This window comes from Acomys russatus, chromosome X, assembly GCF_903995435.1.
Source record: "Acomys russatus chromosome X, mAcoRus1.1, whole genome shotgun sequence".
NCBI classification, from domain to species: Eukaryota; Metazoa; Chordata; class Mammalia; order Rodentia; family Muridae; genus Acomys; species Acomys russatus.
Genome location: NC_067169.1, coordinates 32964001 through 33108179, shown reverse-complemented (window position 1 = coordinate 33108179; position 144179 = coordinate 32964001). Strand labels below are relative to the sequence as shown.

General features: G+C 41.1%; 2 protein-coding genes across 3 annotated transcripts; one reads left to right on the top strand and one right to left on the bottom strand.

Annotated features, from left to right (window-relative positions):
• Positions 1 to 40566: 40566 nt before the first annotated feature.
• On the bottom strand, positions 40567 to 41176 carry LOC127185792 (COP9 signalosome complex subunit 9-like). The gene has a single exon (XM_051142352.1). It carries the CDS (start codon positions 41145 to 41147, stop codon positions 40974 to 40976), a length of 174 nt encoding a protein of 57 aa, XP_050998309.1. The 5' UTR covers positions 41148 to 41176; the 3' UTR covers positions 40567 to 40973.
• Positions 41177 to 53394: 12218 nt separating this feature from the next.
• On the top strand, positions 53395 to 120752 carry Rai2 (retinoic acid induced 2). Of its 2 annotated transcripts, none has more exons than XM_051142334.1 (2): positions 53395 to 53614; positions 118773 to 120752. In XM_051142334.1, exon 2 carries the CDS (start codon positions 118797 to 118799, stop codon positions 120384 to 120386), a length of 1590 nt encoding a protein of 529 aa, XP_050998291.1. In that variant the 5' UTR covers positions 53395 to 53614; positions 118773 to 118796; the 3' UTR covers positions 120387 to 120752. The 2 variants fall into 2 exon arrangements, with proteins under 2 accessions (XP_050998291.1, XP_050998290.1); XM_051142333.1 differs by lacking the exon at positions 53395 to 53614 and adding an exon at positions 53825 to 54206.
• Positions 120753 to 144179: the final 23427 nt, after the last annotated feature.

Genomic DNA, 144179 nt, shown 5'->3' with positions numbered 1-144179 from the left:
GAAATGCTTGACCAATTGGGAACAGAAGTTTTCTGTGAAGCTGTCCTGGGAGCTGTCTTTTTCTGATGGAGAATAGCAACTGAAGCTCTTGGTGCTAGAACATGAAGGATGTAGGATGTCAGTGTTCAGCATGCTGAGAGGAATGAATCCTGTCAGGTCTGATCCAGCTTCAAAGTCCGGTTCTTTGTTCTGCAAACATACCATTTCTCACATACATCAGTGACCCCCAAAATTGTCCCAAGGAACTCTTACAGCTGATAAACAACTTCAACAAAGTGGAAGGATACAAAATCACCTCGAAAAAGTCTGTAGCCCTCTTGCATACTAATGACAAATGGGCTGAGAAAGAAATTAGGGGAGCCACAGCCTTCACAATAGCCACAAATAATATAAAGTATATTGGTGTAACTAACAAGGTGAGTGAAAAATTTATGAAAAAAACTTCAAGTATCTGCAGAAGGAAATTGAAGAAAATATCAGAAAATGGAAAGATCTCCCATGCTCATGGATTGAGAGAATCAACATAATAAAAGTAGCCATCATACCAAAAGCAATCTATAGTTTCAATCCCTATCAAAATACCTACACAATATTTTACAGAACTAGAAAAATCAATTCTCAACCTCATGTGGAAAAACTAAAAACACAGGATAGCTAAAACAATCCTGTACAATAAAAGATCTTCGGGAGTAAACTCCATTCCAGATCTCAAGCTGTACTATAAAGCAACAGTAATAAAAATGGCATGGTACTGGCATAGAAATAGGCCAGTTGACCAATGGAATTGAATTGAAGACCCAGAAATAAAATCACACACCTATGGTCATTTGATTTTTGACAAAGAAGCCAAAACCACACAATGGAAAAAAGACAGCATCTTTAACAAATAGTGCTGGTCTAACTGGATGTCTACTTGTAAAAAAAATGCAAATAGATCCATATTTATCACCCTGTACAAAACTAAAGTCCAAGTGGATTAAAGACCTCAACATAAAACCAGGTACACTAAATCTGTTAGAAGAAAAAGTGGCAAAGGACAAGCTTTATTCTTACTCTAAATATTCATTTAAGTACTTAATTCAGTGTTTGCTATCTTATAAGCATTGTAAAGGCCCTTCATTCCCCGCAGGCCCCAAAAACATGCCTCCTAGAAGACTTGGCACCAAGTGAATTTTGTGTCAGCATCTCTTCTTGGTGTGCTTTTCAAAAGTTTAAAGACAAACTAATCCGTCTGCAAGCTTACATGTAAGTGAACCAGATAACCTCTGCATTTGCGCCTATCCTACACCAACAGTATTCATATGAGTTAAATGCTTCTGCTCCTTGTGTCATTTTGTCAATAGAATTATTTCTTTATTTATTTTTTATCTAGGGTCTAGATGTATTAATTCTATCAGGACATCTTTTCTTTCTGGTCCTTCCATGATATGATGCTATTAAACAAGTGAAGGGTGGTAAGGGAAGGGGAAGAGGAGGGAGAGGGAAAAAAGAAGGAGGAGGGAAGGATAGAGAGGGGGGAATGTGCAGAAAAGGGGCATTCTAAACTAATTTAAAATGAAGTTTTAAAACTGGGACAGACAAAGATATGATCAAGTAACAAGCTAAACTTTTCCTAGTACTAAGAAAGAAGATTCCTTATCATTATAAGGTCAAATCCACACTAATAAGTATGGTGGTTTTTTCCCTTCTATTTTGGTTTGCTTTGTTTTGCCACATGGAAATGTAGTGTGAAGGAGCTGTGACACACTGCAGATGGCTGAGGCTCCAGACAAACTTCAACCCAATAGATTTTTGCCTTGGGGTTCCCTAAAAGCGAAACCTGTTGCTGATATGCAGCAAGTTTGCCACCCATCTCCTTTCTTAAGAGAAAGGTGATGGTGTAATCTCCCAGAGAAAACTCCTAGAGAAGAAAACATGTGTCTAGTCTTAAAATACATTATCTGCAGACATGATTAGAAGATAGCTCTTAAAGTATCCAAAAAGCTGTGTGTCTTATAACTAATAGTAACACTCTTTTGGCACTAATTTGAATTTTGAGGATATGTTTAAAGTAGAAAATAGTGATTGAAAAATATGGAACTGAGATTATTGTCTCTAGATAAACATTTTGCAGAAATGATAACTTGAGAATGCTTTGAATCTGGTACAGCTGGACATTCTCAGTTATGTGATTTTGTCGTCTACACAGAGTCTACATTCTCTTTGATACAAATTACAAGGACGAAGGAAAAATAAATTAAGCATTTTAAGTGAAGACACCTTGATTTGTCCCTTTAATCTTTGCTAAGGATGAAGTGTTTTTCAGGGTGAAACATGTGGAAACTGTTTCAAGTTGTGTTCTCAACCTCAGGAAGAGGTGACAACGTCAATGGCAATAGCCACTGAGAACTCCCCTGCTGATAAAGTCACCAGGAAGTTCAAGTCAGCCTGTCTAAGAGTAAACAGGAAGGAATAGAGCCCAGTACTGATGACAGCAGGATCTGCTGTGGATTCAGAGGAGAGGCAGATGACAATAGCAAATATTGTAAACGCTGTCATTCTAGGAGCCAGGTGTAAAAGAGTATAGAAACTAGGACAGTGACTGGCAGTACATGGATCGTTGAGTTAAGTAAGCTCACCATTTTAATTCCAGTACTCTGGAGGCAGAGGCAGAAGCAGAAGAGAAATTCCTGTGGTATGAACTAGTAAGACCAGTCTCATGCTCTTGTGTCCTGTGCAGAAGCTCAGGACCTTATGTTCAGAAGGACCCTGTTCTTGACTTAATGGTTTATTGTCACCATCTTGAAATTCTTCTAACTTTATCTTTGTCCACGAAGTCCAATGAAACACAGAAATTCATGCTGAGAGCATAAAGCCTCTTTTACCTCCTCCCTGGAACTGGTCCTTGACCAAGCATTTATCACATATTTTGGGGTCTCAGTCTTCCTGATCTCTAGGATGAGGATTAGGTTGTTAGGGATAAGGAGGAGAAGAGTTAATTTTTATTGCTGCCTTCCATCTTCAGGAGAGTCTGGATACAGCAGTACTTGAGTTCAAACTCACATTTTTACTATCTCAGCACTCGGTATGGTGATGGCCATCTTGCCTCAAGTTTGCATTGCTACAGTTTAATGAAGGCAGCCTGTTGATGCGGGCAATCTTGACCACCCCTAATCTAGGTACCTAATATGCCCTGGTGCAACTTTTCTTTTGTTTTTGTTGTTGTTGTTTGTTTTTTTGCGGTTTTTTTTATTTTGGTTTTTTGAGACAGGGTTTCTTTGTGTAGCCTTGACTGTCCTGGACTCGCTTTGTAGACTAGGGTGGCCTCAAACTCACAGTGATCTGCCTGCCTCTGCTTCCTGAGTGCTGAGATTAAAGGCACGCGACACCACTGCCTAGCACCTTGGTGCAACATTTAAAGATTTCAAAGGTTTCCTTATTTCCCAAAGGAATTCAGGCTTGAATTTCTCAGAGCTCTACCTCCCATCCTCCCTCTGTATTGCTGTAGTAGGGGCAATATGGTGTTTGTTGAGAGGGGCTTACAGCCATTAGGCTCAAGTTCCTGTGGTAAAATGTATGCTAATAATTTAAACCTTTCTTTTTTCTTTAAAAAAAAAGTACTATGTCAAAGCCCTATGACAGGGGAAAGAGAGGGAGACAGAGAGACAGGGAGGCACAGAAAGAGGATATAGCTTTATAATTTAGTACCTTTCCCCTGCTTTCTAAACAGAGTCTTGGGTTTTCATTTTATACAGACAACCCCACACCATTAAAACTTCAAATGTAATGAATATATACAATGTTGAAGGCAGTGCACTCAACAGTTTCACACGACTCTCCTGGAAATTATGCCCTATAGACATTATTCTTGGAGCTGAGGAAGTGTACCATAGGTTGATGTTCTTGGTGGGAACAGAGAATGTGTGATATGGCTTATGTGCTTTCCCTTCTGCCTACTGGGATGTTGGCAAATGTTAAGCTTTCTTGGTTAAAAAAAAATGAAAGAAAGAAAGAAAGAGAGGAAGGAAGGAAGGAAGGAAGGAAGGAAGGAAGGAAGGAAGGAAGGAAGGAAGAAAAAAAGAAAAAGTAATAGTCTGGGGGCTAGAGAGATAGCTCAGCAGTTAAGAGCACTGGACCTGGGTTTGATTTCCAGAACCCACATGGCAGCTCACTACCTGCTGTAACTACAGTTCAGGGGGCTCTAACTCTCTCTTCTGGATTCTTTGTGTATGACATGCATGTAGTATACAGACAGGAATGCATGCAAAATACCCATACACATAAAAAATTGTTTAAAGAAAATAAATTAATAGTATAGTTTATAACTTTTGCCATTTTTCATGGGGTAATTATTTCCATCATGGCTGATAAGAAATTTGGAAAAGGGGTACACAGCCATATAACTTCATGGAGTATGGAGTGTTTCCACCATACTCTAAGAGATATTGAAAAAGTCAGAAGCATAAATAATATAAGACACAATATAATTGATTAATTAAGGATAGATTTTGAGACCAACAACTTTATTATAAATGTATGTGATTGTATATTCCTTTGCTTTAATTTTTGTTTAACTTTAATTTTTATTAAGTTTACTTATTTATTTACTTTCCATCCTGACTACAGCTTCCTTCCTCCTCTCATCCTTGTTCCACCCTCCCATCCTCTTCTTCTTTTCCATCTCCCCTTCTTCTCAGAAAAGGGTATCCCTCAACCCCCTCCCCATATCATATAAACCCATCTCAGCACTTCAACTCTCATCAGGACTGAGCACATCCTCTTCCACTGAGGCCAGGCAAGGCAGACCCAGTAGGGGGAAGTGATCCAATAGCAGGCATCAGAGTCCATGTCAGAAAGAGCCTCCATTCCACTTTCTAGGAGACCCTATAAAGACCAAGGTACCCGTCAGTTACATATGTGTAGGGGGCCTAAGTCCAGACCATGCATGCTCTTTGGTTGATGCTTCAGTTTGTGTAAGCCACTGTGGGCCTAGGTAAGTTGACTATGTTGGTCTTCTTGTGGAGCTCTTGCCCCCTCTGGGTCCTTTCATCTTTCCCCTCACATGTCCACAAGGTTCCCTGATTTCTGTCCCATGTTTAGCTGCAAGTCTCAGCACCTGTTTCAATCTGCTGTTGGCTGGAGCCTCTCAGAGGACAGTTATGTTAGGGTTCTGTCCAGAAGCATAGACAGTATCATTAATGGTGTCAGGGACTGGCTCTGTACTGTGTGGTAGGACTAAGGTTGGGCCAGTCAGTGGTAGTACATTCCCTCAATCGCTGCTCTATCTTTATCCCTGAACTTCTTGTAGGAAGGGCAAATTTTGGGTTGACGGATTTGTGGGTGGGTTGGTATTCAGTAGTTGGCGTATGCAGGGGGCAGGGCATATAGCTCATTGGCCAGTGGCCTGGTGTTGGCAGCAGGCTGGTACATAGCAGTCTCACGAATCTGCCCCAGGTAGCCCTCTCCAGCTATGGGGACCAGTAATTGGGTGTGCAGGGGATGGGGATGGTTTAATTTTTATTTACTTTTATTATAATTTATTTAGTTTACATCTCGATTGCATATTTAGTAACCAGTTTTCACAATTCCTGAAAATTTAACAACTGGCTTTTGTGAACTTGTACAAGCTACTATAAGTGGTGTGAGTTGATATTAGGTCACTTGTGCTGCTAGAACCTAGTATAAACCAGCTATATAGCACACTACTGCCTCTGAGGAGCCAGAATGGGAAGGGATAAAGTTTGTTTATGGGTGGTCCTGGGGGATGGGCACCCTGAAGAGGTAGGATGTGGGGAGCCTGGATTCACAGCTTTAGCCAATGCTTTTCTCATACATTCACATTGCATCCATTTTTCTTTCTAGTTAGTGTGATCAGCATATCTAGAGAGTTCTTTCCCCCTTTTCTGGGTTTTTGCCTAGCTATACTCCTAATCCAAAAGAAAACAATTCTACTCTTCCCACAGCCTTCAGGGCCTCCCAGGCCCACTTCCATTTAGCCACTGAAGCCTGACTCTGTCAATAAGAAAGGCTTTTGGTGTGTGGCGGGGGTGGGCAGGTCGGGGGATTGGTTTTCCATCTTGGTCACATGTGCCTTAGTTTCTTTTCCTGTTGCTATGATAAAGTATTTTGGCCAAAGCTACTTAAGGGAGGAAATGGATTACTCTGGTTCATAGTTCGAGTTATTGTCCCTTATGGTGGGGAAGTTAAGGCATCAGGAGATTAAAGCATCTACTCAATCTCATTGCATCCACAATCAGAAAGCAGAGAGGAATGAATGCTCAGCAGTGCTCACCTCACTTTTTCCATTTTATGCAGTCTAGGATCTCCTGCCCAAGGAATGGTCCTGTCCACAGTGGTCAGGTCTTCCCACTGCCACTAATACAATCAAGGCAGTCCTTTCTACAGGTTTGCCCAGATGCTTACCTCCCAGGTAATACCAAATTCTGTTGAGTTGACAGCCTCAACCACCAATACACCCAAGAGCAAAGTTAGAATCCCAGAATGAAAGGAACCATAGAAAGTTACTAGTTCCCTTCTTGCTGTACTCATTTGAAAATGCAGTGTTTGAAAATGTCAGGGGCTGCCCCTAGTCTACTGAATATCCATGGACATGGAACACACTGGGCAAGATGTGCCTATTTTCCTCATGCTGACAATACAACTTTTGCAAGGCTGTTCTGTGCCAGGCACTATGCCAGAAGCTAGAGACTCAACAATGATAAGCCTGTTTAAGCAGCCTAAGGTAAGAGTGGGAATCAAGGGTTCACATTTGGACTTAATAAATTTCAGAGGCTGGAATCAAACAAATCAAAGTTTGAATATTGGTTGCTACTTGGCAGTTGCAAGACAAGTAACTTAATCTTTCTAAGATTTAGTTTCATTTTTTTATCTTTTCTCATGTGGATATGGTCATTTTCTTGTGGTGTCATTGTCCAAGGAGAGGGGTATTGTAACAGTTAGGGTTTTTATTGCTGTGAATATACTCCATGACCATGGCAACTTTTTAAAAATTTTTTTATTAATTTATTCTTGTTACATCTCAATAGTTATCCCATCCCTTGTATCTTCCCATTCTTCCCTCCCTCCCATTTTCCCCTTATTCCCCTCCTCTATGACTGTTCCTGAGGGGGATTTCCTCCCCCTGTATATGCTCATAGGGTATCAAGTCTTGGTAACCTGCTATCCTTCCTCTGAGTGCCACCAGGTCTCCCCCTTCAGGGGACATGGTCAAATATGAGACAACAGAGTACGTTTCAAAGTCATACCCCATTCTTCACTCAATTGTGGAGAATGTTCTGCCCATTGGCTAGATCTGGGTAGGGGTTTAAAGTTTACCGCATGGCAATTTTTATAAAGGAAAACATTTAATTGAGGCTGGCTTACAGCTCAGAGGTTTATTCCATTATTGTCATGGTGGAAAGCATGGTGGCATGCAGGCAAAGCATGGTGCTGGAGAGGTAGCTGAGAGTTCTACATCCAGATCTGAGACACTGGACATGGACTGAGCACCTGTAACCTCAAGGCACACCCCGAATGGTACACTCCTCCAACAAAGCCATACCTACTAATAGTATCACTCCCTCTATGGGTCCATGGGAGCCATTTTCACTCAAACCACCATAGGTACTCATAGAAACAGCTGGCTATTGCTTTGGTTTTCCTGGTATTTAGGCCACTTTTCAGAGTTGAGTATAGGATGAAGGCTCTACAATGTATTTGTCCTATAAGGGCTTACAGTGGTCAAGCCTCATTTTGTCTGAGTCTGGGATCCATCATCTTTCTTGTAACCTGAAATGTTATCAGATACCCTGCTCATAATAATCTAATGCACAGTGGATCTTGGGAACCTCCAGCCACATGCTTTTTCCATAATAACAGGCAGCCAATCTTAAGACAGTATGACATTTTACCTAGAACCTTTAATGTAGCCATAAGAGCTATATTACAGAGCTTCCCCTGTTCAACTGGGGAAACTGTGGCCCAGTGTTGAGCATGAACATAATGGGTACTCCAGGAAGATGAACAAAACCAGCATTTACTTGTTGCCAAAAGTGTAGGCAGGGCTGCCTGAGGGTCAGCAATTTGGAAAAACATGTCCAGTCTCATAAAAGCAAGATGCCTTACCTATATGTCATCTGTGGCCTTGTGGTTATAACCCAACATTTGCATGGATTTCTGGTGTCCTGGATTCTCTAGAAGTACCCTTCAGCTACTGTATGGAGAGATTTGTTCACCCTACCAATATCCCTGGAGGACTGGCCCAGGATTCTCTCTCCATGGTAGACTGGCTCAAGAACCAAGCGTTCTTTGTTTAGTCAGAGCTAGGGACCTGTTGTTCTACTGGTCAATTTCATGGATGTGTAACTTTTGTTCACAGATACCTTGTTCTTGGTTTGGACCATCCTTGGCAACAACTATACCAACAGCTCAACATAGTATAGCCAGAAATAAATCACTGAAACCTCTCTGACTGGGGATGCTAATGGCCTCCAACTTGCCAAATCCTATGGTTAGGTGTCAGTCCTCATACTATTTGACCCATGAACAGTAGAGACATAGATTTATCATTGTCTTTCTCTGGAGATTTATGAGATTCCATCCTCTCCTGGTTTACCCTTTTTACTTACTTACTTCTCACTGTCCATGGTGGTTAATCTTGGTTGCCAATTTTATTGGAACTGGAATCAACTAAGAGACATGGCTCTGGGAGATTCTGTGAGACTATCCTTTGGAATGGCTCTGGGAGATTCTGTGAGATTATCCTTTGGAATGAATGATTAACTTAATGGAGAAGACTTTCAAAAGGAATTGGTAGTACCTTCTGGTGAAATTTCAGATATAAAGAGGTCTGAGGGAAAAGCAGGGCTGGTTTTACCTGCCTGCCCTTGCTCCTCAGTAATGACTGCAGCTATCTTGTTGATACCACTGTTGCAGCTATCCTAGCTGGCATCAGAACCCAGCTCCTCAGCTGCCCAATGTGGACTGTATGTAGGCTACCACCTCTCCAGGAATAGTCCAGGTCTTCAGTACTACATTGAGGATACTAAGGCATGCAGCCCAGTAGCTCGATTCTCAGTTCCTCTTGTATGCAGATAGCTGTTGCTGACCAAGCTCCTATTAAGTCAACCAATAAGTCCCCTTTTATAATATGTACTCATTCTATCAGTTCTATTCCTCCAAGGAACTGGGAATAATACATTATCCTTGTTAGTAAGTTTCATTTTCCCAATGTCAAAGTTTTAAGATATCACTAGGCTTGTTTTTCTTATTTCTCTTTCTCTCTCACTACATGGGTGATTTAGGCCCTTGGCATTGTATAGTGATGCCTCCCTAGTGAGCAAGTCTAGTTCCTTTCTACATTTGTATATATCCACCCGCCTACTGGAAATATTCCCTTGGTGGCTCAGTACATATCTCACACACTTCCTTCCTATGGCAATACCCCCTCAAGTCAAAAACCTAGGAGGCACTGTTGGCTCTTTCCATGATGCTACACATCCTATCCATCAGAAGAACACACAGTTTGCACTTAAAATGTCTTACATGACTAATTCTTTACTACTGTCATTGCTCGCTCCATTTAAGACAGCACTCACTGAGGTTCTCTGAACATTCCAGGAATATCTCCTGCCTCAGGGCTTTTGTTTTTGCCTTTTCCTCTGCATAGAATAGCCTGCCCAGATATTCAATATGACCTTATCCATCTTGTCTTTCAGGCCCTCTGTTCAGACATCACTGAATCAGAGTCTTTTATTGACAATTTCTCATCATTTTCTCTTTATCTTATAGTTCATTTCACCACTTAATATATAATAATTTTATTTGTTTGTTTGTCCTTACCATAATGTAAATTTCATTGCCTTTATAGTGTGTAGATCAATCCTTGATTCCAAGTAATGGACCAATAAATACTCTTCTGTTTGCAAATTAAATCTTTGTTTTCAAAAGGGAGTCTTGCTATAAATACTAGCTTGGCCTGTAACTCATTATTGTACCTCAGGCTATCTTCAAACTGTGGAGATTGTCCTGCCTCGGTCTTCCAAGTACTGAGACTGTAGGTGTGTGTCACCATGCCTATTTGAAAACCTCATTGGCACCATACCCTGGATATATGTGCCCTCTCCCAGGCTGTAAGGAATGTTGGGAGGCTACATTTTCACTTTTACCTTAAGGAGGTAATTCTTTCTACCTAGGCATAATTTTTAAAGGTTGCTGAATAGGTGCTGCTTAAAATTTCTTTATATTTGTGAGGAAATCGACATTCTGATCCTTCTCAAGGCTGCCTAATCTTTTATAGCTAACTAAATCTGTGGCATCTAAACAAAAGGTCTCTTACACATACCCAATTCCCAAAAACTTTAATCAAGTATCTCAATAATTCAGGCTCTTTATGTTCTTTTAACAATCAATTCAAGTCACATCTCAGGAACTTCCAGAATTTTAATGATCACAACAAACATACACAGGCTTGGAAACAAACACAGCTTGCTTTTTCTAGAGAAATAACTCAGCTTGTGATAACAGAACTATTCTGGTATCTTCTGACAATTGTGTTTTCTGGATGCCAGTATTGCTTAGATTAAATAACATTGGCTAATTAGGTGTATCAAGTAAGTAAGTGGATGTAGTGTAAGCAAAAGTCTTCATGTTTTAGCTTTTACTACTACCACATGTATTGTCTGGTTCTCTTTTGACAAAGGACACACCAGACTCTGTGTCTTCCCTTACTCTACACTCATGGGAAATCTGGCGTTTCCCTTTTAGAAATCCTTGCTGACACATCTGTATACGCCCTCCTATAAGAAAATTTTGCCTTTTCAGTCCAGTTTTGAAATAATCTAATTGCAAACAAGAACCACATTTGGAGTGAAGGAATTTTAAAATTTATCATCCAACCAGGACATTTTTGACAGTAAAGGGGACATTGCTCAAACTCAGTATAGGACAAGTGTAAAAATCTGGCTTTCTTCAGAAGCAAACCAGGACATCTGATAATCCATATACATAAAAATACTAATGCTAAGGAAAGTTTCTCCGGAGATCACAGAGGCGCTTGAAGGGGTGTGTCAACATGATAAATTGTGCTTGGTGTACGTCATATAGAAGAATGAAGTAATTTTAAGAAAAGTATTCTGGCTGTGGTGCAATAGCATTCTGACAAACTGCCTGGGATTGCCACATGAGGATAACATCATTTTATCTGGTAAGATGCTGTCTTGCTGTCTTCTTTCTGGAAAAATAATATATGGTTCTAGTTCCAAAGCATTGAATTCTGGTATGCACTTGGACTGATGGATACCACTTTAGTCATGCTTGAAAATGCCATAGCCTAAAATTACATTGTATATTGTGAAAATCCAAGATTGATGCATTGTACCTGGAGCAATGATTTGAATCTTCCCAGCCCAGGTGCAGATTACGCAAGTGAGGAAAAAAAAATTTTTTTTTGGCCTATGGGAGCCATTTTCTTTTCTTTTTTAAAAAATATATTTTATTAATTTATTCATATTACATCTCAATTGTTATCCCATCCCTAGTATCCTCCCATTCTTCCCTCCCTCCCATTTTCCCCTTACTCCCCTTCCCTGTGACTGTGACTGAGGGGGACCTCCTCCCCCTGTATATGCTCATAGGGTATCAAGTCTCTTTTTGGTAGCCTGCTATCCTTCCTCTGAGTTCCACCAGGTCTCCCCATCCAGAGGACGTGGTCATATATGGGGCACCAGAGTTTGTGTAAGTCAGTCCCCACTCTCCACTCAACTCAAGACCCAGCTATTCCACTCCTTGGAATATACCCAGAAGAGGTCCAGCACACAACAAAAACATTTGTTCAATCATGTTCATAGCAGCCTTATTCATAATAGCCAGAACGTGGAAACAGCCTAAGTGTCCCTTAGTAGAAGAATGGACTAAGAAACTGTGGTACATTTACACTATGGAATACTACTCAGCTATTAAAAACAAGGAATTCCCAAAATTTGTGAACAAATGGATTGAACTAGAAATGATCATAATGAGTGAGTTCACTCAGAAGCAGAGTCAAATGGTATATACTCACTTATATCTGGACACTAGCCCAAGGGGCATGTCCCATGAAAGTCTTCACCTACCAGGAAAGTGGGATAGATGTGAGGACATCCTATTGGGACTCTAGGTGAGAGAAGCACGGGAGAATGGGGAAATAGAAGGATCCAGAGAGTCCTAGAAACCTACAAGAACATTATGATGGACGGATCTGGGCCCAGGGGTCTTGCTCAAACTATGGCACCAGCCAAGGACAACCCCTACCCAGATCTAGCCAATGGAGGAAACTTTCAGGTGATTTTTTTTCTTTAGACATCCATGCCATCTGAAAGATTCTCATCCAAAACCTGCCTATCCAAGTCAACATTGAGTTCCTGATCCATAGAACTGGAAGAGACAATAAATGGTTGTTATAGTTTGAAGCCACTGAGTGTGTGGCTAGTTTTCTGTGCATTAATGAATAACTAGAAAACAGGTACCTAGGTGCTATCTGACCCCAGAGCCCAACAATCAGTAGATCTTCTCAGCTGGAGATCTAAAACATAAATAAGTACTGAAGATAATAACTTGAGGGTGGACCTGCAGATACATGCTGAATGTAAAACAAGAGGCCAGCATACCCAATTGAAAGGTTACAGAGAGATGTATCATTGGAAAATTATGTCTTGGTGGCTGTGTCCTTATCTCCCTAACCATGGTTTCTCAGTAGCTCTGCTTCTTTCTTCTCATTTCTTTTTTTCTTTTCTTTTTTTTTTTTTTTTCTCCTCATTTCTTAAGAATCTAAATTTTGGAGTCATAGGGCTTAGAGCTTGGCTACTCCATTTCTATATTGGTTGACTACACAATTACTTTTCTCAAAACTGTATATCTCCACTTGAATGTCTACTGGGACTCTCAGACTCAACATGTCCTAAAGCCAACTTTTGACTTTTTCTGAATATGTTTCTTTTGCAGTCTTTTCTTCAAGTCAGAATTTAAAACAACCACAAAGAAACAAAGCAAACAAAAAAGAAGATGGAGCAGAACAAATTTTAGAGTCATATCTGATGCCTCATTTTACTTCGAATGCTGGACTTGCTAGCAATTTCTTTGGGGTTAACTTTCAGAACACACTCAAATCATCTTCTTATCGTTCCCACTATTTCTTTACTACTCTAAGTCACCACTGGCTCCCATTTGGTAGGTAATAGTGATAAAGGAACAGAGTGATACAGATAGAAGGTAACAATTATTAGGGCAAAACTGGGTTTTTTTATTAAATTGAACTTTTAAATAACATTATAGATTCACATATAGCTAAGAAATAATACATAGACATGCCTTGAATCTGGTTTTCCTTGATAGTAGTAATGTAAAGCCAGAGTATAGTATCACAAAAAATATTCCCACTGAGATGGTTATGAAACAGACCGTTTCATCAGTAAGATCCGTCCAACTGTTCCTTATAATGGTGCCTACCTCTCTTCCATCCCTTCCCAATATCCCTAACCAGTGGCACCTGCACGCTGCTCTCTAAGTTGCAAAATTGTGTCATTTCAAAAATGTCATATAAATGAGATCATATAACTTTTAATCTTGGATGACTGGGTTTATTTTTCTATCATGATAATTCCATGGATATTTGTCTGAACTGTGTGTGTGTGTGTGTGTTTCATTGTTGAATACCACCATATCCTGTATAGCCATTCCCCTGGGTTTGTACATTTGGTTGTTTTCAATTTTCGATCATTTTGAATAAAATGACTACGGACATCCATATACCTTTTGGGTGGGGGGACATAAGTCTCCCTTTTTCTGAGATGAGTGCCCAGGGTACAGTTGCTGAATTGAATGATAGTTGCATGCTTCAGTTAAAAACTATTGTTAAATATTTTCCAGAGTAGCTACACCATTTTACATTCCCATCAGTAGTGTATGAGTGATCTGGTTCTGTGCATCCTTGTCAGCAGCATTTCCTAGTGTTTGGTGAAGTCACTATTATTTTTTTCTTTCTTTGGTTTAGCCATTCTGGTAAGTACTATAGTATTTCATTGTGGTTTGAATTTACATTTTTAAAATGGTTCATGATGCTAAATTTCTTTGCATGTGATTACTTCTCACCTAAATATTCTCTTTGGTGAAATATCTGTTCATGTTGTTTGTCCATTTTATAATTGGATTGATTGGGCTCGTAATATAAAATTTTTGGAGTCCTTTCTATTACTGAGATTCTAACCCTTTGTAGGACACGCAGTTTGCAAATGTTTTCTCCCATGCTATAATTTGCCTTAGGTTCCTCTTAGACCGTTTTCACGGAGCTTTTAGTTTAGTAGAAGCCCGTATATTCAAGTGTTTGAGTGCTTGGTTCCCAATCAGCGTACTCTTTAGGAAGGATTATGAAGTGAGGCTTTTGGGAGGAGGTAGGTCACTGACGGTGGGCTTTGAGGTTTTGAAGTCCCATGTTAGGCCCGGTCTCCCCCTCGCTGCTTTCATCCTGTGGGTCTGGATATAGCTCTTAGCTACTTACCGCTCCAGTGCCATGCTCCTCACCGTCCTGAAGCAGCTGGTTTCTTGATACACACAGAATGGTTTCTTGAGTACACAGTTATTTACAGTAACAATTCTGTGGCAGTAGTTAGAGATTTGGAGCACGATTCTGCAGATGTGGTGTGTCGTGTCTGCTTTGAATCAGCATTCTTCTTCTTCTTCTTCTTCTTCTTCTTCTTCTTCTTCTTCTTCTTCTTCTTCTTCTTCATCTTCTTCTTCTCCTCCTCCTCCTCCTCCTCATCCTTCTCCTCGTCCTTCTTCTCCTTCTTCTTCTTCTTTTTCTTTTTTGATCAACATTCTATAGATATTTCTCCCACAGCCAGGATCCATGGACCAGAAATCAAGGAATGGAAAAGGAACTAGTTCTACTCACCATCACCCCTAGTGACCTGCTAGGGAAATTTCTGCTGTTTCTTCCACAGATGTCAAGTTCTGCTGGCCTAGAAGTTTTGGTTCCATACTGGAGAGCACTCTTACAGCAAACATTCCATTGAATCAGAAGCTCAGTCTTCTTCCTGGATACTTTGGGTATCTAACAGGCTGAGAAAGGAAAAACAGTGCTAGGAGAGGTGATTGATCCAGACTACTAAGGAGAAATTGAACTGTTTCTCCACAATGGAGGTAAGAACGAGTATATCAGAGGAAGGACAGCAGGCTACCAAGAAGAGACTTGATACTCTATAAGCATGTACAGGGGGAGGAGGTCCCCCTCAGTCACAGACATAGGGGAGGGGAGTAGGGAGAAAATGGGAGGGAGGGAGGAATGGGAGGATACATGGGATGGGATAACAATTGAGATGTAATATGAATAAATTAATAAAATATGTTAAAAAGGAACACTTATATCTGGAGTGTAAGAGATTCTTTGCAGTGGTTCTCAACCTTTCTAATACTGCAACCCTTTAATCCAGTTCCTCATATTGTGGTGACATATAACCACAAAATTATATTTATTGCTACTTCATAACTGTACTTTTCTAGTTGTGAACCATAACGTAAATATCTGTGTTTTCCAATGGTCTTATGAGACATGTGTGAAAAGGTTTATAGACCCCTGGAGGGGTAGAGGCTCATGGTTTGAGTGCTACCATGTACTGTGATTAAAGTCAATGGGAAACTACAGCAAGCTAATCCAAGCAGAATGACAACGGGCACAGACTCATTAGGAATGAAGGTATGGGTTACTCCTCCAGGATAAGACCCAAGACCTCTTGAGGTGCCTGCAGAGGGTGAAGGAAATACAGAACAGGTAGGAGAAGATACCAAGGATATGTGAGCAGTTGCAGAGACAAGGATTATGATTGACTTAAGCCTCTCTCTCTCTCTCTCTCTCTCCCTCCCTCCCTCCCTCTCTCTCTCCCTCAAGATTATTTGTGTTTTCTTTCCTTTCTGACTTTTATGATGTAATGTAGAATCAATTGAGATAATATCAGTGGTTATCATAGGTACGTCAGAGTGTCCCTCATAGCATATGTACTAAAAGAGTGTCCCTCAAGGGACATTGTCACTTATTGTGAAATGTATAACGCATTTGTGGTTGTATGTGGGAGGGTTATGCCATATTAGGCATAATTATGAGTTGGTTATTATTTTCATTTGGAAATTAAACATGATACAAGGAGACATATTTGTGGGTTGAGTTGACAAGGGGTGGATTTGCGAAGTCTAATCTTGGTTGTTAACTTGACTGCATTTAGGAATAACTCACTGAAACCCAAGTGGTTGGGCACACCAATGAGGGATTTTTCTTTTTGTTTATTGGATTCTATGATGTGGGAGAACCACTCTCAATCTGTATCATTTGCAGCCAGAAAAAAAAATCACCCTAAATATGAGCTATAGCTTCAGGTACCAGCCCACATAAAAGGATGTGGCCAAAGGAAGCTTGTGATTTCTGCCTGTTTGCTCCACACTCGCTAGTAAGTTCATCTATGCTGAGCCAAGTAGTTAGGACCTACTTCTAATGTGATATAAAAACCCACAGCTCTCTAGGACCTCCCTGGGACTCCAGCACACGATTATGACTACTGAGACATCCAATCTTGTGGACTGACCAACTACGGGATTCTAAGACTTTCTTTCAGGACATAGACAAACTTGAACTACTCCAATGACAGCCTAATAAATCCTCATCTATGTTTTTATCTATGTATCTATCTATTTATGTTATATATTAGTTCTCTTTTTCAGTCATTTTCCTAAGTGAATCCTAACTAATGCAAGGCCTAATTCATCAGTTTTACTTTTATAGATGGTGTCTTTGGTGTGAAGTCTAAGATGCTCCTACCTAAGTAAATTCTATACACTTTATACTATGTTTATGTTTTTTCTTAAATGTGCCATACTGTTACATTTTGCACTGTTCCCTATTTAGAGTCAATTTCTATGGAATATATAAGGTTTAAATCAAAGTTCTTTTTTTTTTCTTTCTTTCTTCTTAATGTCCAATTGAATGAATGTCACTTGTTGAAAGGGACTCTCTTTCCATTTTGGCTGTTTTGGCATGTGTTGGAAATCCATTGGGCACTTACATGTGAGTTTCTTTCTGGGTTCTATGTGTCATCTCCCTAATAAAACATACTGCTAAAAACATCTGTCGCTATTCAGTAAGCATTAACATTAGGATATTCCTTTGCAATGCTTAATCTTCATATCAACTTGGCGGGATGTAGAGTCACCTAGGAAACAAATCTCTGAGTGTGTCTGTGAGGGAGCTTCTGAACTAAATTAATTAATTAAAATAGGAAGAATCAGTCTAAATGAACATGACACCATTCCATGGGCTAGGGCTTAGATGGAATGCAAAGGAGAGAACCAGCTGAGCACTGGTGCTCATTACTCTCTGTTCCCTAGGTGGAAGCAATGTGACCAACTGACTTACACTCTTGCTGCCATTATCTTGCCACCGTAATGGGTTGTATTCCCCTGAATTGTAAGGCAAAACACATTCTTCCATCATTAAATTGCTTCTTGCCAGGTGCTTGATCATAGCAATGATGATAGAAATGTTTACATCATACTATTTTTTACCTTCTTTCCTCAAGTGTTTTAGCTAGCATAGAATAATCCTTGTGTGTATCTCCAAAGGTGTTCTTATTGAGCTTTTATTAGGAATGTTATTAAATGTGCTTTTCCATTTGTTAAGAACAAATCATTTCTTCTGTGTTGGGTATTGCAACCCAAGGGTATGAAGTAGGTATTTATGTATATCTTGTTAAGGAACTGATATTTTGTATTTTTCAGCATACAAATCTTACATATTTAGTTGTTTTAAATGATACTGTTTTTTAATTTTTGATATTCATTGCTAGTGAATAGAAGTAGGAATGACTTTTGTCTGTTTATAGTGGCTCTTTTCTAGATTTATGCATTCATTTCAAGTGTTTTGGAGATTCCTTGCGATTGGCCCCTTATATAATTATGTCATTTGCTAATAGAGACAGTGCAGGCCACAGTGAGCTTGTGAAGGCCAGAGGACTGGGTTCTCCACCCCCATCCCTCTCTCCTCTATGGTTCCTGATTATCAACCCAGGTCATCAGGTTCAACAGCAAGTACCTTTACCTTTGGAACCACGTTGATGACCTTAGAGATGTTTTGATTTTTTAAACACTTGGTAAGATTCATTAACTAAATGCTTTAGTTATGGAAAGACTTTTGGGAGATGTTTTATATGTGCATATATAATAACAACAACAATAACAACAACAACAACAACAACAACAACAACAACAACAATAATAATAATAATAATAATAATAATAATAATAATAATAATAATGAGAGATCATGAATTTGAGAGGGAGGAGGAGAAGACACAGGAGGAGTTGGAGGCATAGAAAGAGGAGTGGAAATGATATAAATACAGTTCCCAGGTATGAAATTATCAAACAGTAAGCAAAAATAAATAAATACAATTATAAATTCAATGTTTAGGGGCTATAAAACTATTAAAAGTAATCAAGTTCTTACTGAATAAGTCATTATAGCTTGCACTTTTTGAAGACATCTCATCTAAGTTGTTGCATTTATGCATGGAGAGTTTCACAGTGTGGCTTTGCTATTCTTTTGGTTTCCAAGAGTCTAGTGCTTAATACAGGCAGTGTGTCTTTATACTCTTATATTCATTACTGTAGTGCTTTGTCAATTTTTTATAGTAAAACAAACTTTTGTTTCATCAATTGATTTCCCTATTGTTTTTCAATTGTAAGTAAGTTGCTTAGTTTTATTATTTCCTGCCTTTTGCTTGCTGTGGCTTTCTTTTTCTAAGTTCTTGAAGTGGATAGTTATGTAACATCTCTTTTTGACGTAAATTTTCAGTGTAATATATTTCTCTCTCAACATTAGCTGGATCTCACACATTTTGATATATTCTCATTTAAATTCAATTCAATGTCTTCAATATTTCTTCTTCAAGTTTCTTTGACGTGTTTCACTTAGAAGTATGTGAAAAGAGTCCCATGGTATCTTACAAACATTGACTTCCAGATTTATTCCAATTGTAATGTAGAATATACTGAATATTATTTTAATTCTTTTAAGTAAGTTTAGGTTTGTTTTATGGCCAGAATATTGCCTATTTTGGCACATGGCTCTTACAGAGAACACATATTCTTGTACTGTTGAATAGTGCACTGTATAATTTTCTATTGGGTCTTGTTTGTTCATTGTTGGTATTGAGTTCTCATATATTGCTTAATTTTTTGTCTAGATAGTCTATCAATTGTTAAGAAAGGAACACTGTAGTTTTCAAAGAATTGTAGATTTGTCCATTTTCTCTTTAATACTCATATATATGTATATGTATACATATTCTGCCAAATGATGTATACACATTTAAGAATCATATGTCATCTTGATGAGTTGACCCTTCATTTTGGGAGACGATTTTCTTCAAAGTGGAATCTACCTTATATAATATCAATTTACCGCCTTAAGCTTTATTTTAGTAATAGCTACTGTTTGCATGATATATTTTTACTAACAACCTACCTATATCATTGTATGTGAAGGTAGGTTCTTGTAAATACCACATAATAATGTCATGATTTTAATTCAATAACCAACTCTGCCTCTTGATTTGTATACTTAAACCAGTGATAATAAATGTAGTTATTGATATGTTGTGGAATAAATGTACTATTTGATAATTTTGTTTTCTATCTTTACTCTATTTGGAATACTCTTGCTATCTAATAATAAGTGTGGGTTATTTGAACATTTTATACACAAATTAAGATTTATTTATGGTGTTTTGGCATATATATCCTTTCATAGCTTTTTAATAATTTCTTTAGTTATTACATTATAGATATATCATCAGAGTTTTTGTGACTTCTAGCTTCTTGTTTATAGATATAATTATGTCAAATGTTTTCTTTGTACAAATTTAAAAACACATCAGGCAGTGTATAATTTTTCTTCAAAGACAATTCAAAAGATTAATGAAAAGTAAAATGTACTTACTTTCTTTTTACTCTGTTATGCTTTCTTCTTTCATTGTTTCCTTTCTGTTGAAAGAACTTCCTTTAGGGTGTGGGATGGGAAAGCAGGGTAGAGGAGAGAGTATGGGGAGAGATACCTAATAGTAAAGGCTTTTGAATAGGCCATAAAAGCTCTACTATTGTAGAAGCTTCATAATATATATGAATATAAGAAATTAATTCCTCTATGGAGTTACCATATGACAGGGTAACAGGTTGGCTGCAGTGCTCAGCTCCAATCCACAGCCCCTTCCACCAAGGTTTAGGGGTCATTGTAAAAGAGGATGTGAAAAGATGGTAAGACTCAAAGGTAGTGAATACCTACAGAGAAACAGTATTTGCTAGATGTGACAGGGTCATCACACACATGAACTCATAGTGGCTGCCATTATATGCACAAGATGTGCACAAGATGGAACCAGCCAAATCCCAGAATGGATAGGGCAAAGGCTTACCCCTACCTGACACTCTATTAGCAGTTGTTGGCTGTTGGAAGAGAGAAAATATATTTTCTTCAGGGATGTGAGCTCTGAAAGGCTACCTATGCTTCATTAGATGGCTCTACACCCATTTACTACATATTAGCAGCACTAAGTGGACTCAGTGAGTTTAAGAAAGAGCAGTTGGAGGACTAGGAAAGGACTTGGATAGGACAGAATAGAGAGTGAATTTGATCAAAGCACATTAAATGCATGTATGACATCAATCAAGAAGAAAGCATTCCTTTAACTATTCTTTCAGATAGATATGCACTTTTTCAGCTCAATCACTTACCCCTTCCTTCCAAGATTTTCATGATCCAGATTCTCAATATGTTTTTAAAAATATAATTCTGATGAGTTTTATAGTTTATATATTTCTCTTTTCCACGCTGCTTAACTTTTTATTGTTCTTTTTTCAAGAACACTGGATATAGCCTCTTTTTTCCTAAATTTTGTTTTTGTACTCACTCATTAAGTGTATTATTTTAGTTATTGTATTTTTATATCTATAATTTCCATTTGTGTCTTCCTTCTCTTTGCACTTTTTAATTTTGCTTCAATTATATTTGCAATTGCCCAATGAGGCGTTTTTATGAGAGCTGTTTTTAATCCTAACAACTCTGCCATCTCAGTGTCAATTTTATTTGAAACTTCTGTTTCAGTTGGCTCCTTCAGATATTGCTCTGGAAGGAAAGTAGAATGGTCACTGTTCTTGCCAGTTAAGCATAGAAGTCCAGGTTTCCTAAGACTGTCTATGCTGTCATCTGGGGGGTTCCACCTGTCCTGGTTGAGCCCAGTTTCCTGAAAGGAAAGTCTTACTGCCGTTTGGTGGTGGTAAAGTCTCCTTTGACACCACAAGCATGGATAAAGAAAGTGCCTCATCACTACCAGGCAGGGGTGAAAAGTTGTTGGCATCCAGCAGAGATAATGTTTTGACCTCCTTTTCAGCCTCTTCTGACACTACTCTGATAAGAAGCTTAGAGGCCTCATTATAACTATGCATTGTAAGTCTAGTCTCCTCACTTGGCCATTTCTGGTGAGTTCATTTTGAGGGTGAGGGAGCAGGGAGGCCATGGTTCTTTTTTGGTGTTTAGAAGGAACCAAGTAGTTATTTTTGAAAGGCTCTGTCCTAGTGTATTGGTTGCAGGTAATGGTTTTGTCTACTCTTATTTTGTCTGTTCCTGTTTATGTTACCAAATTACTAGCTGTTTCATGCCCAAGTCTGGGATCTATGAGGCCCAGAGAAAACCCATGAAACTCACTACCATGTTGTTCTCCAGGTCCCAAAGTCTCTGGTTGATCTCCCCTCTTCTCACCATCTTTCAGAATATAATTTTTATTTTACAAAAAAATGTTTAGAGTGTCTTAGGTTTCTCTAGCAATGGAAATAGAGGAAAATGCATGTACTCTATATTGAAGAAAGTTTGTTTATATATCATACACATATACATGTATATACATATGCATGCACACACACACACACACACACACACATGCTTGGAAGATGCATAGCAACTGCTATAGAGAAAACCAAACTTAAGGTGACAGTAGATATAGGAGGCCTGGGAGTACACGGTGTTGTTTGGGGGGCTGCGTGGGACTTCTAAAGATACTGTTTGAGGATTTGACAGGACAGGAAGAGCAAGAAAGATGAAAAGCAGAACCAAAGAATTCTTAGTTTATAACATGGAAGGGAATATGTGATGGATGGGCCTATGTATGAAAGAGGACACAAGCTATTGAGTGCTTTAGAAGTCATAGAGGGCCGGGCGTGGTGGCACACACCTTTAATCCCAGCACTCGGGAGGCAGAGGCAGGTGGATCACTGTGAGCTCAAGGCCAGCCTGGTCTACAAAGCAAGTCCAGGAGAGCCAGGGCTACACAGAGAAACCCCGTCTCAAAACAAATAAAAAAATACATCATAGAGGAATTTGGGTGCCATATGAAGGCCCGATGACAATATAACCCTAGATCCATAGTGGCTGTGAAACTTCTGCTATCATAGGAGATAGTGAAAATGCCATCTGTACCTTTTGGGTTCCATCACCCCAGATGCATACAGAGCCCTAATATAAATATCCTCAAATAAGAAAGATTTATTTTCCAAGTCATCCGGGAAGAGCTCTGGTTCGCTCATTCACTGACTCCACCTGTTATTTTGTTATTCTAATAACATTTCAAAAAGGCAAGAATAATTTTTCATCTAGCCATTTTGCTTATATATTGTTCTACCTTAAAACAAATTGTAGTTATAATAATCATGAATGCAGAGTTAATAGATGTCACTTGGAACTAGAAATGTTTGTCAAATTTTAGGTCACTGAATTCTTACAATGACTTGCAGTATACACTGATTATTGTATTATCTCCATTTTGTGCATGATAAACCTGGGGTGGGGCAAATAAATCAGAAATATGTTCAAATTTTCCATTGAATTAAAAACTGGCAAAGGCTATCTTCTCTGTTGCCATATTCATTACAAAAGAATCACAAAGAATGATGTCTTCCAGTTCTTTCCCCAATAATTACTGCCATCCAGCTCTTGTGTTTATTTCAGTTGCCAGGGTAAAAAGTAGTGGGTATTAGTATCAGTCCTTTCATCTCTGGCAATTCACTTGATCTATTATCCTTACTTTTCTTCCCTTAAAAAATAGGACAGTTAAACCAAGTGACCAACCATCTAGCCACAGAGAACAAAAGCAATAAGATATTATTGCAAAACATTTTGGAAAAAAATAAAAGAAAACAAAACAAAACCTGGAACATGTACTAAATTACATTCAACTCATAGAGCGTGAGTGGAGAAAAACAGGGGATGAGGAGACACAGAAGAAAATAAGGGTTGTCTAGTGAGTTGTAAATGGAGAGAACAAAAGCACAGGAAGGTTTGGAGATCCCGGAGGTTTATTTTGAATCCAATCCACCTCCTGTTTAGCTCAAGACTCCTTTAGACACAGTCCATGTGCTTGCTTACCTTTGTGTCTTTTAGATAGCCATATCAATGCTTATTTAGACTATTTCCCATGTCTTTCCTCTTGTCTCTCATCCTCCTCCTCCTCTATCTGCTTTCCTAAGGATTCTCAGTGTATGTCTTTTGTGTTTACCCACATTGATTTTGCTTTATGAAGAAATAAGCCTGGGCAACTCAGAGCCCCTCGACAGTGCTCAGTGGTCTGTGTTTGAGAATGTGTGGACACATGAATGTGTATGAGTTTATAGCAAAATTCTTCTTCCTAGTGTAGATTTCATGCCACACCAATTGCATTTTATCTGTACAGAGGAGGGAAAAGGGAAAAGAAATTCAATAAATCTTATTATAAACCATTTTGAAACATTAAAAATTCCCCCTTAATGATGCACTTCCAGGGTGGAGCAAATTTGGATCCTTTTTGAGTCAAAACTATAAACAAAATTCCTCACTCGTGCATCGAAGGCCATTACGGATCAACTTACTGCCTGAAAATCTGCAAATTCTCCCATCAAATTGGCACAGACTCTGAGCAGACTTGAGGATTTCCATGCTGTCACTTTTAGGAAAGCTTGAATAATGGTAGTTCAAAGCCCAGACTCCATGTATTTGCATACTCTGTCTTCTTTCTTGGGAGGAATTCTGGCCATGTTTCTAACCAAAATATAAACCCTCAAGGGGCACTTTTTCCCCTGCATCTGCATTTGGAAAGAAGAGCATGTAAGTAGAGTTTTAAGTAACTTACATGAATTGTCAATCTCTTTCCCATTCTTTAGGCAGCTCTTCTCTGCCCCCTATAGAACACCATGGTACATATTGCTGTGAACAGCACTGTACTGCCCTTCTCCAGTGGCTTGGTCATCACTATCTTGAAATAAGAGCAGCTGTGATTACTTGAATGAAACCCACAGAAGATTGACTGAGCCCACTAGCATTGCCTCATGAAAAGGGAAGAAGGCTCACAGGCACACAAGACTCCTGAAGATGAGGCTCCTCTCGTCCTTCTCCCAGGATACATAAGCAGTGAATAATTGTGAGGGGGTGGAGGAAAACTTCCTTGGTGTATGTAGTTGCCAGTAAGCTGCCAGTGCTGTAAACAACCTCTCATGCATGGTGCTTTAAGTGACTCCTATCACACTCACTGGTTCACCAAGCTAAACTTTGAGATTGTGTTTTGTTTGTTTGGGGGGGTGTTGTTTTTTGTTTGTTTCTTTCTTTTTGTCTGTCATTGTTCTCTATATATGAAATGCATAGAAATAGATTGCCCAGGAAAATTCATGTGGCACTTGCTGACAGATTAAATAGTCCTAAAATAAAGTTTCAGTTATGTCTTCCTACTACTCAAAGGCATTCAATGACTTCCATTTGTCTATATAATAAATTTCAAAATAGGATCAGACTGAAACAGTATATTCTGGACATGGCAGGACCACTGTACTCATGAACTCACACAGCTGTGGTTTCAGGCACAAAAAAACATGACCAAGGTCAAGCATCCAACATTCTAGCATGGAAGGAGAGAAGCTCATGAGCTCCTACCCCCTATTGAGAAGTTATTGAAAATCAATGGCTTCTAGGGGAGGGAAAGCTAGTTTTCCTTCTTTTAAAAAATTTTCTAATTTGTTCATTTTACATCCAGATTGTATCCCCCTCCCTCATCTCCTGTTTCCACTCTCCCTCTCTCACCCCCTCCCTCACCGCTCCCACCCCTCCTCTAGTCCTCAGAAAAAGGGAGCCCTCCTCCCCTATCATCTCACCCCAGCCTATTAAGTTTCATCTGGACTGCCTGCATCCTCTTCCTCCATGGCCTGGTAAGGCTGTCCTGACAGGGGGAAGTGCTCAACCTGTGAAGGCCAGAGTCCATGTCAAAAGTAGTCCCTACTCCCCATATTATGGAACACACATGGAGATTGTGCTGCCTAACTACTACATCTGAGCAGGGTGTCTAAGTCCTTACTATGTATAGTCCTTGGTTGGAGCATCAGTCTCTCTAGCACACCCCACCTCCAACCTCCAGGCCGGATTTGTTGGCTCCATTGGTCTATATCCCCCAACTCATCCATAAGACACCCTGTGAAAGGCTCCATGGTATATATTCACTTATAAGCAGATATTAGTTACATAATACAGGATAACCACACTACAATACACAGATCTAAAGAAGCTAAATAACAAGGAAGACCCTAGCGAGAATGCTAATTCTCATTGAGAAGGGCAAATAGAATAGACACCGGAAACGGTTGAAGAGAAGGAACAGGACAGGAGCCTACCATAGAGGTCCTCTGAAAGACTCCACCCAGCGGGAGATCAGAACAGATGCTGAGAGTCACAGCCAAACCGGTTTTCTTAAAGAGTGTGGGTCCTGGTAGGTTCACCATACTCTAGTGGATTGTCCCATACCCATGAATATAGCAACACAAACTAGACTCAATGTGTTATTAAATGAAAGAGGAAGTGGGAAGATAGTAGATGGATTTGAAAGGAGTTATGGGAAGTAGTGAGATTAATATGATCAAAATACTTTTACAAAACTAAGAATAAAATTGTTGTGTTAAAAATCTTCCTAGAAAGCTGCAATAAGCAGCACAGTGTGATAGTATCATTAGGGATGATGGTCAAAAACTTCTTATGATCTCTTATATAGTCAATTCAGTTTAGAATCTTTATAAACATGTCTTTCTCTTTCTCTTGCCTTATTTCTCTTCTTTCTCATCTCAATCCTGGACAGTCCTTCCCCTTCTACACATGAAAAACTCTTCAGTAAACATTTTCAAATTCTTGTTTCCAGACCAACAGCATGAGTTTCACTTGGAAACTGGTGAGAAAGGCAGATGCTTGCTCTCCAACCCAGATCTGCTGACTCAGAATCTCTGGTGAGAGGAATCCATAGTCTGATGGAAAGGTTCTCCCAGCTTTGATGGTCCTTCTGATCATGAACTGTACATCTCCTGGATGCTTTCTTGAGCACCAGAGCCTCTCACCAAGTTCTTGAGAGACTTCCACGCTTGTCTTTCTCATTTCACATCATAAGCAGCCTTCTTTGCAACTGACTACATCGTTGTTTCCTTCTTCATTTTTTTTTATCCCCCTACTGCTCCCTCTCCTCTCCATCTTTCTAAGTCTACCACAGATAATCAGTTAGCAACTATTGACTGGCTGTACATAGGTGGCTGAGCAGGGCTCACATATTTGGATTGTATCTTCTTAGAGTTGAAGTCTGTAAGGAAGATGCAATCTTTCAAAACCAATCCTTTGACTCCCAGGGTTGAAATAATGTCGGCCTGATGGCTCATGGCTATGAAGCTTGTAGCATTTCTTTACATTTAATTTTCTGGACACACTTAAGTAATTGATGTCTAAAACTAACTCATTAATTAGCAATAACTAAGGAAGGTCTCAGAAAAATCTTGACTTATCCAACGTTGTTAGTCAAGTTAATTAAGACAGGAGTCACTTTAAATGGTGAATGAGAAAGATAAATTAGGTTAACCAGTAAGCTCTTCTGGCTTTCCACTCACACCTGCCTCACTGGCCTGAAAGGGTACCTTTCTCCACGTGAAGAACATCTCAGCCCAATATCATGAGATATTATCTCTGAATTCCCTGGTAAAACAAAGCTCACTATCACAGCCTTGAAATGACAACATTCCAGTACCATCTTTTCTACTGTTTTCTCCCCTCCAGGAATTAAGACCCAAACTTTTGCCATTTTGATCTAAAACACAACCTGCCCTTAAACTCTGTGATACCCAAGGAGAAGTTAAGCTATAACTAGGTAGTTCAAAAATAATGAAAGCAGATGAAGAGGGTTCTTTGTATGCCCACTCTGGGAATAAATATGGCATCTGTCTTTTAACTCTTTGAGTGTACTCAGGCCTGGAGTGTTTCAACAGATGCTTTCATGTACAAAATTTATTCTGAGAGGAGTGAAGAGCAATGATTTTTTTAATGTTTTTTTATTAATTTATTCTTGTTACATCTCAATGGTTATCCCATCCCTTGTATCCTCCCATTCCTCCCTCCCTCCCATTTTCCCCTTATTCCCCTCCCCTATGACTATGACTGAGGGGGACTTCCTCCCCCTGTATATGCTCATAGGGTATCAAATCTCTTCTTGGTAGCCTGCTAACCTTCCTCTGAGTGCCACCAGGTCTCCCCCTCCAGGGCACATGGTCAAATGTGAGGCACCAGAGTACATGTGAAAGTCATACCCCACTCTCCACTCAACTGTGGAGACTGTCCTGTCCATTAGCTAGATCTGGGTAGGGGTTTAAAGTTTACCGCCTGTATTGTCCTTGGCTGGTGCCTTAGTTTGAGCGGGACCCCTGGGCCCAAATCTGCCTATCATAATGTTCTACTTGGAGGTTTCTAGGACCCTCTGGATCCTTCTACTTTGCTATTCTCCCATGCTTCTCTCATCTAGAGTCCCAATAGGATGTCCTCCCCTCTGTCCCAGTTTCCTGGTAAGTGAAGGCTTTCGTGGGACATGCCCCTTGGGCTAGTATACAGATATAAGTGAGTATATACCATTTGATTCTTTCTGCTTCTGGGTTAACTCACTCATTATGATCATTTCTAGCTCAATCCATTTGTCTACAAATTTTGGGAATTCCTTGTTTTTAATAGCTGAGTAGTATTCCACAGTGTATATGTACTACAGTTTCTTTATCCATTCTTCTACTGAGGGACATTTAGGCTGTTTCCACGTTCTGGCTATTATGAATAAGGCTGCTATGAACATGGTTGAACAAATAAAGATTTTTTTTTTTTATCTAACACCTAATTAAATAAAAAGATTTCTGACCAGGAACCACCAACACAAATATATTTGCTTTTTAATTACACTGATATTTTATCACCATGCTGTATATTATACATACAGTACATAAATAAGAAGTATATGTAAAATATATTTTGAAAAGGTCAGATAAAGATAAAATGAATTATATTGATATATTCATACTTTAAAGGAATTCCCAATCATTATGTCCTCTTACTCTCATTCTCTCCTTTCTTCTGTCCTTCTTTTTCCTCTCTCCTTTCCTCCCTTCTTAGTTTCTTTTCTTCCTAACACATAGCTATGTAACCCAGCCTGGCCTTGAACTCATGATCTTGCCAATGTCCCCCAAATGCTAAATTGACAGGTATGCATCGCCATGCCAATCTCTGCTATCACTTTGTGCTATCTCAAGGAATAATATGTTGTCACAGAAAAGGTCCTTGCACTGGCAGACACCAGCAAAGCACAACAGTCACAATCATTTGCCAGAGGTTCCTGTAGGAGCAACTGCTTCCATGTTTCCATGTTTGAAAGCATTCTTGCCCAGGAACCCAAATGGGTACCTCATTGTCCTGTGGGAAAAAAACAAAAAAGAAAAGAAAGCATTCTCTAAGTGTTAAACTAATTAAAGCGTGAACAGTATGTACTGGCAATGCCTGGACATTCTAGTGAACAAGCACACCGGGGACAAGTCCCTTTTAGCAAAGACAAGAATCACTAAAGAAATATCCCAACCTTTTGGAACCTCAAAAGTACAAACCAGTATGCAATCTGTCTGAGGGTACTCAGAAAGATAGAAGAGGCCTGGCTGCCACAAAGTTTTAGCCCACTAGTCAACACACTCTATGGGCTTTTGGGAGGGTGTCGTACATCACTTTCCTGCCCAAAGGGTATTTCCTGAAATTGTCTACTTGCATGCAAATATTTCTTTTTCTGCTCATTTGAGAAAGAACAAGACAGTTGTTAATAGCATATTTGAAATAGTCTCTGTATCTTTGCCCTATCAGTCTAATTAGAATGTCATCATTTTGTGTAATGTGGTTGATGCTGAGCTCCTACTAGGGTAGAATTGTCAGTGCTGTCATATTTTTCTGCTTTAATATACTTACATAAATAGCAATACCTTGAACTATAGTTTCTTTAAGGGGATAATGCTGCAAGTTACATGTCTATTTTTAGAGAGTTATTAGTTTCAGCTGTGTAACATAATTTGAAATGACACCTCACCTGGAACGCACAAATGGTAAGACTTTGAAATACCTGGCAAGTACAATCACATGAAGGCCCCACTGTCAACTTTTCCGGCTGTGAAACATTCCTTCCTCCCCTAGAACACCTCAGAAACCACATAGGACACACAGGGTGGGCACTGATGGTTACTTACATATTAAATAGTAAATTGAGTCTGTTTACTTATCTATTCATTCTAACACCTGCTCTCTGCACTGCAGTGATCGTGCTATCCACTTCTGAGCTTTCACCTTTCCATCTTTGAGACCATTGCTCTTCAGAAGCTAAGGCTTTATTGAAAGAATCAAAGCCAAGCAGAGACTTGAGGTTAAAAACAACAGAATACTGGCTTACAAGGTATCAGTTAACATGGGGCCTGGCAAGAGACTATAGTAAGCTGAATAGAATTCCCATGAACTAATGTTCACCACTTTTTGAGTTTATTAATTCTATGTTTGAAGGAAGAAAGAGGATTTCGGTACATAAGCTATAGAAGAACAGAAAGATGGAGACATTAGAAGTTTCTGTTTTGTGGCATGATTTTAATCTTCAGAAGAAAAAGGTAATAAGATATGAAATGGAAGGAGCCCTTTTATGACATATAGACTCTGGTGAGACTAACACCAAGTACTTTTGCTTTGGAGCTCAGGTGACAAAAAATATTGCAAGGTGGAGAAGAGAGACGTTCTCTGGCTGACTGCCCAAAAACAGAATGTCTCTCTGGGATTGCATCATAGACTATTTAGAGAGCATAGCCACAGAATGAGCTTGGTAGAGAAGCTGGAATTCTCACCACAGGAACAGCTACAGTAGGTAGAGACTTTTGATCCTTGTCTAAGAAGATTACACTGACCAGAAGCCATTACAGGAGAGAAAGAAAGCCTGGTAATGGAGGATGTGTGGGGCCTGTAGCTGCCATTCTTGTTCCTGAGACTCTAGTGAAATTAAGCCAGGGAAATGCAGAAACACTCTTTTGGGGCAGGGAGGACTATTCCTGAAAGACCGTAAGCAACTCGTATCATGAAGCTAGGAGGTTTGTATTAATTTAACTTCATTTGTATCCTCAAAGAGACATCTGAGTTAGAATAATATGGGTTCTTCATACTATTAAATAAGCAAATGATCATTTATAATAAAGAATTTCTCCACCTTGCCTTGGCAGTACAAAGCTGGCCCCACCTTCCTCAAATACTTTTCAGAGTACTCCTTTGGCTACCACTATTTTTTCCCCAGAGTTTAGAGATATGCTTTGGAGGGAGAAGCCTAAGTCATCTTCTCCAGATAAAAACTTTACAATTGTTACTTTCTTACTTTAAAATTCAATGGAACTCAAGGAAATGAAGGGGTAAGACAAATGGCTTTTCTAGCCTGTTTATATCAGGGGAGTTTTTAATGAAGGGAAGCAACTGAGGAGCTAATGGTCAGTGTTACTTCTCATCAGGTTTGCAGGAATAGACTTTTTGCTTCCCTGAGTAACAGAATTCTGTGTGCTGAACACACCTTCTGAAGGAGTGCTTCGTACCTCATGGCCAACATCTCTCTATCACTTAGGTACCGTATTTTTCAGACTATAAGACACACCTGACCATAAGATGCACCAGTCTTTAGAGCAGTAAAACAAGAAAAACAGTAAAAACAGCAATCGGACCATAAGGCACACCCTAATTTTGCCCCCCCCCCGCACACACATATACACTTTTGGGGGGAAAAGTGCATCTTATGGTCTGAAAAATATGGTAGTTTGTGAACATAATCTTTAGGTTCTCCCAAGTAAAGCAAGACTTCATACTATCAGATGCATTCTTGCATGTGTAATTTATAAATCAGATTGTACCCCATGCAAACCCTTGCCATCTCACCTCCTACAGTCATGACTGACTGGCTCGGCTTTGAAGTGAGGTCTCAAAGTATCAGGACATCATAACTCTTCTCATGAATGCTATGGTACATTTGAGCCAAAGATAAGGCCCCTGAAATGAGTTAAACCCCAGGCAGAAGTGCCAGCTAGCTGAAAGACAGACACTTCTGGAAAATTGCTCTGCATTTTTTTTCTGGTGGACATTTAACATATTCAAGAGATTTTAGAATGGGAGAGATGGCATGTTGATGTCTTCGTAGCATTCACAGATTTTCTGAAGGTCCCTTGTACTTCTAGTTAGGTATTTCCTATCTTTTAATGCAAACATTCCAGGCTATTTGTCAAAATTCTTAGACATTTTGTATTATATAGCTAAGCATATCTTATTTTCATTAAGGATGCTCTTTGTCCTTAGGAACATTTGTGGGTTATTTCCTTGAAGCATTTGTTTTGGAAGATGTGAGGGGGAGTTTGTTTGTTTGTTTCTAGTTTCTTTGAAAACTATTTTTTATTTGAAAAGGGATCTAAATTTTTTATATATACACAAATATTTCATTATATAGACATATAATGAAAGACTCAAACACTTTTAATCAGAAAGAAGTCAGCTTTTATTTAAAGTCCTGTATAAACTGTTCAGAACAAGTATTTAGTTTACATAGACAATGGGTGAATAAGACTTAGAGAATATCCTTTTAGAAATTGTCATGAATAACTTCTAGAAGTAAGAGTCCCCAAGGGGGATATAACTATTTCTAGCAAACTTATTCAAATGCCAATAATAACTGAAGAGTTTTTCTCTAAAAGTAAGTACTTCACTCGGTAATTACCCATCTCAAGATGAAATCTTGAACATTCATTAAGTGCTCTCCAAGCAGCATGCATGATTGGGAAGCAATTAATAACAAATATTTAATAGTAGTCAGATTTAGTAAAAATTTGTCTCTATTGTAATGTGTTGGTCATTTGCCAGATAGACAAAAGGTTTATTTCATGGGTGCAGGATATTTTCTAGAAGATGTGTTTGGAGTTTGAAAGCAGTGCTGTGGGAAACTGTTTGCTGTTTCCCTGGTCATGGAATGTCATAGTCTTGAATTCTACAACCAGCACCCAGCCAGCCCAAGCAGTTGTAGGCAAGCAACCTAATGCTTCAGATCTTCTGGTCCATAATCCTATCATAAAAGAAATAAAATGATAACCCCACTCAACCTCATTAGTAGTCTTCTGCCCTTAGTTGATGACTGTTCTCCACAAGCTTTCCAATCTGTTCTTTGCTTTGCCATAATATATTTAAATTATTTTTTCTTTTTTGCTTTTTATGTCAAAATTATTTTAATGTCAACCATATGATAAACATCATTTCCTTGAATTCTATTGAATTTTAAAATAAGTAAGTAACAATTTAAAATTTTTTGTCTGGAGAAGATGACTTAGGCTCCTCCCTCCAAATCATATCTCTTAAACCCTGGGGGAAAATTAGTGGCAGCCAACGGAGTACTCTGAAAAGTATCTGAGGAAAGTGAGGGTTGAAATTTCATGACTGGATGACTCAGCAGCAGGTATCTTATATCTCCTCAATAGGAGAAGACAACTCAGACCTGCCATTTGCAGATCTATAATCTGGCAACACAAAATAATTGTGTTGGTTTATTTTAATTGTCACCTTGATTGATTCAGCAAAGCAAAAGTTTTGGTTTGTCTGTGAAGATGTTTCTAGAGAGGATTAACTGCAGGAGTAAAATGCTGCCCTGACCACAGGAAGCACTGTGCCAAGGGTCCTGGGTTGAGTGAAAAAGGAAAAGCCAATTTTCTGGTCTACCAAGAATGGGGCACTTCTCCCCAAACAGTGAACCATTATATATATATATATATATATATATATATATATATATATATATATAAAATAACATTTACTGCAAAAAGACCATGAATATGAAGGAGAGTTGGGAGAAGTATATGGAAGGGTTTGGTGAGAGAAAAGAGAAGGGAGAAATATCTTTCCTACTGTGATTGAATGTGTTCCCCCAAGTTGCTTTAGGCAAGTATTTGGTCACAGTAATGAGAAAAGTAACTAATGCAACAACCTATGTACCCTCCTCAGTCCTCTGCCAGATCAAACTGCTCCTTTGATAAAGTCAAGAAAGGCTGCAGTGCTGACAAAATAGAGAGCAGGAGATCCCTATGAACAAGCAGTGGGCTGCAGGTTAGTACCATCATTGTGCTATACACTAAAGCTGTGTGACCCAGAAAGTGTTCTTTAGCCCTATGGGTCAAAGACTTCTTTTCTTCATCTTGAGTCAACAGGTGGCCTTAGCTGGGGAAACCCGTTTGTTTCCTAATGCAGAATCACCAGGAACTGCTGAGTGCCTCAACATCACAAAACAAATGACCCACATTAACAAGCATTGCAAAGGCTCTGAGAATTAAATGAATATTAAAATTACAGCTCACAAAATTCCATCAGGATTTGAATGCCGAAATAAAACAAACAGTGTCCATTCCTTTCTATCATATTAGCAAAAATGTCCAGGATACAAAGGAAGATTAATTTTTCATAACATCAAGATACAGGAAAACCAGGACTTAAAAGTAAAAGCAAGTGATATCAAGAAAGATGAATCAATTGCTGCAATTATCTAATGAAGACTACAAAACAATCATAATTTTTAAAAAAATTTTTAACTAAATGAGTTATTGTTAAATAAATTAAAAATAGAAAATATTTCAGAAATGGTACAATTTATAATAATAATGAAAAAGAAACTCTTCAACTGAAAAATACAACACACAAACTTTTAAATTTGTTGGTTAGATTTAATTTGAGGATAAATTGATAAAATTTATTCAGTCTGAAAAAACAGAAAATATATTAGGGGAAAGAGAACAGATTTCTAGTGATCTGTGACACAATAATAAAAGATCCAATATTTACAATATCAGAGTTCCAGAAGAATAGGACAGGGGAGTTGAAAGAATTATTATGAATCCACATTTATCACAAAGAAATACATACATACAAGAAACAAAGCTAGCCTCAAACATAGTCAATTCAAATGAATCTAAATCAACATACATCATAATTTAGTTCTGAAAATGAAAGCAAAAGATAAGCTTCTTGAAAGCAGCAGAGAGGAATGCTATCAGGGAACAACAATTCAGATGCCTGGATCTCAAACCAGAAAACATGAAAATCAATTCTTAAAAAGTTAGAATATTCTTTAGGAGTGAAATAGAAATCAATATATTTGCATAAGAAGGAAAAAGAGAATTTATTGCTCTGAGACCTACCCTTTATACTAACTAAGGGAAATTCTTATGAAAGAAGGGATCTTAGGTCATTAAGGAAGAAATGACTGAAACAGGAAAAATATGGGTGCATAGAATAAACTAGCCCCATAAATTTTATAAGTTATATTCAATAATTAAAACAAGAGCTGCAATATCACCTGATATCAAAGTCAATATTATTTTAAAACAACAAATCTAAAGGGATGATGATAGAAATAGATTTTCTCTTCTTGATGTGTAAAATTTTTATTGACAAGAAATTCAGATACAATACATATATCTATGTTGTAATACCCCAAATCCATTTGTGATTAAGAAAGGAAACAGAAGAGATACACCAAGAAACACTATAAATAATTCTGGATTAATTCAAAAGTTCAAGTTGTTCATGCGAAGACAAAAAGAGAAAAACAGAAGGCTGAGAATGTGAAGGTATGGAATAATGATAAATTAGCAGAATTTGTCCCTAAGTACCACTTCTTATGTTAAATATGAATGGGAGAAATTCAATAAAAAGACCCCGCTTGCTACAGCGAATCTAAAAAATGGCTCAAACATGTGGTTCAGAAAATGTCTCCTCAAATCCAGTGACGTAAGTAAATTTAACATAAAAGGATGAAAAGAGATAAACCAAAGAAACATTGTTTATAACACTAATAGAAGCAATATCAATATTAAATAATTCATAGAAAGGAAAATTGCTAGAGACAGAGAATGATATTACATAATGCTAATGGGAAATATACCAAGAATATGTGTGTAGCTACAAAAGAACCACAAAGTTAATGAAGCATAAACTAAGTGAGATGAAAGGAGAAGCACATAAATTTTATGGTTAAGCAAGGGACACAATTATTAAACAGAAAATCAGAAAGGATGTAGAAAAGTTGAACAACAGAATCAACCAGTGAGAGCTCCATGACACACCACAAAACACATCTAGCAACAGCAAATACACACATTTTTCAGGCATCCATGTAATAGTCACTAAAATAGACATTCCTGAGCCATAAAGTCAATTTTAGTAAACTTGAAAAGGCTGAATCTATACATGCCCTCTACTAATAAAGGACTGAAACTACAAGTCAATAATTTTAAAATATTAGGGCCAGGCATTGTGGTGCATGCCTTTAATCCCAGCACTCTGGAGAGAGAGGCAGGCAGATCTCTATGAGTTCAAGGCCAGCCTGGTCTACAACCTGAGTCCACGATAGCTAGGGGTCTGTTACACAGAGAAACCCTGTCTCAAAAAAACCAAAAACCAAAGGAAAAAAATAAGTATCTGGAAAATAAGCCAAACTTCTAAATAATCTATGTGCCTAGGAGAATGTACTAAAGGAAAAAAAATCCCCTTACAAACCACATAGAAATGAATGAAAAGGAAAATACAAAAATAGTAAGATATGTGAGATACAAGCAAAGTAGTGTGGATAAGGAAATTTACATCACCAAAAGCTTACATGAAAAAAGTAAATGTTATAAATCATAACCTGAAAGCTAGAAATAGAAAAACAAGTCAGCAGAAAGAAGGAAATAATAAAAATAAAGTAATCAATAGATTTGAAAGTAAGACAATATAGCAGGAATTAGCAAAATAAAAAAATATATCTCATTAAAAAATAGATAAGGGCTGGACGGCAGTGGCATATGCCTTTAATCTCAGCACTTGGGAGGCAAAGATAAGCAGATCTCTGTGAGTTTGAGGCCAGCCTAGTCTACAGAGAGAGTTTCAGGACAGTTAAGGCTGCTACACAGAGAAACCCTGTCTAGAAAAACCAACCAAAAGAAGAAAGAGCAAGCAGGTATATCTTACTTCAGAAAAGTAAAATGGCCTTTTTATAAAAGAAAGAAGGAGGGGGAGCTGGGTACAGTGGCGCAGGCCTTTAATCCCAGCATTCAGGGAGGCAGAGGCAGGCAGATCTCTGTGAGTTCAAGGCCAGCCTGGTCTACAAAGCAAATGCAGGACAGCCAGGGCTATACACAGAGAAAACCTGTCTCAAATAAACAAACAAACAAAAAATAGATAAGGTTTTAGTAAAAGATAGAAAAGAAGTAATCAATATAAAAAATGATTAGAAAATTATCACTATAAAACTCACAGAAATTAGAAGTATAATAAATGAATACCAGATAAACACCTATATTGTTCATGAATATTTTTCAAAATAATGTGTACTATAAACTAGTAAGATGCAAAAATAATACACCATAACTAAATGGAATTTAAGATATAAAAGTTCAACAATAAATTATAATTTTCTATATCAATAAGAATAAACAAGTAATCAATATTAACTGATTTGGGAAATTCATTTGACCAAATTCAATATAGAAAAACTATCATCCTCAATTGACAAATAATATGTACATTTAATCTCTAGGTAACATCATGCTTACTACTTAAAGAGTGAATGCTTTCACCTCTCATAATATTAGGAATGAAGCAAGGATGCCTACTGAAAACATTCATGCTCAACACAGTATGAGAAATTTCAGTTGTTATTGCAATAAAGCAATGGAAAGAAATACATACATTTTGCAAAGATGGAAAAGAAATTGTCCATATTTGCAGATGATATCACTCTCTATATAGAAAACTAACAGCAATAATAACACGAAATATCAATCTTATTTCTGTGTATTGAAAATCAACATACAGAAGTAGAAACTTAAACACAATGTCATTTTCAATTATTTTTAAAAAATGAAATAAGCCAAGCCTTAACAAGTTATGTACAGGATCGGAAAACTGAAAATTGACATGTGATAATGAAAGAGATGCAAGACCTTAATAAATGATGATACATTCACAATTATGGATCATAAAACTTAGCATAGCAAGGATTTTAGTTTTGCCCAAATTTATCTAAATACAGTACCTAAATAAATAAAGTTTTACCAAAATTCTCACAATTTTTTTTCTGTAGGCATAGAAAATACTATTCTAACTTTTTATATAAAAAGACAAATGAGCCAGGCATTGGTGATCTCTCTCTCTCTCTCTCTCTCTCTCTCTCTCTCTCACACACACACACACACACACACACACACACACACACACATCAAAGAGAGGGAGAGAAGGAGAGAGAAAGAGAGAAAAGGAGGGAGAGAGAGAGAGAGAGGGAAGGAAGGAAGGAAGGAAGGAAAGAAACTTTAATTCCAGCACTCAGGAGGCAGAAGCAGGTGGATCTCTGTGAGTTCAAGGCCAACCTGGTCTACAAAGTGAGTCTGGGACAGCCAGGGCTCTTTTAAAGAGAAACTGTCTCGAAAAGTTAAAAAGAAAAGAAAGAAAAAAAAGCTCTGCAAGGAGACTAATGGAGCCAACAAGTCCGGGCAGAGGAGGGGGCCACTGCAGAGACAGATGTATCAACCAAGGACCATGTATGATGTGGACCTAGACCCTCTGCTCAGATGTAGTAGATAGGCACCACAGTCTCCTTGTGAGTCCCACAGTATGGGGAGTAGGGGGTACTTCTGACATGGACTCTGGCCCCCACACGTTGATCACATCCCCCTGGTGGGGCAGCCTTGCCAGGTCACAGAGGAAGAGCCTACAGAAAGTCCAGATGAGACTTGACAGGTTGGAGTCAGATGATAGGGGAGGAGGGCTCCCACTTTCTGAGGACTAGTGGAGCAAGGATGAGGGAGGAGGGTGAGATAAGGAGGCGATGAGGGAGGGGGCTACGATAGGGATATAAGTGAACAAATTAAAAATAGAAATTAAAAAAAAAAGAAAGAAAGGTAGAAAAGAAGGAAGGAAGGGAGGGAGAAAGGAATGAAGAAAAAAGAGGAACTAGAATAACTATAACTATCTGGATAAGGGATTTGTAGGAAATCACTCTACCTGGTATTAATGTTTGCTAGACAGTCACAGTAACTATGAGTGTCTAGGGGAGATGAATAGGCACATAGATCCAGTGCAGAATCCAGGACTAGATCCACACACATGGCCAACTAAGTTTTGAAGAGACACAGAAATTACTGAAAAGAGGAAGCGTAGCCTTTTCAATAAATGGTGCTCAAGCAAATGGACTTCCATAGGTAAAATTAAAATAAATCTAAATAAAATCCTTTGCTCCGTGAAGATCACATTAGGAAAGTGAGAAGACAAGACATAGAGAAACCATTTAAAAACCAGCAAATGATTAATAGCTAATCTATATAAATGATTTTCAAAATTTAACAATAAGAAAACAAATAATTTAATTATAAAATGGGATACATATATATTTCATTGAGAAGGACACAGAATCAAATAATCACATGAAAAAGTGTTCCATATTACTGGTTATTATGGATATATATTTAAAACACAACTGTCACTACACACCAATTAGAATGGCTAATATATATATTATATATATGATATATATAATATATATATATATATATATATATATATATATATAAGCTGATACCAACAATGATAAGTATGCAGAGAAATGGGATCCATCATCCATTTCTAAGAGCAATATAAATTGCTAGGGCCACTCCTTAAAACAGTGTATAAAAATGGCAAGCATCCAATTACCTTATGTCTCAGCAGTTGAACTTTTCAGAATTTATCCTGGAGAAATACACTCCAGATGTACTCAAACATGAATAGAGAAATTAACCATGGCATATGCACATTGCATGGAGTGCTATCCAGCAAAAAAGAGAATGTATTGATAAGCAACATGATGACTCACCAGTGAATTATGCTAAGGAAAAAAACAACCACCTCTAAGGATACACATTGTATGATACCACGTATATAACACTTTTTGAAATAACAACATTGCAGAGATAGGAAATAGTGGTGTTTGCCAGCTGTTAAGGACAGGGTGGTACAGAAGTAGCTGTGGCGATGAAGAGGCAGGAGGAGGGATCCTTATGGTTATAGAAATGTTACATATCTTAATTGTTGTATGGACAAGTGCATAAAACCAAACACACACACACACACACACACACACACACACACACACACACACACGAAAAATTGAGGAAATCTGAACAAGACTGATAATTATATTAGTGTCAATGTTCTGGTTATGATACTACACTCTAATTTTCTAAGATGTTACAATTGAATGAAATTGGGGAAAGGGTACAGAGACCTCACTATATTATTTCTTTTTAAAAAAAAAAATTACCCTGAGCCCACATGTCGGAAGGAGAGAACCAACCTCTCAAAGATGTCCTCTGACCTCGATGCTCCACACACACCATGGTGAACTCACACCATCACACACATTCTTAAGCTTCACTGGGGATATATACCTACTTTCTTTATCTGTCCATCTGTTAATGGTCATAGATCAAAATCTGGTTTCTTGACTTTACTATTATGACAGTTCCACACTAATCATGGATAAGCTTAGAATTACTTTGAGTTTATTCAATATTGTAAATTCTTAGCCTATGGACAACTCTTTCCCCACATGGATCCCCTAGTAAAGGGAACAGGAACTACCTCTGACAAGGACCTCCGGTGCCCATGATTTGATCACTTCCCCTTTGCTGGAGGCCTTGCAGGGGGCCACAGAGGAAGAGGATGCAGACTATTCTAATGAGACCTGATAGGCTTGGGTCATATGGTGGAGGAGAAGGCCCTGCCTTTCAGAGGATTAGGGGAGGGAAATATGGGGAACAATGGAGGGAGGGTGGGAACTGGAGGATGCAAGCTAGGGAGTATCAATCCGGATGTAATGTAAATAAATCAGAAAAAATAAATTTTTTTAAAAATAAAAAAACTTTACTCTGAATGTTATGGTGCTCTTTTTTATTATTTTAAATTACTTATTTATCATAATTTATTCACATTACACCCCAATTGTTATTCCCTCACTCATATCTTACTGTTCCCACTCTCTTTCTCTCTTCTGCACTATTCCCTTCCCCCCTAGAGCTCTGACGGGGGTGGGGACCTCCTCCCTGACCATCTGATTACATTCTATCAGATATCTTCTGGATAGCCTCCATCTCCTTCCTCTAGGCCTCCCCATCAAGGGGATGTGATCAAATCAGGGGGCGCCAGAGTTCATGTCAGAGGCAGTTCCCACTCATACACACACACACACACACACACACACACACACACACACACACACACAAGTAGAGAATGAGTTGTCCATTGGCTACATCTAAACAGGGGATCTAGGTTCTCTGCATTGTCCTTGGTGGATGCATCAGTTGGTGCACTTTTAAAAAAATTAAACAAGTACAAAAGTCTGGTGTTCTCAAAGACATCAGCACCCTGTTGGTTCACACAGTACCCCTCCCTGGTTGACCAGGTCCTGATTTCTAGTGATCTTCACAAGGTCTCTACAATCGGCTGATCACAAATGAGGAGTTTATGTGACCTGACAGCCTCACTGGACATCATCTTCATCAAAGAGATCTTCAATGTCATTTAAAAAGTCTTCAAGTACTGCCTTTTCATGGGCTGCCAAGTCCATCAAGAGCCTCATCCTATCTCCAGCATCATTCAGGTCCACATAGGACCCCTCACCCTCAGGAAACATCTCATCCACAGTCGGCTTCATCTCCACTTTATTATTTCTTACAGCTCCATCTGCACCTATACATATGTCAAAATAAAATATTTAGTTAAAAAGAGAATGGAAAACGTAATTGACAGCCCAGAAATAGAATCTATTAAATATCAACTTAGTATTTGCTTAAAAAGAAAGTACAAATTAGTGAAGAAGGGATTTTATATTTAAAATGTAGAGACATTTCGACAACTGCCTGAGCAAACGTATACAATTAAAATCCCCAAATGGTTTTGATTTGCATGTCTCTATTTGCTAAAGATGACAAACATTTTGTTAAATATTTTTTAGCTAGTTTATTTTTTTCTACTGAGAACTCTGTGTTCAGGTCACTGGCACATTTTTTTAATGGGTCTTGGGTTTTTTTGTTTTTTATTTTTACCTTCTTGGTTTTTTTGTTTTTGTTTGTTGTTTGTTTGTTTGTTTTAGTTCTTTATATATTCTGGATATCAATGCTCTTCCAAATCTATAGCTGGCAAAGATTCTTGCCCATTCTGTGGGCTTTCTTTTTCTTTTGCTGCACAGAAGCTATTCAGTTTCATGAAGTCCTACTTTCTGACTTGTTGGCCTTAATTCCTGGGTAAATATAGTTCTGTGCAGAAAGTCCCTCCCTATACATTTTTATATGGGGTACTGCCTGCGTTTTCTTCTAGCAGTTTCAATGTTTCAGGTTTTGGTTTGGATCTTCGAGTTAGTTTTTGTGCAAGGTGATAGACAGGTCCAATTTCATTCTGCATGTAGACATCCAGTTTTCCCAACATCACTTCTTGAAAATTCTTTCCATATTCCAGTATATGGTTTTTTTGGCATCTTTGTCAAATATTAAGTGGCTGAAATTGTGGGCACTTATGTTGGGTCTTTGACTTTGTTCCATAGGTCTAAATGTCTGCTTCTGTGCCAATACCATACTGTTTTTATTACTATGGTTCTGTAACATATTTTAAGAATTGGTATTGTTCTTTTGTTCAGGATTGATTTGGATATCCTGGGGTTTTGTGATTCTATATAAACTCAAGGAGGGTTTTTTTCTATTTCTGTGAAATACAAGAGGGAAATTTTGGTTGAGATTTCATTGAATCTATAAATAGCATTTGTAAGATGGTCATTTTCACAATATTAATTCTACCTTACAAAATATCCAAAATTGGATTAGGTTTTATCCAAACAACAGAAGGAATTATCACACAGATGAGGGGTATACTTAATTTTACCAAAAAATAAATTTTGTCTATTTAAAATAACACCACAAACTCACAGAACAAAGAGAAAACAGGATATTTGTTGTTATCATGAACATGTACTTGTGTTAAATAAAGAACATGTAAGTACTAATATGATACAACTACTATGATTTCACAAAGAATGAAATAAGGAAAATAAACCGAGTCATTATATGTAAAAGTATCAAGATCATGAGCAAACAAAAAGCCCCACTGTCTAGTAGTTAGAGAAAGATATATTAATGTAGCATTCTCATGATGCATTGCTCTCAAGACCTAGTGTTTCAAAGGGTAAGCAGAATCTTTTTTTTTAAATCAGCTTGGCAGCACACAAATGTTTCTGTGTCAGTCCCCAGAAGACTTTAGCAGTGTACTTTTTCTGAGAACTACCTTTTAATGAGGGACTATTTATATACGTGGAGTTAAAATGTTCTTTATAACAACAGAATTTGCAAGTACCTCCTCCCAGAAGAAAGAGAAAATAAGTATATGCTAATGAATCCACTTAAGAAAATCTAATATGACCATTGAGAATCTTTGTTATGATTAGGTAAAATTATTTAAATACTTATTCTTTGAATGTACAAAGAGACATGAGCAGGACTAAAATTATCTTGAATGTTATTTCAGTTGACAAAAAACTATAAACAGGAACACTTGAACAAAACATATAGGTCATTTGAGGTTCTTGTGATTGAATGTTTATACTAAAGCTAGAATAGCCTTTTACACTCACTTAAACATAATTTTTAAGCATGCATTATAATAAACAATCCAATTTAAGGAATACATTTTACATATTCCACAGTACTGTTATATTAATTATGAATTTTTAAAGCAGTAATGTATTTTCCAAAAGTCATCTCTATTTTATTTTAAAATGTTTTGTTTTCATAAAAACAAAGACTATCTAACAGAAGGCACAATAGAGAAGGAGAGAGAGAGAGAGAGAGAGAGAGAGAGAGAGAGAGAGAGAGAGAGGGAGGGAGGGAGGGAGAATATGAACTCAGATGATGGTGGTTCACAGTGTCTGCAACATGTCCTCTAAGTTTGGGACCTTCATTTAAGAAAAGATATCTGTGAATGAGAAGCAACTCTATACAATATGTTTGTAGCCATGCGACATCAAAGACAGGTGGGGACACTTTAGAGATCGACATAGCTGATGGAAAGCCTGAGAGCTCTGCAAATATTCAAGCCCAGAAGCCTAGTTTTATGTCTTAGGCCAATGTAGGAAGAAGTTAAAGAGGTGATGACTGGCAAAAGGTTGTAGTTTTGTGCCTGAGTGATGCCTGGTGTATTTTCCCCATGAGCATGAGCTGCCTGCGTGAGAAAAGTGAGCCTCAGTTCAGCCCCAACACTCTGTGCTGGCTAGTCTTTTTTCTACTTGACACACAAACTAGAATTATCTCAAAGTAGGGAAACTCAATTGAGAAAATGCCTCCATAGGATGGAGCTGTAGGCAAACCCATAGGGTATTTTCTTAATTAGTGATTTATGGGGAGGGCCCAGCCTGTTGCAGGTTATGCCATCCCTGGCTTGGTGGTCCTGGTTTCTATAAGAAAGCAGGCTGCACAAGCCAGGGCATCGAGCCAGTAGGCAGAATCCCTTAATGACTTCTGCATCAGCTTCTGCCTCAAGGTCCCTGCCCAGTTTTGGTCTTGTCCTTATTTCCTTTAATGATGAGCATTGCTGTGGAAGTGTAGGCCGAATAAACCTTTTCTTCTCCAACTTGCTTTTTGGTCATTGTGTTTTGTTGCAACAATAGAAGCCCTAAGACAGATACTGTGGCTCAAGAATCAAGCCAATATAACCCTAATAGTAAAGACTATGAGAGATGCTGTTTGAGAGGGGTGAAGGTACTTGTAAAAGCAACTAGATGTTGATCTGTCATAAAGGCCACAAAAGTGAGACTTCACAATTAAAAATGCCAACCAGGATGAACAAGACATGTTTTACACTCGTGCTCTTTTCCTCTGTTAAAACTGTTCAATTTAGTGTCTAGAGTATAGGTCAATGGTAAAGCTCATGCTTAGAATACCTTGGGCCCTACGTCAGTACCCAGAAGCACACCTCTAAATAATTTTATATGTAAAAAATAATTATATGAGAAGTCCTTCAGGGTGAAAAAAGGAAAATAATTAAACTCTGTCAGGAACCCCTGATGCTGAGGATGACCGGAAAGCCTTGAGCTCAGCACGAAATGGAATCCCCACACCTTCTACCTGAGGAATGTGTCATGGTCCTTAGGGAAGTTACAGGTCCAACTCCCTTTCCCCTGATAAGAACCAGTTCAGCAAGCACCTGTGATTCCTGGAATGCCTTTCCATGTAAATGAGGCATCTCAGTACCTTAGCTCTCCAGCCAATGATCTACACCCACCCTGATATCACTACCCCCTCCCCAAAGTTCTATATAATCCTTCTTCACCCCAAATAAAATTGATCTGCCTCCCGAAAACTGGTCCTGGAGTGGTCATTTCTGTCTGTACTTGTGGGGCTTCCGAATTCCCCATCCGTGGCCCCTGCTCTCATTGCCCCCATGGACAGATATCTGCCAAGGATCCCTGAAGGCAAAGAGAGTCACAAAACTCTTTTGTATTGCATATTGATCTTTTGTAAAAAACAAAACAAAACAAACAAACAAAAAACAAATGACAGCGCTGTAGAGATAGTTCTTACAGAGGACCCAGGTTCAGTTCCCAAAATCTACATCAGGGGGCTGACACTGGTCTTCAATTCTATGTCAGGATCAAGTGTCCTCTTCTGGCCTCTGCAGTGCACTTACATGCATGCAAGCAAAACACTCATATGCATAACATAAAAATAAATAAATATTTTAAAACACTGAACAGTAAAATTTTGCAATTCCTTTCATCTCTTAAAGTTACAGCCACAGAAACACTACTGGTTACACTGAAAAGATTTTTAATTAATGAAGCAGGACACACATAAGGGATAGTAGAATGATATATGACATGTATTTTGTGGCTGGGACCATCTGGAAAACTGGTTACCACATTCTCTTTATGATGAACATGGTAGCAAGATCAAACAGGACTTTTCCAACAGCCAGTTTGGCTGGTAGCTGAGAAAGTCCTCAGTCCTCAACAGGCCTTCTTTCAAGACTACTGGAGAGGTAGAATCTTGTGCTAGGCACTAGAGGGCTGTGGTTTGTGCTTGATTGAGGTTGTTTATGGGAAATAACTTGTTACCCCCTTTAACAATAACACTGTTGCATTAGAGACTCTTAGCAGCTAGTTTTTAATGATCAGTTTTGGATATTCATATTGGCTAGTCTAATACTCATTACTAAGGGTACTTTCCCTATTTTTTCTCTTCTTAGAGATTAATCTGACTCATCTGTGAATGAATTTTTAAGAAAGGAAAGATAAATGAAACACTTGGAAAAAATAGACTTTAACACATATACCCTCATGACCCAGCTATACCACTCCTGGGCATATACCTTAAAGATGCTCCAACATACAAGGACATTTGCTCAATTATGTTCATAGCAGCTTTATTTGTAGTAGACAGAATCTAGAAACAACCTAGATGTCCCTCAACCAAAGAATGGATAAAGAAACTGTGGTACATTTACATAATGGAATACTACTCAGCTATTAAAAACAAAGACATAGTGCAACTTACAGGCAAATGAGTGGAACTGGAAAAGATCATCCTGAGTGAGGTGACACAGACCTAGAAAGATACACATGTATGTACTCACTTATAAGTAGATTTTAGCCATATAGTACAGGATAAACAAACTACAAGTCACAGACACAAAGAAGATAAGTAAAAAGGAAAATCTAAGGAGGATAATTAAATCTCACTCAGAAGGGCAAATAAAATAGACAGCAGACATGCTGAACGGAGGGAACAAGGTAGGAGCGTAAATGCTGAGAGAAATGAGGGTGAAGCTAAGACCTGGGTAGAGTGGGGGCAGGAAGACAGAGGACCTGCAGAGAGAAAAGAAACCATGGGCAGAGGCATCTCTGTGACAAGCTGGAGATCTAAGACACAGTAGGCTTCTGGGAGGATATGGGGGTGACTCTAGCAGGGGTTATGGAGACTGAAGAGGACACCCTCTAACTCGACAGGACTCCTAGTGGAAAGAGGGGAACACCAACCTACCCACAAAAACATGGACCCAAAACTTATCCTGCCTGCAAGATGTGCAGCGATAAAGATAGAGAAGAGATTGAGGGAATATCCAACCAATAGTTGGCCCAACCTGAGACCCACTCCATGGGAGAAAGCCAACCCCTGACACTATTAACAATACTCTGCTATGCTCACAGACAAGAGCCTAGCATAGCTGTCCTCTGAGAGGCCACACTGAGAAGTGGATCCAAACAGATTCAGAGACTCAAAGCCAAACATTTAGTGAAGCACAGGGAGTCTTGGGGGGAAATTGTAGATGGACAGAAGAACCTGGATGTGACAGGAGCTCCACAAGAAGACCAACAGAGCCAACTAGCCAGGGCCGCGAGGACCTTGCTGAGAATGAAACACCAACCAAGGTCCCCCTACACAGATGTAGCAGATGGGAAGCTCAGGCTTCATGTGGGTCCCCTAGTAAGAGGAGCAGGGCACTGTCTCTGCCTGGCTTTTGATCACTCTCCCCTTGCATGGCTGCCTCACCAGACCACAGAGAATGTGCTCAGTCCTGATGTGACTTGATGAGCTGGGGTGGGTGGGTACAGGGACTCCCCATTTCTGAGGACATGGGGAGGTAGGAAGAGAGAGGGAGGGTGGGTCAGGGAGGAGAGAATGGAGGGGGCTATGATCTTAGATGTAAAGTGAATAAATAAATGCATTAATTGAAAAAAGATACGTATGAAGATATGTGTGTGTGCATGTGTATGTGCATACATATGGATGCACATGTGTGTATATATGTATGTGCATGTGTGCATATCTGTGTATGTATATGCAGTTCTCTTCTGAGCCTCATCTTCCTCTCAGGAGTTTGGGCTCTATGGAATTATTTCAGAGGTAGCTTGTCATTGCTCCTTCATGCATGGCACCCATGCCATAGTCAGCACAGATACATCAAGCAAAGAAAATAACTTCTTCAAAGCAAATATGGGTCCATTTCCCACTCAAATAAAATCCGTTGCCTTATTACTTCACATATCTGACTCTATATTTCTGTCTTGGCTATAATTTTCTGGTGATTTGTTGGTGACTTTATATGGAATCTACTATGCCTCAAACAATGTGCCTTCTTGTTTGGCTTGTACAGAGCTCTCTGCTGATGAGGCAAACCCTCATAGCCTCAGAAGACAGCCATAGAATTCCAGCCCCAAGCTTTCTCTGTTCACACCTCATCTTCACTTAGAAAAGGAAAGCACATTTGGTTATAATGCATGTAGGAAGATGTGGATATCAAGGATCCTTGGGAACAGGAGAGCAAGCACAAATGTGAAAGAAGATAATAATGAATCTGACAGTCACATACTGAAAGCCTCACACCTGAGAGAGCTAAAGTGGAGTTGAGGGAAGACATAAGCACTGCATCCCCCAGTGATGTTTAAAATTAAGTGAGAAAGGCATGAGGGGAAAGATGGCTATTATTGGTATAAGGGATTAACAACCTTGAGAGAGACAACAACCTCAACAGAGAAGCTGTTCAAAGCCAAATGGAGCAATGACATCAGACAGAAACAAACTCTTCTAGCCCCTGGCACAAGACTCTCCCTGCTTTGTCAGGTACAAAAACATGCTTTGAATGTGCTGAGGGAGTGAAAACCACCAGGTGTACATATAGCCTGCCAAATTCAGCAGAGCCATAGATCATAACCACATTCCTGTTTGTGAATGTTTCAAGGTCAGATTATGCCAGCCATTCCTAATCTATTTCTTCTCTATACTTTTATATAAGATCTATCTCAAGAATAGCCTTTATTTTAAGATAGGACTAAAACAAAACAAAGATGATCCTAGTATAGGGAATAGATTTTAGGATGCTTTCAGTATGCCAGCAATAGAGATTTGGCCCAAAGAAACTTAACTGAAAACGCCATGTACTCATTTACATAAAAGGATATAGAAGCCCCTACTCCAAAGTTAACTGTTCTAGCTTAGTAATAGTCATGGCTCTCAGATCTTTTTCTATCTTGAGTGTATTAAGTTCAGCATCACTTCCTCCTGGACCTACTTCTCAAGACCGAAGTTTGGCCCTAGTATGATTATTAATAATAGCTCCCTTCACAGTAAGTAGCAATATGGCCTAGATGCTCAAGTATGTGATTGTGTTACATTTTGGCTGCCAGTTGCAAATGGGGTTACACTATTCTCACATCCTTTTGGAGAGGGAGAGATAATTTCCTGGAGAGTAAGTACCCATGAGCCCCTAGCAAATTCCTCCTATTATCTACCTGGTCCATCCTATAGCAGGAGGGATACAGTTTTTCTTAGATCAAACAGATTGACCCTAAAGCTGGGATCAAATTCTAAAGCAACTACATTTCACAGGACAGGGATGGGCAGCTGAACCTTAATGTTCTGTTAGTCAATAGAAACAGGGACTACAGAATGGCACTTCCATAAGCAAAGCCCTCTACAATGAGCTTGATTCTTAATCATGGTACTTTCTCACAAATCTCTGTGAAATGGAAGAAGATGCTATGCTGCTTGTGGGATTAGACACAGCTCTATCTGAAACTCTGAGATATTTCAACACTGCACAAGAATGTTACATTATTATTCTTTGTGTTCTAATATGATTTAGTGTTATAAAATCACTGTTGTGGAGGGTATGCTTACCAATTACCTAACTGAAGGACAAAGTCATAAATCCTTTCATCTAGTCTTTAATAATTTGATCCAAAGTGCATAATACAGATGCACACTGGAGCCCTCACCTCTACCCCATAAAACCACCTTAGACCTCACCATTCTGTCACCATTGCCATCACCCCAGATGTAAAATCTTTTCTCTTTCCTCCATGAGCTCCTTCTGTTCCTCATGTAAAATTGTCATTTGCCCTGGACGATTTCTATGAATGGTTTCTATCTTTCCCTAATCCTGTATTTGATTTCAACCCTTGTGCTTCAATTGACTCTTGAATATTTCACCATTTATCACTTTCCATTGTGATTATGCTGTCAAATACACGCCTCATTCAATTCGCGCACCTAGCAAACATTATTCAACCCACCAAATCATTTGAAAACAAAATTTCAGCATTAGGTACGTTATTTGCCATCAGTCAGTAAGAATTAGTACTGTATTCCCACCCACCAACATTCTGTCATCTGTAACTTCAGGACTTCCATTAACCCCTTGAAAACTTCATGTGTACTCATACAAGTCATACTGTGTGTTACCAAACCAATTCCACATATTACCCACAGATAAATGTGACTATACATCTGTAGCAAGGTCACCAGTTCCCACTGTCTCACACTATACCCAGGGCCTAACAACATTATAATCTTGCTCTCCTTCTTAGATTTTGAACTCTAGACCTATCTATGTGGCTACCCAACCGACTCATGACTGGAACCAAGTTACCCAGAATTCCCTGCGAAAGATTCTGGTTGGCATTTCACCTAGCCTTTAGCTGTTAATATTTCCATGTGCTCTTCCTACATGCAGCGACCAAGATCTCTCTATACTTGACAAGAACTCTCTCAATCTGCCAGGAAATCAGCACCCTTCTCCATAGAGTGCCCAAGGAGTTCTCTCAGGACTTTAAATTTTAGTCTTCCAGGGTGGAAATTGGCTTCAGTAATACCCTGTCTTGCACTCTTGCACTGGCATCTCATTTGGCCTTCCTTACTTCTCTACTAGTATTCTGTTCATCTCCAAATCAACTTTTTACCTTCCAGTCCTTGCCACAGGCTTGCAATGCATTTATTATCTCTAGTGCCAGATCTGTTTCCCAGGGTCTTCTATCTCACTGAGTTCAACCCACCCACCCTGACATATGCACCAGCCACTCCACTTTCTCCTCTCTCCAATCATTAGTTGATTCTATATGCTGAAAACTTGCTTCCAATTCCTACTCTTAGTCGGTGCCTACCCTACTGGACTCCATCCTCCATTATTGCAAAAATAGAAAGTCTCACTTTGCCTCCCAGCTGTCAATCTCACCTATCCCCTCAATCATCGCTTAACATCAAACACCACACCATTCAGTCCTCAATCTACACCTCCCTTTATCACTTCATTGTTTAATATTCTTTAATGGTTTCCACTTGAAAAACTCCTTTATAGAACAGATCAGGGACCTCACATGACACCTAGCCCCCTCCTCTGCTATTTTACATAGCCACCATTCCAAATTCACAAAATATTGACAGTGTCTAGATCATTAATATCTGTTGTACCTTCCATTTAAAATGCCTTCTCCTTACTTTGAAGACCTCCTGTTTATCTCTCAGCATTCCATAGCTGTCATCATGTCTGTTCAACTGTTCTTGACTTTCCTGCCCTACACCAATCCCCACTCTTCCTGATTGATGTTGCCTAGCCTATTTCATAGCTTATTGTATATCATATTCTATCATGGTGTGTTAAACTTTAACATCAGTGTGCAAAATGGGGTCAGCCACCACGTATTAACCATCTCCATAATTGACATTTTAAACTCAGTGACTGGGTAATGAGTGAAGATATTTAAATAAATATTGATGTATATTCATTATTTAATTTCAATAATATGCTTACATAATTTATATTACATTTATATAAATTAATATTTGTTATTTAGAGTCACCAAATCTTAAAATCATAGATCTCAAAAACCACCCTTGACTTACCCTAGAAGACTGTTACTACTTTTTTTCTGCTGTTTTGCATTCCCTTTCTTCCTCCCACTTTTTTAAGCACTTCTTCCATATTAATGCCCCACTTCTTCCCCCAAAGTACTGTCTAACCTCCAAAGCCCTCCAAACCAGACCAGCCCCCCCCCCTCTCTCAGGAAAACCTCAGCAGAAAGATGCCACTGTACATTTCTTTGAGGATGGGAGTCAAGATACCTGCTTATTATACATTGGTCTGAATCGATATAATCATTCTTGAGAGTATACGTACCTCAGAGGGCAGCTATATGAATAACAGCTACCAGTGCATTGTGATGAAGCCAACAAAAAAATCAGGCTAGTAATTGCCTTGCAGGATATATATCAAGCCTCTACCTTGTACACACATACCCCCATAACACACACAAAACTTTTATGGGTCTTTCATCCATGAACTTTCTCAATTATAACTGTCCAGCTGTGTCAGGTTCTGGCAACTGAGACTTCAAATATCTTATCCAAGAAGTATGAACAGAGAAAGTCCTCAGCTAAATGGCTGAGGACATTTTTGTAGGTAAATTTTTCCACAGGTATTGTGGACTCGGGTGATTTAAACTCCCAAATCCTGTCTGAAAAAAAAAAAAAAGCAGGAGGATATATGTGATGCCAGTAATAATGATTATCTCAAAATTTGGTTATATATCTTTCTATGCCCGTAGCAAGTGACTTTTCATTAAATGAACTCTTTCAAAAAAGGAAAATATAGTATGAAGGATGGGTACTACAAGGGTGACTTCCACTACTACTGCAGTGTTAGTGGGGTTACAGTATTTTGGGGGTACATACAGAAATACTCTAAAGATTTAAAATCAGTACAAAACAATATTTTAGTTGAAACTGAATACATGTTATTAACCTTTACACAAATGCAATTGGAGTGTAACTTTTGATATCTTGTTATGGAGGCAGTCCACAAAGTGCCCACAGAGTTCATAGTCTACCACATTAAGTTTGCATCCCATCATGGTTTAGAATAGGTGGGTAAGATGGGAGCTCTCTAAGGATTTTGTTTTCTGATGGTCACCCAAAATTCTATTAGAGAAAAGCCATGGTTAACATCCACAATGTCTCGACTGAAGGGGTTTGAGTGTACAAAGGACTGTAAGATTCATACTGTTCTCTGATCTGGTTAAAGTAATTCCTGCTATACCATTCTCTCTCAAATAATGTCATCCTGTTTTGATCAATAGGAAAACCCCTTCTATGTCTTTAAGGACTCATCAAACCAATGCAGTTCCTTCCTTTGCCTTCTTAAAACATTTTTAAAGGATTTAGACTTAAAAGAATTTTGATGACCAGTAATACTATTGATTTGTACTATTCATTTATGGGTCACCAACCACGTATTCATCATGTCTGTAGCTCCAGCTCTTACACAGCCCAGTATCTGGCAAACACTAGGTGCATAATAAATGTTAGATTAATATGTAACTCACATCTTGATTGGAAATGATATTCTGCTTCTGGACTAATTTTGTCTTTGCTAATGTCCAACCTTGGGAGCACCACCTCTGACCTAAACCTAGACCGCAATCTCCTGGGGCATATTAGGGAGGTAGGTGCTTCTTCCTAATGCCCCTGTTTCCATCAGCCAAACACTTTTCCTTTCAGGGTTCTGCACTTCTTTTCATCCTAAGGTCTAGAATGGTCTCCAGCTTTCCTGGAAGCAGCAAGGTACCCACTCCTTGGGTCTTGCCAACTCGTGCACGGGTGTGCTCATCCTCCTCTCTCTCTCGCTTCTCTCATCACTCCCTCCGCCTCTCTTCTCTCATCTCTCTCCTCTCTCCTCCCTCCTCTCTCTCTCTCTCGCTCCTCTCCTCTCTCTCCTCCGCTCCTCTCTCTCTCTCTCCTCTCCCTCTCCTCCCTCCTCCTCTCTCTCTCCTCTCTCCTCTCTCCGTCCTCCTCTCTCTCGCTCTCTCTCTCTCTCTCGTCTCCTCTCTCTCTCTCTCTCTCTCTCTCTCTCTCTCTCTCTCACACACACACACACACACACACCCTTGCCTCCAGCTACTCAGCCTTCTGTCACCCCGCACCGCCCACAACCACGCCCTCCCCGTGGGCGAGATCACCTGTCCCTCCTCTGCCGCCGCCTCCTTGGGTACCCTTTCGCTACCCCCTCCTGCTCTCCTTCCTCCGCCACCTCCTCCAAGCCCTCCCCTTCCCCGCCTCCTCCCACCCCTTGGTGTATATAGTAAAGGCCAGGCGCTGCACGCAGACACATACTCTCCCGGACACAGGCACACACGCACACACACAAAACCAGCAGCAGCGACAGCGACAGTGGCTTGGTGACAGCGACAGCAGAGGCTCCCACCACTGTACACCCCCTTCAGGCAGCCGGCGGCGAGGCCAGACCAAGAGAATTTCCTCACCGGAGACCACCCCGCGGCTTCCTGGAGGCGGCGGCCCCGATCGCGAGGTAGCAGCTGCAGCTCTCTGGTGCGGGTAGGGGTCAACCCCCGCCTTCCTAAGGCGGACTTGCCAACGGGACGCAGAGGGCGCGCTGAGCTGGGCGCGCCTGGCGGGGCCCGGCGCCCAGGGAGGGGCCTGCCTGCTCCCGGAGGCAGGACGGCGCCCAGAGGACGGGACCAGCGGGGAGGGCTGGGCGGGGGCGGGGACGCGGGCCGAGGCTACCACTTGTGCGGCTCGCCCAGGCCAGGCTCCTGTTGGCCGGCGCCACGCACTGGCCGACCCGGCCAAGGACAGTCCGGAAGGAGGCGCCGGTGGGGCGGGAGCCCCATAAGTGGATTTCAGGCCGCCACCCGCGCTGGCACTGGGCACAGAGGGCAGCGCGCAGTGCGCTCCGTGCTGGGGCACCTCACCGGGTTTGTCTCGGTATCTGCCATTCTGTCCCAGCCTGGAAAACCGAGCGCCTTCCAGGCCCTTCGGAAGATGGATTCTGTTGACGTATCTGGCGGCCTTGGCGAGCAGGGTGGAAAGTTGGGTTTTGCCAGATCGTTCTGGGATCCTCTTTGTGCCGCTCAGCAAGTCCCGCATCCCGCTGGAGCAGGGTGAGTGCGTGTTGGCGCCCTGGGAGCCCCGGTGCCCCACAGCGCCCAGACCTGGGGTGGCCGCACCAGCCCCAGCTTTCTGCCATGTTAGGCACCAAGCAGCATTCTCGTTGCATTTTTTTTTAATGCGTGCGTTTCAGTGGCGCCTTTTGCTGCGGAAGGAGTTATTGCCTCCCTGCGCATTGGCTTTTTCGGGATTGGGATTGTGTTCTGTGTGTTTGCTTGTTTGCCTTTTAAACCCCGACTATTGTTCAGGATAAGCTCCGCCTGGGTGGGGAAATGGCATCCCATCACAGTTGTTGGCGAGGGGTCGAAATGTTGCCAAACAGCTGCTGCTTTGTGTTTTCCCTTTCCGAAGTCAGTGGAGTAGATTTGGGGCACGGTGGATGCGTGAAGAGACAGATAGGGCATGAAGGAAGACGGTGGCTTTAGAAAGAGCGGCTTGTCACCCATCCCATGGCACTCAGTCAGTCTCCCTTCTGACTGCCAAACTTTTATGAATATTTCTCTTGTAGAAGAAAGAAGCCTAATGAATTTAGCCCGTTTAAAAAGGAGGCAGTCCAGCTTTAACAATGGTTTGGGAACTTAATCAATGAGAAAGGGAGGGGAGGAGAAGGCGCTGACACCATAGCGGGATGTGGCTGCTTCTTGCCGAGTCAGGTAGAGAAGTGGGCAGGGCTGGGCAGGGCGCAGCTCCTGGGTGGCCGCCTTCCTACAGCTTTTGGTAGCTCTTACCTGTATTGACTGGTACCACCCGCCCTTGTGCCCTCGCCTCTGAGCTGCCTGGACCTGGCAATGGCCTTAGAGGTGGCTTGCGGCAGCGAGAGGGACAGCCTCCCTCATCTGGCGTTTTTTAAGGCTGTGTAAATATTTTGCTGAGGATAAGTGACATCAACAGAATGATATTCTGCAGAGCCCGGCTGTGCAGCGATGATAAATAGATGCAGCCAAACAAAGTTTTGATAACCGCATAGTCTCGTGGCTTGCTCTGTTTCGTTTGGTCTTTGTTTTTGTTGGTTTAGCATTATCTTGCATCCTCTGGTGTGAGAGCCCTTTATTTAGCCAATTCTTGGAAGCTTCTCTTTAGAACCCAGAGAAAAGCAGCCAGCAGAGAGAAAATAGTTCTTAGCCTCTCTTGCATCGGGCAAGATTTTCTTTGCTTTTTCTAAGGTCTCTTTCCCATCGTTTTCTAACCTTCTTTCCTTCCCTCCTTTTGAATCATAGTATTTGTGTCTGGTAGACCAAGAGACTTTAGCTAACTTTGAAAACGTATGTGGCAGAGCCTTTGTTACAGGGGTATAGCAGGGAGACAGTAGAGAGGCTAGTGGGCAAGGAGCCCCTCCCTAGGGTGGCACTATGCACCCACCCCGTGATTTTTCTTCATTTTTTCCCAGAAGAGAAACGTGGGGAGCTATACGACTTTCAGAATCAAGGATGGATCCGAAGACACAGAATCATAAGCCATAAGCCTGGTAGCATCCCAGTTTCTCTGACCCTTAGGAGCTCAGGGAAGCTACTGCCCAGTTTCAGACAGCCCAACCCCCTCCGCACAGACACACTGTATTCTACAAATGGCTATTCCCTTCTCAGCCTGACAGATGCCAACTGGGTGGATGCCCAAGGTGGCCCTGGCACTTTGAGCCAAGTCACACTGAAACTTGTGGTGCAGGGAGGTGAAGACTGTTTGGCATCAACTCAGAGGATCATTCAGCCTACTCAACGGGGCTCCTTTATTATTCAAAGAATTCAAGACCACCTGCAGGGAGGCTTGGCTCAAGAAAATCTGCTCATCTCAGGAGCAAATAAGAAAACTGTTTCCCAGGTGGTGCCAGTTGCTTGCTTGAAAGCAGGTTAATGAACACGTAGGCAAGAAGTATAAAATCAACTACATCTTTTATCCAGAAAACAGAGGCAAAAAAAAAAAAGGCAGCAAAAAAGGAAAAACAACAATAACAACCAACCAACTAAACAAGCAAACAAACAAACAAAAACCCCAAACCTGTAAGTTTGGAGGTATGCGAGGGTGTGGCCTGGAGATCTCCAGTGCCAGAGGCAAGAAGATTCTAGCTCCAATGACCCAGGAACTAGGGAGAGACACTGGCTTCCTAAATCCCTTGACTCGGAATGGAGCTATTCTGTATGTGCAGACAAACACACACATGGTCTATTCAGAAACCACAGGAAGAAAAATAGCAAGTATCTGTTCTCTGGCTCTTCCTCTAACCCTAGATTAGTGGAGAGGAGGGAAATAAATTGGAAAGGAAGCTAGCATTTGTTCTTGCCCTGTCTGCCAGGCACTGGATATGTTGCAAACCTTCTCAGTGACCCTGGCACCCTGATGAAACATTATTTAACAGATAATTCTCAGAGAAATTGTCAGTCCTGATCTGATTCCAGACTTTGGTGGTTCTGATTTAAAGCAGCAATATGTCTCTTCTGCCCCTGCTCAAAGCCCCTTATTTATTTCTCCCAAAGGCCAGCGTCGTCAACCCATACCCCCTTCATAAAATATGGTGCCTAATTAGCGTATGTGTGTGTGTGTGTCAGGGGAGGGGGGGACCAACCAGTGGAGGCATATGCATGCCAAGTAGATCCAAACCAGATCCTAACTATTGCAGATGGTGCTCTTTCATTTAAGAATACCCCTCCCCAAAAAACCTCCTGTTAGTAGATAAATGAAAGTTGAGTGACCAAATGATGGAGCCGATGGAGTGAACAATGGTGGAGAGGGAGCCATCAATCATTGTCGAGGGGGACCTAGGAGGAGAAATCCAGAGGTTTATATGTTTGATGGAGACTCATAGATTTTAGTGGCATGCCCCACTTGGTGGCCCATTCTGACAAGCCCAGGTTTAATCCTTATAACAACTACGTGAGACCAAATGCGAGGTGAAAGAGTTTTGATTCTTTACTCTCTGACAAGTACTAAATACATATGAGGAAAAGATTTATTACGTAAGTCTCTGGATCTCCTTCCAATCCAATGACAACCTTTAGACCCTAGCAATTCCAGAGCTACCAAAGAGCCAGGATTTCAATCCATAAATGAGGGGCTTCAGACTGCGGCCTCTCTGATCAGAATATGAGGAGGATCTCAGAGAATGAGGCTTTCTATGAGGGGAAAGATGGCTAATTGCACTTTTCCTATGCACAAAAGCCTGTGTGGGCTTCTGAATTAAGCTTGATTTGGGGATCAGGGTGACATCCTTGCTGTTGAGTTGGAAGCTCTTTGTCTTTGGAGAATGCCTCTGATTGCCACTTCTCCCTCCCACCTGATCATCTGCCTGGGTGCCCATCATCTCATTCTTTCTGCACTCACGGCCTCTCTTTTGTGACTCACAATTTTTGAGGAGCCTCTTGAGTCCACTGCTCCTCTGTCCTTTGATGGCAGCTGCTGAGAAGGGCATTTTGGCAGCCACATTAGTACTTCCGGATTTCACACACGACCCTTCTCTCTCTCTTGCCAAGAACACACAAAACCACATATGCGTGCACAGGCACAGACACAGGCACATGTAATTTGATCATGTTTCTGTATCTGAGTCACCAAATTAGATTGTTAACCCACAATTGTTATTGAAAGATGTCCTTGGGTTTAGTGATTTTTCTATCACATCTCCTTCCTTGAACAAACCAAAACATTTATGGTGGAGGTAGCTCAACTGGCAACTGCCTAAAGTAATGCTGGTGGTTCTTACTGGTTTCTGCACACCTATGGAGCCGGCCCTGCAATAGAGACATGATCTGTTTTGGTTTGTTTGGGCTGCTGTTACCAAACTGGCTAAGCTACATGCCTTTGAGCAATGGAAATTTATTACAGTTCCAGAGACTGGGAGATCTAGGATCAGCTTGCTATCAAACCATGTGTCTGCTGAGGGCCTCATTGTGCACTCCCATCACAAAAGGCACAAGTGAATTCTCTGGATGTTTCTCTGTGTGTGTGTCGCTGTCTGTGTCTCTGTCTTTGTGTCTCTCTGTCTGTCTCTGTCTGTCCGTCTGTCTGTCTGTCCGTCCATCCGTCTGTCTGTCTGTCTGTCTCTCTCTCTCTCTTGTGCTAGAGACTGAATCAGGGCCTTGTATATGTTAGGAAAGTGTTCTACCACTGATCTACCTCTCCTCTGGGATTCCTTTTATAAAGACACTAATCCCTTTGATGAGGGTTCTGCTCTTATGATCTAATCATTTCTTGGAGGCCCCCCACCCCTTGATCCTATTACCTTGGGGATTAAGATTTTAACAAATGAATTTCGGGGATAGCACACAAACCTTCAGATAATATATCTTTTCTGTGCATTTCTTAAATGCCCATGTTAATCTCTACTGGGCTTCTAGAACATGCCAATCTTGAGAGTTTCCATTTGTATTGTTATTATCAGCTTTAACAATTCCGTACTTATGAGAATTATTGAGCACACCCTTTATATGCCTTTTACTCCCCTTCCCATAGCTTTTTATCCTTTTACTTCAGCACTAAGAGAAATTTTTAATAGTCATGGAAATATTTTATATGAATACTGTACCATACAAAAGCCACTATTGGTACATAGGGCTATGGAGGGCTTAAAAGGCAGCTTGTCCCAAATAAGGTATGCTGTAAGTGTAATGTATGCAATGGATTTTTAAGAGTACACAAAAAGAGTGCAATACAGCTCATTCATTCATCATTTGAAATTATATTGTGATGTTGTGGTGAAATGATATTTTGAATACATTGGCCAAATGAAATAGAATTAAAGTTAATAGTGTTTGTTGATTTCAAATTTTTAATGTGACTACTAGTACATCCTAGATTACATATCTAGTTCTATCAGACACCAGTGCTCTGGAACACACTACCTGGCAAATTTGTGAGGTCATAGCACCTGAAAATATGCTGGGGGGATGGGAAGCTTGTCTCCATGACAGATAGGAGGTCTTGTCCTGACTCAGTATGCACAATGGCTGACAATAGTCGATTGTGATTTTCAGTAACTAAGGTGCCATTTGGGGAGTTCCCCACAAGGCATGCCTGTGATCCTGTTCTGAGAAGTGTGGGCTGCAAAATGTACTGCAGAAATCAAGTCAGGGGAGGGGCCTAAAGGGTAGACTAGCTTGAACAAAATGGCTTCTTCCCTTTTTTTTTATCCTTCACTTCTCCAGAACACCCAGCGTATGCTCTCATCCTTTGGAGAGTTAGCTCCTGCCCACACCACTGCTTTCTTTCACACCTGCCCTAGTAACAGCTTAAAGTAATATCTTTCTCAGGGATTTGTGCTTGGCAAATAATGTACCAAGTAGATACTGTCATGCTGAGAGTGGGTTATTTGGAGCTGGGGCCATCCTTAAAGAAGAAAAGAAGATGTACACTTAGTCATTTTCTGACAGCTTCGGGCAAGCAACAACAAAGACATGCCGTTTCTGTAAGGAACACAGAATGTTTTCAAAGAAACCCAGTATCACACAGCCCAATAGTACCACTGATAAGGCTACCTGAGGAAAGGAACCCCAGGGCTGGGAGAAGGATTTCAGCTGGCACGGTGGGATCATCTCAGCCATGGCCATGCATTCCTGGCCTCTTCCCTGGGTGCTAGGCAAGGCATGAATAGATGAGAAAGGGATAGAATAATGAACTTGGGACTGTGGTGATTTATAGGTCAGGCGCCTGTGGCTCTGGCTCCTGAGGGCGCTGCCCCCACAGGGAACCCTTGGCTGACCTCCTCAGGCTCCTCGGAAGGAGCTGCTTTTGTTTCCCATGGCAGAAGCAGACTGTTTACTGGAGCGCAGGAAGAATCCGACATTCTGGCGAAAAATAATTCATTAACAGCCAGGGTATTACCAGTTCCCTGGAAAAGCTCCTCCAGCTGCACTAGAGCAACTGTTCTTTTTCAGCAACAGAGCAAGCCTTGCTGGCAGCCAGGACTGGGTGTGTTGGGGGCGTTTTTTGTTGTCGATTGTATTTTTGCCTTTATATGTATGGCCACTGTTGCCTTACAATTCAGAGAAAGAAACAGAGGTCTGGGAGTATCTGTCTCCCTGCCTGTCTTTACAGATTCAGCCCCACAAATCTAAGCTGACTTGAAGAGCATAGGCTCCCCCCACCCCCCACTAATCATTCCCCACCTCCCAAGCTGGGGGCACTGCACATCCACATGGAATGTTCTAGAACTAAAAGAGTCCCAAGGAATCACAATACCTGCTCTTACAATCCATTGGAAACAAACTGACTAAAAGATCCTCTTCTACCTTCCCACCACCACACACACCAGGCACAACCTCCTAGCTTGGCTTTATGGAATTCTTTTGCTTACTGTTAACTGGTACAGTGGGCTAAAGTATATTATTCATCATGCCAGTTTTGAGGGTATTTGGACAGCCAGGCAAGCATAACCAAGAGAATTGGCCGCATGTTTTGTTCACCAAAGAATGACTGAATCTATATAAATAAAATGAAATTATTCCGGAAGCTTATTATATTCTGGAAAATCTGCTTTTATAAAAAGGGTTTTGTCTATTTGTTTATTTTTGATGCCTCATGCTCAGAAGGGTGTACCCAGCTAGCAAAAACATCAGAAAGAATGGCATTTCCTTGTTTTAGTTGTTTGAAACGAAACAACCCTAATTGCAGTTTAAGTGAGACACAATATATTGATTTTGGTTTTGTATGGAACACAACTAGACAATTATTTTATTTTATGAGATACTAAATTCCATCTGTTTAGACGGGTGAAATGTGCATTTTAAATGTCCCATTGTCGTGGTGTTTCTTTACGTTCCAAGATACTAGCTGAGAATCTTTTTCATGTATGTGGAAAAACAGTACATATGTCCTTAGTGAGCACATATAAACTAACCTTGTATTTTGAAGAAAGTAAGATATTTCCCTTTTGTTGGCTGCCAAGATTATGTGTGTTAAAAGTTAAGTATCTTTGGCTTTATCTGGAGTAGTTTCTCCATATTGAACCTATTGACATTTGGTGCCAGGCCAGTCTTTGTTATGGGAGACTGTTCTGTGTACTATAGGATCTTCAGAAATCTTCCTGACATCTATTCACCAGAGACCAGTAGCATCACTCTTCCCCCTATCATCAACCCTGCCAAATGGCCCATTTGTGACAAAATCACTACAGTTGAGAACCATGGGTCTAGAGCAAAATTTAATAAGTAATCTGTGATTTTCAGAAAATTCAATTTGAAATAATAAAAGACACAATGTCCCCCCTCAGAATTATATAAATATGTATAATTCATGGGGGGTAATTAATTAGCAGTTGGAAGTAGGTCATGTGCCTGATTTTAATTATGGAAGGATCTATAAGATTTCTAGTCATTGAGGGTTTTTTTTTTTTGTTTTGTTTTGTTTTGTTTTTTAACATTTAAGGCAGTCAATTGAACAGGTCATAGTTAATTGGAGGACATGTTGTGGAAACTCAAAGCTTTTTTTCTTTCTTTTCTTTCCTGTTTTTGTTTGTTTGGTTGGTTGGTTGGTTTTTCGAGACAAGGTGTCTTTGTGTAGTTGTCCTGGACTTGCTTTGTAGACTAGGTTGGCTTTGAACTCACAGAGATCCGCTTGTCTCTGCCTCCCTGACTGCTGGAATTATAGGCATGAACCAGCACGCCCTACTCCTAATTTCTTTTTTATATATACCTGATTCCAGATATGACATCAAAGCCTGTAAACATCTTCTTCCACCACCATTCCCTCCACTGTCCTTTTCAAAGCCAATGGATTTAGCCCTTTACTGGATTTAGGAACACTCTGCTCCCAACAGACACATCTCAGACTGCAGCATCCCTTTTGCCCACCACGGCATTCTGTGTTTTCTGGTACTCTTGAAAACAAAAGCCAGTGTTGGAAAGGCAATGCATATGCTGCAATTATTATGCCTTCAGATTGAGGTGCCCCTTGCCCAGACATGTTTATTTTTGTGCAGCAACACCTCCATTCGAGGAGGAGATGCCAGCAGAGGTGTTTGAGTAACAGGAAAATATGACAAATTATCACCAGGGCAAACTTTGAGCCACATTCTTTTATCTGGTGGTCCCTTGAAAGACTACAAGTAGGAGTGATGCATGTTCCAGAAAAGAATTGTGGGGGTAATCCATGTCTTGTCCATATGCAGAAAGGGAAAAACAGAATTGTGAATTCTCCTCTGTACAGGGAAAAGCTTCCCAGCTTACTCTGGCTATACAGTCTCTCAGAGTGGAATGCATGCATAGGGATGCTTGTAGAGGGCAGGTGTTCAGAAAAGAAATCAGTGAGGGAAGGCGTATTTTGTAGCCACTCCAGTCAGGCTGATCTTTTCCAGGGAGTGTCTGTGCTATTCAGAGAGGTATACACCGAAGGACACCCTGGCAGACTTAGCCAGTGAAAGAGGATGGAAAAGTGAACATTTAGTAACTGGCCAAGGCAGCAGACCTCCTTCCTTGGTGAGTTCTAGCCTCAATTAAAGAGTGTTTAGAGTCTTCTCTATTGTTAGAAAAAGAAAAGCAATAAGCTGGCAGCGATCCATAATGTGCTGGACCCAGGCAGATAAATAATTGATTTGCAGCAGGAGACACTTGGTCATTCTGAGTTGCCAGCCTCTTGCAGATCAGGGTGATGGTAGCAACTCTGGGAGAGGAAGCAGGATCATAAATCTGGGCTTTGGAGGCCAGTGGCGTGGTGCAGAGGCCACTAGGGCCACTGGTGTGTGCTGCAGAAGCAAACAGACAGGTCTGAGTGGTGTGCTGTTCCTCAAAATAATGGCAATGGAAATGGCTGTGAAAAACATTTAGACCCTTGTCATAAAAATGCAAACAGTCTTCCTGCTATAGGAAAAGGCTAAATAAACTCTATTGCAGCTGTATTAAGTAGAAACAGATTTGAAAATAGCGGGTTTTTTTTTTTTTTCTTTTTCTGAGACACTTATTTATAGCAGGTTGGGCAAAGGCTGCCACTATCTTTTGTGACTCCGGAAGAGTGTTTTCCAGATGGTCCTTGATGTTTTTTTCTTTATTAAGCTTAGCTGAACACGCCTCACTTGGGAAGGGTCATAGAAACCTGTGTTGTTATTGTTTTTTTCAGATCACAGAAGCCATTGATTGGCTAACAAATCAATGGATGGGAATGGGCTGAACCTGTGCTGAGGAATTTCCTTCATGATTTTATAAATGAGACAAATGTCAAGGAAACTCAAAGTGTGGGTGCTCTTGTAACTATATATAGCAGGGCTTTGAAGACCATACAGATCTATATTTCCTATAAATTTGTATTTATTTTTTCTAATGCAATGATTTCCTCTTTCCTAAAACTCAGCAACATCACTGTTTCCTTTCCAGCATCTAAGAATGCATGGATACATTTCAGATTGAGCAATTAGCTCTGGCTGCAATTTCTCTTCATGAAAAACAAACTCCACTAACCCTTCAACATTGAATAGGAAATTATTGAATATGAAAATACCAGTGTGAGATCATTTGTCTTAAGATCTTTTGTGGCTTATCACTTGATGCTTTTTGAAGGAGAGAAACAGGGTTATTTTCTGTCCTTCCAGATGGGACACACCCATTCCAGGACCTCCAGCTTGGTGTACATTTTTTTTTTGTAGCTGAGTAGCTGGACCTGAGGTCAGCAGAACTATCTGGCTATTTTTCTTAGTGCTAAAATCTCTTTGTGGTGGATCAAGATAGCCAATGACATTTAGGTTTCAATATCTTTAGTTAACAAAGTCAAAAGTTATCCCATTCTTCTGTCACCTATTTTGTGTATATGTGTATCTGTGTTCATACACACAGATGATTGGGCATTTGAATGTGCATGTGCATGCATGCTATTGTCCTTACATGTGTATGTGGAGGTCAGAAGACAACCTGGGCTCAGGTACCACCCACTTTGGGTTTTGAGACATACTTGCTTACTGATTTGCACTAACCAAGCAAGCTAAGTTAGCTGGACAGTGAGCCTTAGAGACCCCCCTCCCCTGTCTTCACCTCCACAGCACTGGGATTACAAGAGCACCCCACCATGCTCTGCTTCTTTAGAATGTGGCTTCTGGGGATCACACTGAAGTCCTTGTGTACAGGTACTTTACTGAGTGAGCACTCTCTCCAGCCTATATAGCACATTTTAAAAATGGTTGTATTTTATGTTTAATCGTGTGTGTGTGTGTGAGTGAATGTGCCCACAGAAGCCAGAGGCATTGGATCCCCTGGGTCTATAGTTACAGGCAGTGTAAGCTGCCTAATGTGGGTGCTGGGAATCGAATTCTGGTCCTCTGCAAGAACAACACACTCTCTTAACCACTGGGCCATCTCTCTAGCCCCCATCCTTCTTATAAAAACATGTTGCTTATCCACAATATTAAGAAGTTAAGGATTCTTCCAAGGAGACAGTGTATCAGGAAGCCTTTGTTAAACTTCCTAAACTGGAAAGGAAAAAGAAAATAAATAAAAACATGAGCAAGGGGCCTGGGGCTGTGGTTGGAAGTCCATTACTCATCTCTCCTGATCTCTGACCCATAGAGAGCTAGTTCTGCCTAAATCCCATGTGAAAGATGGAGTTACCAGATGAATTTGAGGGCACAGTTGGCCCGTCACACAGTGACATCTGAGCATGCAGCTTTCACCCTTATCTTTGGTCTAAATGCCAGAATTGCTGCCAGTTCCCATGGGCTTAGATGCCCTTCACCTTCTCTTCAGCTCTGCCCACCACTGCTATGAATACAAACTTCAAAAGCACGCCCCATGGCCTGGCCCTAGCCTCTGCCTTGCTCTGACTGATTTGTGCTTGCTCTCTTAACTGCTGTTCCATGGGCTGGTGCCAGCTTCCTTTTGCTAAAGGGCTTATCAAGTAGCATCATCGCAGCTGAAGGCATGTTCCTGGGGAGAAAAAGTAAGACTTCACATATGAAGCTCTTCCTCCATTTTCCTTCTCGTTATAGATTCCTGAGTAGCCTTCAATCAGATGTCCTAATAGGCTATCTCCATGTTGTACAACTGGTTTGGGCTGGGTTATATTTAGTCTTTGTCACTAAACTCCACAATGTCTGGAACAGCCAATGTAATGACATTAGACTTAGGACTTCAGGGGGTTTTCCCACTAGAAATATGCCCAGGAATTCTTGAAACCTTCTTGTTAACCCTTATCACCCTGGAGTTTAGTGACAAAGAAAAAGATTGACAGACACAGAAAGAGGGGGAGGGAGAAAGGGAGATGGGGTAAAGAAGAGAGAGGAGGAGGACGTGGAAGAGGAGGAAGAAAAGGAGGAAACGAGGTTTTCTGGCTTTAAGAGTAACTAACTGCAAACTTCTCATTTCTCTGAGTCAGGATGCCTCCTCTTGGGCCTGCTAGCAAGAAGTAAATACTACCTTAGCACAACACTCTTGCCTTGTCCTGTCAATAGCAGCTGCTTACAGAAGCTCTGAAATTTGTGACAGAAGTGCTGAAGCTAAAACCCGCCTTAAGCAGTGTAGTTTGTCCAGCTCTTTACAAAATAGCTCCAATGATTACTCAGCAAATCACAAGAGCCATGGTGTTCCCTGTCACCTGCCAAATTCCTGCTACAGGTTGGACAGTGGCACCAAGTGATTTCCACGTTATATCATTTCTACGAGGTGGATATTTGAAGGCCCATTTTCAAAGAGTTGTGCTTGGAGTTCAGAAAGGGTTAGTAATTGGCACAAGTTCATACCACTCACAGACAGTAGAGCTCAATAGAATTGTCTTTAGCAATGGAAGGACGCTGCACTGCTCATTCTAGTAGCTGTTACCCATGAGCACAAGAAAGGTGGCTAATGTGACTAAGGCCTTAAGTGTTAGTTCTGTTCACTTCGTGTGGCTTGGAACAACGTCACTGGACACTGAAATACTGCAAGGCACTGATTCCATGGCCATACTCTACCTCTCTGCTCTCTGCTTCATGTACCATATGGAGTCTTCCTCCCTCCTGATCCAGAACAGTTCATCCTTTCCCGGGAGCTCAGTGTGCTCTAGTCTTCACTTGAATCACCCCATCCTCATCTGCATGCTGCAGATGGTGGCAGTCCCTAGCTCAGAGCTTCCTTCCTGCTGTTGTGCTAGGGAGTTGATCCCTCAGCCCAGCCCCACCTTTGTTGGCACAGCAGCTGAATTTGGTGACTCCCTTTGACAACTGTTCTAGAAAGTATTGACCTTACTGTGGACAGTTGGCAGGGATGGGGTAGTGGTGAGGTGGTGGTACGCATGTTGTGGAAAGCCAGGCACTGGATGGAGGAAAAGAGTCTCTAGGAATGGTCTGAGCACCCTGGTGAATGGGGACACACCTTGCCAGAGTGGCCCATTTGCTGTCCCATCTGCTGCTGTCTGTGATCAAATGGGGACACAATAGAGAGCTAGAAAAGAAGAGTGAAGCCAGTAAGACAGAAAAGGAACATGGGCTCTCCTCCCCTCCCCCTTAGTACTTCTCTTTAATGGCAAGCCTCCATTTTGGAGGTCAAAAGCTACAAGCCCCAGGGCTGAAAAGGCAGATGTGGCTGGCCTGTGTTGACTTTTTATCAACCATATTTTGAATCATACTGGTTTGAACTGGTAAGGCTTCTCTTGTTTAGAAACAACAGGTGGAAAGAAATAGTTACAGTTTCTTATAAAACTAAGGGCTAATGCAGCTTTCTTAGGACTAATGTAGTAATGTGGAACCATCATTTTCCTAAGTATGAACAAATCTGCTTCCCCCCCAAAAGAATCTATACTCGGTTTCTTTCTTTCCTCTCTGTGTCTTGCCCTGTTTTTTCCTTTCTTTTTTGATTCTGGTTTTTGTGTTTTGAGAGCAGAACTCATGTGTCATTCCTGTGGCTTGGTCTCATACCAGCATTCATTCTCTTGAGCCAAGCGGCACTTCCCAAAGCCCATTTGAATCACAATCTCTGACAACCCAGCTTTTCCTGGCTCCTGACAGTGGACCCCTAGCAGCTAGATGCAGATAGTATGTAAGTTCTCAAGGCCTCCTTTCCACTCTCATAGGGTGCCTGTCCCCATTAATGGTTAAATGTGAAGTTCATGTGCTTTTGAGTAATTCCATCTTCCTACCATTTAATTCTGAGCTTCCTACCCATAAACAGGCTCAGCCAATGAGAACACACCTATGAATCCCACAGCCAGGACCTCTCTAATCTTTGTCACTGTCATTCACCAAGGCCTTGATTAGTGAACACCATCTGCTTTCAGCTCCCTCATGGGATTTGAAGCATAAAGTTCTTCACCTTTCATCAATACAGGGCTTTTCTGTGCTTGCTTCAAGTGCACTCTTACCTCTTTCTTTCTATGGATGACCAGCAGCAATGCTCTACCCTCTCCTTTATCTCTTTCCAACACTTCTGAAACTAGAGGTGAAGGAGTTTACATTCTCTAAATCCAAGGTGCATTGAAAGCACCTGACCAAAATCTAATATATGCCCTTCTACTTAGATGATATCTTATTTGTTAGGAACATTTTCTTTTGTGGATAAGGAAACCATGGTGGCCAAAGGGTAGCTTCAGAACTATGCAAAGAAAAGATGGCCAGGCGCAGATCATAATGGTTCTTGTTAGTGTTGATCAAAAGCTTAGACTTCATCCTGAGCAGTTTCAAGGAGGCCAATGGCATGAACTTGTGTATTTGATCTTTACTGTGGTAGGGAATGAACCAGGGCAAAGGGGTGTGTGTGTGTGTGTGTGTGTGTGTGTGTGTGTGTGTGTGTGTGTGTGTGTGTGTGTGTGTAACGAATAGGCCCCATTTCTGTGATCCAAGAAGGGAGACAAAAAATAATAGAAACAAAATCACTCAAGGTGGTGGGGTGAGGGTTGAATCCAGAAAAATATTTAATAGGCTATCTCTGGGCTTTGGGAATAGTTGGGGTTCTAGAACAAGTTACAACATTCTGACTTCTATCTTGTAGACCCTTTGGTGGTCTAAGGAACTCAGAAGGGAGATAGTGTGTGCTTGTGCAACACCACCTTCCCTTTACAGTGAAGAGTAATGGAAGCCTAGTCTTAGGTTGGTCATAAAGTCTTGGAGTGACCTATATCATCCTTTGAGCCCCTAGTTTTGAATAAGATAGGATAAAAATAAATGAATGGGTCAGAAGAGTCCTTTAAAAATACTCTGGGTCATAACCAAATTGGACAGACATGGGCATAACCAAGAGCACCTGTCTTTGGCAACCTTAAATAGACTTTACAAATACATATATTTTTCAGCCTCTTTAAAAGTGCAGACATGTAAATGATCTTATTGGTTCAGGCTTTGAACAGGCCCAGCTAATAAGAGGGAGTTGGCTGATGGCCTACCACTAGCATGACTGGCCATCTGTCCTATATTTTTTCCCTCTGATTGAGAAAGATTCCTAGGACACGAGACTTTCAGTTTCCAATTCCAGACAGTCCCAAGCAGACCAGGAAGAGTGGCTCATCCCTCACTTTTCCCAAGGGAAGCACTGCAACCTGAACAACTGAACTGAGTGGGGTCCAAGGAATTGAGACAGTTCTGTCTGGGGATTTGGCATAGGGATGTCACCACAAAGCAGAAAGGGAGTTAGGGAGTAGGAAATGCAGGAACATATCTCAAATCCTTTTATCTATCTTCTTGGTTCCAAGTGAAATGCTTCTTTTGCAATAGGAGCCTGAAAAGTCCATTCTTCTCCAGAACCCAGAGTCCTTGTCATTAGCCTGCCCTTCTGAGGCCTTGTTTGGACATTTCAGGTGGATTTCAGGTTGAGTGAACAAATCCTTTGGAGCCTACCAGAATCTAGGGCTTGCAGATTTTTAATGGACATAGGACTATTTTAAGCTGGGCCCTGATTGAGAAAAACAAGTTTCATTAGATAGTATGTTTCTACATCTTTGAATTTGTTCTTAGAAAAGACTTATCTTTATAGGCGCACCAAAAAGCTGGATCATCATCAGCATTCAACCATTCAGACCTTTATTTCTAAAGTGGCTATAGCTCTCCACTATTCACAACTCTCCTGAAACCAAATTACAATTTTGAAGTCTTCAAAATCCTTCATTCTCCACCCCATCACAAGTATTTCTCCTGCAAAATGAACCTCAGTAAACAAACAGAAAACATGTTGTAAATGGTAGGGTGAGGGAACACTTGAAATAGGAAGCTAATGAAATAGATTTTTCCCCTTGGAGGCCTGGTATAAGCCTTCGACTACATTTAGAATACCAGGAAAATACTGGAAGAAAGGAGTATCATATATTCCATTGTATGAGAATATTGTGTGTGTGTGTGTGTGTGTGTATCAGTTAAACATCAGAAAAAGAAAAATTAAAATATACATCAGAGGGAGGCAACACACTCATCTTAGAATACCAGTTCCTTCTCCTGAACCCTCCACAGTAGGAATAAATGGGGCAGACACCCTAGAGCAACTCCGTTCCAAGGAATATGAAAAAGTAGAAAATAGGAAAAGGAATAAGATTCTCCTGCTCACATGCCTCAGATAGCAAAGTGGTGACAAAAGCCGCAGTGGGACTCGGGTCTTCAGCAAGACACAATCCTTTAGGGCACTATAATGGCTTAACATGAGCCTGTGGGTGACAATGAGCTTTTTCATTTATCTGTGTTCTTCCTTCTATATCACCCTGTGAGGAATGGACATTAGTCAGGGCAAAATTGCCTACAGTGTATTCTTCCCCAGGCATAAAGGACACAGTGAGTGAAACCTTAAATCATAGCATCAGCATTTTACAAAGGTTTTCTAGTTCACATATAATTTAAAGAGGTCAAAGGTTTGAAGTAGTGGGGCAACAGAGCTCCCTCCTCCCTGGATAATGCTTCATTTGGGATACATTGGCTATATAGATGTGGAAAACCCTCAAAACCATCCATCCTGCATGTTTATTTTCAGGTTTTTGTCTAAAATCCTGAGAGATTTAAAAAAAAAAAAAATATATATATATAATATATATATATATATATATATATATATATATATATATTATATATATATTACTAAGTCTACACCTTGAAGAAGTTCCACAAAGAACATACCAGTGTCACCATCACCCCAGCGGAGACAAGGGCTGCACCAGCCTCCAGAATTTTTTTATTGTTTGTTATGAAGTGTTGTGTTTCATGGCCAGGCCTCACATCACAGGCCTGGCTTGCCTGGAACTCACTACGAAGCTCAGACCGGTCTCAGACTTGTGGCAATTCCCTTGCCTTGGTATCTTTGGTGCTGGATTTACAGGCATGAGCCACCACACTCAACTTGTAATTGTAATTTGGGACATGAGTACTAACCGAAAGCAAAGGCTTTACAATTTCTTTAAAGAGGAGAAGAGGAAAGACATTTTTGAAATGCTTTGTTTTCTGAATCAAGGCTATTAAGCTACAAGTTTCCAAACTGGGCTCTTACTGGTCTAGGATTTGTGGGTGAACGGCCTCTAATGCCTGGGATTATAGCCAGGGTATAAGATAGTCACCTGCTCTTGGCCACACCTCTATCAAAGGCAGCCACCAAGCTTTCCTTATCTGCCTTATCAAAGCTACTGTCAGATCTTTCAAAGCTACATGGCCAGAAGCACTGAGCACGGGACAACAAAATGGCCGATAGAAACCCAAATGTATTGGCCCTTTCAAAAGCAAGGCCAGGCCCAGTCACTAAAATTACATGTCTGATGTGGACATTTTTCTCCAACTTCCAAATGAGATTATGATTGATTAATTTCCCATCCTCACAGGTCTCGTCATATTTCTCTGTGTGCTTTCTGCTCCTTTTTCTTTTTGCTGCAGGAGGCAAACGGCACGGAGGCAAGAATAAAGCAATGGAACATACATCGTAATGTGTCTGGAGCAGCATCAGAAAAGGACTTATTTGTTCTCCTGGGCTGTGGAGTGCCGAGTGATTGAATGCTCGCCAAGCTGTCAGTTTTATGAAACAAATTCCCTAACCCCCCTTGGCCCAGAGCTTTGCTCAGTCTGAGATGGAAAAGAAATAACTTTTAATAGAAAACTCATTGCTAAAATCTAAGATAAGATTTCAGAGTTACTTCTCTCCTAAGAATAAAAAGAAATATTGAGGCAAGCATTTGATGGTGGAGAGGGGCACAGGCTATTAGGCAACCTTATTTTTTTTAGTTCTTGGTTAGCACACTGTTAATAAAAATATTTAGACTTTTGTGATGCATAATGCATTTTTATTCCTAGTGAGCTGGCCTGTTTGTATATACAGATGTTTCCTGTGGTCTTTCTATTATAGCTGCTATTTGTCCTAAAACAATATTCCAAGCAGGAAACAGAATCTTATGTTAAGAACCTAGGTCCCTCACAGACTCTGTTGGTTTGAGTAAGAATATTTTCATTTTTAGGTATAATACTTAAGAAACTGGGGTGGGACTCACTTTTTATTCAACAGCATGGAAAACACTTTAATAAAAAGCAAATCCAAGGAATGCAGTATATGGAGACACTAGACAGTTCGTCCCTCGCCTTTGAGATTAAACCTGACTGATGCATCCAGGCTTGTTCATTGCTGAAGGGCTGCATGGCTTTTCTGTCTCCTTTCTCACTCTGTCAAGCCACCATGAGTAATGTCTGCCCTTCCATCCAAACCCTCAGTGTGTTCAACTGGGTTTCGGAGCCTTTCCACAGCATTGTCCTCCCAGAGACGCAGCTCCATTTCAGCACCGAGAACGCTGTGGCAACACAGCTCACCAATTTAGTTTCTTTGCTGCTTACGGAGCCTGTAGAAATAAATTAGAATAAAATGCACAAGTAGGTGTTCTAAGGAAGAAAAACGAGGTTTTACACATCAGCACTTCAAAAACAAAGAGGTGACCCTGTCTTAATTGAAAACTGGCAGAATGCCCTAATGAAAAGCCAGGCTTGGGATTCAGTCTCCCATATCTCCTCCTGCAGCTACCCCTGTGAGTGGGAACTCTGAAATGATCAGGCAGCGTGTTCAAATAAGATATCATTCAATGTGACTACACAGCAACACATCATCCTGTGTGCCTGACTTGCCAATGGTTGCCTAAGTACCAGGAAATGAAAGGATGAATGCAAAGAAGTCTCTCTCCTCTGTTTCTTTGCAGTTGCTAGTCTCTTTAACTTCTCAGTAATTTTATGATTATTAGGTCAAGATATACTTTTTAAAATTAAATATAGAAAAATAATAGGAGGAGAGTATCAGTCATAGTCCTGCCACCAAAAGAGTGTCGCAATCATTTTTGTTTTATGTCCTTGCAGTCTTTTTCCTCTGCACATATATCCTTTACCTTCTCCCAGAGCTTGAAAATATATCCTACATTTCAAAGTCTCCTTGTAATTAAATGGATGTACTTGAAAATTCTGCACACACACACACACACACACACACACACACACACATACACACTCACACACACATTTTCCTATTCATCAGCATGAAGAATGGATCTGTACCTGGCCTATTGCCTCTCCTGTATGACCAAAAGATTTAGCAAATGAATTCTCCCTTTTCTGTCACCAATACCTCAATATTGGTGACTGTCCAATCCCTCAGCACCTTGAACAGCGCCTGGCACCTAGCAGCTTCTTAGTAAATACTGTTGAATTAATGATGGAAAATGACAGTTCACCCTCACCGTACTCTCAGAGTGTGCACATTGTCTCCCTAGGCTAACTTCTTCTCACCATCCTTGCTACCTCTCCATAGGAGTCAAATTGAGCTGAAACTATCTCTTGACAGACTGGCTCTGCTCCCTCTTATTTTCTATGTCAGAAAGTAGTAAAAGGAGGCAAAGCCCAATTTTTGGAGCTTGACTGATCCAACTCTCAGATCAGTACATAAGGGAACAAGTGTCTTCCTCTGGGCCTCAATACGCCTCTATCCAACAGGCAGTGGTGATTTCTGTCTGGCAGGATGACTGACAAGTATGTGCAATGCCTGGTTTACAGGAAGGATCCAACATCTAAAGCTACTAGTATTTTGCCTACTTTCTTTCTAATGACAGCATAAAGAGTGCTGGAGATCCTGGAACATTACCCTTTTTTCAACATGCCCACTCATTTAATCTGGTGATTTCTGGTGATCAACTTTGGTTCTTCTTGACAAATAAATCAGAGAAATAGCAAAGAACTGAGGAGTCTTTCCAATAATCTGTTTAATGACTTTCTGTTGTGATTACGCATGCTTCCTCCACAGCAAGCTATCAGCTACATTGCCCCTGTGAGCTCCTATAGGTAAATCTCTCACCAGTTAGTACATGTGCCTTCCATCATGCTGTCCTCAGTCTGGGACCCATGGTGCCTGTTTCTACAGGATTATTCCATATATACTGATTCAGTAGGTAAAGGAATGAAAGCATGTACCATATTGTACACATCTTTCCCTGATATCAACTACTCATATGGCCTTTCTGGGATTTTCTAAATAAAGAGAAAAAATTAAAAACAATCAAAGCTTGGAATTATATCCTAAGCACATGAATCTATAATGTAAGCCTCTGACACACAGACACAGAAATAGTGTTTCTGCCAAGTGCTGGCTTAAGGAGAAAAAAATGACACTTCCTCTTAGTTTTGATGATTAAGTCCATGGATCCACTGGGTAGCATATGAAGTTCTTTTGATGGAGGAGTGGCAACATGTGTGCAGTTGTTTTTTGTCTGCACTTTTAGCTTGAGTTATATGCATGCTGGCATCTCTCATACAAAATCTGATGAGCTGGCATTTATTTTTGACAGCTTCACAAATCTTACAAAAGTCAGAGTCGGGGGCTCACATTATCTTTGCATTCATCTCAGATAGTGGCAGGACAACCTTCATAATAAAGAGAGTCTTTAAGAGATGCTTTCTTAGAGTTAATAATAATAATAATAATAATAATAATAATAATAATAATAATAATAATAATAATAATAATAATAATAATATATCAGTAAAGAAAAGAGGCAAGCTTCTCAGAGCAAAGGCTTTCTTATATTATCAACCTTTCTGAGACTGGCCACAAATAAACACACAGCTATTGAGGTAGGTTTCTTCCCTAATTCACTGTGGCAGTGATTGCTGGTTAGGTGGCAAAGCATATTTTGCCCATCTCCCTTAACACTCAGTTAGACTATATTTCCCATCCTCCCACGTAGTTGCATGTATAATGTGTGCCTGAGTTCTGAACAAAAGAATGGAAATGGGGATCATATGTGCACCTCTGGTTCAACCATAAGCATTTTCTAGGTTTTCTTCTAAGCTCTTTCCTTATCTGATGGCTGTCAGAGATGGGGGAAAGTCTCATGAACATCTTGGAAACTACTTTCAAAAATACTTGTGCCTTCTCTGACTAGGGAGTGTCATTTTATGACATAACTGCCTGATGTGGAGTGCTCATCCTGGACTGTCACAAAGCATGAAATAAATTTCCATAATTGAGCCATTACAAGTTTGGATCTATTTGTGAGATAGCTTTCCCTGTCTTTACTAAGGCCTTATTGGGTTTTGTCTTAAAGTGGCAGCCTGTTTTTAAGGGCAAAGGCCTTTACTAGGAATTGTATGCATGCATATATCAAGAATTATTATAACAGTAATAATCCTTTCACAAATTATGCAAAGCTACCCTCCCCCATTTTATAGCTGTAGATACAACTCCAAGTGGCTAAATATTGCCCACCACAGTTAGCACAAAGAAGGGGAACTGAAGTGGCTCTTTGATGAGGCATATTAACAATGGAAGAAAGGGGAATACTTGTCACATTACCATGAGCCACAGCTAGTAAATAGTGGTACCCACTTTTGAATCTTCTGCCTGACTTCAGAGTACAGTTGCCTCTGAGAACCAATAAACATAGACATTTAAAAATGGGTGGGGACTGTGTGGGGAACTCTTAGAATAAATGCTTGCCTGCCTGCCTTTCTTCCTCTCTCCCTCCCTCCCTTTCTCTCTTATTTCCTCACTCACTCCTTTCCTTTTTCCTTTCCTTGAGATGGAAATCTCATTTAGCCCAGGCTATCCTTGAACTCACTGCGTAACCAAATCTGACTTTGTACTCCTGATCCTCCTGCTTCCACTTGCCAAGGGATGGGACTGTAGGTGTCTGATGCTGTGCCAAGCTCTTTTCTTTCATCCTTTTGAAAAAGAGTCTTGCGGAGTTTTCCAGGCTAGCCTGGAACTCAGTGATCAAGCTGCTTTAGCAAATGAGTACTAGAACTACAATACCAGCAAGCCTGGCATTTATTGTATATTTCTGATTGGAGAAAGTAACATTTTGGGGCTTTCATAATCTCCTTGGACATTTTCCTCTGTTAAGACTAACCAACCTGTGTCATATTTGGTCAATATTCTGTGTAGTAACCGGTGATATCCAGTATGTCTTGATTGACATTGAGGTTGTTTCTAATCCTCTTAATGTAAAAACGCTGTGACAAACGTTTGTACAAATACGTGGGGGTAGATTCTCCAAAGAGAAATTGTGTATTCTAGTTTGGTTTCTGTTGCTGTGACAAAACATTCTCATCAAAAGCAACTTGGAGGAGAAAAGGTTTTATTTGGCTTACAGGTTACCATCCATCACAGAGGCCAGCCACAGCAAGAACTCAAGACAGGAGCTTAAAAGCAGTAATCGTGGAAGAATGTGGCTTACTGGCTTGATCCCCAGAGTTTGCTCAGCTACTTTTCTTATATAGCCCCAAAGGAGCTACCCACAGTAGGCTCCACCCACCTACACCAATTACCAATTAAGAAAAGGTCCTATGGACATGGCTTCTGGGCCAATCTGATCAAGACAATTCTTCAGCTGAGGTTCCCTGTTCCCTGGTGTGTGAAGTTGATGATAAAACTAACTAGGACATTGTGGTTACTCTGAGAATTCTATTTTATTACCCTTTATTTATTCAGAAGAACCAGATAGGCAACAGTTGTGGAAATGGAATCAGTGGATTTAGTTCTCCAAGATATAGTAACTTAGGACACTTGGAGAAAGGGTGTCCAAAATATATGAGGGCTGCAGCCATGCTCAAAGCCCATGCTATAGAATAACAATGAGGAGACACAGATATCCCAAAGGGAGAAAATGCACCTTTCATATATTTGTTGTCTTCTTTGCATACTTCTGGCAATCCAGCCATCATTGTCTGGAAGGTCAGGGCTGATCTAGGCACATGGATGTGAAGCAAGTCTTCTTACTGGCAATAGCCTACAGGATGGAGAGGGAGGGAGGAGAGTGTCTAGGTTAGCTGTTGCTACAAGATTGCTGTTGAAGCTGAAGCTGAGAGTTGCGGCACACTCACTTCTCAGAAGAAGGCATAAACCTGATGTGTCTGGACAGATTTCATGGTTGGTAGGTAGCTCCAGGCAGATGGTTTTATGTGCCCGGCTGGGTGTGCTCTGAGGTATCCTGGTCCATGAGGGTTATTCCAGGAACTATGGTGATGGTGATGATAGTGATGATGACAGTGGTCATTGTTGCAGAGAGAGGAAGGAGATGATTATTCAGACAATGCTGTGACAGCTCAGAGTGGACTCTGGGAGGAGGAGCAGGCCTTGCCCCTGTTGTGTGTAAGTAAGTGTGTGTGTGTGTGTCTGTGTGTTGTGTATCAGAGAAAGAGAGAGAGAGAGAACCATGCACAAGGGCTGTATATCCAAATGTTCTTTATTCTGTATATGTAATGAGTACATGCTGTTTGTGTCCACTTAAGGTATGCTGCAGTAGAAGAATGGAGAGTGAGTCTATGTGACATTGTAGGCTAGTGTAGAATGTGGGGTAGAATGCCTGTGGATGGAATGAGGTATGAATATGTATATCTTTTTAAATTTTAATTTTACTAATTTATTCAGATTATAACTCAATTGTTATCCCATCACTTGTAGCCTCCCATTCCTCCCTCCCTCCCACTTTCACCCTATATATCTTTTTAAAGGGGAGTACATTCAATCTCCTACACCACTTGTGGTACTTGCCAAATATGTGTTCATTTTGAAGATTTTTATTCTGCCTTTACTGTTGTCTGTGCTAACAAAAAGATGCTAGCTTCACCCAAGAGAATCCTTTTAGCCAGGTTCTTCCTCAGAAGGCCAAGATACAGTGAAGGGCTTAATTTCCCTTTGGTCACAGTTAGAGAGAGGGAATCAGAGCATCCTCCAGAGTGGCCTGATTTTACCCAATCATTCTTTCAACTTATTATTCCATTTTATTTTCTTGTTGAGATGTACTTAACAAATAAAATATGGTGGGGTTTGATAGTAATCTAACCTAGGCCTTTGCATATGCTAGGCAAGTATTCTACCACTTGAGTACACAACTGTTAAGAACTGAGGGCTTCTGAGTGCCTGCATTTTCCACCCATCTAACCATCCCCAAATCAAAAGAGTCTAGTTCCAGAACTCCCCAAAGCTTCCCTGAACCCTACTCTAGTCAAGATCTTGTGAAAGCAGACATTATTCTGATTTCTGTCTCCCTGCGTTAGTTTTGTCTCTTCTATATTTTTGCATAAGTGGGATCATGAAGTGTGCAGCCTTTTGTAGCTGGCTGTTTTCACTTAGATAATGCATGCGAGGCCGAGTGTTGCTTGTGTTCAGAGTTTCTTCTTTTTTATTACTGCATAGTGTATTATGTGGATGCTTCACAGTTTGATTATCCATTCTCCTGCTGATGGACATCTGGGTGGTCTCCAGTTTGGGGCAATTGGAAATAAAGCTGCTATGAATATTCTTGAACATGTCTTTTGGTAGCCATATGTAGAGCTTTCTTAATGTTCCCTGTGATAGCATTTGACAAATGTAGAGCTTGAAAAAAAAAACCTTGCCAAAAATCAAAGAGCAACAACAACAAAACCCCTGAATACCTCAGTAGGCTTCACAGAAAGAATGAAGCAGTTGATTGTCTTGAAACTGACTATGTCTCTCCCTTGGGAGACAAGGACATTGCAGAGGGAAAGATTAAAGCCTCTTTAGGAAACAGAGCTCCTCTGCAAAGTAGACACCATCTCTGGGGATTTCCGTAGTTATGGAACCAGTACATACAGTGATTAATTACTCCTTGGATGAACACTGGGGTCTTTGAAAGAGCCAGTGGTTGCTTCAAAGTCCATGGGTTGTGATTTGGGTGCTGATGCCAATATGTGCTTATTGGATGATGGTTACTCTTGCAGCTCTACCATTACACTTCAGGACTGGCCCTGAGGTCCATGCGTAGGACAAGCAAGATCACTGGAAGCTTATGACCCCAGGAGCAGCCCTCATCCGACATTGCAATGATATTGTAAGACAAATGCCCTGGTTTCTTACTCCTCAGATCAGAGAAGCCTGAGGTTAAATTCCAGTGGCCTGGAGCCTTATTGCCTATAGCACTTAGCTACTCATTGACACCTTCATTGGCTACCTTCCTTTCCTGGCTTGGGTCCCCACTCTTCCACAGGCACTTCTTGATAGTCTCATGTACACTAGATACACTTGGATCTTAGTGTCAGCATTTGATTTGGGGGATTTCTTCCAAGTACAACTATACTCTGTTTCTGAGGAAAAATGTTCTCTAGCATGGCACCTGCTCTAGGGTTAAGTCATTGCCAGGTATCCTTTGACGTGGTGAAGTTCGTGATTGGTGACTGGCCTGGAGAGGCCAATAATAAATACTATTTAATTTACAAGCTGCAATGAAGGCAGACAGGTTTGGTCCCACTGCTCCTTGTCACTGTCACTGCCAATACTGTGCACAATGGATGCATGACCACAGAAAAGTGTGGGGAAATGGAATCACTTAAGAAATGGGGGATTAGAAAGGAATAGGAGGAGTGGAGGTTGGGCATGGGTCCTGTTACTCAAGATTCTAAACCTAGCAAAAATACCTTATTAAATCAAGAACAAGAATTGTATCTCTGCCATGATAATCATTTCCTTAGAAAATGAAGCAAACACAATCTGATTTATTGAAGGCAGAAATCTTCTTTCCTTCTCTCACCCTATCCCTCCCTCCCTCTCTTCATCCCCCGTCTTCCCTTCCTCCTTTTCTCTCTACTTTCCTGCTTCCCTGACTTCTGTCTTTCTCTAGTTTGTTTTTTGTTTTGTTTTGTTTTTATTTTTGTTTTTCGAGACAGGGTTTCTCTGTGTAGCCTTGGCCATCCTGGACTCACTTTGTAGACCAGGCTGGCCTCGAACTCACAGCAATCCGCCTGCCTCTGCCTCCCGAGTGCTGGGATTAAAGGCATGCGCCACCACACCCGGCATCTAGTTCATTTTTTGAGACAGGTTATAATATAGGCCTGCATCGCCTGTAACTCACTTTGTGCTATGTAGCCAAGGCTGCCCTCAAACCTCTAATGTTTCCTATCTCTACTCCCCAATGGCCAGGATTACAAGTATGTACCACCATACCCAACCACAGCACAGGGGACTCTAGAATGACTTTTTTCTATTTCATTTTTCCAAAATGCAGCTATAATGTAGATATGAACATTTGAGGAGAATAATCATAACACACAAAGCAGTTTGTCTGGTTCCTTTTAAATCTTTCCTTGGTGGTGGATTTTTTTCCACATAATTTAAGTAAGGGACCAGAGGAGGACAGTGGGGCTCAGGGAAGAGGGATATAATTAACCACGTGTTTCAATGGTTGGAGTCTGAGTTCATGATTCTGCAAGGTAAAACACATGGACCTATCTCAGTGTGGGACTGGGGCAGTGGAGGCCTGCAGCATTTGGAGATTGCAAGATGTCAAACTGCAGACATGAAGTTTGTTTTATGCATACTCAGGGCACAGCTGGAACAGGAGGGCAATGGAGGATGGATCTGAGGACAAAGATAACCTCAAACTGTAGAATGTCCAAGAGCTCTCATTTGCCTGGTGTTCCTTATCACCTGGAGCAAATTTGGAAGCATACACGCTGTTTAAGTTATATTCCATTACCCTTTCCCAGTGACTGTACTTGCCTGATCTGATCTAGCACACTACCACCACACACACATATTTTAATCATTTTTTGCTGTTTCACTGATTACAGAATTAGAAGCATCCACTGTCTGGTAAAAGTAGGTCACAGGAGTTCCTGACTCTGCTATCCTGCTAATAGATTCTGAGTGGCAGTACAGGGATGCCTGAATGTGACAGTTGAGCAGAAGAACAATGGTGATCACTCACTGATGATTTTGTGCTTGAGTCATCCTTTTCTCCAACTTTAACATGTGTGGGGGGAGGACTCATAGATTACAGGTGCTGAGGGAAAAATGAATGAGGCATTAAGATGTTCATCTGAAAGCAAGTAAGTGCTTTTATCAGGCTTTATCTCCCTAGCTCCCTCTTCCTGTGGCTGTACACCTTTCTTCCTTTCACCACTCTCATTGCTGCTCTCTTCCATCACAACTCCCCCCTCCCCCTCACCCCCCAGCACCCCACCCCTGGCCTACTGCCCAATGAACTGGCAGGGCACATTGGATGATCTCCTTTCACATCCTCCCCAGCTCCAGGCCACCACACTGAATCTTCCACGTTGCATGGTGTGGGGCATCTCTTGCTTGCTCTACTCCTGAACCTCTTCCCTTGCTCTTCTTTGTGTCTTATCCTCTACCCTTACTGTTGTCTTCACACCATGCATAGAAAGTGAAGCCACACTCATTTATAATGAAATAACTGAGCCTTTAGGTTTCCCCAGGACAAAAAGGAAATTGAGTCAAGTGATAAAGACCTACACATTGTCAAATTCATCATATGGGCATAGTTCTTGCCAGTAATTATTTATATAGAGCAGCTGTGGGTAGTTCTCTTACTTGCTGTCTTCTCTTCTTTGTAAAACCACAATTTTGCTTAAACCACTTCTTTCTTTTAGCTCCACAAATGGTGATCATAATCATATGTGACCCAAGCCTATCGCCTATGTGTGTTCATGTTTAACTTGAAACCTGCCAACAGTAATTCCCTATTCACTCAGACATACTCTGCCGCTGGGTGTACTAGGATACAAAAGGAAGAGAAAGAATAAATCAACATAAAATGATGTAATACAAATCTTTTAAAATAACAACCAGTTAGTAAATTAACATATACATGACCTTGAAATGACCATGTATACAAAAGCTGAATCCAGCAAATAAATAAATATCTGGCCCAGTGCCTGCCCTTGACTAATATGCTGAGAGATACAGCTGCTAGAGAGAGATTTGAAATCTGACTTTTATAAACACACACACACACACACACACACACACACACACACACACACACACATACACACACACACACACACACACACACACTCAATTTCCCTCAGTTGACAAACTCTAATTTCATTGGGATTGACAGCATTGCCTTTGTCGAGCGTGCATTTAACAAATGAGATTAAACAACTATCCCACTCAGTTTCATCTAATTCAATTTGACATCCAAGGCAGGTAGATAGAATAATGCATTTCCAGAGGGGGCAAGAGTGCTTTCCTGGAGATTAAGTGACATAACTTCCTGGATCTGGGCTACAGCAGGTGTCTCCTGTATGACTTCTTTATTTTTGTCTGACTTTTAAAGTATAAAGTCAGTAAAGTGAGCCAATCTTAAGTGTGCAAGTTTATTTTTTTTATTTTTTGCTAATATATACATTTGTAAAAATATCCTCCAAATCAAAATATACAGCATTCCTGTCTGCCAAAATGCAAAAGTTCACTTCCTAATCAATACCTTTCCATTGTCCTATCTTCAAGGTAGCCAGTATATTGACTTCTAATAGAAAAGATGGATTTTGCCTGAGTTTGGACTTCATGTAAATTGCATTGAACAGTATTTGCTTCTCTATTTGTTTTGTTTTGTTTTTTGCTCAGAGTAATGTTTTGTAGGCTTATCCACACTATTGAGTGTATCAGTAATTCATTTTCAGTCATTGCTTCTCATTGTATGACATAGCAGTTACCAAGGGGCAACTGGACTATTTCTGGGTTGGCTTATACCTCCATGGTTCATGTTTTATTAATTTGTTCTTTGACAATTTCATACATGTACACAGCACATTCTGCTCGCCCTGGTCTTTCCACCCATTTTCATCCTTTCCACATTTCTTAGACAATCTATTGCTGGCTGGCTTTTTGGCTATTTTATTGGGTTCTTTTTTTTTTTTTTTTTGGTTTTTTCGAGACAGGGTTTCTCTGTGTAGCCTTGGTCATCCTGGACTCACTTTGTAGACCAGGCTGGCCTCGAACTCACAGCAATCCGCCTGCCTCTGCCTCCCGAGTGCTGGGATTAAAGGCGTGCGCCACCACGCCCGGCTGGGTTCTTATATTTATCATCCTTCTCCACCCTAATCCCTTCCAACCTCCCAACACTAAGTAGGTGAGAAAGAAGGTTGGAGTGAAAAGGGAACATACACTTTAGACTACTTCCTTCTGATCAGGGGCATCAGGTTCCTTGGGGCAAGTTTGCCTTTCACCGTCAGGATATTTAATTTCTTCTTGTTGTCTCTTTGTGCATGACTAACTAACAAACTGCAACCATCCACAACAAGCTGCAACCAGCTAACAGCAGAAACAGTAACAATAGCCACAACAATAGCAGGAGGAACAGTAGTCTCTCTTTGGAGTGCCACCAGCCCCTCTTGGGGCTCTGGCATTTATCCTCTCTGAAAAGTTCCCAGAATTCCAAATGTCACACACTGGCAGAAACTATCTGCAGCTAACAAAACCATGCACCTGCCTGAAAGCACCAGGCAAATCATAGTCACATTCTGTGAAATAGCTGTGGACATTCGGAAGTAGCTCCATATCCTATACCTGGGATTAAAACAAAAATATATCCACATAACTGGGTTTTTAAAGAAACCAAAATTTTCACTGCAGTCTATATAGACAAACTCTTAGAAATAAGCAAGTATGATATGACTGTGAGTCAACTTGCTCAATAGGCAACTCTGCTTACCATGGCATAAAGATGTGCTCTAGACCTAGAGTGGTGAGACTGAATTCGTTTTTCTTTTTCCAAGACTTCCAGCCAGCTCGGGGTACATTGTCACATATCTGAAAGGAGAGTTGGGGATTGCACAATTCAGTGATTCATCTCCTCTAACCCTGACATGGGAAAAGGCAGATGAGCTTAAGGAACAGATGGCAGCTGAGACATGGAGAGAGTCTGCAGGCACCCAGAAAGAAAGAGGAGCAGTTTCTCATCTGGAATGCTCAAGTATCTGGCACTGTGCCTGCCTTTGGGTACACGCAAGGACAGACTTTATTTTGGTTATCTTTGCTGACCATTCAGACACTTCCCATTTTCTGAATCCTAGAAATAAATTCTTCCTGAATCTCATATGAAACCAAACCACTGGCAAGGTGATATGACTCAGATAGGCATTAGCCATTTGGCATAATTGGGCACAGAATATGATAAGGACAGAAGCTGAGAGTACGCAGATATGTCAGATCAAGAAACTCCTGGGAGGGGAAGGCCAGCTATGTAAGAAGGTGAATCATTCAACTATGCCACTTTGTTTGGGATTTTCCTGGTTCAAATACTGAAAAGCCCCAGAGCCTTCCAAGGGAAGCCCCCCATTCCAAGGCAAAGAAAGATAGCTGATCACTTTAGAAGAGGAAGTCATTTTCATGCATTGACTTGTGCATTCAGGAGGGCAAATGCTACTGCACTTCCATTACAGACTATGCACTCTGCAAGTTTGAGAAGATAGAGTGGTACTTGACAAGGCCACAATAATTCCCATCTCCCTTCTAGAAGATTTTCTCTGGGAAGAAAAAGGTGGGACTTAAAGAAGTCAGTGTAAGACAATGCAATGCTTGCTTAATAGGAATAATAAGGCAAGGATGGCTTTACTTGGAAAAACAATACCAAAGGCTGTGGACACAGGCAATCAGCACAACCAGGCCTTTATCTCCTAAGCACAGTCACAGATTATTACAGCTGAGAGAAAAGCAACTACGGCAATCTCAGTGCTCTCATGGTGACTGTGGAAGAGGAGGGTAGGAAGATAAAGAAGCACACAGATTTAGGGTGCAATCCCTTTGTGCTGCTTAGGCCTCAGGCATGCATCAGTGGTTCTTTTTCTGCTTTGAGAGACCCTGTTGGGTGGTGCAAAGCAGTGGTGTGTAGTGAACAGGAGTCTTCGGCATTGTCTATGCCCATAAATTCTGCTTGACAAGCATGCCCTGGCAAAACTTCTACATCTTTTCAGGTCATACAGATAAAGTGGATAGGGGCAAGGATGATGTACTGCATCTAATAATTCAGTCTGTTTGTAAACAGGGCTCCAGGGCCAAAAATCTAGTGCCAGCTTTTCTACATGTTGTGCTACAACAGAACATGTCTTTCTAGATATCTTAAAGTTAATGGAGATGCTTAAGAGGTCTAGTTATTGTTGATTAAAAAAAAACTTTTTAATGCACTTGAAATATATGGCAGTTGTTATACAGGCTACAATGCCAGCCTAATGCAAGCTGGCAGTTAAACACACACACACACAGAGAGAGAGAGAGAGAGAGAGAGAGAGAGAGAGAGAGAGAGAGAGAGAGAGAGAGAGAGAGCTGAGGAGATGGGGGAGAGATGGGAGATGGGGGGAGGGGGGGAGAGGGAGAAAGAGAAGGAAGGATATAGATAGAGGGATAGATGGATAGATAGATAGATAGATAGATAGATAGATAGATAGACAGACAGATGAGACAGAGACAGAGAATAACTTTTGAATAGTTTACTTTCCACTCAATAAGTACACAACAGAAAATAAAGCCCTTATCTGGACAGGCAGGTCCAGATGTTTAGTTCAGTACCAGAGGCACGAACAAGTAGAGCAAGTCTTGTACCTCAGCCTCTCTTTTTTGGCTTCTTCAATCCAGCTGGTACTACTAATGTTTCCCTAAAAGAGTGTGTCCTTCTATTGAGATTTGTTGAAAATATAAGGATAGTGATGGGTGGGTTTTTTTCCACCAGGGAATTTCTGTTGTTTTCATTGTTAGAAACAGTGCAGATATATTGGGCCAAGGTTATCATCTTTCTCTACCTTGACCACCGTGCAAGGAAAACAAAAATCCTCCCAAACATTTTTTTTCCTTTGACTGAGTGTCATCTGAGAATGAAGTGTCACACTACACTTCTCTGAGAACCGATCCTTCCTCGATTGCAGCTCTCATGCAGCTCTTTGCAGTTAGTCTGTGACAGGTGGTGGAGGAAGCTCACCAGCCTCCCCTGGATGACCTCCCAGCTTTCCTCCGCAAAGAAGCAATAATGAAGGCTTATCCATGAGAAACGCCGTGCCTCTTCCCTTTACAGTTTCATGATGCCTCTTTTTCTTTGTAGCTTGTTCAGCACGGCTTGGCCTGATTTATGATTTTTTTGCCATCTGGTTTATTTCTCTTGATGTTTTGTATTGTTTTAAATCTGCTTGAGGCCATCTCCGACTGACTTTCTCTCTCTCTCTCTCTCTCTCTCTCTCTCTCTCTCTCTCTCTCTCTCTCTCTCTCTCTCTCTCTCTCTCAATGGAAATTACAAAAGCAAATCATAAGAGTGTCATCTGAAGGTTAGGGATGAAAGAGAAGTTTAAATAGGACTCCGATCACCCCTGTGGAGTCCAGTAGCTAAAAATAAAGTTCCTTTTACTTTGTTGATTATGCAATAGAGCACAGTCTCACATGTGAGTGCGGTGGAATGTAGCAGTTGTTGTTCGAGAATTCTTTCCTGGGCTTCCTTCAAGGGAGGTCCAGTAGTTCTGTGAATAACTGATTTCACTCCTTCAGTGGCTGAGCACCTACTGGATGCAAGGAATGCTGCTAGACACTTTGTGATCTTGGTGAGTTTCAACCAAGCCAAGATTTTCTTTTCTTTTTTGATCAGATGGTAAGGCATTTTTACTTCCAGTCCCACAATCTCATAGAAATTACACGGTATATCTTTACCATCTTCCCCTGGGTATTCACCCTGATCTGTGTTTCCACAACGCTCTCTTCACAGCACCCTTGACCTCAGCGTTCCTCAGGCTGTAGATCAGCGGGTTCAGCATGGGGTTGAAAAGGCTGTAAAACAGGGAAAGGAACTTCTGCTATGTCTCTGGGTGGCGAGACTTGGGGGCCATGTACATGATGATGCAAGCCAAGATTTTCTTTTCCCTTGGCCTGGGCTCAGATTTTAGCCCATGAAGGAAGCCATTTCACTCTATCTGAAAGCAAAGGCAAGAATGAAGCAGGGCAGGGACCCTTCTAGAAGCCAAAAGGTGGGTTTGTTTGAAGAAGGGACTCCTTGGGCACTGGGTGTTGTCTGTGTTCTGGGAAGCCATGAACTATCAGTGATCTGAATAGCTATGTTTAAACCATGCTCTTATTAAAACCATCAGACTTGGCTTTCTCAGACAAAAACAATTCTGAAACAATTTTGGAAATACATTTATAAGAGTGGAATTCAGAAATGGAACTGTACAGACATCAGTTGCACTGCCTGGATAGCAGATTGAGTGAGCAAAAGGGAATTTTATAAGTATGGATTCAATACTTTAAAATTAACTTGCTTAATTGGTAGTAATGATGTAGAGCATATTGCTGGAGAGAAAACAAATTTCATATATAAAGATATTCTCTTAGATGTAACAGAAAATGGAGCTTCAAACAATGCTTGCAAATAATCTTAGTTAAAGATTTTGGAAGGAAGTTAAGGATCATGGGTTAGTAGCTGTCACTCGATAAGTTGCTCCACACAATTTGGAAACCTTGTATAGAGATTCTCAAATCAGTCTTACCATATAATTACCTTTAGAGAGTTTTTGGACCTGCATATTCCTGAGACCAATCTGTATGGGATAGGTCGACTTTTGTCTTGCTATGACAACAGTGCTTGTCCTGGTTAGATTTGTTTTGTTTTAACTTGAAACAAGCTAGATTCATCTGGGTAGAGAAAACCTCGATTGAGAAAAGGCCTCCAGAAGAAGATTGGTATATAGGCAAGTCTGTGGGCGATTTTTTGCCTTCAGACCACTGTGGGAAGAACCCCTTATGAGCAGGTGGTCCTGGTGGTATAAGAAAGCAGGCTGACAATTTGGAAATCTATCTGGTGCTATCTCAGAAAAATGGGAATAAGGCTTCCTCAAGACCCAGCTATTCCACTCCTTGGAATATACCCAGAAGGTGCTCCAGCACACAACAAGAAAATTTGCTCAACCATGTTCGTAGCAGCCTTATTCATAATAGCCAGAACATGGAAACAGCCTAAGTGTCCATCAGTAGAAGAATGGATAAAGAAACTGTGGTACATATACACTATGGAATACTACTCAGCTATTAAAAACAAGGAATTCCCGAAATTTGTGGATAAATGGATTGAGCTAGAAATGATCATAATGAGTGAGTTAACCCAGAAGCAGAAAGACTCAAATGGTATATACTCACTTATATCTGCATACTAGCCCAAGGGGCATGTCCCACGAAAGCCTTCACTTACCAGGAAACTGGGACAGAGGGGAGGACATCCTATTGGGACTCTAGATGAGAGAAGCATGGGAGAATAGCAAAGTAGAACATTATGATAGGCAGATTTGGGCCCAGGGGTCCCGCTCAAACTAAGGCACCAGCCAAGGACTGTACAGGCGGTAAACTTTAAACCCCTACCCAGATCTAGCCAATGGTCAGAACATTCTCCACAGTTGAGTGGAGAGTGGGATATGAGTTTCTCACGTACTCTGGTGCCTCACATTTGACCATGTCCCCTCGAGGGGGAGACCTGGTGGCACTCATAGGAAGGACAGCCGGTTACCAAGGAAGAGACTTGATACCCTATGAGCATATACAGGGGGAGGTAATCCCCCTCAGGAACAGTCATAGGGGAGGGGAATAATGGAAAAATGGGGGGGAGGGAAGAATGGGAGGATACAAGGGATGGGACAATCATTGAGATGTAACAAGAATAAATTAATAAAAAATTAAAAAAAAAAAGAAAGAAAGCAGGCTGAGAAAGTAATGGAGGGCAATGCAGTGAGCAACACTCTTCTATAGCTTCTGTTTCAGTTCCTGCCTCCAGGTTCCCACCTCGTGAACAAGTGATATGGTGAGATAAAATTGTCTTTGTCACAGCAATAAAAAAAAAAACAAAAAACAAAACAAAACAAAACAAAAAACAACAACTAACTCTGACCATGCCTTACAGAAACAACTGAAAGGAGAAAAGATTTGTTTGAGTTCATGGTTTCAGTCCCCCATGGAGGAGGAGGCATGGTGGAATTCACTGCAGGGAGCATGTGGCAGAGGCTCCTTGCATCACAGTAGAGCCTGAAGCAGAGACATCATTGGAACAAAGAGCAGGGCTATTACTTTCAAATGCCTATGCTAAGTATCCTACTTCTGCTAGCTAAGGTTTCTTCCTACCCCACCTCCTAAAGGAGCTACAGCTTCCTAATGCAATGTTTTCAGCTGGTGAAGAAACATTCAAGACAAGGTGCTGCGCAAGACATTTCAGATTGAAATTATTAACAGCATCAGATCTATTGGGTCAGACTTTTGAGTGTCTTATAGAGAATCTGTGTGCCCAGAGAACATTCCAGGGTACTTTGAATTTGAGAACTGCTTATTGTCTTGGCCCATTTTTCTGGGAAATATCCTATCTATATCATTTTAGACCATTTAGTCTTCAAGACAAAGGAGCATAAAACAGCATCTTAACACATGCCATTGACTAGATTATACATATATTCATTAGCTCAAGACCAATTTTAAATCGGAATCGACTTAATAATTCCTTCAAAGAACTCCAAATCAAGTCACACACAATGATTATTGATATCATTTGTGTTCGTTATTATACTACTGAGTGCTTAAGACATGCAGACTCTCCTTGGTTGGGGAACCAAAGACATAAATAACTTTTTGGATCCCTTTGTTATCAAAATGTTTGAAAGGATAAATAGTGATAAATGAATAAAAAGTTGAATGTTAGTGAATTAGCAAACAAAAATTCTATAAGGTTCTACTATAATTCATATGCTTTGTGAGGAACTTCTACAAAGTACCCACTGACCATCACAGCATCTTTATTTAGGTGTCTGGAACTCCATTTCACACAGAAGAAGAGTGATGGTCATAGTCATGGCTCAGAAATGGAGCCAACCATCAAGACTAGGCCTTTGGTTTATCGTACCACTTAATTCGTCTTCTTTATTTCTTCTTCTTCCCCTCCTCCAACCTTTCCCCTACCCCCAGCAAAACAACAACAACAACAACAACAACAACAACAAAACAAAACAAAAAACCTTGGGTCTTGCAGTTGGGTGTAGCTTAGAGATCTGCTTTGGCTCTTGCTGCACTCACCCAGGTCTTTTCTCCAAAGACCTTGGAAATCTGTTTGGAGGTACTGTATGCACAGTTCTTCTCTGCTTTGGCCTGCCTTAGAGAAATAAAAGCATAATAAAATAAATCAAAGGTGGGACCATTTGTTTAAGAATTATATATCTTCATCTCTAGAGTGGAATTAGGCAAAGGGATTTCAGGAATCCTAAATTCCAAGCCGGCAGCATTAAGAAGCTGCCAAAAGACATAGGTATTGGCAGCTTCAACCATTTTGGCGAGGGTTGTTGTCAGCCTGTGGGCAGGAAAGAATAGCTATGGTTCCAGGAATTAGAAGAGAGGGAGACAGGCAGCAGGAGCTAGTCCCTGCTTCTTCTCTAGAGATATTTATAGATGAGCAGCAAGTTCTAGCCTGGAACTTCTCAGAGGTTCGTGGATGACTTCACCACCCTTTGCATTCCTTTTCTGGAAGGTGGTCTCTGCATCAAGACCAGGCTGACTCCTCTTCACATGACTGACATTTGAAATTGGATGATTTTTTTTCTGTAGGTGGCATAAGTTTGTGGGGGATCCATCCATAAGAACTTCTCTGGTCTCCCCTACCTACCAGATGCTGTAGAACTCTTCTACACCCAGCAATGATAATGAAAAATGTCACTTTGGTGTTGCGTTAGTGTTGCATCAGACTGCATACCACTGGTTTAGAATTATAGTAAAAGTTTCCCATCTGTACTGGTAGGATTCCCCCAAAGCCTTCAGCTCCTTTTTATCAGCCAGCAGCGATACCACTAGGAAATAATATGTAAACATTTATGAAATGCCACTACCCAATGTGATATCTAGTTTCTCCATTTACACTTTTCCATGTTATTCTCTTCCTCATATATCCTTGGTACACAGTTTTGTGGCTGTAAGTATCCCAAGCCAGTGGTTATGATAATAGACTTTGGAGCTAAGGTGGCAGTAAGTTCAAATCCCAATTCTGCCACTAGAGAGCAAGTTCCTTCTTATTTTTATGACTCAGTGTCTTTGCCTGTAAAGTTGTGGTAACAATAGTATTCTCTTTGTGTGGTGGTGGTTTGTGTGGGATAATTATTTATAAGCATTTAGTACAGTTCTTGGCATGTAATAAGCATTTGTTTAAGTGCTTTGTAAATAAAACATAAAGAATCTGGGTGGAAAAGATCTGATAAACACAATCATTCAACAATTGTTTATTGGGTGCTGAACACAGCTCCACTGTTATCTTGTAGTTGCTTTGAATTCGGCCATGGTCTCAGAGTAAGTTAAGTAGAACTCTGGGTCATCGTTTTACATTTTTAAAGGCAATCATAGGCTTTGCTATCTCCCTCTCAGAACTAGAAGCTACTGTTGGAGCAGAGCCCATGGTAGGCTTATGCTCTCCTACATAGTGCCAACGTCAAATGCTCCATATCCCAGTGGACATGCCACATGGCTTCAGGGCCACATGCAGTGCTTCTTACTAATCCAAAGGTGACTGCTAGTTTACACTGCACAGGTTCAACATTCCACACAACAATGACTCAACTCTGTAGCTCTTCAGTTATATTTAAGATATATTGAACCCATTGTTTACCATTTCATGCCACTTCTGTGACAAATTCAATGTATATTTTGAGTATATTGACTGGAAGTAGTATAGCCTCTCTCTTTCCCTTCCTACATCTTTCTTTTCTCCAGACAAGTATTCACTGAGTACCATCTATGCACCAGCTGCTATTTTAGATACTGGAGACACAGTAATGAACATGGCAATGGAGCTCTCATTCCAAATAAAGCAGGAAAGATGGGCTATAAACAGAAATCAAAGGAAAAACAATACTTTATCAATGTGATAGGCCCTGGAGAAAAATCCATGCAGAGACTGATATGAGACAAAATAACTGGGATGGGATGGGATAGAACCTTCTCGAAGCAAGGGGCTGTTTGGATTTCAGATGTAAAGTCTGAGGGGGATCCAGACATGGTGAGGACATTACAAGTTGAGTAATCTATGAATGAACACGCCCCAACACAGGAAAAGCTTGCTGTCTTATAAAGAAAGATATATTCTTAGCAAGGGGGAAAGTCATTGGGAATGAAGTTGGAAAGAGGTAAAGTGACTTCAGATCAGAAAAGGCTCTTTAGGGCTAGGCATCTCTTCTAAAGTACAATAAGATGCTGTTAGAGAGCTTTATGTTTATTAAAAACTCTGATTTATATTTTTGATATTTTAAAGATTTATTTTTATTTTGTGTGTGTGTGTGTGTGTGTGTGTGTGTGTGTGTGTGTGTGTGTGTGTGTGTGTGTGTATCCAAGGAGACCAGAAGGTAGTATCAGATCTGCTGCAGTTAAAGTTATAGGCATTGTGAGCTGTCTGACATGGCTGCTGGGAACCAAACTCAAGTCTTCTGTGAGAGCAATGCGTTCTTAAGTGCTGAGCCATCTCTTCAAGCCTTGATTTACATTTTACAAAAAGAAGGAAGTGGGTAAGAATGTTGAACACTGCTGAGCTAAGATGAGGGAGAAGAGATTCTCTCAGTCCACATTGAGGTCAACTTCACCTTAGCAAGAACAATTACAAAGTAGAAGTGGAGAGCAGTTTCTCGCTTTGCCTTTTGGTTTTTGAACACAATTTTACTATGAAGCTGCAGGCATTTACATTCGATAGGACTGATATGTCAATACCAGGAGAGGAGGTCCCCTTCTGTCACAGGTCTAGGGAAGGGAATAGGGTGAAAGAGGTGGGGAGGGGATGAATGGGAAGATACAAGTGAGGGGATAACAATTGGGATGTGATCTGAATAAATTATTTTAAAAAGAAAAAGAAAAAAATATTAATTTGGTCAGTTTTTAAGGAATGAATTCAGTTTATTCTCTCTAGGGGAAAAAAAAGACATCGTAATGGTCACAACGATAGTGATGATGCTGTCCTTGGTATGCACGAGGATGTGACTATTAGATGTTTGGTAGTTTGCCAGCGTGTCAGCACTGGCTCATTTCTAACAAACTCACACACACACACGCGACCTCCATGTTATAGAATGGTTGCCTGGTGCTAAGTGCTGCCTATGACTTAGACTAACTATCCACACTCCATATAAATGGGCTATGTAAGACACAGAGCGGTTACCTCACTCTCCTCAGAGCTATGGTCTGATTCTTATCCTCTGTGTGACTTTATATTTCCGAAGTTCACCTAGCCTCATAACCTTGTGTGAACTTTTAAGTCCAAGAGTGGCAGGAAATCCCTCGGTATAAATCCTTAAAGGGACATTTGACAAAGCATATAAGAAACTCATTCTTGGTGGAAAGTCACTGGAGAGAAAAACATGTTTAGCAGAAGCTTAAATATTAGCCATGCTTTTTATGTGGTCTTCCATAGCACTTTGGAACCCAGATATTTTCCCTGACTGATCATTCCCTTTGATTTTGTAGTACAAGGATAATATTATTCTAGATTAAACTTCTTATAAGTAGCCCTACCCAGGAGGTGTTTTTAACTTTTAAAAAAATATTTTATTAATTTATTCATATTATATCCCTTGTATCCTCCCATTCCTCCTCCCTCCCACTTTCCCTCTTCTTCCCTCCCCTATGTCTGTGACTGAGGGGGGAGGTGTTTTTAACTTTAAAGATGATCCTATTTTCTCATAAGCACTGAGAAAATGTACACAAATATCTAATAGGTTCAGATGAGCTAGCTAGCTTTTTAAAAGGCATAGCCTCCAAATTTCTTCTTCTTGATTTTAGCTTCAAATTTAACGTCTCATCATTTTAATGCTGTTGCATACACAGTGAAGAGCCTCCATCTACCTGCATGCTGGAGAGAGGATTGGCCCTGAGAGCTTCACACTAACACATTGTGCCTTCGAGGTATACTCAAAGGTGAATCCATCCCATTTCAGAAAGCAAAGCTTGTCAGGCCCTCCCAGTAAAACACCCATCTTCAATGTGCTGACTAAGACTTCAAAAAGCTGACACTTTTGTTCTTCTTAGCTGGCAAAATTGAGTCATGCCATTAACCACACAGAAGCACCTTCTTTTTGCAGTTAGCTCATTGTGTGGAACTGATAGCTGTTCTGCTAAAAATCAAATATGAAGCCTTCTCTGGATTCTTGTGATGTCTACAAGGTTAACTGGCAGGGTCTTCCTGTAAGCTTTCTTCTATCTAGAAGGATCTTGTGTCTTGGGTCATCAAACTCCAGGTGTTTTTTGTTGTTTTTATTGGGTTTGGTTTGGTTTGTTTCTATGAGACAGGGTTTCTCTCTCTAACAGTCCTGGCTTCCTGGACTCTCTTTGTAGACCAGGCTGGCCTCAAATTCACAGCAATCTGCCTGCCTCTGCTTCCCTGAGTGCTAGAATTAAAAGTGTATTCCACTGCACCTGGCTCACTGAGGTTTTTAAAACAATATTTCTTATTTAGTCTTCGACATTTTATACATGTGTGCCATGTATTTGAATTATACCTGCACATTGCCCTCTCCAATCCTTCTCCTGCTCCATCCACATCTCTTCTTCCCTACTAGTCCTCTCCTATTTTCATTATACTGTCCTTATCTGAATGTCCGCAAATCCCAAACTGTAATGCCTCAAAGGCAGAAAAGCAACAGTGGGCCTTGCCTGTAGTCCCTTTCTCTTGTGTTCAAATGGAAGTGAGCTTGTAAGACCATTGTCACCCTGGAGTGCTGACTTCCTCCCTCCAGAGCCAGTGGCTTTCTCTTTAACTAGGACTTCAGGTACTTAGGAAGAAAGCCAGTTATGGACTACACTTCCTTGGGATGATTCCAACAAGCAGATTTTCTGGGTCAATAGATATGAATGCTTTCCAATTGGCCTCTAGAAAGTTCTTTAACCACTTTACTTCCTTATCAACATGCATTTGTTACAGTGTGTTCTTCATTCGCTTACTCATTTATCTATTCATTTACGTGTTGACTCAACACGAAGACTGTGTGTACCAGGTAATGGCAACCCAGAAACAAATGCTAGGCTGGGGCTTGAAGTTCTTTTTTTTTAAGCCTCTCTTAAGAGCACTGGACCTGGATCTGGGTTGTCCAAGGACTGACCAGGCAGGATAAGAGCTCCATTTATGAGGTTGGGGTTGTGGGGTGGCCAGAACAGAGAAGAGTCCTTAGGTCCTATCTGCTCCTAGGAATCACCTGTGGTGCTTTCCTACATTCTGACTTCTGGGTTCCACTGTGGAAGGCTCAGATTTCACTGATCTTTGCTGTGACTTAGGCATCCTGATCCTTCAAAGCTACCTCATCTAGTCTCTGTAATCACCAGAGTTGATACCCCCTCCCCATTCTTTTTCTAGAGTACTATGGCTTAGCGAACACTCTCCATTGGGCCTTCATCTACTACCTCTGTTCTTGATCTTACAACTTGTCACTTTTAAAAAGATTTATTTATTTATTTATTATGAACAGTATTCTGCCTGCATGTACACCTGCAGGTCAGAAGAGGGCATTAGATCACATTATGGATGGTTGTGAGCCACCATGTGGTTGCTGGGAATTGAACTCAGGACTTTCAGAAGAGCAGTCAGTGAGATTAACCTCTAAGCCATCCTTCAGCCCTAATTTGTCACTTTTGATGGGATGTTAACTGTTGTTTCCTGATCATTTTGCCCATAAGGACCATGAGAAATCAGCCTATCCTAGGCTTATGTTTGCATAGATTAAACAGTCATGGAAAACTGTTGAAGAAAAAGAAACCATCTCCTTTTCATTATACGTATTTCTTTTTATAGTTTCAAATATAGGTGTCAAATTATTTAGCACTCCACAAAAAAGGTCTTTTGAGATTCTGTCTTTTATTGTTATAACAATACCCAACCCTATAACATGCTTACCACATGTCAGGAACAATTAATTTTAAGTGGTTTGAATCTGTTGCTCCCTTCCCACTAACAAATCTGTGACATCCACATAGCATTATTACTCCTTGTACCTGTGAGGAAACTGAGGTATACAGAGGTTATGGGGTTTGCTCATATTCACATAGCCAGCCACTGAGCCATACATCTATCTGATTTAGTGAAGTGCTGTCTCTGTTGCACAAATCAGAAAGTTTTCTCTCTGACTTGTGTCTTTACATTGTAGCTTTCTTCTTAAGTTAGAACTATAGGGAATGAGTGAGTATGCACTTGTGAGCTCCCAGGGTGCCCCTAGGCTAACTCTATGTCATGGGCCTTCAGAGAGAGTTTTGGAAGAGACTCAGTCATTGCACTGCTGAGGAGTCAATAGTTTGAGTCACTTTTGTTGTATTCACTGGACTGACTTGTCTTGGTCTTGTGGAGAAACAGCTCAACTAAGTAAAACCAGATGGATATTACCTATGCCAAGGGATGTCAGGCTTTCCTGCTATTTGCACTGTCATATCTGCATACTTTTAGAATAGTCCCCAGGGGAAAATGAGAGGCAGAGAAAAGGCTGGGCATGATTCAGAAACAGCTTGGATTTCTCTGTCTTTGAAAACACGAAGGGCTTCTTGTCTGTTTTTTCTGGAAGAAATCAGAGGCTCTCGGAAGTTAGTAATTGTGATCTTGTGAGTCATGAGTTTTGAGGATGTAGCAGAGCCCGGTGTGGTGTTGCAAGACAGCACGTGCCATAGACAATTCAGTGGGGAGAGGGGCAAGCAGAACCTGCCTCTTGGAAGGAAGGAATTAGCCAGCTTGAGAAGAAAATAGATTGGAGAAATGCATTTACCCTGAAGGTTCAATATGGAATGCAGGTCAGATTTACCCAAATGTCTTTAGTCACGGTTCTCTCCCCTGTTTTTATCTTACACCCAAGTCAAAGTTTCAAAAGAGAGGGCAAAGGTGAGCCTTTATACCTATGCCTTTAGTAGTTCCCTCTACATCTGTAGAAGTAAGAATTCTTTTCAATTTCTAAACTGAAAGGGTATTATTAAAATATGTGCAAAATCATTTTTCTACTTGCATATTTCTCAACTGTTTCAAGCTTATTAAGACAGATTTCCATTTCTGCTTTGTGATCATAGCACTCAACTCAAATTTCAAAGAATGTCACTAGCATACCTGTTTTTTTCCTCCTGAGAATAAATAGTACCTATGATAAGAAAATAAGTTAGAAATATTCACATGGGTTTTGACATAGCCCTAAGGAGTTAGTCATTAAAGAATGTCAGAATCCTAATTAGCCTTCAGGTAATCTTTTTCATGGCAAAGCACTTCTGCTTGGAAGAACATCATTTCAATATACTATTTGTCACCTCATTACCTAAAGGCTGCTCAGAGGCATTTTGTGGAATTCAAATCATTAGAGGGAACAAAGGGGCTGTATGGTGTCACAGAAGATATACAGAACTTTGATTTCTAACTCCATCCCTGTTGCTAACTAGCTACGTGGCTTGAGACAGGCCACCTATCCTGTGCCTTTTGTTTCCTTTTCTGTGAAATGGATTGCACTTTTTGTAAGATGAAAATCAGAAGAATGTATGTGATAACCTCTTCCTTTCTTTCCTACTGTGTAATTTGCCAGTTCCATTCTTTCACACACACACACACACACACACACACACAGAGAGAGAAAGACATATGCACATACACATACTCATGGCCTTGCACATCCCTCTCCTCAACTTCTTGGGCTCAGGACTGCTATCACGCCAAGGTGTTTCTTTCTGTTTTAGGTCTTTGCTCATAGAGGCATTCCCTGACTATCCCTCCTGATTTCCTTTCTTCTTGGTGCTTAGCAGCATTAGAAAGGCTAATAAGACAAAGATAAGGAGCAGATGGTACAGAATAGAAAGTCCAGAGATATACTCAGATATTGTTCAGTTGGTAGATGAATCGATTAACATTAATTTATTCGGTTTAAATTTTATAATATTAAAAGTAAAATAAAACCACCAACAACAAAGTGAGCCATGCATGGAACAATGACATGAACTTGGATTACAATTATGCAAATTTTGTGTACATGAGGCTCAAAAATAAAAAAAAAGGAGAAACTTAATGTGGTTGAATGATGCTGCTACTGGCAGGTTGGCATAGATATCTAAAAAGTTCCTTAGAACCTAGACATGATTCTATATTGAACATTTGACAGGCAATAGGAAATGTCCACTTCACTAGTAGGTATCATTTTTTACAAATTTACAGGCAAGGAAAACTAGTTCAGAAGAGCTAGGTCATTTCCCTAAAGACACACAGTTTTCACCAGGTAGTACTGGGATCTGTGTGCAGACTAAACTTACAAACTTACCTGTGTGGTAACAGATCACACTTCATTTATGTTTGCTATTTAAGGGCTGAATGGGTGCAAGTGACTGTGCCTAGACTTTTAGGAGACATACAGAATATTCTTCTCCACCATGTAAGGTAGAAGAGGAGACCTTTGCCTTTAAGAAATTTCTAACTGCCTTTCTACTGCACATCTTGAGATCTGTGCAGGAGGCTCAGTACCAGTGGTTTGGTGTCCCTGGCATGGAACCTTTTGATGGAACAGCATCCACTGTCAAACTGACAACATATTTTGTCCCTAGCTGGATTCCTAATGCTATCTCCTTCCTTCCTTCCCTCCCTCCCTCGCTCCCTCCCTGCCTCCCTCCCTCCCTCTCTCATTTTCTCTCTCCCTTCACCCCCTCCTTTCCCAGATGCAATATTGGCATTTCTTGGAAAACAGTTTTGGCTCAGAACCTGCTTTCTAGCCCAGTGTGAGACCAGCTTTGCTTTGGGGCTTCTGTTATTCTAGTTTCACTGAATACTTATATTTGGGGCTTTGTGTTGCTGCTTCCTTTGTGTCTGTGGTAAAGGGCCCTTGGCAGGTGCAAGATAAGGTGTCCTTTTCCTTGACACTGGAAACCTCTGCTCTGTATACCCTCCTCACACATGGGTCAGGAGTGAGCAGAACCCACAATGCATGTACAGAGAGCCACGGGGTTTTTTTCTCTTTCTGGAATATTTCCATGATATCTGAAATGTCTTTGTCTTTAAATCAAGAGGGACACAGCATTAAATACAATGATTCATAAGTGGTCAGATGGTCTGTATTGACAACTGACAAGCACCTGTGTAACTACCACCGGAAAGACAATTCTTAGAAAACCATTCCACCCCCACAGGAAAGCACTCCAGGCCCATTTCCAACCCATTGCCCCTCCTTTCTTCCCATAACAACCACTTTCTGATTTCTAATATCTCAGTATAAATATTTTGGGTTGTTTTTCTCATTTGTATCAACAAAATCATGTAATATGAATGCTTTTGTACCTGGCTTTTGCTCAAAACAGCCTTTTGTGCTACAGCTGTATCATTGCAGGTAGCAGCAGTTCATTGCTCTAAACTGCCGAGCAGTAGTCTATTGTACAAGCGTGGCATAGCCTAGTTATCCATTCATCTGTTGACAAACATGTGGGCTGAGCCTGCGGGTAGAATTCCTATGACTGTCTGTTATAAGTAGTTGTCTGTTGTGTATTTGGATTTGGAGAGAAATGAAACACATGAGTAGAATCACTAGAACAGAGGAGGCTAGTACTGATCATTTGAGATTGTGTGTCTGCTCTGTGTGTGTGTGTGTGAGAGAGAGAGAGAGAGGTGCAGGTGCATACCAAAAGCAAATGTGTGCCACTCAGAGGACAGGCTTTTGGTGTCAGTCCTCACCACTCCACCGTATTGTGAAACAAAGTCTCTTCCTGGCCTGTGAAGGGGCCTGCTGGGGTTTTTGTTTTACTGTGTCTGGTTTTGACATGGGTTTTGGAAATCTGAACTTAGGTTCTCAAGCTGGTGCAGCAAACACCTTTACTCATTAACCCACCGCTACGGCCCACTTGGTGTCTTGTTGTTGTTTGTTTGCTTGCTTTAGGGGCAGTTTAAAGAATTTTCAAAAGTGTCTATCACTGCCAGCTCAGGCACTGAGAGAAGATCCTGTGGGACGGAAATTGGGTGTTAAATTTTTATGGACATGAGGTTTCTATTCATGATCTCCATCCCTAAAGCAGTCTTTTAGCCCTAAGGAGTGTCTTTGCGCTGCCTCAGGGCCAGCTTTAGGTCAAAGTGGGGCGGGTGGGGGGGTGGAGGTGGGTAAATAAGGAAGAAGAAAGAGGCAGAGAAAGCCACAATAGAGAAGACTTGTATACAGGAAGTCCAGAGCCACACCACAGCAGCCACAGGACAAGTCTCCAGGGAAAATGGTATCATGCATGCACACACACACACACACACACACACACACACACACAGAGAGAGAGAGAGAGAGAGAGAGAGAGAGAGAGAGAGAGAGAGAGAGAGAGAGAGAGAGAGAGAGAGATACTAAGATTCTGACACATAACTGGCTAGCAGGTACAGCATAGTTCATAAGGCCTTTCAGAGAAAACAATCCAGCTGTCGTTTTAGATTATTATCATTACTAATAATGATTATTATTATTTTGATGTAAAAGCTCATGTAGCCCAGGCTGGCCTTGTGCTTGCTATGTAGGTGGTGGTCTTTAAGTCCTAATCCTCCTTGTCTCCATTTCCAGAGTGCTAAGATTACAGATATGCACCACCATGCCCCATTTATGTAGTGCTGGGGATTGAACCCAGGGCTCTGTGCATAGTAAACAAACACTCTACCAAGTGAGCTGCCTAAGTCTCAAATATTGATGGGCATGAAGAATTGACTGGGCCTTCAATGGCAGGCTTAAGATGGCAGCTGCTGAGCCCCCAGTGTGAGAGCTGTGGGTGACAGAGCTAAGGCTTCACCTGACTGGAAAGCACAACATGTCCTTCTGGAAGGAGAGACATCACAACTTCCATTCAAGTGCCTAGAGACCCAGGGAGCTTATATCTACTGAGAATTTTTACTAACCTTGGATTTGGGGGCAGAGGGGCAAGGATAAGTCAAGGGTCCAGTCTATAAAGTAGGAATGATCCCTGCATACTTTTGAGATGATAGTTAAAGTTACAAAATATATTTGGATGCACTCTTTAAAGATGTAAGCCCCACTTGTATAGCAAATGTTCTGATCAGTTTAGTCATTCCAGTGTGCCAAGGACTCCTTGTATCCTTACATGAACCATTGTTTTTGGAGAGGAACTCAGAAAGAATGCAATAATATTAAAAAAAAAAAAAACCAAGGTTTGCTAATGGTGACAGTCCTCTGGGAGATGGTCAGGGAAAAACTCTTGAATGGCAATCTTTGCCTTAAAAAAAATCAGTATATAGGATACCAATTGGGAAAGGGTGTTAGACCATGGAGCTATAGATGGTGAACTCCTTCAGAGGATAACCCACCAAGACCTTACTATCAAGGGTCTGATGCAGGAAAAATGACAGCAGATCCAAGCTTCCCTGTGCTACTTATCACAAACCAACAAAAGGTCCAAGGAGCAAAACTAATGTTCTTACAGCTTCCTCTAATGAGAAGCCAGAAGTGTTGGTTCTCCAGCTATGTACACCTGCATTATAACAGGATCCTCCTACTTTGTCTTCTACCTCCTCTACTGACTAGCATGGGCCTGGCCACCTAAGAGCTTCAGGGCTCAGGGATCCAAACCATTCACTGCTCTGCCTCTCTCTCTGCACCCTAGAGGTAACTCCCTTGCCTCTGCTAATGCTGATGAAACACACACTTTCAGTGGATCATGTATGTAGTAACCATGTAAAGAATAGTTCAGAACCCACTTTAATATACCAACTCCAATCAGGAAGAAGAACCAAGGCAGTTTGGTCCTTTGACACCAAAAAAATTAGTATGATGGAAGAGTACAGGGTCTGGCTCGAGGCATTTGAGCTATTTTCATAGTTCTCTCTTTCAGCCAGTGGGTTTTGCAGGCTCCAAACATAAGGGAGCAACTGAGTAGATTTTTCCAGATGGTGAAGACAGTCTGCCGGCTCCCTCCTTACTATTGTGAGCACATGATAGTGGGTCTCAGGAAGTACTGTATGAAACTGCCAATTGTTACAATGAGTTGTAGCAACACATTGAAAATATACTAAAGCTTAAACACAGTGAACATCCCATTTTTCAATCATGCAAAGCCTCCAAAGGATGCTCCTGATGAAAAATACCCTACTACCTCCAAGACAGAATAAGGGCACAGAGTCTTTTACACCTTCTGTTCAACTCTCTTTATCAGGTAGATTCTCAAAGGCCCTTGTGTGAAAGGGATTGGAGCATCACATATGAAAGGAAGGTTTATAGAAATCAGGCATGGAGTGCCTCACGCCACTTTTATTCCCAGTTGATTGGCTAGCACTCAGACATATGACCACCAGTAACTGCAAGGAAGACAGGAAACTGTAGTCCAGGAAGAAGGGGAGATAAATTTGGCCAGGCAGCCAAGTATAGATGAAATGTCCTTGGATTGGCTGACAATGAGCCCCTGCATGGGATGCAGGCTAGTTCTGAGGCATAGTCAGCTTTCCATTACTATACTATATATCTGAGACAATCACCTTATTAAAAATGGTTTATTTTGGCACTTGGCTTTGGAAGCTTCAAACAGCAACATGGTTGGTTGTTCCTGTTACTTTATTGCCAGTGGCAAGGTTGCACATTGTGGCATGGATTACACAAAGAAGCAAAAAGTCTTCACTTCATAGCCAGTAAGTGAAAATGAGGAATAGGGCCTGAAGTGCCTTTATCTCCTTCAAGAACATATTTCCAATGGTCTGAAGATCTTCTATAAAGCCCCACCTCACTAGACCAAAAATTAAGCTTTTTAACATATGGACCTCTGAGGTATGCCTATCCAAACTATATTACATAATAAACAAGAACTCACCTCTAAAAAGTAAGGGAACAAGTTGATTTAGGCTGGGCCCTTCTGGGCCCAGTAAACACTAGTGACAGTGATGGGAGAAAAAGCAACTAAAGCAGGCATTGGTCAGGAAACCAAAGCTAAGCAAGCCTGCTCAAGGTTCAGAAGAAGGCCAAATAATTCCAAGCTCTAAACCAGGAGCCATTACGTACTTTGCACCCTTCCCTACTCTCCCTGTCCCCATGCTTGCTAACAAGAATCTCTGTTTTGCCTTCCTCTTCCCCTACCCCAGTCCTGCCTTCCCTGCAATGAATGTTGTTCAAGTTCTGGAAAGCTTTATTCCTCTCTCCCATCAAAACAACCATTTCCTGGGGATTCACAAGAGTGGAAGGAGGTAGGAAACAACAATTCAACAAATCAAATCGCACCAAGGTGGTACCAATCTGCCGGGGTTGCTGAGAAACAAATGAGAAAACGAATGTTGAGTACTTTGCAGGGTGCCTGGCACATGATAAGTCAGAGCTCAGTAAATAGTTTATCATTATCTTCCCGTGACTGTATGAAATAAAGTCTGTAAAGAAGCAGGTATTGAGGAGCTAGCAAAGTCCTGGGAACTAAATTGCTTCTTCCTGTCCTCCCCACCTAAGGGTCTCATTATTTAACAGAAGCCTCCTACTCATTGAAAACTATGAGGATAAAAAAATCGTATTGGTAGAGTTGGTGATCCTTTAGGGTATGAGGTTAATTGCTTAGGAGTGATTCTGAGAACCCGTGGAAAAGCTGGACAATTGTCTAATGTTTCAAGCTTCCTTGTTTCTTCCTCAAGTTCTCACAAGTCCTGGCCTCCAGATGCCCAGCCAGCTGAATCTCCTGGATATGCCTGTCCTCTTGTGCCTTTCCTCCAGTCTTGTACTTGGAGGAACACCCGCCTCCCCCCAATTCTCCTATTCCTTCTGTTGAAATGCTGACAAAGTGGCAAGATTCAGTGGACATTATTCATGCTATAAAGGTCCCTCTCATCTTGTGTAAAAACACTGTGCATAAAGCAAGTGTGAAAGAAGAGGAATCAACATAAATCTTGAGCCTTTGTTTCATTCCTACTTGACCACCATCTGTCCGTCTGTCTATGTCTGTATGTCTCTCTCTCTCTTTCGTGTATGTGTGTGTGTGTGTGTGTGTATAATCACATCAATTCTTTTTTTTTTTAAATCACATCAATTCTAAAGGAACTCTTCCCTAAAGAAAACAAGAACTAACACCTATACTCTCCGTTAACTAGGCAGATGTTATAGAGCTGATCTTTTTCCTTCCCCACCCCAACTCTGTGTTTTTTGTTTTACATTATCTTCAACCATAATACTTCCTTTAAGATAAATACAATGAAATTTTAGTGACTTGAAACAACTTGACCTCCTAAAGATTCTGCCATGTGTATTGTTCTTAAGAGAGTTGCCCCCAAGCAGAAGATTCTTTTGAGAAAACAATTCCAGAAAGCAGTTGTCCCTACCACATCCGCGCATTGTTTGAATGCTTTCCAGGTCAAAGTTGTGGTCATTATCATTGCCGTCATCATCGTCGTCATCATCCTCATCATCATCATCAGGCAGGATGCACTATGAAGTAGTGTTTATTTGGTTTTGGTCCCTGAGTTGAAGCACAAGATTACTAGAGGAGAGACTTCCTCTGTGTTATCCCAGGAACATCTTTCATTCCAGCAGACACAAATAATATTAAAAGAACTTTCTGTAGGGATCCAGATACATTTCAGCAAAAGAGCACATCAGCTAAACTGACCATCTCTTAAAATTTTTGCTTAGCTAGTCATCTCTGGCCTACTTACCAGCCTTCCTTTTTATAAAATCTCAAGTCATGCTACTAATGAGCTGATTCCTCTAAGGTATGGGCATTGTTATTCGAGCATGATGTGTTCTTCACATGTGTCTTCCCTGCTTTTAAAACAACCAGGCACACTCACATGGGACTTTCTGTGCTCACAGTTCTAGAACTAACTACATATGTGTGCCTCCCATTGGGGAAACACATGACCCTATATAGTGGCCAAAATTAGTAACAATATTATTACATAATAATAATTGGCATCTTCATGGTATGGTTGACATAAGAGATACTGTTGGTACCCTGCCATGGCCTCTCCCCCTTACCTCTTACTAGAGGTTACTTACTTCAAATACCTGTGACTCCCTGAAGGCTTACTTATTTGCTTTGGTCTCTTGGGTACACTAGACCTGGCCTGAATGCTGGACTAACTGGAAGTGCCAAAGAATGAGCACATCTTCCACTAGCCTTTGACCAGGGATTGTTAGGGTCAGTGAGTGAATCCCAACTTCCTAGCTTCTCAGTTGACATAGCTCTGGAAAATGTGCTCTTTAGTCTCTTGCCATTCTTGAATGGAGCTGAGCTCTTCTTGTTCACAGTGATAACTTTGCTTGGTAATTTGGCTTTCTTCCTTTCAGTCTCTCTGCTTTATTCCTCCTCTGCTATTTTCTAGAATCTTCCCTCCCCACACCCCACCCCCGCCAAATACACAAGTCAAATCTTCACTCAAATCTCTGTCTTAAGGTCTATGGAGGAACCCAAGATAGATAGCTGGGCTCACTCAAAAGCAACAGCCTTCCTCCAGACTTCCTCACCATGCTCATCGCTATTGGTAATGACCCATTGGATTTACATTTTGGCTGTAGCTTTGTATATTATATGTGGGATATAGTCCTGGACTTCTTCCGTGGTAAGGCAGAAACAAGAATTTCAGGAAGCAGCCAGTCCAGTTACCCAGTCCCATGAGGAAAAAGCATGTCTGGATACTGAGAAAAGTTCCATACTGGAAAGCACAAAATTAGCAATTTCCTTTTGGATGGGGAATAAATTTTTAGTAATTGAGTCTATAAAGAGATGAACAACTGAGTCACTTTCATATCTTTTCTTAGTTTTGAGTGCCTAAAGGTGGAGGCCATGGTGTAATTACTTATCTTTTTAATACTGCCAGCTACAGTAGTTGTAAAGTCTTGTCTCTAGGGAAAGATGTCAAGATAGACAGACGGTTCCTCCTGATTATTATTGTCTTGAAGTTCCTCAATTAGTGTCCTATTTCTTTGTCCATAGCTTTGTCATCCCTGGATTACATTTATTATGTCAGTAAGAGAAACATAATATTTGATCTGTATTAGTCATACACCTAACCAAGACAGTCAAATACTGTATTGTAGATGAGTATATCAGCTTCTTTCCAGAAATTCAAATTTTGATGGGAGAAACTCAACTCTAACTGACCAAGGTGGAGCAGAAGGAGATGTATGGATCAATGTAAATAAGGATCAGACATGATAAGAAGGCACAAGTATGTCCTTTTTCCTAGGACTATGAGCACAGCAAATGCCGAGTGAGTGTGCTTGGTCATTTTAAAAGCAGGGGAGAAGTTCTGCCCAAATAAGGACAGTGTTTCCTATGCTCTTGTGGTACTTGTCCTTGTGAACTGTGCCCCAAAGCTCTGGTCCTACTTAGGTCTCCTCCCACCACACTCAGAAGCAGCCAAACTGCTGCAGCCTTGCCCCTTGACCCCACCCCCTTGTGGCTGACTGAAGAACTCCCATTCTGGTTTTTTTTTTTTTCCCCTCACAGGCTCCCTCAGTTTTTGTGGCACAATCCTTCTGCCCCCAGCAAGCTCATTTTCCTTTATGCCTACAAACTTCAGAATGTTCTTTTCTTTTGCTTTGGCCTAGTTAGCCCAGAATCTCTCTTTGCTTTCTGCTGCCCTGTTGTCTTTTTCTTTATCTTCCTCTTCTCCTGAGAATTATTCGTTTTTGTGAGGGAGAAGATGATCCTATTAACACTGATAAGTGAGGAAAGAAAGCTGCTTAGGTCCTTGGGCAAAGAAGGAAAACTGAAGGATCCTAAGTGAAGTCAGGCATAGATAAATGACAGAAACTTCAGAATCCTTGAAAGTTAGCATGAAGCCACATGTGCAAGATATGTAAAATTTTGCTCTTGTTCTTTCAACTCTAGTCTTCCTGTCAGATGACAAATAGATTTTTATATTTGCTACATCTTTTCCTATTATAATCTGTTTCTAGTATTGTGCTAGTAGTGACTTCTCTTTTTGCTGGAAATGCTTGTTATTTGAGTGATGTTGAGGTGACATGAGCTACGGGTTTTCCCCCGAAAACTTCTCCATCAGGTGTGATACTCATTTTATGATATGTACCTTCCCTGTTCTTAGCAGCTAATTTTCAAGATAACCTTTGACCAAAGGGGGTTTTAGATTAGCAAACCTGTTCATATGCCAGAAAAGCTGTGATGATGTTACTTCAGAGGCTTGTAGAAAATGTGGACAGTGGGTATGGTAAGAAAGAAAGACAATGATACTGTGACAAGGTGGCAACAAAGATGATAGCCATGACAATGATGATAACAATGACAATGAGCATAGTAACTAAGAAGACAGTGGCAATTGCAGTGATGATTGTAATGCAGATGGAGATGGTGAAGACAACAGATAACAGATAATGCCAGGCATTGTAGCAAGTATTTCACTTAAATGAACCTCTTCTTCATTACAACTGTCCCATGTGAGAGGTCTTTACTTTTCACTCATTATCAGGCATAGAGGGAAACTGAGGCTTAGAACTAACATGCCCAATGTACTACAACAGGCAGGTAGTAAAAGTTGAAGTTTGAACCTGGGATTCAGCTCAAAGGTTTTCCTCCTTATCATTCTCAGGAAGGCACAGCACCCAGAATGAACTGGTACTACCTCCACACCAGTGGTTGATGAGGGGATCACAGGCCTTTAAAAAAGTGAAGAGTCTGAACCCAAGTACTTTAGAATTCTGTACCCCCTTCCATCTAGTGACCCCTCAGAGGGTCTATTTCTGGCATAATGGTTTCTGGAAAATGTCCTTCTAATGACACAGGATTATAAACAATCTTTTTTCCCAGAAGAAAAATTCAACCTTTGTATCTCAATCTAACTAGAAATATCTTCTCTTCCGGAAAGCAGGTTTTCCCCCATCTTCATTCCAAATGTAAAAGTTTTCTTTGTCGCCACAAAAATATTTTCAAACCATTGCTCTTCAAGATGATAGACCTGGCCTGAGGTTCTAGATGTGACTTGTGCTTCTGTGAAAACTTCCCTTACAGCTCAGGTACCTGAGGATATTTAGAGACTGGGTGTCAGGTGGAAAGCTGAATTCAGGGATCAGTAGTTGGTAGTTCATGGAAGTCCACTATCCACTTGGCACCCCAACAGTTCTTCCTTATTGTTTCCTGGGATGCTAAGGCACTCTGCTGACCTTCTACTGTAGCTCATCGGGATGTGAGGAGAACATGTCTTTCCTTTCGATGTCAGGGGCAGTCCTCTTTATAAAATAAACCCTACCCTCTACCTTAGACAGGTTCTTGCCCTTATATGGCAGCTCCCACAGTTTCCAGGGACTAGCATTTATCCATTAGAAATGTAGTCCTTTATCTCTAGAAGGATCCAGAGGGTTCTAGAAACCTACGAGAAGAACATCATGATGGGCGCATCTGGACCCAGGAGGGTCTGGTCAAATTACTGCATCAACCAAGGACAATACATGCAGTAAACATCGAACCCCTTCTCAGATCTAGCCAATGGACAGGACATTCTCCACAGTTGTATGGAGAGCAGGGACTGACTCTGACATGAATTCTGGTGCCCCCTATTTAAGTACTTCCCCGTGGTGGGGAGGCCTGGTGGCACTAAGGATAAGCAGGCTACCAAGATGAGACTTGATAGCCTATGACCATATAGTGGGGGAGGAGGTCCCCCTTGGTCACAGACCTAGGGGAGGGGAATAGGGTGAAAGCGGGAGGAAGGGAGGAATGGGTAGATATAAGTGAGGGAAAACAATTGAGATATAATCTGAATAAATTAATTAAATAAAAAATATGAAAAAAAGAAAAATGGGCCTTGAAAGAGCCATAACTGGGGCTGGAGAAATGTGTCAGTGGTTAAAAACAGTGACTGTTCTCCCAGAGAACCAGAGTTCAATTCCCAGCACCCACATGGCAGCTTGCAACTGTCTGTAACTCCAAGATCTGACACTCTCACACAGCCATACATGCAGTCAAAGCACCAATGCATATAAAATAAAAATAAATATTAAAAAAAAGAAAGAGTCCTAGAAAAAGCAGATAACCCAGGGAGAAGGTGCACTTGGTTTCTGTCTTAAGAACTACACCAATAAAGAAGGCAATGTCCTTTTAGAGAAAGTAAAGGAATAGGAAATACAGGCCTAGTATACATTAGGTCTCCAGTTCATTTTTCAAAGAATGAATAAACGCATGGACACAAATCTGGTTTCCTACTCCTGCCTTATGACTCCAAGGGCCATCTGCAGCCCTTACGAGGCAGGCTGAAGACTGTTAGGATAGTAAATGAGAAAATAAATGCAGAGGCATATAGCATTATTTACCAGAAAGAGAAAGGAGGCAGAATGAGCCCCCCCCCCCAGATTCCGATCGAGCTTTCTTTTTTAAAATATTTTGATTTATTCATATTACATCTCAATGGTTATCCCATCCCTTGTATCCTCCCATTCCTCCCTCCCTCTCATTTTCCCCTTACTCCCCTCCCCTATGACTGTGACTGAGGGGGACTTCCTAGCCCTGTATGTGCTCATAGGGTATCAAGTCTCTTCTTGGTATCCTGCTATCCTTCTTCTGAGTGCCACCAGGTCTCCCCATCCAGGGAACATTGTCAAATATGGGGCACCAGAGTTCGTGTGAAAGTCAGTCCTCACTCTCCACTCAACTGTGGAGGATGTCCTGTCCATTGGCTAGATCTGCTCCAGCACACAGCAAGAACATTTGCTCAACCATGTGCATAGCAGCCTTATTCATAATAGCCAGAACAAGGAAACAGCCTAAGTGTCCCTCAGTAGAAGAATGGATAAAGAAACTGTGGTACATTTACACCATGAAATACTACTCAGGTATTAAAAACAAGGAATTCCCAAAATTTGTGGACAAATGGATTGAACTAGAAATGATCATAATGAGTGAGTTAACCCAGAAGCAGAAAGAGTCAAATGGTATATACTCACTTATATCTGGACACTAGCCCAAGGGGCATGTCCCATGAAAGTCTTCACTTACCAGGAAAGTGGGACAGAGGGGAGGACATCCTATTGGGACTCTAGGTGAGAGAAGCAAGGGAGAATGGGGAAATAGAAGGATCCAGAGGGTCCTAGAAACCGATTGAGCTTTCTAGATCCAATAAAAGACTTGAAAAATCAGGCCTGAGAACTTGGAGGTTCCCTCTCTTCAATTGTGCTTGACCCACATGTTCCTAGGTGTCCTTTAGCATTTGAAGCAAAGGGCAGATGATGGGCTTGGGGTGGATAGCACAGTTTTGAGAGGCAGTGTACACTGTGCTGTGTGAACTTGAACAAGCCACTTGACCTCTGAGTGTAACACAGGAAGGGTGCATTGGCCTGGTGAGCAATCTAAACTTATTTAGACAGAAGTGCTCTAGAAATCGAGTTGGGCCCTGCCTAAGAGATTTATCTCTCTTGCTGAGTGGTATCATTTCAATCTTATGCTCCTACCAGAGAATATTGAACACACACATACATACATACACACACACACACACAGTGTGTGTGTTCTTATGTTTTGGTATTACATGTACCTCAAAAAGAAGAAAACAAGAATACAAAGGATGAGATGATAAGCTGAATATACCATAACTTTTGTAGCAACCCAGGACATGCATTTCTCTCCTTTCCTCAAGATGATTTTCAAACTGTTGCCATCAATTGCCAGTTAGTGGCACTGTATCTTGGCCTCCTCTGTATTTCTTTTTTAAAGATTATGTATACAGTACTCTGCCTGCCTGTATGCCTGCAGACCAGAAGAGGGCATTAGATCCCATTATAGATGGTTGTGAGCCACCCTGTGGTTACTGGGAATTGAACTCAGGACCTTTGGAAGAACAGCAGAACAGTCAGAGCTCTTAACCTCTGAGCCATCTCTCCAGCCCCCTCTGTATTTTTTAAACCAACATAACAAGAAGATTTCATGATTTTTACTTCCTTTCTGATGGGACTATAGGACTTTCCATAGCTAATGCCTAACCTCAGCAAGGTTGATCTCTGCTGAAATTTGTATGACCACCACAGTCTTAATAACTTAAGTAGTGGGTTGGATAACTCATTTCCAAAATTAATTTGGATTATCACATGCCTTTTGGAATACTGTATAAGTCTCTGCATGTAGAGTACAACCAAATGTGAGGTGAGTGATTATTTTGTGTTATTTTTTATATTGTAACCAATTTGGGAATACATTCAAGTAGTAATTATGTTCACAGCTTTGTGAAAATAAAAAGGCCCTTTGCTGATGTTTAAAGCTCAGAAAATTCGATTGCTGGGGCAAATAATTGACAATTACTACACCCTGTGGGGAGAGAAAACCCATTTGTGATCCCAGTTGGGGTTGCTTCTTAGATAGTGCACCCTGGGTCCTAAATGATGAAGCCATATGTGTATACAGTATTAAAAGACACAATATGATTTTCTCTTCTGACTCACAGTTAATGGCGACTGATTTTTAAAACAAAATTAGGTCATTCATTGAGGATGTCATGTAAGCCCTAGTCAAAACCACAAAATAGACTAAGAATAAGGAAGGGAGCAGGATTTTATTAGAGGTCTCTAGCAAACCAGCCTTGCAAGGGGAAGGACTTCTCATCTATTTATGGGACTGGAGTACACAGGAAGACAATATGAGGGCCAGGTGAAGGTTGAGAGAGTTTGGGGTGATAGTGGTTTCAGGATTTTCTGTGACATAAAAAAGGGAAGTCAGCCACTAGGAAAGGCAGATTATTAATTGTGTTCTAAATTTAAGTTTAGGGTCACAAACCTGATTGCATATTAGAATCATCTGGTAAACTTTATATAGTACAAGGCCCAAGCTGCATCCTAGACAAGCTGAGTCAGTCTTGGGAGTAGGACAGGTATTGTACTTTTTGAATAGATCCCAAGCAATTCCAATGCACAGCTCAGTTTGAGAACAAGTAATAAGCCAGGGCTTTTCAAACCTTAATATGCACACAGATCACCCAAGAATCTTTATTTTTGACTGAGGGGGACTTCCTCCCCCTTTATATGCTCATAGGGTATCAAGACTCTTCTTGGTAGCCTGCTATCCTTCCTCTGAGTGCCACCAGGTCTCCCCCTCTAGGGGACATAGTCAAATATGACGCACCAGAGTACGTGAGAAAGTCATACCCCACTCTCCACTCAACTGTGGAGAGTGTCCTGTCCATTGGCTAGATCTGGGTAAGGGTTTGACGTTTACAGCCTGTATTGTCCTTGGCTGGTGCCATAGTTTGAGTGGGACCCCTATCATAGGGGAGGGGAATAAGGGGAAAATGGAAGGGAGGAAGGAATGGGAGGATACAAGGGATGGGATAACCATTGAGATGTAATAAGAATAAATTAATAAAATAAAATTTTAAAAAGAAAAAGAAACATAGCCACATTCTAGAAATCTGAAAAAAAAAAAAGAATCTTTATCTTTATTTCATGTGCCTTAGTTTTGACTGCATATATGCCTGGGTGAGGGCATTAGATTACCTGGAACTGAAGTTACAGAGTTGTGAGCTGCCTTGTGGGTGATAGGAATTGAACCCCAGTCCTATGAAGGAGCAGCTAATGTCCTTAACTGCTGAGCCACCTCTCCAGCCCCCCACCCAAGGATCTTGTTGACATGCAGATCCTGAATCGGCGGGTCTGAGTTATGGCTTAAGATTCATTATTACAAACAAGCTTTGTGAGTGCTGCTGCTGTAACTGCTCCAAGGGCTTTGCTTGCAACAAAGATGTAGACAGTCCTGCAAACCAGGCATAATTGATAGCTGGTACATGCACAACATAAACTGAGACTGTTGATATGTTACCACTGGGAAAAATATTTCTTAAGAAACTTGCAGAATGTACAGCCACGTGCCATGTAACAATGCTCCAATCGATGATGGACTGCATGCAGTACAATGGTTATTCCACATGATTGTATCACCAAGTAATATCATAACCACATTCCATTGGACAGTCACACTGTTGTGCTTACAACTGACAAAATTGACCAACACTATGGATCTCAGTGTGTGTCACTGCCATTAAGTGGCACATGGCAATCATTTACAGAATGATTGCTTTAAAAAGGAAACAGGAGAATGAGTCACATTTGCAGCCTGGTTGTGATGAAGAGAGCATCACCAGGAGCAACAATAGGCTTTGGTTCCTCCAGAACACCTCAATAGGGCCATAGGCTCGAAGGGAATTTTAAACCTTTGCTTAAGTCCCTTACCCCAGAATATGCCCCCAAACTAGCGCAGATCATTAAAATTATTTTCCCTGAAGCTAAGTGTACTTTCTGAGTGACCTCAGTCCAGTAATCTCAAGGGCTTTGCAGGGCCTTCAAAGTAACAGCCGTTTTTGGCTCAAGTTGCTTTGAAATAAATCTCTCTCTGCTTGCTTTCCACACAGAAGTAGCCACTCCTATAGTCTTTGCTTAGAGATGCTTGATTCGTCAGACCTGGCACCCTGTGAAAATCTTTAGACTAGCTTCCGTGGTGAAGATGCTTTTAATTCACAAAATACAACTAACTCCTTATCTAGATGGTGATCTGTGTTCCTAGTTTGTCTAAATTCTTGGCTCAAAAATCAGGCTTGGCCAGAGTCAGGGACTTTGTCACCAAAATTCATAACACATGCTTAGATTCCTTTAGTTTGAACTGGTGTAGGGTCTTCAGGGGTGCTCTCAATGATATGAGTTAGGATGTTGGCTGAGGACATTAGGTGAAAGTAGTGGAATATTTGCAAGTGTGTGTGTGTGTGTGTGTGTGTGTGTGTGTGTGTGTGTGTGTGTGTGTGTGTGTGTGTGTGTGTGACTTAGTGCTAAATAACTGCAATATTAGGAAATAGATGAAGTTTTAATACCTGGAGAATGTCTAAATTATCTGAGCAGTGGTAGTTAAGTAGTTTGCTTTTTAAATTAAGCCATAAATGAAGCCTCCTCATAAAGGTATTATTTGTATCCAAGTATGTCAGCTTAACGTAGATTCTTGTGCAAAGTTATGGAAGAGACAGCCAGAGAAGCAAGATGGCTTCTATGGATACCCAGCAGGGTATAAGTGCAGTTCAGGTCACTGACTAACCTTCTGGGAGATGTACCTGAGATCACCTTCTTCATATATGAAGTTCCTTATAAAGTAAGTAGTCATTGTGAGTTTCTTTTTCTGACTGTGACAGGGAAACAGAGGATGACTCCATATCCTTAGTCCAAAAAATACTTTCACAAATATGCTGTCTCATGGGATTCCCTTACAGTGGAGGCAGTGACCACCATTATGCTATCCTATAACACTATTGGCCCTACCTTGTACTCTTCCCCAAAGTTCAGATACCTCTGTAGTAACTGGTCATGGTAAATGTTGGCCATTTTGAGTGCTTGTAACTGATCTTAAGGAACATTGGCCACTCTAGGTCCCAGTCTCTTCACCTGACAGAGTGCCTGGAATAGGCTAGAGCAAAGATTTTCAACCTGTGGGTTTTGACCTTCTTGGGGGTCAAGCAACCCTTTTACAAGGGTCACCTAAGACCATGGGAAAACACAGATATTTACATTATGATTTATAGTAGTAGCAAATTACAGTTCTGAAGTAGCAACAAAAATCATTTTATGGTTGGGAGTCACCACAACATGAGGAGCTGTATTAATGTGTCACAGCATTAGGAAGGCTGAGAACCATTGGGTAAAGAAATGGTTATAAAGTTTAATGCCCCACTTCACGATGATTCTATGAATGACTGGCTTGTGGTCAGAAGACAAGGATAACAATACCAGGCCTAGAAAGGCTTGAATATTCATTCATGTACCAATTCATCCAGAAAACATTTCTTAAGTACCTACTATTCACAAGGTACAGTGCCAGCTCCAAGGAGAAACAAGGCCAGTATGAGGGCAGAGTCGAGTAGACAAAGTTAAATCAGAGTCCTGTGGAATATCAGTGAGAATGGAGGAAGTTACTTTTGAGCTGATCCCCCAACATCTAACCCATAAGCAGAAATAAACTGGGTGAAGACAAAGGTAAGAGAGGGCTTTGGGCTGAGGGGCAGAACCAGTATTTTGCTGCTTGCAATATAGCAAGTCTGTAGCTCTAGAAGTATTTTGGCCCAGCTATGATCTCATGCCTTCCTTTCTCACCACCTTGCATCCCATTTCTCACAAAGTCTACATCTGAGAGACATGTGGACTAGAGTTGAGGCCCTAGCAACTGGCTGAGTGTGGAGAGAATGAAAGCCTTTAGCAACAGGTAGGTACAGATTGTCCATGTTCTACCAGCCCATACAGCCATTATTTACTAGAGTTTGATATCTCTTTCTCCCCATTTCTCTCTCTGTCTCTGTCTCTGTCAGTCTGTCAGTCTGTCTGTCTGTCTGTCTCTGTCTCTGTCTCTGTCTCTGTCTGTCTGTCTGTCTGTCTCTCTCTCTCTCTCTCTCTCTCTCTGTGTGTGTGTGTATGTGTGTGTGTGTATGTGTGTGTGTGTGTGTGTGTTTTCTCTATTTCTCACCTTCCACCCCCACCACAGTGATAATGGGCATAAGCAAAATGATTGGTGACTTCATTTAAACCCATTTGAAAGTGAAGTTTTACAAATCCCAAACACAAGACAGCATTCCCTGCTACCTCTGAAGGACTCTTTGCCTGGTCTGCTTGAGCTGAAGTTGGTGGCTGCTGTGATGCTCTTTGATTTAGAAAATCTCTCTGCCCACACTAATCAGCAGCTTAGCTGAGTGGGGAGGATGGGCCTCTGCCTTCTCCAAAGTCATTAACTACCTTCTGGGCTGTCCCCGGAGGGGGGAGGGGGGCAAGGACTTGCCCTTTGAACCCTCAATTGGTGAGCTGCTATTTTTATTCTCCCTGCCTGCATAGCCAGGGCTCCTAATACAAGCTCCTGCAGCAGCAATGCCCCAGGCATCACACTTTATCACCCAAGCCTTGTCCACTGCTGACCCAGAGCTGTAGGATGGTGTCAGTTGGCAGGTTGGATAGGGGGAGGGAAATACAAGGGAAAGAGCCTTTCTAGAATGTGGAAAGGTGTTTGATGGAAGGTCTTTGTAGTTTCTTAATCTGGACATACCTGAGAACAGTGTTATACTTAGTAGAGATGAAGTGGAAGAAACAGCTCTTCAGAGAGGCAGATAGAGTTATCCCCCAGGCAATCTTTGGCTGAGAGCTCTTATGGCCAGGGTGGTAGAAGACTTTAGCCAGTGGCCTTTCTTTCTTTTCTCTTTCTTTCTTTCTTTCTTTCTTTCTTTCTTTCTTTCTTTCTTTCTTTTTTTCTTTTCTTTTCTTTCTTCTTTCTTTTCTTCTTCTTTCTTTCTTTTTTCTTTCTTTTTCTTTTTCTTTCTTTTCTTTCTTTCTTCTTTCTTTCTTTTTTCTTCTTTCTTTCTTTCTTTCTTTCTTTCTTTCTTTCTTTCTTCCTGCTCCTGCAATACTTCAGATTTCTTCCTGGAGGAAAGTGCAGGAGGAGCCTGCATTCTGGCAAGGCCTGCATGACATTTAGCTTGTCATATCTGTTTTCAGAAATAAGCAGACTACAGAAAGGGACCTGCGAATCCCTCCACCCCCACCCTATCACTTCTGTGACCTTAGGACAGGTGGCTATTGGATAGTAGGCTGAGAGGTGCCCTGCCATCAGTCGTCTAGTCCTCTAGTAGCATCATCATAGCCATTTCAGGCTCACTCCCCAAGGGCAGAAACGCCAGCAAGGAGGCACTAGAGCAGAACCCCAGTGAAGAAACTAGCCCGATGACAGATTCATAAATTTGTTGGGAAACACCTGGCCTCTACTTTGACTAGGTCTTATTCTCATGTAGTCTTTGCTGCAGCACTCCTCAGCAAACCATGTGCTATACTACTCCATGCTGAAGTGAACGGTAGAGGGATGATTCTTGCCAGAGATGAAAATACAAGGAGGATACCTGGGACTGCCCTGGAATTCGAATTCTAGTCTCGGTGTACCCTTAAGCTAGTTATTTGACTTCACTGTGCAATTAATCTCCCTGTTGACAAAACGAGCGTACTTTTAATCCTCTGAAAAGGTCATCCCAAGGGCTGAACAGACAGCCATGCATTGATTGGGTGAAACAAAGCAAATGTGCAAGCAGCCATATCTTTCTGTCCTTGGGAGGAGTAGAAAGGGAGGCACCCAATCCTCAAAAGGTCCCTTCCTAGTGTCCTGATCAGGAATATGCTGGAGAAGATAGCAGGCCTATTGGGGAGAGGCCTCTGGGAAGTACCTTACCCTGGCAAAGTCCACCTCCTCATACCTTGATCAGGAGCATTCTGGAAGAGGTAGCAGGCCTTGATCAGGGCTAGGTAGACGGAGCAGGGGAGGTTTCCCAGGAAACAGTGAGGGCTAGCAATTGAGCTGAAGATTTGTGCAAGTAACAGGTGAAGGAAGGATTACCAAAAAATTGTCTTTTCCTTTGGGAGTGTGTGGAGGGCAGCTGAAAGAGGGTAGGACACGGGGAGGGAGACTCTCACTTGCAGAAGTGTAAGTGTAACTAGATGCAGTCATCATTATGAAGTACAGAACATGCAAAGATGGCACAGACCATGTCTTGATTTCTGCTAAGTGGCCTCTTAGTCATCAGAGTTTCTTGGATGGGTGACCATGGATGGCTTCTCTGATAGTTGTTGTCTTTGTCTTTATCAGTCCCACCTAATCTTCTCTTCACCTTTTCCGCATATTTTCATGGGAGGTACAAGTTGTACCTTTGTGAAAAAAAATCTCAGATTCATAGAGCCTCCACAGATGGTATTCCTGTGGCACAGATATTTATCCTTCTGTTGTTGCTGCCCCTTCTGCTGTGCTCTTCACCCTGTTCATGCTACACTCTTGTCTGATGGAAGACATACAGCTTCACTAGACTATACTCTCTGTGAAAATAGGAGCATTGTCTCTCACTCATGGCTTAAACTCTAGTCCTCAGAATGCAGTAAGTGTTTATAGAATAAATTAGTTACATGAGTGAATTAATGTGTGCATGTGAGAATGACTGTCATTTTGAAAGCCTAATGTTTTCTGGGCTGAAATAAGGACCAATCTCCTCAGGAAGAACTAGACTCTTTGGCTAGGGTGAGTGCCCTCAGCCTTTCTAGAAGCAGGCTGCTTCCCAACTGTCCTAAGTAGTTTCTTGCCAACATACTGGGTCAACTTGTACTTTCCAGAGGGAATGTTGTACACAGGGACACAGGCTCTAGGGTCCTTCCTTGGAATGACTGCAATGTGTCTTGACAAAGGCATGACACACCAGTTTTACTCCACAGAGCTGTTTGCACAGCATCCTTCACTTTCCCCCACCCCCCCCCCTTTCTCAAAGCAATTCCTTGTTTTGTGCATTTGACACATTTTGATGGCTTGAAAATGCTCATTTATTCAAGCTGAATTCCTATAGGATGACTATATATCTAACACCAGGATGTGCTGGGCCACCTGTCTCTTTTGTTTGAGAGATTATGATGACAGTTTAATGGTGAGAGGATAAGGACATAGTGGCCACTAAAGTTCACATAGGTAAGACAGGTGAGGTCAAGAATCTTGTTTTGCCTCAGGCTTTTCCAGTGAAATGGAGGATTATTGAATTATTATCGAGCCCAACCACACTCCAGGGCTGCCTGCTTTCTCCATGGTAACAAGGCTAAATATGGAAGCGTTTCCATGGAGAGCCATACCACAGCTGCAGCCCTGCTTCCTCCAGGAAGCATCCTCTCTGGGCTTCTTTGGCCCCTTAGGAAGTGGCCTTCAGTGTTCAGGAGGTATCTAAGACATCAAGACCATGTCTTTCACCATTGAAAATTTTTGTTTACAACATATATTTTGTTTCCCCCAGACCTAGACCCATCAGCACTCCTTTCTCTCAGTAACTGGATGATGAGAGTGGCCACAGGTCAGAAAGTTAGACAAGTGAGCCTGATGGGCTTGATGACCATTCATGGAAACCATTCCATCTTCTGTTTGCTCTGAGGAGTGGGTTTTTCTATTATCAGAGGAAAGGGAATGTGATTGGCTAGCGGGAGACAGTGCTCTTCCAATCTACAAACCTCTTGGGAAAATTATTGCTACAGTTTTTTTTTTAAACGCTTTCTAAAATTTCCCATAATTTCAAAATTCTATAATTTCATAATTACATCTAGGAAGTGTTTTTAATGTCCCATTCCATAGTTACGGAATGTTCAAATGCGACAAGGCTTTGCTTTTCCTTAAGGGAAAGGAAGTCTACTGCGTTTTCGAATTTGAACTAGTTCAAATCTCTGCATTTCTTAACTGTCTGACAGAGTAATGTGGAATGAAACTTTGTTTTTGTTGAAGGCTGAAGATATAAGCTGAGCATTAGGGTTAAAAATAGCCTGTTTAACATCACTTGGCTATTTAGAGATTACATCATGTGTGTTTATAACTTAATCGCCTGTTAAATTGGGTCTTTATAAGCACAGCTGATCATATGGGTGTGTTCGTGTATATTAGGAAATATCTATAATGCATATGTATACATGGAGAGCTGCGTTGTGCTGCCCAGTTAACTAAGCTATGGAAACTATTTTGGGACTGGAGAGATCTTGTAAGGCAGTTATAAATAGCCCCTTAAGAAAGATTCATATCGTGTGTTCTGTGTTGCAGGCCACGTGGCACCAGAGCCAAGTGATGGATGACCTGCAGTCTCAGAACCTTTCCATGGACATGACTGACTCCCCTCCCACTTTGGCCAATAACAGACTGGAGAATGGCATGGCCCAGCTGATAACTACTGAGGCCTGGAACATCAACTCCACTGACCTGGTAAAGAAGGCCCTTGTAACCGTGCCGGCCCCATCCATTCTGAACCCCCCAGCTGAGTCCCAGAGTGGCATGGCTCTGAAGGTTGCGGCCACCGTGCTGCAGCCCCTGTGCCTTGGGGAAAGCCCGGTGGTGATGCCCATTCACATGCAGGTGGAGGGAAGCTCCGCGCCAGAGCTTAACCCCAACGGCAATGCTACCTATGTTATGACGACACAAGGCCCTGTGCAGCTGCCGGTGGTATTGGAGCAGCATGTTTTCCAGCACCTCAACTCCCCTCTGGTCCTGCCACCGGAGGCCCCCTGCTCCTCTAATGCTATCCACAACAACCTCTTCCAGGGGCCTGAGGACTCTGAGGCCCAGCCTCAGCTCCTGGACCTGAGGATCCCAAGCCAGCCACAGGAGCCCACATTGCCATTTGAAGCTGTACTTCAGAATTTATTTCCTACCCAAGGATCTCTGGGTCCTCCACCCTGCCAGCCTCCTCCTGCCTATGCTCCAGTGCCTCCCCAGCCCTTTAACTCTCCCTTGTCCCCTCTAGTCCCACCAGCTACCCTCTTGGTGCCCTATCCTGTGATCGTCCCCTTGCCAGTGCCAGTGCCCATCCCCATCCCTGTCCCAGTGCCTCAGAGTTCGGAATCCAAGCTGAGCCCCGGTTTCCCCAAGCCACCATCTTCCTTCAGCCTGCACTCCTTTAAAGGCACTCAGAGCACTCTGGAAAAGGACGGACTGAAGCCCTTAGACATCCTCCCGCCAAAGGAGTATTTCCAGCTTAGCCGCCACACAGTCATCAAAATGGGGAGTGAAAATGAGGCCCTGGATCTCTCCATGAAATCAATGCCCTGGCTCAAAGCTGGCGAAGCTAGCCCCCCGCTCTTCCAAGAGGATGCAGCCCTAGACCTGTCTCTGGCAGCCCACCGAAAAGCTGAGGCTCCCCCAGAGACACTGTATGACAGCAGTGGGTCAGCAGATAGCCAGGGTCACACTGTGCTGGAGAAACTTCCCAGTGGTATGGAAATGTCCTTTGCCCCGGCCAAGTCTCGCGAGGCCTCGGCCATGATGGATAGCCACATCAGTGGCAACCATGGCACAGAGATGGTCAGCCAGCCAAGCCACCCCAGCAGTGAAATGAAGGCTGAAAATAACATTGAGATTGTGAGTGAGTCCCAGGCAGCTAAGGTCATTGTCTCAGTTGAAGACGCCGTGCCTACCATCTTCTGTGGCAAGATTAAAGGCCTCTCAGGGGTGTCCACCAAAAACTTCTCCTTCAAAAGAGAAGACTCTGTGCTTCAGGGTTATGACATCAACAGCCAAGGAGAAGACTCCCTGGGAAATGCTGAGCCCCATAGGAAACCCATCAAAAACCGGAGCATAAAGTTAAAGAAAGTGAACTCCCAGGAAATACACATGCTCCCAATTAAAAAACAACGGCTGGCCACCTTCTTCCCACGAAAGTAAATAAGGACTTTAAAACATTTTTATGATTATGACATGGGGAAAGGTGCACTGGTTTTTTAAAAAAGGCATCTAAAACAAATTATCTTTGTTAATTATTTTGGGGCATAAGTGGGAGGCAGAAAGGCAAATTAGCTAGTATCATTTTCTTTTTTAATTTTTGAATTTTCACAAATGAGTAAATAAGAGCAACCTATTTTTCAAGCAGATTGCACATTTTTTTGCAGCTTTAATGGAATATTGGGTGAATCAGAGGGGTAAAAGCTATTTTCATTGCCACAAAGTGCTTTGATGATGTAATACCTAATAAAGGGTAGGATGAATATTTCACAATAAATGTTTGTTTGCACTAATTAGTTGCAGTATTCTGTCATTTGTAAAATTTACATTTCTCAACCGACATGGTTGGCCTAAACTCTTGCTTGTAAAGATTCTAATTTATGACTGTTTAGAGACCTAAGCTCTTCAGGCATGTTGGGAAATATTGCCTTGTGCCCCACAGAAGGAGGATTCAGAGTGTGTATGGTCTCTAGAAAATCACTTTTTCCTATGGGCCTTGGTTTGTTTTGTTTTGTTTTGTTTTGTTTTTTAATGTGGCAAAGGAACTGTGGGGAGGGGTGCAGAGAAATGAGTTTCCAATACTCAAGGCATCTCTCAGCTCACTTAGTTCTTAAGTGTGTTGAATTTTCTTCTTAGACTTCCCACATGCTAAAAACAAATGGCTGTAAAAGAAAAAAAAGTGCCTTTGCCTGGCATGGTGGTCCTTTCCTGTAGTCTGGAGGCTAAGGCTAGAGGGTTGTAAGCTGAAGGCCTGCCTGAGCTTCATAGCTGAACCCTATAGCTGGACCTTGTCACTAAAAAAAAAAAAAAGGCAAAAGTAGCCTGGTTCTCTCCTGGAGCCTCAGAGTTCAGCTAGGAATGGCTGCCCTTTTGGCAAGGCAATACCCGCATTGTTTTTAACCACTTGAAAAATCTTGTGAATCAAGTGTTGTTGCAGGCCATTCAAAACCAGAGGGAGGTCGACTTCATATGAATTAAGACCGCAAGGAAGAGAAAGCCAGTCTTTGTTGGATAAACTCAGTAGTTCTCAAATGAGGGTGATTGTGTGTTGCCCCCATGCCCAACCAGGAGACATCTGGCAATGTCTGGCAATGCTTAAGGATGATTTTGGCTTGTCACAACTGGGGGAGGGTCTTCTTACTGTCATCTAGGAGGTAGACCAGGAACACTGCTACATCTGAACAACTTAGGATGCACAAGATAGCCCCAACCCCAACAAAGAATAGCATGAGCCGCAATGACAACTATGCTGAGGCTGTGAAGCCCTGGCTAAGCAATGCACTTGGAAGGAGAGAACAGTGTGTTGCTCTTCTGTGACAACATAAAGCCACCCACACAAATGAGGAACTGTGAGCAAGTGTCTAAAATAGACCTGCTAGGTGGCACATCACACTTGTGTCTGAAACTGTGCTGGCGAGAGACCGATTAGAGCATGCGTGCTTTAAAACTTAAAGCTCTTTCTTTCACTTCTTGCAATTAGTATGTATCCAGCTGTTACTGTGAACACGAACAGGAGGATAAACAGTTGTAAGACTGTTCTTTTATTACCAATCCCTCTGTGGATAAGGTTACAGTTTTAGCTGGTCCTGTACCATACAACTAGAGTGGATTTTTTTTTGTCCTGCATCATTTTTCTTTGCCATTGACATTTATTTTTACAAAGTATGACCAATTAGCTGTTTCTCAACTGACACTGTCTTTTCAGGATTTACGTGGCACAGTCCCCCCCACCCCCTGTTCTTCTTCCCAGAATGAATTTCTGGCCATGTTTCCTAAGCATAGTATGCATTATAGTTTCAAATCAAACAGACGTGTGCTTGGGGACTAATGTTGCCCATTTGTTTGCAATTGTTTCTCCCTAGGCTTTGGGTCATTTTTGCTGCCATGCAGCACTGCATAGGCTTTCTCTTCCACCCAGCGGGGCCCAGGTATTCAATGGATTTCAACTGGTTATCTAGATTTGGGGATCAAAGCTTACAATTTGCTGTTAGAAACAAGTGATAGACATACAAGTGCAAAGGATGGCATTTGTAGACTGCAATTACCTTAAAAACCTCAAACCACACATTTCTCTTGGTTGTAAGGGAATCCCTTCTGTCTTCAAATGGAAGCTCTGCTTTGGTGAGGAAGGGCCACTCCATCACTAGATGTTGAGACAATGGGAGCCCTGGTTCAATTCCTGGAACAGGCCTTCCCCAATTGAGCCACACCTGGTGTGTGGTCCTTGCTGTTCAATTTGGGGGCAGGGTGAACAGAGGTGGGGGAAGTGTGTATTGTTATGGGTGCTTGTGTGCATTGTGGTAGCACTGGAAGACCTGCCCACTGAGATCCTTGCACAGAATATTTATAGTGCTCTACTACTGCAGCAGGAACGCTGTACCTGTTTTCTCTTCCCAGCCTTTGATGGAAACTGGAATCCAATCCATTTTGGTACTTGATAGCCAGAAAACCAGGAAAAAGGACAGGACCCATTGTTGCGGATGGAGTAAGCCCATTAATTTAATTCAATATCCCTTCCCAAGTCAGAAGTTGGCAAATTTTCACACCATCCTTTAGGGCTAGTGCCCTGGACTCTGGTTCCTTGTCTGAGGACTATGATCCCCATGGGGATTCCCAAGTGGAAAGCCAGCAAACTCTTCAGCCACATCATTTTTTTCTGTTCAGTTTAGTCCTATAGTCAGTGTTGGGTGTGCACCGTCACTATAGTATCCAGGTAACCTGCTTTCAGGTTTCAGCCATGAGAAATTTCCATCAGCTTTCCCCACTGACTTCATTTTCCGTCTCTTCTCACATATGTTTTGAACCAAGTAGGAGAAAGATCAGCTTTTCAGCTTTTGGGGTTTTGTGGTATGTTAAAAAAAACATGATTAGTCTTTGGGAATGTTGATATTTGCTAATACTTATAAAGAAGGCTTCAGCTGGCTTCAGTTCAGAACTGATTTCTTTTTTAAAAAAGATCAGAAAGGTCCATATTTTTGAGGCAGAAATCCTCTTGTAGGGTAAACCTTCATTTATTTAAAGAAAATATGGGAGTAAGATTTAAAAAGGTTGCACCTATTATCTTACCCAAGGAAGTCCTTGCCAATAAATAGAAAATTCAAAAATGTGGTAAAAAAAAGTTTTGTTAAGACTTAAAGGCAAAACTATCACAATTTAAGCAGGAAGATAAGTCTGCAATGCTCAAAACTCGAAACCAAAAGTGTGTGGTGGGGAGCAGAAAGGGAAGAAGGAGTAAATGAGGAAAGGGAGGGAAGATGAGAGGGAAAGGAGAGAATATTACTGAGAGAATATGTCAATACCCTCATTAGCTTCATCAACAGCATAATTAATAGAACAGCAGGAAATGATTTAGACTCTATTTTACAAGAGAGGAAATTGAGGCTCAAACAAGCTTTCTGCTTTTAGTTTTCAGGCATCAACAACTCAAAAATATGTACTTTGGGTTATTCTTAAATATTGGGTCTTAAACCCAATGAAACCACAGGAATTTGGACTCTGGGGGCAAAACCCAGTATGAATTAGTGATGATTCTGAGTTACAGATTCTTTTTCAATCATTCTAGAGACCATTCCATCTAGCTGGAATGCTCAGAGCTCTTGGCACAGTAGTTAAGGGGAGACTTCAAGCTGAAGGGTGTAGATGCCAAGCCTGTAAAAGCCACACTTAAAAGCTGCTAAGCTGAAAACGTTTACAGCAGGCAAAAAGTGATAGAGGTCATTCTGGCAGACTTTACTCCTCATTAAATGAAAAAGGCAGTTTTCCACAACACTCACTTCCACCAGGTCAAATAACTGACCTCCCACATCAGTGAGACAAAACTGGGTGTATTGGAAAGCCTTAGGATGCCACCCTAATAAATCTATCACTTATTAAACATATTGGTTGATTTGATATGAGTAGAACATGTAAATGCTTGGAAGAGCTAATTCCCCAAACATTGCAAATCCACCTTCCGTTGTTATAGACCCAGGGATTTCCAAGCCGACTGAGATATTAGTTATGTGTTGCTAAGCTTATGAGTAATTCTAATTCAAAAGAGATAAACTGCTGAGGATTACCATATTAAGTGAACTTGTAGGCTATTTCTCCGTCAATTCTGTTCTTTATGCACATACAGACAAAACTAGGCTCCCTCTACTGACAAAGACTGTGAAGGTCACCTGGAAACACTCCCTCCTCTGCTAAATTTTCAAAGCTAAGGTTTACCATCCCAGGCAACTAATAACATAACATGTCCTTACTACATTAATAATGCCACGGGGTTTTTCTTTATGGTCTCCTCAGATACAGCCCTTGATTTTTCTCTAGGACACATTTCAGGAGAGAGGAAGAAGTACTACAGTGGGCAAACTCAAGTTCTAGGGAGCAGGCACTGAGCCTTACTAAGGGTTCTCAACCTTGGAACTGTCACGGCTTTATGTCTTCCTGTTGTTGAGGACGCAGGAGGAGGGGAAATGGTGACTTGCAGGATATTCAGCAGTGTTTTTGACCCCTTCCCACCAGATTACAAAAAGCTCTCCAGACACTGCCAAGTGTTTCCTAGAGGATAAAGCCACCCCCAATCTAGAACCTCTGCTTTTCCTCAACCTTCCTAATGTGGGGACCCTTTAGTACAGCTCCTCATGTTGTGGTGACTCCCAACCATAAAATTATTTTCATTGTTACTTCATAACTAATGTTTCTGCTTGGTATGGTTCACAATGTAAATCTCTGATACACAAGATATCTGACACATGACCCATGTGAAAGGGTCCTTCAATATTCAAAAGGGCTATGACTCACAAGTTGAGATAAGTCTGTCTGACACCTGACCCATATTGGAAGCTCAGATCACCCTTACTGAGTGCACTCAATCAGTCAGGGAGATGTTCTCTCCCATCCTGCTCATATTTTCTGGCTTCGTACTATGAGGCTGATCTAAACAGCAACTATTACTTCGTATAATTGTTTTCCTACCCAAAGAGTTGTCACTCACCAAGCATACTAGAAATGAAGCTTCTCCCAGGCAAAGAAGGCTCAGCAGGAGTACTCCACTTGACAGAGCTGACTCTGCCAATCCTCATGGGAAACAGTATTTTACTCTCAGCTTGAACCTAGAGGGACCCAGTTTTCGAAGCTCACCATGTGCTTCCCAATGATAATGTAACCCAGGAACTCACAAGCACTACAAGGAAGTTAGTTGTTTACCTATTTTAATTTCCCTAAGTCCTTTTTTGCTGTCATTAAGCCCACTAATCTATCCTTAATGGAAACCAAAGCCAAATCTCTCTCTCTCTCTTTTTGGCTATGCTGTAAGCACCAGATAGTTTTGTAGCCTTTTCCTCTTAGATGCAGGAGGCCCATCTTCTCTCTTTTCCTTTGAGTTTCTACCTTATAATACCATCCAGATTGCCCTTACCCCAGTTCCTCCAGCCACTATGTAGCGTCAGGAACTCCAGGCAAGGGATGAAACGGTCTGAAGTCAATTGTGGTGATATTTGTACAACTCTGTGAAAATACTCTTAAAATCTTTGAACTGTACACTGTCAAATGGGTTAAATGTATGGTATGTTAATTATATTTCAATAAAGTTATCGTTTTTTAAAAATCACAAAAATATCCCCAGAGAGAAATCGGGAACTGATTATGGCTTCCAGCAAAGCCTCCTGGAACTGCACAGTGGCTCTCTTGTCTTTGGTCAGTAACAAACATGTTAGCATACCCTTACATTCCATGGGGTCCCACAATCTTTAACTACTTATTCTCTCACTTTTCTTTGGACTCCACACAGATGAATTTAGCTTTGCATATCCTCCCCCATACCTCATTTCTTGGCATTTAGAATCATCTTGCCTAGGTGGTTTTCCCTAAGCAGACCTTTACAGACTTTCAGCTTGGGCCCTACCATGTGTCTATCAGGATTAAAATTGCATGTGGCCACAGGTTTCCCAACTGAATCAAATCATCATGAAGAAGAAGACTGTATTAAAGAAGTTGTGAAGCCAAAATGAGACTGCAATGGAGTCTCACGGTCTGCTCTGCGTCTTGTAATGTCTGCACATGTGGTTGAGAAAAGTTCCCTCATGATAATGGCATTATACTTACCCAGACACTCAAGTTTCATGCCACCTTGTAGGCAATGTCTCTATCAGGGCTCATGGGCATGCACTTTTTCTAATTTGTCACAGTCATAAAAGAACCATTTTGGGCATGTAAGTCCTAATAACTTAGAGGCTCAGAATTAGGAAAGCGGGTTCCCATCACCATTTTCCCTGCCCTGAATGTAGTCTGGGACGTGGAATAACAATCAAAGGTGAAGTACTGTTCCCACAAAACAAAGAACATTGCCCTATTATCAATTATGTGACTTTGGCAGCTATCATTCTAGAAGGTAGTTGCACTAGCATTGCAAGGCATTGAAAAGTCTTCAGTGTGTCAAGAATTCAGTTCTTGGGTTGCCAGGGCCAGCATACAAGGTTAACAATTTCTTGTTAGCAAATGATTTTTTTTTTTAAACACATCTTTATGATTTCAAGTACTGATGGAAACAGGCTAACAAGGTCTTGCTTGACAGAAGCCCTTGTGGGAATTGTATTAACACAGAGATAACATTATTTGGAAAGAGAGTATCAACTATGCTTGAATGAATGGGTACTCCTGAGGTACTTGACAGTGGGTGAGAACACTCTATTTTCTTTGTGTGGCTGGGAAATGCTACTCACTAAGCCGTGGGAGACCTAGATAATGGAGGGCTAATTCTTTAAGCTCTGAACCCTTTTATTGCAACTGTTTTCAATGGGAATCTTTTCAAAGATGCATTAATGTTTTGGCATGGAGAACCTTTTTTTTTTTTTTTTTTTTACTCAGTCATTGTTATGGACAGTGAAGATAGGTCTAAGCTGAGAGGACATGATGCCCTCCAAGCTACATGGGGTGGGGTGTTGTCTGCAGGTGGTGCTGGCTCTCTGACCACAGTGCCCATTCCCCACTGTGTTTTTCTTCTCTGTCTCTGTCTCTGTGTCTCTGTGTCTCTGTCTCTTTGTCTCTCTCTGTCTCTCTCTTTGCCTCTGTCTCTGTGTGTGTGTGTGTGTGTGTGCGCGCGTGTGCGCGCATGTGGATGTGTTGTTTTTAAATTCTCTTTTCATCACCCACTTCTCAGCTTCCATGACAGTCATCACTAACCAACTGGCTCTTATCCAGAAGTTGACCCATAGCATGAAATGGCTCTTGTTCCCTTGTTAGTACCTCCTCTTCACTCAGTATGTGGGAGGTCTGCTGAGGCTGAGGGCCTCTTCCCTCACTTTCTCTGGGGTGGGCATGACAAAGGACAGCATATTCCATTTTACTGAGCCAGTGTCAGTCCCTGAGGTGGTAAAACTCCCTACAGTAAGCCCGCACAGTAAGACTGAGCTCTGTGTCTTCAACTCTTGCTCCACAGTTCACAGTAGCTGGTTCAGCCTCAAGAATTGCTGAGCACAGCCCCTTCTCTGCTTTCAAAGGTGTCACATAGCTATATCAGCCCTGCCCTAGGCTCTGTCTGGCCTTTCTATTTTGGGCTTGTTCTGAATCCAGGTCAAAGGTATCTGTACAAGCACGAGATGAAAGGCATGCTGTACTTTACACGTTTCATTCATAGCTCATCCTTTCTATTTTCCTTGATGAGAACACCAAGGTTAAAAAAAAATCAATAAAAATTCCAAATTACTTATGTTTTGTTAGTGGTTCATTGAATAAAGTCTCTCTTACCTCTTCTTTTTCTCTTACTTCCCTCTTACTTCCTCCTTCTCTTTTCTTCTCATTCTTTCCCTGTTTATTTTTAGTATGCTGCCAAAACCCCCAACGCTGCTGCTACTTAATTTTTAAAAAATAACAATAGTTACTTAAGGCGCCCTGATTTTCTCTCAGACAGGTTGTACCTTTCTGACCATATCTCTCTTCTCATTGCTTTGCCCTCTTCAAATGTAATGCTGATGCCATAGCTCTTCCTCTATTTTCTTTCCCTCTTTCCCTTGTAGGCTCTATCCATACTCACACTCTACCCACACTCATACCCATACTCACTCCCATGCTATATGTTCCTTTCAGGTGACCTCATACACTCTCATAACAGCCTTCAACATCTTTGCTGTGTTTGCTCACTTCTGGCTTCTCTCCTACAGGCCTTCCCTCCACAGGGTAGGACTTCATATTCGTCATACCTAAGCTAAACCCAGCCCAGGCAGCTTCCCTTCCTGTCTCTTCTCAGCTTCAGTATTCACATGCTCCTGTCACCTTCTTCCTTGTTACCCAAGAGGAAACAGAGATCTGTTCGTCATGTTTCACTTTCATCTCCACTTCGTAGGCTCTTCTCTCCTTATGCAGACTCTTCAATTTTCTTCAAATCTATAATTTTTTTCATACTTTTCTTGACCCAGCCCATACCAGTCCTTGCCAAGACTGTTACATTAAGCTCAGAGAGGAAATGAGGGCAGTACCTCAATTCTTCCTGCCTCTTTTCTATACAGTGGCACCAGAATCCTTCTGGTAATTGATAATTCTTACCATGTGGTTGTGGTTGACCCATACTCTGTGGCCTCACGTGTGGGCAGGCATTCTAAGGTCAGGCCCCAACCCAGGCTTGTGTTCACAATTCTCTTCCTTCCTCATGGGTAAACTCCAGGAATACAGAATGGTTATGTGTTCCCAGCATATATCTCTCAGTCCTGAGTGCCCTTTTCCCAACACCCTTTCCCACCTCCTTAATCTGGCCACTCCCTCCGTGTGTAGTTCAAAAATAATTCCTCCTCTACAGAGCTTCCATGGGCATTTCAGGATAAGGTAAAAGCACTTTCACCCATTGAAACATGTGCCCAATGATATCACCTTTCCAAACTCATTCAAGTCAAAGCATGGCACCCTCTAGGGTGAAAGGCACAATTATCGTATCTTACATGTCTAGCAGAGAACTGGAATTTGGGAGACCCTTGTTAAATGTTGGCTCAACTGAACCAATGGAGAAAGTACCCCTTGTAGGGTACACTGTACCCCTTGTAGGCAAACAATTTAGTACATGGCAATCCATCCATACAAAAGAGATACATCACAGTGCTTTCTAAACAGAAGGCATTCTTCAAATATGTCTCCTGCATCTTTATTGGCTTCTTTGGAAAGGCTCTCTTCCAGTTCAGACTGCCCTTGAGCATACTGTTGCAGCTATAGGAGGCTCCTTAAACTCTTGAGCCTGCTATTTCCAATTCTCAGGTGCTGGGATTATAAGCATGCAGCACAACCAACCACCCATCTATTCCTTAATTCTTAAACAAGAATATACATAAAAAACACCAAGTAAGAAATAGTGGGAAAATCTCATCACTGGAACACAAAGAAAGTGCTTGAATATTTGTCTTTCCAGAGTTTGTGAACTTTTTAAAAATAAATTACATGCATGGACTCCAGAGCAAATATATACATTATAAAATATATGCAAAATCAAAAATTTGAAAGGATGAACCCAGTATTAAATAGGTTCAATATTTTCTTTCTGTACTCCATGTACTCCGGTCCATCATCTTATGCATCCCATGAGGTAATAATGAAATGAGAGTATTCTAAATCTTTCAAGAAGCTGAATATAAATTTAGAACCTCATATAGAGGGAAGCATTCTTTTGTTTTAAAGTACAGACAGTACAGAAGGAGGAGATGTTTCTGCGTCAAAAGCCATTTTGCCCACTCCACCCGACAAAGAGGTGGCTGAGAGACCATGAGTACAAGTTAAGAGTACCAGTGTTACAGGAATCTCAGCTTATCATCTTTGCTTCTTTCTAATTGGGTGAGTTTGTGCCAGTCATTTAATTTCTCTGCCTCTCTTTCCTCATCTATACAACAGAGGTAATAAAATAATATTAGGACCATGGGTTAATTTATCTGGGATTCCAGAAACAGAGGACTCAAAATTTAAGTCCATGATGTATGTTCAGCAACTCTGTTCATACCAAATTATACTTTGTTTATAGATAGCACTAGTGGGCAAGGCCAAGAAAGGCCAGCCAAATCTATGATTTTCAAAAAGTTTTCATCCTAGTCAGTAGACTATTAGATTCCTGTTGGCTCCACCAAGGTGACTTTCCAGCCTGCCTCTTTCATGCCTACCTTTCATTTACCACATAAATGTCATTTTACTTACTTTCTTTCTTGTTGGCCTGAGATTGATCACTGGGCCATCAGAAAGAAAATGGGAAGAAAAAAAGAAAGAAAGAAAGAAAGAAAGAAAGAAAGAAAGAAAGAAAATAGGCTAATTGGAAAAGGGGAGGGGAAGAAGCATGATCTGAAAGGAAAGAAACTCGTTGGTCATGCATGATCTCGAAGCCCACTACGATCTTCCTCAGTGAGACTGGTGAGACAAGCACGTGAAGCAGGACTGTAAGCATGACGTGTTCCACCCACTGCCCTTTGTGGATGGTGGGTAGGCCCCAACCAGGGGTGGAACCTTCTGGCCTCCAAAGCCAGGGGCAGGAGCTTGTCCACAGGCTACTGACTACCTCGGGGCCCTGTTTTAGTGCTCCCTCATCCCTAAGGACAGCCCTCTTGAGGCATTGGGATGCTCCTCATTCTCAGAAGCCTGCATCCTAGTGACTAAAGGCCCTGGAGCTTTCCTGGAAGCCGACTATACAGAACTCCCTTTCACCAAACCCTTCTTAGAAGAATCTAGTATCTTAACACACAAAAAGTTATTTGAACTAGACATATAACGTTAGCTTTACAGGGGAGAGAGGTATTTTTCTTTCTTTCTTCTTTTTTTAAAATGAGGAAGCCTCTCAAATGCAGTTTTAACACACCTCTATTTTAAGGGTAGTTCGATGGGAACACACGAGCTCTGGAAATGGGAGGTGCCTGTACTTGAAATAACTACAAAACCGTTGGTGAAATGAGCCTTGCCCATCTCATTTAAGAGCCACCAACCTCTCTACTACGGAAAGAGGATGCCCCTTGGCAGCAAAGGAATTCTCCAAAAGTCAAACCAGCCACTCCTCTCTCTACCCAGCAGCCAGGGAGAAAGCTTTCTCTGTCAGCTTGATCTATGCTGGCAGACAGTGCCCCATGCTGGTAGAACTCAGCAACAGCCACTGGAAACTTTCCAGTTTAGTGGTCCTGACACAGACAGGAGGCCAGTGACTTTGACCCCCTAAAAGAAGCTAATCTGCATCTTAAGACAACTCATCCAGACAGAAAATCCCAGAGTTCAGCAATGAAGTCCTTCATCCATTATTAAAGTAAAGCCAGGCAGACTATGCTTTGGAGGTAGGCTTGCTGGTTTGTTGCTACGATGCCTTCTCCCCTTGGCTTGAAGTACAAGCTGGGGACACCTCAAACTGAAGTATGTATCGCTCCAGACAGGGCATCCAGGTTTCTGAGGCCAGGGAAGCAAGGATGGGTAAAAGGCATAGGCATCTTGAAATCTGCTGATGAATGGAGGGATAATAGGGCCTTGGAGGAGCTGGAGAAGCACAGGCAGCTCTGGGAGCACCAGTCCAGACTGGTGTTAATGACCTTGCCTGGAGAGGTGGACCATAATTGGCAGCAGTTATTGTCTGATGGCTGCTTTTCCACACTGGTTGCACGAGGTCACTAGGGCGGCTGTGAAAACCCGCGATGTCAGGCATGGGCCATGCAACTCCTGAGGCCCTACGCGGAGAAGCTGGGCACCAGCACTAAAAAGCTCAAGGGATAGACAGTCCCAGACAGCCAGGCCAAGAGCTGTCTGTCAATCACTTTATGCTGCAAAAGAACATCTACGCATCAAAGCGCTCCGTGCCCTAGCAGCCAGGTAAGTCCAGACAAACCAGGCTGTCTGTTGCTGAGGTGAGAAGGCCAGAAGAGGGTGCAGTGTCTTTGAAATGTGCAGGCAACCTAGCAAGGCAGAGTTTGGTCCTGCCAACCACAGGGGCAGAGCTGCCACTGCTTCTGTCCCCTGCACCAAAAATATCACATCAGATCTGAGCATGGTGGCAGCTCACTTTTTATTCCAGTTCTAAAGGCAAAAGGCAGGGGGATCTTAGGGAAATTTGGGACTAACATGGTTCACAAAGATAGACCCTGGCACAGAAAGCACCAAGCCAAGCAACAACGACCAAACCAAACAACAGTAATCAAGGGGTGGGTGTCGATTATGCTAGGCACTAAGAGTCACCACCTGCCACCAGGTAGTCCTTGACGTGATGCTGTGAAGCCCACAGGTAAATTAACAACCCCTGCACTTGGCCACACCCACTCACCAGTATTCTCTTTGTATTGCTGCTCTCTGGTTTTCTGTTTGAGGCGTTTGGGATTTGGGGTTTTGTTTTTGTTGTTGAGATTTTTGCTTTATTTTGTTTTAGGTTTTGGGTTTGGGAGCTTTGTGGGTTTTGAGGAGGTGGGATGGGTCAAAGGGCCTATTTAAGGTAGAGAGGAAATTGGAAACAGGGTAAGCAAGGGAAAAACTTGAACAAGCTTACATTTTCTTTGCCAAAACAGGGAAAGGCCTCGTAGAGGTCAAAGTACGCCATGAAACTGTGTCCTAGGGTCTGTGAAACTGAGTCACATTGCTTCACCAACAAGGGGAGTGTGGATGACTGGTAGAGCAGTGGCTTTGTGATGAGGCCAGGATCCTACCTCCCCATTTTTGTTTTACCTACAGATGGCCTCTGGTGGAGGACAACTTGCATGTAAATTGCAATTTGTCCCAGGTAAATCTAGTGCTGAACGCCTTATAGAGAGTGCCACATGTGGCCTCAGGAGACAGGATCCGGAGAGATCTAAGGCTCAAAGATGACTGTCATGCCCTCCTATAGTATCAGACAACATTAATGGCTCCCAGGCACACATCTCCTAAACCAGCTCTCCCTTATTTTGTTTCTGAAGGGGAAGTGTACCCCACTTGGCTTCCTGACTGTATGTCCATCCTCCTCAGGAGTCTAGGTGGGGGGCAGTCTTCATCCCTACCTTTTCAAATCTCCCAAAATGCAAGCTTCCTGGAACTCTGGCATCTTGCCAGGCCCAGAACATTCTGATCTCTAACCAGGGACTCTGCAGGCCCAATTCCAGATAGCAAGCAGCACAGGTTTCTCATACCTTTGTGGATCTTTAACCTAGATATTTCCATCCTGAGAAAGAAAATAAGAAAAGTAGTCATTAAAAATCTCTGCCCAACTCCTACAGGAAGACCACTGCAAAAAGCTAAGCATGTCACACCTCAAACAATCTTCAATTTATTCTCTTATTGTAAAAGGAAGAGGAAGTTAACAAGGAATTGTTTGCTTACTGGGATCACTACCACAACCTGCACTAACATCAGAGGACAAATCTGCACCAAAAAAACCCAAGGATGATCTCAAGGAGAATAAGAAGAGTGTGCATCCCAGGTACTACATCAAGTTACTAATCGGCTCCTGCTTCCTGAGAGCTTGCAGCCTATCCCAGTTACTATTTTATTGCTGTAAAGAGAGAGACACTATGACCAAGTCAACTGTTATAAGAGAAAGCATTTAGAGTGGGGACTTGCTTAGAGTTTTAGAAGGTTAGTTCATTATTATTATGGTGGGAAGGAGACAGGCATGATACTAGAACAGTAGCTGAGAGCTTTACATCTTATTCCACAGACAACAGGCAGAGAGAGAGAGAGAGAGAGAGAGAGAGAGAGAGAGAGAGAGAGAGAGAGAGAGAGACTGAATGGGCTTTTGAAACATCAAAGTCCACTCCCAGTGACACACCTTCTCCACTATGCCATACCTACTAATCCTTTCCAAACAGTTCATCAACTGGGGGACTAAGCAAGCAAATATTTGAGCCAGTGGGGGCCATTTTCATCAAAACTACTACATTCCACTCCCTGGTCTCCATAGGCTTATAGCCATATCACAGTGTAAAATGCATTTAGCCCTACTTGACAAGTCCACATAGTCATTCACAATCTCAACACTCTTTTGACACTCAAGGCAATCTCTTAACTGTAACTGTAACCCTCTATGAAATCAAAAGCAGGAAGCAGATCACATACTTCCAACATACAATAGCATAGAATATGCATTTCCATCCCCCAAAAAGAGAAAAGGGAGCATAGTGAGAAAATACTGTACCAAAACAAGACCAAGACACAGTAAGGCAATATTCAAATTCTGTAACTACATGCCTGACATTAAAGCACTTTCCAAGTCTCCAACTCCTTTCAGCTTTGTTGAAAGTGACTTACTTCTCTCTCTTGGACTGGTTCTACATCCCATTAGTGGCTGTCTTGGGAAGGTATTCCATGACTCTGACATTTCCAACATCTTGTGGTCTCCAGTGCAATCCAGGCTTTGCCTTTACAGCTTCACACAATGGCCTCTCTGTAATTCCACGCAGGTACTGACTACCCCACTAAACAACTGGCTTCAGGCCCTTGCATTAAATGTGGAGGGAGATTCCATAATCTCTTTCCTACATCCTTCTTGATTCTAAATTCAGAATCACGTGGCCCAAGCTGCCAAGTTCTGCTTTCTGGAGTTGGAGCCTGGGTCTCTCCTTGATTTGCATTTACTAGATTAACGGCTATATACAGCGTACCAGGGGATATGTTAATCTGCTCAAATAAGGACATCATATCTGGTACAGCATCTGCAATCAGAGTGACTACTTAATTAAGTTTTGAATAGTCAACTGTAATTCCCTACTATACATCTGTCTCCTACACTGGCCAGATAGGAAAGTTAAAAGAAGATGTAGTGGGAACCACCACCCCTGCATCTTTCAAATCTTTCATGGCAACACGAATTTCTGCATTTTTTCCCATGGATGCGATACTGGTTTTGATTTACCATTTTCCCTAGCAGAGACAACTTTAAAGGCTTCCATTTAGCCATTCCAACCATAATTGCCCTCACTCCACAGGTCAGGAAACCAATGTGAGAATTCTGCCTAATTATAAGTATATACATTATGAGGCTGGGAAAATAATGGCTTCAGAGGAGGAAATATTATTAAGTGGCCTAGAGATGATTCTTGTGATATTTTGTCAAGAATGTGACTACTTCTTGTCCTTTTCCTAAAAAATTTCTGGAGGCTAATTTAAAGAGTTTTGGATTAGCGGTGTCAGCAGAGGAGATTTCAATAGAGCCTAGTATTGACAGTTTAAACCACTCTTATGAAGATCACACTGAAAAAAAAAAAGCAAACAATACAAAGAAAAATCCAAAATGTATAGTTTGAGGGAAAAAGGGAGCATCAGAAAATGTTATGTGGAAGCCAAGTCCTGTGCTCAAGGACATAAAAAGTTTAAAGAAAGGCCTGATTCAAACTGGAATAAATTGAATTGTACCCTCAGGGTAAGACACCACTCCTGGTACCAAAATCTGTATTAACCAGGGTTCTCTGGAGAACTGATAGAATGAATAATGTGTATGAGGTGAGATTTATTAGAGTGACTTATAGGCTATGGTCTAGCCATTCTAATAATGGCTGTCTCTCAACAGAAAGTCCAAGAATCTATGAGGGTGAGTGTCTCATTTATACTTAGGTATATGTTGGAATCCCAAAATAGGTTCTAATATCAATGATGTGAGAGTGAGAGCAATCCAGTCAAAGAACAAAAGCTTTCTTCCTTGTCCTTTATATAGACTACCAAGAGAAGGTATGACCTAGATTAACGGTGAGTCTTCTGACCTCAAGTGATATAGATTTAAATTTAAATTGGGTCTTCGTACCTCAAATGATCCAATTAACTAAAAGTGTGCTTTTTAAATTATATTTTTAGTTAATTAGAGATGTAGTTAAGTTGACAACCAAGAATAGCTATCACACAGCCCATACTTCAACCATTACCAGAATGATCTGTACAGTAGGCAGCTCTTATAATTCTTTAACTGCTTCCCATAGTGTTTGCAGCTCCATTCAAAATGAAGAGAAGATCCTTCCAGGTCAAAGCCTTGTTAAGCTCTCTAAGTCATAAGCTCCCACTACCCTATGTTCTAATTACTCTTAACACTTTCTAGTCTCCCAAATGCTTCTAGATTTCAAATCCTGGCAGTGGTCTGGAATATGGCAAGTCTGTGTTGAATTTTATGTATTGTCCTTATGTACTTGAACCTGAACCAAGGTAGACTGACGGAATCTTAGGAAGATCCAAGGTTCTGCTGAGAAATTTTATGTTTGTTTCATTTCACTGATAAAGTGCCATTCAAGACCTCAAGTTCCTAGGCTACAAAGCTCACATAGGTATCATAAAGGGTAGGTTGGTCTTGCAAGAACATTTCGTTTGGCATATATCTTTCATATGTTTAAGATAAAATTTTAAATTGAGGAATTTGACATTTAAATGTACAGTTCTACTTTCTTTTGAAAAATTGAAAGATCAGTGACATAAGGCTCAAAATCTTGCATGGCAAAAAGTAGAAGGATTATTACCTTCTTTAGGCACAAAAGATGAACTCCAACTAGGCCCAATCTCCTCTAGACACCTGTGCACACCTATGCACTACACATAGCTATCCTCAAGCCACCAAACTGGCACACCTCAGAAGCTTGTCTTCCAGGCTTGAGGCAATAATGATAGAACATATACTTAGTATATACAAGGCTCTGGATATAATACATAGCACCAAGCAAACCAAAAACACAAAACAGAAAGAAAATCAAAAGTAGACAAATAAAAAGCCATGTCTGTAATCACTTTAAACTTAAAAAGATGTCAAGCCTTTCCTCAGAAACTAGATGTGTCCATCATTAAATATTTCGATTTCTTTCTTCTTTTAGCAGTGAGCCTTACCAACTCTCTAGACTTTATCTAAGTATGTAACTAATTCTAGAAAGGGCTCAAGACTGAAGCAACAAAAAGTCTCTGACCTGCTTTCCAACTTCTCACTTCCCTTTATGTAATGATATTGGGAGCTACAGAAATTTAGGGGCACAAAAAAAGAAGTAGTAGGTAGAAAGATTTTTCTTGAGAGAAGGAACAAAGCCATGGAGACTTCAGGGTTTGTTACTGAAGCATAGCATAGTTTATCCTACCTAACATTAGCATGTTGACCAACAGCTAGCTCACTTTTGTCAGGAAGTTTGACTTACTATTACATAATATTAAGACTGAATGTCTTTTACAATGTCATTATGAATGTATAAATTTAACACATAATACAAATATTTGGCAATATCTGAAGTGGAAATACCCACCTCAAACTGTGCCTTTTAACACTGTCCCAGTAGAAAGATATTAACACAACACTAGCTTCCTCAAAGATTCAGAAAAGTCTTATGCCAAGGCATTCTTTTCTGACTATAGTAATTTCTTCGGTATTTGCAATTTTTCTAAAAGAATCATCGCTGTTGGTTTCACAAGTGTGTATACTAACTTCTAAGATGTACATCAGCTCATAAAGCTAGACACAATATTAACAGCCAGGAATGCTTGCTCAATGAATACTTCTAACACTCATAAATTAATTATAAACTATATAGAATCTTTCCATGTAGAAATTATCAATTTTATTTCATTCATAAGTAGAAAAAGTGAACAGTAAGAAAAAATATTTTTAAAGAATGAAGAAAAAACAACACATGTCCATGTAACTCTCTCCAATTCTATTCTTCCTTAGAAATTATCTCATTCAGTTATAGGTAAATTTTGGAAGTTGAAAACACAGTCTAGGCACTCCCTAGGAACAGAGACTTAAAAACAAGTGCCAGAACATTTGTATAGTTTTCTTTTCAAGTAAATACATTCACATCTTCCAAAGACCATTGAAATTTTAGGTAAAGATGCCCAAAGTTCAAACTTGAGAGATCAAGACTTTAATCATGATCCAGTTGTCAAGAATTTCTCATTCTACAAAGGCAACAGATAGCTGTCCACAAGATTTTGTGGTTATTACCAGTGAGAGAAGTAAGCAGGGTAAATGATTTGGCAGTAATGTTTAGAGAAAAGAAAGTGATAATCATATAATAAGTTTGCCTTTAAAAACAAGGCAGAAAAATCAGAAGCCCATTGTTTCAGTTATACATTGCTATGTATCAATAAACTCTTCAATGTCAGGAATCTAAGTCAAATGCAGCTAGATTATTCTAGTACAGGAACTCTCCACTTCCAAGCACAATCGAGATGTTATAGGCTGACCAGCAACCTCATATGTGTGGCCTTTCAAAGACTGCAACATGGCATGGCAGCTGGCTTCTCCTTGAGAAAACAATTTCAAAGAATGACCAAGACAGATCTAAAGATTTTGAAGCCTAATTCTAAAATTTCTATCTCATTACTTTGTCCATTAAAAGAAATTAGTAAGTTCAGCTCACACTCAATAGAGGGAATTATGCAGGGGTGTGGACACCAGGAAGGCATTGGGGGCATCTTTAAAATGGAAGAAAAGAGCTCATGTGTTTTTAAGTGAGAGGAAGATCTGAGTTTAGATAATGGAAAGGATTTGAGGTCATACAAGAAAAGAAGAACATCCTGATGGGTGAAGAGGGGACCGGGGGGGGGGGTCTGCTCAAACCATTGCACTAACAAAGGACAAGGTAAGTAGTAAACATGGAACCCCTACACAGATCCAGCCAATGGACAGGACATTCTCCACAGTTATGTGGAGAGTAGGGACTGACTCTGACATCAACTCTAGTGCCCCATATTTGACCACCTCCCCTTGGTGGGGAGGCCTGGTGGCACTCAGAGAAAGGATAAGCAGGCTACCAGGATGAGACTTGATAGCCTATGACCATATAGTGGGGGAGGAGGTCCCCCTCGGTCTTAGACCTAGGGGAGGGGAATAGGGTGAAAGTGGGAGGGAGGGAGGAATGGGAACATACAAGTGATGGGATAACAATTTAGTTGCAATATGAATAAATTAATAAAATTTAAAAAAAAGAAAATGGAGAGATCTCTTGTCATTTGTTGGGCTGTCATACAGGAGGAAATGGAAAAGAATCAGGGTCATCTCAGGAACTAAGATGCCATCTTAGAGTACCAAAGTACCATGGTTAAAACTATGTACCATATATGCTCTTAGAATATCAAGTCTCTTCTTGGTAACTTGCTATCCTTCCTCTGAGTGCCACCAGGTCTCCCCATCCAAGGGACGTGGTCAGAAAAGGGGCACCAGAGTTCGTGTGAGAGTCAGATCTCACTCTCCACTCAACGGTGGAGAATATCCTGTTCGTCGGCCAGGTCTTGGTAGGGGTTCGAAGGTTACTGCCTATATTCTCTTTGGCTGGTGCCTTAGTTTGAGGAGGACCCCAGGATCCAGATCTGCCTGTCATAAAGTTCTTCTTGTAGGTTGTATATAGGGGGAGGAGGTCTCCCTTAATCACAGACATAGGGGAGGGGAGAAGGGGAGAAGTGGGAGGGAGAGAAGAATGGGAGGAAACAGGGGAAGGGCTAACAATCTAGATGTAATATGAATAAATTAATAAAATTAATTTTAAAAACTATGTACCATATTTTTGGACTATACAATGCACCCAATTTTTTTCAGTTTTTCGAGACAGGGTTTCTTTGTGTAGCCTTGGCTGTCCTGGACTCACTTTGTAGACCAGGCTGACCTCAAACTCACAGTGATCTGCCTGCCTTTGCTTCCCTAGTGCTGGGATTAAAGGCGTGCGCCACCACGCCTGGCAAGACACACCTAATTTTTAGAGCAGTAAAACAAGAAAAACAGTAAAAACAGTAATCAAATAATAAGGTGCACCCTAATTCCTCCCACACATACTTTTTGGGGAGGGAAGTGCATTTTATGGTCTGAAAAATATGGTATTCAGATGACATAAAAATAGTTTTAGGTTTATAATGTGTAATATCTTGGAGTAGACTATAAAACAATAAGGACAAATGGTTGCTCCCAGGAGAATAAAGCAACAGAACCTGAAAACTGAGAGTGCTCTCAAGAAAGGGCTTGGCATTTCTGAAGTCGACCTAGCTGCAAGCTCTAGTAAGAACCAACCAGAGATGGAAATCAGGAAGAATCCGTGATAGGAGGAATGCCTGTACCCTGAAAACCTCAATACTATGGAGTGGGAGCTGCCCAAAGTACTTTTGGGGCAGAGGAAGACCGGGTGTCTGAGTGATTGAGGGCACTGTTAATTAACAGAACAGGAACTGGCAAGAGGATAGGCTATCAAAGTGAAGACAGGAAATAACTAAATGATGGTGTCTATGAAACACCTGAAGGCATGTGGGTAGATATATAAGTCAATGAGTAAGCCTAAGGTAGAGGCTCAGGAAGGGATCTGAGGCTAGAAAAGTAGTGGTGGTCACTACCAATTTGTTGTTTGTATCTCAGCTGACCTTCATTAGATTCTAACTGTATGTCCTAGACTGCACCCTATATTAACTGAGTGTTCTGTAATCCAGAGTGGCTTTTAAAAAATAAACTCTCAATTCTCAATTTTGTGTAAGTTTGAAGGATTCGTGGGAAAAAGCCATTTCCTTTTATGAAGGCATGGACTCAGCTTGTAGTCTAGACGGGCTCAGAACTAGTGACCACCCCCACCCTGCTCTAGCATCTTGGAGGTTCTTTTGTTGACTCTAAAGTCTATTAATAATTCCTTCTCATTTATATTAATATCTACTGTTTCATTTTGCTACCATCAGATGCTAAAAGATAAACTCTTCCATGAACTCTTGTATTTATATTAAATTCTCCATATGGTCTCCTTGATTTTGCTTTTTACTTTCTAATTCTATGTGTTCCTTCATGCACAACCTCATGATATGTACTTGAGACTGTTATCATGTAATCAGTTCTGATGTACTAAGTGCTTTTCTGCCTGTGTAGATCAATAGTATTAGTGTGCCCTATTTTTTGCTTGACTGCTGACCATTTTTGCAGAGTTGTTCTGTGTTTAAAACAACTAGTAAAATGATTGTTTTTAGAAAGCAACCTTGAAACTGCTTTCATGTTCATAATATATTATATATATAAAATCATCATCAAATCAGTCCTCGTTTCCCTTATGTTTCTGCTCTTTCTGATGCCTGCCAATTGGCCGTGTATTTTATCCTTTTATCTCTAATTATGATCTGGACATGATGTGGCTGTTCTTCCAACTAAACCTTTATTATAAAATATATGCTGCTGAGAAATGAGAACATAGAGATAAGCAAAACGCCAGAATACCACTCATCCAGGGAACTTATAATAAACAGGTTTGGGTATATCTTCCAGAACCTCTTCAAGAGATGTAGATGTATCTGTACATAAATATACAGCATACATCCTTATAGAAGAAGGCTAAAATTCTCATCTGTGACCTGCTTGGAACTTTACATCATCTGAATATCCCTCCCCCCACCCCATGTAAGTAACTTTTCTCTATACAAGTTTTTTTTTTTTACTATATATAATAGTTTCTCTATTGTGAACCCACTCTATGAACTCTTTGTTATTATAAACACTACTGTGATGTATAGGCCTGTTACAACTTTAATCTCTAAGCAGGTGAGTATTTTGGGGGGGGGATAAAATTTTAAAAGTTAAATTGGTAAGTCAATAAGCATTTTCATCAGATGCTTACATGTAATGACAAATTCACTTCTGGATGTGTTACACCAAATTTATGTCACATCACAAAGAATATTTACTATAGTTTTGGGTCTTCACGAAAAGTATCGATGGGAAAGAACAATCTTGTTTTACTTTGAATTTCTTTGTGTGCGTGCATTCATTTGCATATGTCTATGTATGTGAAGGGGCATGCATATGTATATGGAGGTCACAGGACAACCTTGAATGTTAGTCCTCATGTGCCATTGACCTTCTCTTGCAACAAGGTTTCTCATGACTTGAATACACCCCATGCTTGCTTTCCAATAAGTAACAGCGATCACAATCCATCTATCTCTGTCACTGAGCCCCTAGAACTATAGGTGTCTGCCACATTTGCCTTATTCTGCACACATACATAGCGGGGGGGAGGGGCGTGTCTGGATATTGAACTCAAAACAAACCTTAAACACTGAGCTGAGCTATTTCCCCAGCTTTACTTTATTTACTGCTTAAATTTACCAGTTGAAAGTTCATATTATTGATATTTTGTGTGCATGTTGTAGGAAGTTATGCATAGCACAGTGTGCCTGTAGAGGTTAGAGAGCAACCACTAGTAGTCGATTCTCTCCTTCTACAATGTGGGTCCTGAGTGAGGAATAAACTCAGGTATTCTGGCTCATCAGCAAGTACCTTTACTTGCTGATTTTTCTCGCCAGTCCAAGTTCAACATTTGTTATCTGTGACATCAGCAACCAAGCTAATTCCCAATAGTTCCTGGCCCCTCATAGCTACACCCCGTGTAATTTTCTTCTAAAGTATATTAGATCTGGTCTGTATGGTCAATAGAATATGGCAGACGTAACCATCTATTGCTTCTAATATGAAATTATAGAAGACAATTTCAATCTGTGTAAATTGTATGTTCTTTGGAATTGAATGTACACTCATCTTTATAAAAAATTCATTAATGTTTTAATTCTCTTTGGGGTTACTTCTGACTCCTTTCTGCCTCAATTGTAGAGTGAATTGGCTTTCAGCCTAGGAGCAGTTCTATGAGAAGAACGCCATCCGAGAGTGGAATGCTGAGATTTTCATCAACTTGCATATGTGTGTGCAGGATGACCATCCACCTTGAGACAGAAAGGTTAGCTAGGGCATGCAATTTTATTTTATTTTATTTTATTGTGCTTAATACCAGTAACCATCCTAGGCAAATTGTGAAGGACTTATCATCTAGTCCTAGTCAAGCCTTTAGGTGACTGCAGTACTAGCTAACATCTTACATGTGACTTCTTATAAAGATCCCAAAGAATAACCACCCAACTAAGGCTTTCAAAGATTTCTAACCATCAGAAATATTGTGAAATCACAAATACTTGTTGCTTTAAGCTGCAAAGTTTGGGGACGATTCTTCCATCTAAATAATAAATATGTGAACTGATATGTAATAAAAGGGATTCATTTTATCCATTAGAGCAAGATGGATTGTTTGATTAATGATGTCGGTTAAGCATAGGGAAAGCAATATATTTCTAGTAAAGTAATAAGTAAGTGTATTTATGATATCTTAAAAAATAAGCCCACATGCCTTTTACAGGAGATTCAAGGTGTCCTAAAAGAAACACACTCTTGCTCACCACCTTTTATCCATACATCCTTTGCCTCTGCCTGTCATCCTCCAGGTCTTAGTGGAAGCAGTTCGATTGTAATCCTCTCTCCAGGCAAAAGCTGCCTAGTGTGTCTTTCATGGTCACGTCACTTCTGTCTTATTTTGCATACTTACAAATGATTAGGTGTCTGGCTTTATTGTTGTCTTGCCAGACAGACTGTAAGCTTCCGGCGGTCAGTTGCTTCCAGCTTCCATAACTTTACTCCTATATGTTGACTGCGCGTGATTAGTTAATGCTTTTCTGGAGCTTTTTTTCCCTATCCTGCTCTAGTTCTTTGACATAGTAAAAAATTACACAGTGCATCCACTGCTCCTATCAGGGATTTTCCCCCCTTCAATGTCTACATTGGGTGCATTACCTGCCTATGAAGTAAATGCATATGCCCCATGCTCCATCTCAAAGAACTGCCATGCATTCTAAAGTGGGGCATTTGTTGCGGGTACTTACTACTGTATGGTGTTCCTTGTTGCCTAGATCAACCTAGGGGGAATTTTAAGAAAGCAACAGTATTGGCCTGTAGAAAGATCTGCCCCCCCCCCTTGCTTCATTTACTCAGGAACTATAGCCTCTTTGATAGCATGAAAATACAATGGGTATCTTCCAAACTACACATGTAATAGCCACAGT

What these genes read in the sequence shown, in the direction of transcription:
- Rai2 (XM_051142334.1), top strand. Translation starts at nt 118,797, where the DNA reads ATGGATGACCTGCAGTCTCAGAACCTTTCCATGGACATGACTGACTCC.
- LOC127185792 (XM_051142352.1), bottom strand. Translation starts at nt 41,147, where the DNA reads ATGAAGCCGACTGTGGATGAGATGTTTCCTGAGGGTGAGGGGTCCTAT.